This window comes from Pelmatolapia mariae, linkage group LG23 (genome assembly GCF_036321145.2).
Source record: "Pelmatolapia mariae isolate MD_Pm_ZW linkage group LG23, Pm_UMD_F_2, whole genome shotgun sequence".
Lineage (NCBI taxonomy): Eukaryota > Metazoa > Chordata > Actinopteri > Cichliformes > Cichlidae > Pelmatolapia > Pelmatolapia mariae.
The window spans coordinates 36,387,316-36,531,494 of NC_086246.1; the positions used below are offsets into that span (position 1 = coordinate 36,387,316).

Genomic DNA, 144,179 nt, shown 5'->3' on the forward strand with positions numbered 1-144,179 from the left:
CCGGAGGTGGCAAATAATCAGAATAATTTGGACTCTGTGTGTGTTTGTGTGGGGCGATGGCCTGTATGTACTGCTTGTCATTTTTTCAATTACTCGAGCTGTGGTTAAATGTTCATTTTCAGCAGTCAGCCCGGAGCGAAAAACTACTGAGCCCCATTAGGTTTTACCCACAGCCTCGCACTCATTAGTTTTCTCCGGTCAGACGAGAGTGAGGGAGAAGCTGGGAAGGCCTCTCTAAAGAGGTCAGGGTGGAGTCTTGTGCAGCCACAGTAGAGATTGTTAAGGAGTTTTCAGCCAGTATGCTACAATGGGAAGATTGCTGTGAAGACTCGGGCGACCTTTTTAAGGCCAATCGCACACGCAGCCATATCTCTTTTCTCTTTCTCTCACACATGCAGGAAACTACTGACCTATGAGAAAACTCAATAAACATGACAGCACAAACATGGGTATTATACTTATGTTTAAATCTAGATTCTGGGAAATGTGCACTGTCCTCACTGCTAATAGTTACAAGGCTTTTATCTTCCCTGTTGCATCTCGAATGGCGCTTTCAGACCAGTACAGGCATCATTAACCAGCGTCCTCTGTTTCCATTGACCTGAGGGATCCTGTCTTGATTTTGTGCCGCTACGGCTCTGCCAGCTAAATGGAGGTTGCAGGGAGATGGCATCCATTATTGAGGTATTCAATTCAAATGTCACCCGTTTCCACTTGGCACTGTTTTCTCTTCCCTAATGTTTGCTCGGGGCATGTGGGAGGGAGGAGGGGCACTGGTTTTTCAGTGTTCTCTCAGCACTTGGGAAGGACTTTTCACAGACATTAGCAGGGAAAAGATGCAAGGTGACACTGTTGTAAGTCCCGCCACTTCACCTTGCACTCTGACACCTGGACGGTCTCTCCCTGCATTGTTAGTATCCTCCTGAGCACAGGCCTAAAACAAGGCTGATTGTAACTATTCATCATCCAGCCTCTGCTTAATTGGACCACAAGTAGATTGCATGTAGGGCGCCATGAGTCTCTCAGGTGGGTGTGGACAGAATACAGTTCAGATAAGAGCTGGAAATACTTCAGGTGCTCACATGGAATAAACCCAGTTTCTCTCTAAGTGCAGGTTACTTATTTGGCCACTACAGACTCGACTTTCATTACCCGGTTACCCTCCTGTCAGTGTAATTCACTCCTATCATCCCTCAACCCAGTTGAAATTAACAGGTAATTTGTAAATGTCACTTTGGGTTAGACACCTCATTTTCTTCCTTTTCCAACAATCCAGCACCCGTGAGCTATTTTTTTCTCGTCTTTTGAATAAGGTTTTCATTCACAAATAGAGTTATGGTCCACTAAATAAATGAGAGTAATTGATGAGGGGGAAAAAACGTGATTTACCGTAACCTATTAGAGTCAATCAGTGACATACCACCCAGGATTCTTTTAGTTACCCTAATGCTGCATGTCAGCTGAAATTCTGAAGAAGTTCATTTTAGGAGTGAAATGAACTGTGATGAGCTGGTAGAAATGCTGTATTATGTATATTGTTTCCACACAACCCCACAAAAACACTCAAAGATTATTTATATAATTTCTTTTGTTTACCTAAATGAAAAAAAAATTATTGAGCTCTTTTTATACTTACATACAGTCTATATTTGTCAAGTGATCTTTAATTAAAAAACACATTTATTTACATTGCAAGTAATTCAGAAAAATCACCCTGCCCTCCCAAATGTTACAGTTGTTATCAAAAAGTTAAATAAATAAAAAAATCTAGTTGCTTGCCAGTCATTTAATTCATATATATGTATATATATGTATTATATATATATATATATATATACATATATTAAATGATATAAAAACACCAAGTCACATTTGATACTGTAAGTTTGAACTGTTGTATCAGCCTCTTCTCTGGACAGTCTGTAAATGTTTGAAAGACCGTTCACTGTAGTTTTGAACAAAAATATTTTCCCCATTCATGCTCAGTAAACGATTTCAGTCACTCAACAGTTTAATAGTTATCCCAAAGATTTGATTCTGTTCATGTGGAGTGTTAGCACTCATCCAAGTGACTTCGTCAGCACTGAGCATGCATCAAGACTGTTTGACTGTTTTATTGTATTTTTTAATCCGTATTGCTCCAAATGTTTTAAAACTCTTGACTGTTTTAGTCTGAGTGTTTGCTAGAAAGCAGTGCTGTTCTGAGTGTGGTTTGGCATAAGCAAGGTTTTCTGGCCATAGGATATGTCCCTCCAAATATGTATCATTTAGCTTTAATGGTGTCTTCACAGACATGCAAGTTTCCATTGCCATGTGTATCACGACTCTCACATACCATCGCACTGGGTGACTTTTGAACAGTCTGAATACAGTCCGTGTGTGAGTGCCCTGAGTGATGGTGGTTACTCAGACTGTGGCTCAGATTGTTGAGGTGGACAGGGGTGAAGTGTGGGGTGATCTTGTTTGTTAACAGTTTAAATGGCCCAGGGGAGGAAGCTGTTTGTGAGTCTGAAGTTGTGGGACCTGATTTACCAGAGGACGGCGGGTCAAACAGATGGTGGGCAGGGTGCAAGGGGTCACCTATGGAGGGCCCTGGTTTTCCTGAGGTTCTGGCGATGTCCTCCAGAACATTCCTGTTCTCAGTAGTGGCACCTGTGTACCAAACACCCAGGCAGTAGGAGAGCACGCTCTCCACTGAAGAGCGGTAAAAGGCCACCAGCAGCTTCTGATCCAGGTTATTCTTTCTCAGGACATGGAGGAAGTTCGCTGTTGGGCCTTCTTTACCAGGGTGTTGGTGTTGTGGGCCCAGGTAAGATCAGCGGCGATGTGGGTGTCCAGCTCTTTGGGGATCCGGTGATGAGTGACAGTGGGGGGAGAGAGGTGGGAGCCAAGTCTGACTGATTGAGGTTGGTTTGTTAGGAAGTCTTTGATCCTGGAACAGGTGGCTGAGGGGATCTGAAGGTGGTCCAGTTTGTTGGCCAAGATGTCTGGGATTATGGTGTTGAACACTGAGTTGTAGTCCACGAAGAGCATCCTCACGTAGCTCTTCCTGTTCTCTAGATGGCTCAGCACTTTGCACAGGTGGGGGTCGAGGGAAGGGGCTAAACAGTCTCTGATGTGCTGAGACACTATCCGCTTGAAACACTTCATGACTACAGATGTGAGGGCTATAGGTCTGTAGTCACTGAGGCTGTCTATTCAAGTCTTTTTAGGGATGGGAATGATGATGGTGGCCTTCAGACAAGTGGGAACGGTGGCACGAGTCAGGGAGAAGTGGAACAGCCTGGTGAGGATCCCTACCAGTTGGTCCTCAGAGGCTTTAACCACAACCCCAGGGATGCCGACAGGGTCAGGGCCTCCTGGAGTTAACCGCTCTATCTCCTCCTGACTTTTAATATTGGATTAGTTTTACTATTTTTTTTAAATTAGTTTTACTATTTTAAAATGAAACCTGTAGTTGTGGATTTTTGTATTTTGGTTACTTGGTAAAACTTTATTTTTGTAATTTACACTTTGCCATCATAGCTGGTCCTGCATCTCAAGATACTGTATATAAGAAAACTTGCCTTAATGTGTCAGTGAAGTATTACATCCATATAGTCCCAGCAGGTCCCTGAGGTCATGTAATCAGGGCCTGCTGGCTGTGCATCATACCAGGCTGAAAGGTAAAGGAGACAGAGCTCTTGGAACAGTGCCCACCTCCCCAGACTGTTGAACTCTTTCCCTCTGAACTCTGGACTGTTACCTCTTACTGGCACATACCCTCTATTGAACGTTACCTCAGCTGTTCATGCAGCATTGAAGAGTTATTCAACTTTTTGTTTTAGACAGCTTGTTTCTGGGGCATTTAGCTGCTGAAAAGCCAGATTCTTCCTCCAGGACTTCTTTGATTTTAGGGAGGTGGAGACCCAAACAGAGTTAAGAATGTGAATCCTGTACTTTTTTAGGTGGCCAGGACCACCGACTCCAAAGTCATGTTCCTTTTGCTTTTTGACTGTTAAACAAGGGCATCCGACAAAAATTTCCAGAACCGTTTTTTTTTCTTTACACAAAATTAAAATTCCTTAGTCTCCCAGCTGAGATTTCCTCTACTGTTTCTCAAACAGGAAGTAAGTTTATTACTTCAGTGATGCATTTAAATGTTATGCTTTTACAAAGCCCATCTTCAGAGTGGTATTGCTGAGTTGTACTGTCCCAAATTTAGGACGTACCTGATTATAAGGCATTTTGAAAACAGTCACTAAACCACAATATGCAAGAAGGCACTTTGTAAAAGTCTGTAGTTGAAAAGCTAAGCTCAGTTCATTCTTTACAATAATATTGGTCTTATCAATATTCTTCTGAAGGAATTGGCCACAAGTGGTGCAAATAGGTTTGCTCAAGATTTTTGGACAGTCCTGTATTTAGCATCACTCTTCCTCCCAAAATCTGATGCAGATTCAGTTTAAAACTGTGGCTTTAACAGGCTTATAAAACATGCTGAGATGGTGGCATTGAGTTACACAAAGCTAAGTTGATGTAACGCTGGTTTGCAATTTTTCAAAAGTCATTTACTTTGGAAATACAGTGTAGTATTTATCAATCACGCTCAGTCCAAACATACACTGTGACATGGACAAACACTGGTTTCATTTCATTCATTTCATATTATGACATCTGAATATGTTGGTTTCATCACTTGGCTACATGTCTGCCTCTGGCTGTCACCACTAACATAGTATTATTTCATTATTTAACAACGAAGGGCACCAGTTGAAAGAATGCAAGAGCTTCTATAAGTCACAGTACCAGCATGTTGTGAAAGAAAAATAATATAAAACTTGTTGGATATATTAACACAGTTTTTGAAAACATGTTTGACCTTCTAGAAAGAACAAATCCATTTTGAAACAGAGTTCAAAAGTTCAAGTAGATATAGTATAGGTTTAAAATTTCACACCTGCATTTCCTTTTTGGTTTGAATTCCAATTAATACAAGCCCTTGTTAAAAAAAAATAAAAATGAGAGAAATAGTTTAGGAAGAATGACAATCTGAAAATGAGCCCCCACACCTATTTGCCAAATTTCAGGGCTAGAAATATATTTTACTTATTTGGATTTCAGTTATAAAACTTGTGGTTCTAAAACTGACCTATTACGATATCACGGAAACTGAAGCCAACCAATAGTTTTCATCCTTATTCAGTTTCTCAGTTTCAGTGACCCAGAACTGGGATTATGTTAATTTCAGAAGCATTTTGGCTGTAGACCAATATCGACAACATAAAAGCAATATTAACTACAGTGTTAACAATTTTAATTTAAAAAAAAGACATATTTCTGCTTTATGTAAGAGTATGCACAGACAATGAACATTTGTAGGTATAATGATTTTTTACACAAAGGCCTCAGTGCAGGCATCAGTGGTTTCTGGTCAGAAGGATATTCTGTATTTTTGTCTGTATGTTTGTGGCTTTATGCCCAAACAGAGACTTTCTGATCAAGAAAAGCAATTTTGTCCGTATATTGACAAAATACAATATTACCACCTTCGCATAATTAATGCGACTATGTTTTGAGGAAAGATGTTATTGCTTTTGTAAGATATTAAAGGTTTTTGAACTGATCATTAGGAAAATGGAATTGAAATGATGGCCAAGCAGGTGGAGGGATTCGTGTTTCATTTCACTCAGCTAGAGGAGTCTAATAAGGAAAATTGTTCCATTAACTGTAATGCAGCCTTTAGTACCAGGAAAAGGCAACATTTAGGATACATCGCAATATTACAACAGCCAAAATCCCTGATAATATCTACTTTCATTTTAGGCTATTATATTACTAAGTCGCCTAGCTCCAGGTGGCATGTGCACAAAAAAATTATAGCAATAACTCTATTAAGACAAAGCATCACTGGCTTATTTATAGTTATTGAGGGATCAAAAAATTTGGGAAAATTTTACATTGAAAAGCATTCAGATAATGTCTGCCTCTTCAGTGGCAGGGGTGAAATGTAAATATACAGTACACACTTTAATTTATAAATAATATACAGTTTTAGTTTTGTTCGTATAGCTGTCTTGGCTTTTGCAGTGCCATCATTCAAAATAGCATTCAAGCTAATTCCTCAATCAGTCAGAGCACCGGCTAAGTGGAATTCAAGACTGATTTCACCATGTGATACCCGTGTGCCTCCAGCCTAAAAGCCTCTGTGTGATTGATAAAAAGGAGAATTGAGGAGACATTTCGACTGGGAAAAGGCCCCTCTCATTAAAAATATGGTGTTCATAATGAAGAGGAAATAGAATTAGCACTGAAAAGGATGAAGGGGAGCAAATTGATGTAAATATTGTAAAGACTGATCGGCAACCTCCTCTTCCAGCCACAGCAGAAAGTCATTATGTGGGTTTTGGGTATAGGTTCCCCATGACCGCATATTTATTATCTATCTAAATAGAATCACTTACCTCTGATGCTGCCTCTGATAGCCAGTCACCACAAATATCAGTTCCCCTGGTGCCTCTGCCGGCAGTTTTACATAAGGCCAAATGATTATATGTGAAACCAGACAGGATTGCATTTTGTTGTTAACTTGATTCCTGTTTTCCTGTGAGAAATAACCATTTGTGGGGGAGATTTTTTCCCTTTTAAGAGTGTAAATTCAACACTGTTTGACATCCTCCATGGTGGAAAATGAGGTCAGTAGTAGAAAGGCAGGATACTTTGTAAAAGCAGAGGCAGAAAAACGCTGTGGCCAAAATCCCTGTCTGTGGTCCGATATCTTTATTCACTGCAGTCTGCTGTAATTTAGCATGGTTGTTTTTCTGCGCCGCCATTGTTCGGGCGTTAAGGCAATAAATATATGTATTACGACCGGGGATGCAGCACAATGCCTATTCATGAAGGCAACATATGCAGTGCTCAAAAGCATGTATGCACATAGGTATTGGCCCATTTGTCAAGCCAGGAGAGCTAATTATCTCATACCGTGTGATATTGTTTTCAAGCCATGCATTTCATTTTGCAACATTAAAACACACGTGGTAGAGGCAGCAGAAATGGTTTCCATGAGTATGAATGCATTAGAAAATTTTGGGAGGGGATGTTGTATTAGAACTCCACAGGGATATCAGCATGCTACACCTCTTTCGGTTTGTCATTCATCTTCTTCCGCGAGGGCGGAGAAAGAACTGGTGGGTAGTGACGCCTTCAGCCAACTTGGCAGGTTAATGAAGGTAATTTGATTTCATGCATAATGGCTGCCCGTGCCACATTGGGCTTAATTGCGCGCGGTGTCTGGCCGTCATTTCGTGGTACCAGCCGAGGCCCTGCGTATTTCCTGAAGGTTGTGCAGAGGCAAACAAGTTCCTGATTCATGTGAGATGGAACTGATAGCTCAGTTTCATCTGCTAATAGTTTATCTTATTTCCCAGGCAGCTGTGAGCTCTGCCGTCACAGTGTGATGGCAGCAGCTCGGTTTTAGTGAATCGCGCAAGTTCATTACTACATGGCAAACAAACACCATAGTAGGTCGTACAGTCCCAGGATGACTCTAAAGGAACACGCTGGTGTTAACTCTGTCCTATTTGTTACACCTTGATATGATATTATCCAGGTGGAAACTGTTTTTGTGCGATTTAGCTCTTTTTAAGAGCTGATAACTTTTGTCAGCTGTATGGTACAGTACTGTAAGGTGAGATTGTCCTGATACCTGTGTGGTTATTAGGAAATATTTATGGGAAGGTCAGTTTTGCTGACAATCAAATCTTATTTACAGTCAAGCAACCAAGTGACTGAGATTGTTTATAAATCCATTATATTTTATCTAGAGAAGATATTCTATTCCAAAATCATGGTTTCTAAACACTTTTATGCAAATACAAGAATGTAAGCACACGTGTACCATGCCATAAAAGTCAGATAATCTCAAACTGGTTTGTTGAACGTGTAAACATGTACTGAAATAGCTTCCACAGTCACCAGATCACAATCCAATAGAGCACCTTGATAGACCACTTCATGGATATACAACCAACAAATCTGCAGCAACTGTGTGATGCTGTCATGTGAACGTGGGCAAAAATCCACTGGGACTAACACTCAATATAGCATTATAAAATTCGATACAGACAAAAACTCAGTTTAATGTAAATCTGAAGCATTTAACATTTAATTTTTAAGTCTTTGCACATTATCAAATCTGTCTTATTTTTACCATCAAAGTATGTGGAATAGTTTATGTAGACATATATCTGTTCCACGTATTTTGTTGTCATTATTCATTTTACTTTTTTCCTATAAGAGCAAATGTCTTTGCTGAAAAACTTTCTTTTAAGCGGTGTTATAAAATAGGAAACTGTAGAAATAGAACACTTTTCAAAGTCGCTTCTTTGAATAAATAAATACAGAGATGCATAAATGTAACTTTTTCCAACATTTGATGTAAATACTTTTGACGTAAAAAAAATTATTTTTTATTAAAAATTCCAAAAATAAATAATATGTTCATATATATTATATATCATTTCTATAATACTTATTATGTTATTGCATTATATTAAGCCTGCATTTTAAAAATAAGCTTGACTATGTGGGTTTGCGCCCATGAAAAACACTCTCTATTGACTCTGCTATTTCTTTACTTTTTTTGCTGAGTTTCTATAATTCTTTTCATCTGTAGTTCTTCATATTGGTCTCACCATTACTTTTTGTACATCTTAAGTATCCAAGTCTTTCTCAGTTTCTCTGTCTCTCTCTCTTTGGACAGAATTTGCTATCTTCTCAAGTGAATGAAAAAAACAATGCATTTAAGTAATGTGGAAAAAATGAAGTATGCATTTAAAATAGTATTTTCAGCAGTTAGCCCTAATCAGGTTTTTCCAAATAAAATAAAAACAATCTAAGAAAAAACCCCTGCCTTTCTCCTCCAAACCAGATCAAATAACAAAACAATGGGAACTACAGGCCATTCTAAAATTAATTTGATTTTTTTCCCACCCTATAATTGGATCCTAATTAGAATTGGGGTTCAATCTATTTTCCTAAGACCTCTTCACTTGATTATTATCTACAAAGCCGGTGTAGATATTATAGGCCATATTCCTTTACTCTGCCATACAATCTAAATGGATCTTGTTTCAAAGCCTCAAGGACAGTCTGAGATGAGCTTGACTAGATTGCACTTTCCTCCTTATCTTCATCTACACAGATGTCTGTAAACAACATAATGCAGAGATCAAAAAAATGTTGTGTTGCACAAAATGATTCTCAAGAAATTCAAAAATTATTCAAATATATTACCAAGGAAACATCCACAGTCCATGTGAGATATTGAATCACGTATAACTGTTTCAATTTGTCTGTGGAGTTATTAAAGAAATTCTGCCTCAGATGTGGCCTCCTCAGTTTGGGCTTATGAAAACTGCTTTCCAGTGACAAACAGTGAAGCTGCAAAGCGACAAAAACAATTTGGCTCATTCAGCACACTTTAACGGCAGCTTTATGACAAATATAAAGCTGTACCTTCCTTAATTGCTGTTACATCTACCCATTAATGGGCTCGTAGGCTGTAGTTCCTGATATCTTTCTGTGGTCATCCTGCCTACCAAACAGGTCTGTATGTTCTAGTTTGAACGTTTACATTAGATTGGCAAAAAAATCGTGTGAGAATGATTTCCTCCATTTTCACACAAAGGCCAAAAAAACATCACACTGAGGTGATAAAATGAGGAGATGGAAAAAGCTCTTTCTACAGGATCGCCTCACTTTAACGCACAAAGACGTGGCTCCACACCGTTTTCAAATTACAGGAGGAACACACTGAAAAACAGTAGGTAATTTCGCTTGTAATTATTGCTGGGGAGGGAGTGAAAAATTACCTGCATTCACACCCCAGACGGGATTACAATCACTGACCAGGGCAGGCAATATTAAAATCACCCCATAAAATCTTATCCAAATGGAGCTTTGGAATAGCAGTGACAAGGAGCCTGAATAAATGGTGAAAAAAGAAAAAAAACACATGCGGAACTCTTGTCCTATTAAACTGAATTGAGTGAATATGGACTAAAATGTGCAGTAGCTTTATTTAGCAACTTTTGAAAATGGTTTAAGAAAGTTTAAGGAGTTAATGTTTTGTTGTAGTAACAGTGTTGTCCTGGATTGTACAGTTTGTTGAATGTGCCAGCATGCAGGAGTCTAGAGCCGCTGTATGGCTGCATGTTACCTTTGACCTCATCAGTTATGCACAGAAATACTTCAAAGTGCTGTTTTCATTGGTCAGTCTCACTCTGCTCTGTCTGTATAACAATTTTCACTCGGTGCCAGACGTGAAATAGAAAGCTGAGTGGAGAAGCACTCCTACAGATGCTCATAATATGGAGCTAAAAGCCCAGTTCTTCCTCAGCTCACTGCCAGCCTTTACTAGTGGCTGCACAATTAGCAATAATGGTCCCTCACATAAAGTGTGTGCCTGCCAGGATGAACACTGAACACCCACATTTTATAGGTGGGTGTTTAACTGTTATAGACTAAGAGGGATTCTCAACTACCAACATTATAAGAATGAAGACATGATATGAACTGAGCACCTTCAAGTTTCCCTGTAATTGCAGTAGGGTGACTGTGTAAGAGAAAATACAATAGATGAAGATAAATGGCGTATTCGTGTGTACATGTACTTGGTAGTGCTGCAGAAGCATGTTGTGGATATTTATTTTAACGTTTTACTCAGTTTGACAAAACAATATGAGTGGTTTACTACTGGACAATCCCCTCCCTCTTATTTTGAAAGTTCAGTTGCTGTTAGCAAGCGAGCTCCTGTCTTTCCTGTCCCATGTTTCCTTACTAGCACTCTGGTTTGGTCACTGTAGTGGCAGTCCTCAGTGTCAATCAGAGAGAATCCAACTCCAACATTTGGGACTGCAGTGGGCGATACTCCAACCAGAACATGAAGGAGGTGGAGACCGCCAGAGCTTTACTTCACCAAGGCTGAAGAACAGAAACATTGTTGTTCAACATGTAACATAAAATGAAGTATGATGGAACTTCCTTTCATGCCTTGGACAATATTTAAAGATAGACATGGGTGGCTGCACAAAGACCTCTGGTTGTGTGGAAGTCTATACTAAAACAGTCTTCTGCTCCATCGCTTTGTGACCTTACTAAAAACTTCCCTGATGATTTTATGGGCTTTTTCCAAGAGTTGGGAAAGATATCCAGGATTCAGTCATTGGCTGGTGGCTTGTCAATCATAAGCTGTTAAATAATAAGCATTCAGATTTAGAGTCAGATCCAAACCTTGCTTGTCACTGGTTTCTAAACGCCAAGATGGCGACGATGAAAATGCTTAGCTCAAGGCTTCAAAATGGCTCATGTCACCATGACTACAGCCATCTGTTTCACAGGCGCACACACTAGTGTACACGTGCAGGCTTTGTCCTGGACAGTGTATCTCTTTCTTTCTGGTTATGTGACCACAAACACAGTTCTGTGGGAAATATTTATTATTATTAAGTATTTTTGTCTTCAAAGTCTAGTTGAGTATGGCACTGCACACGTTGAATGCCTAGTTATGAACTTTCTTTGATTTTAGCTTAGTAAAACAAATCTTGTCCTTGCTTATACAAAAATCTTTCATGGCTCTTCTTCTCACTTTGAAATGTGTTACCCTCTCAACTCAGACATTATCTCCACCTTGTTTGAAGAGGTTGGGATGATCCAATTGCACTTGGCTTTAACAGATCGAGGCTATCCAGCAAAAGGCTGCTGGCCAGCTGAGATCGCTGTGGGAAATTTAGATGCTCTGTTTAGATAGATATTATACAACATAATATTAGAGAAAAGAACAGGACAAATCAGCACAGATCTGCATCACAATCACAACAAAATACTCCCCTGCTGTGCATTGATGTGTTTGTCTGTGTTTTTTTTCTATACAGGTTGTGGGCTCTATACACAGTTACTATCTTACCAGCGTTCCTTGTGAAGCTTTGCCTTTCTACTTGGCCCTGTTACTGGGTAGTCATGTCAGGCTGCCTGCTTTTCAAATATAGAAACTTTCCTTTTATAAGGTCAACATTTATGATTGTTTGGCTCCATAATCTACCATAAAGCCAAAGCCAAAGTCCACTTCTGAAAATGGCTCATTAAGATTTTGATCAATCTTGTGCTTTCGGTGAGACAGACTTAGGAAATGCCATCAGAAAATTGCATTTCCCAATGACATTAGGCGCCCAGTTGACCATCCAATTCCATGTGTTTCTATTGAGATGTTAAGATCTGATATCATTTGGGTCAGAAAACCTGCTTTTTTCTCTAAGTGAGGCAATTAAATTTCCTTGATGGTCTCTGAGAGCACTTAGCTTAAGAGAATACACTTCTAAATCAAAAAGCTTTCAATCATCTCAAATCATATTTGGGAGAAATCTGCCCCCGAGTGTAGTGTCACATGCAATGCTATTGAGCATGTGACAGACTTGTGCTGAGATAGGCAATGTTGGGAAAGGTTATTGTGCGTGTCTCTGCGGGCTGTGCATTGGTTGCGACATGTTGTTTGTCGGAGATCCAGTGTAACTTCATATCAAAGACAGGATGGGACAAGAGAGACTAACCTTAACTGAGGACAGGCCTGCCAAATTGAGACAGAAGATATCAAAGGACATAAATGAGAAGAGAAATACTTACAGCCTGCTGAATTTATTACATTTTTTTCTCACACACCACAAGTAAATTTGGCAGTTGATGTATTAAGAGTAGCATTAAGAATGACTGCAAGTTTTAAACAGTCATCTAATTAACGATTTAGATTGATTTGCCTTTAAAAGCTCACTACAACACCTGCTGTGGATGAATGCATAGGCCATAAACATTAATGCCTAAAAGAACATTACCTTGCCAAACACATTTATATGTATGTGCTTATGAGTCTTTATCCTTTGCTCATATAAAACTTCCAAATTGAGTACAAACAGTGAACTTCTAACTTCTAACATACAGCCACTGATTCATGTTCAAATTTAAAAAGCAAAAATTCACATCAATTTTAAAAGATAAATAAGGTCAAATTAAGAGACTAAAATGCAATTGAAGAAATAGTTTAGCAGACAGAGCCTAAATAGACTCAATCATCTGTTCAGGCTCCATCATCTATCATAAAGCTCTGCCATGTTAAAAAAAATGTGGATAAAGACTGGCTAAAGCAAGAAGAAATATTTTTTAGAAGTTGAGTCTACTTTGGCACAGCATTGTTCTTTTATTGTAGAAGTAGCAGATTATTATAGTTTTTTTTTTTATCATTTTTGAGTTTGTTGGCCCTTTTTCATGTAGTTTTTATTGTTTAAAAAGGTTATGTTTAGCTTTTAATAGTGTTACTGTTAGTTTAGTCTTTTTAAATTATCTTACTATAGGAAGTAAAGTTTTCATGAATGCCTTGACATATTTGAAACACTTCCAAAAGCAGTCAGAAAACTCTTGAACCTTGTTGCATTTGGACAAATGAAAAGCACCGCTAAAACTCGGAACATAAAATAAGACAAAAAACGAAATACTAGCAAAGTTTGTTGGGTGTAATGATGTACTATGGTCAATATAAACTCTTTAGCTTGTGGAAAACAGAGGATGAAGGTTAGATTATTATCAGTTAAAAACAGTAGCATGACTAATTGGAGACGTTGTACATTTGGAAGACGGTAACTCGCGTCTCTTTTTTATGGCTCTGTCACACTAGAGTAGAAACAGGACGATACCCTCTTTACAATTGTGCAATCGGTTGTTCTCTGGTGATTGCAATGACGTTTTTTGTATTTGGTGACCAATTTCAAGTAGTTACCGTGACCGCTTTTGATTGCAAGACAATTGCACAGGTCTGGTCATGGGAGACAAACAATCTTTAAAGAATCGAGGTCCAACTCGGACTGACTATCACTGCTATCACGCTGACAGATTGGCAGTGGTTTGCAAATAATTTCTGTTTAATTTATAAAAGCCCACAGATTGCCAACACGTTAAAGTCAGTCAAAGGAAATTTTGAATGATGTCAATTTTTTGCAGATTATTATGAGTTAAACTGACTCTGTGTTATTGCTTTTTTATTGATGTTTTGAGACAAAGTTGCTTTAAAGTTGCTTTGAAGACAACAACTAACTGCAACTGGTCGTAGGCCTGGTTCTTTTAATAAAACCATTTCAAAAATAAGAAGATCACATTCCACATGGTCAAAGTAATTTTGACGGTGCCACAGTCTCCAGCAACTGTTCCCTAGTATGACCTTAGCATTAGAAAGGGATTTCAAATATGCTAGGATCATGTGACCAATAAATTATTGGTGACATGAATTATTATTATTATTATTATTATTCACTAAAAAACCCAAGTAATTCTGGATACTTGATTTAAAAAAATAATTCAGTACAATTCATTAGAATTTTTAAAATAATTGATGACTGAATTTTCTAATTCAAAATAGGGAAAAAAATAAAATCTTTGAATATTATAATATAAAACATTATTTTTTCTTTGCTGCACAGTTGAACATTATATCAAATAAATGTAACACATAAAGATCTTTAGTTAATAAAAGTGAAAAATATGCAAGGAGGCCATCTGGAGAGTGAGAAATAAAATCCTTAATTCTTTGTAACTACCTGCTCGCTGGTTTACCGTTCAGCTCTGTTTTACGACAGCTAATTAGGCTGGTTTTATAACCAGGTTTACTTAACTCTGTCATGCAAGGATAAATTACCATTTTGCACTTCTCACTTAATCATTTTAATTACCACAGGCAATTTATCAGGCTGTCTTCAGGGCATGAATAATTGGAAATATTATTAGATGAGAATATATACTGGCTATATCAAAGTAAGCTGTATACGTATGAAGAAGAATATATGGTACACTTTAAGGAGATACAATGTATGTTGTTTTTTTTATATTTATAGTATAAAATGTATTACAGATGGGCAGGTAATAGGTTATGGCTTCATGCTCTTATATATCTTTTATATAGTCCTTCATTGGCTCTGTGTTTGGAAGAGGCTGACCCTTTGCTGACTTTGTCCACGTTCATTCTCACACTATATCAGCAACAAAAGTGGGATGCAGCAGCCACCCCTTCCACACAGATCAAAGTGGGGTGTGCCGTGCTGCTGTGGGGCTTACTTGAGAGACTACCAACATGAAAATACCACATCCCAGTTCTCAGTAGGGGGCTGGTCTGTAATTGTGTCTTGTCAGACCTCCAGAGTCGCTCTCACAGCTTCGTACCTGACATTTTCCTCCAAAGAATTTATTTTTCATTCTCTGGTATTTTTGCAGTTGTGCCACTTGTGACCAAATTTAGCTCCTTTTTTCCCCTCCTCACCATGTGCACTGTGAGCCAGTGATAAAACTATGTGTGAAAATTGCACTTTTTATGAAAAGAGAGCATTACCCTCATCAAGAAAAGGTCACATCGTGTAACTGATGAGCGGCCAAATGCACCAGTATTGTATGAGATTGTAATTCATCACTTTAGATGTGTGTGTGTGTGTATTTTAGCCAAGATAGAAATGGGCATAAAATTATAAACACTGTGGTTTGAAGAAAATCAAATTTCCCACGAAGCCCTTTTAATGTAAACAACCAAAACCACAAAGGACATGTATGATGTGTTTTCTCTTCAGCTGTCATTGCATAAAGTGTGCCTTGGCTATAAAAGAAGGCATTGTCCACAACACAGATCCCAACCTCTAATCATCATAACAGACAATTACCTATCTTTAAGAGGCAAACGATAACGGTGATACTGCATACAGATATGCTGTTTTTGGTTTTGTTAAACTCAGTCCCTTGGGATCATCCTGAAGAAGGCTGGATCAAATACCTGAGTCACTAGCATCCACCTCCACATGCAAAAATCTAGAGCAGCAAAGAACAGTAAACTGGATAGAAGAGCTTTGGTTATTTTTGTATCTGTCAGAGTGCTTTTGAGAGGCTGTGCAACTGTGTTATGCTATTGTCTAGTTTAGGTTCCACTTTACCGTATTATTTTGTTTGCTTCTCTTATGCTAATTCATCCTTTGTTTTCGTCTTTTCGTGTTAACCTTGCCAGAGAAAGCTTGAAAGGAGCGCTGTCATTTTCCCCTCTTCTCTTTTCTTTGAGTTGCTAGGAGGTTTAGTTGCAGTTTTTCTTTTGTTTAGTTAGTTGATGATGATTTTGTTTTAACTATGGGTCTTATCTCTTGCTTTGGTTTGGCCTTTGGCTTCCCTGTCACCAGCTTAGGGATCGGCTTGGATTCATTAGAATGAACACTTTCAGCGTTGGAGGAGGTCAGGGTTGGACACAGATGCTCAGAAAGTAGATACAAAAGCACAGAGACTAAATGAAATCAAATAATTTGCCTGTATGGAGACTATAATTTGTAAATGTCTGGATAAAACATAGCAGAAGTGACTTTCTTGTAGGTTTTTTAGTCAGTCTGAGGCTTTAACGGTAACTTAAGCTGTACCAATACATTGGTATGGATCAGTGTTGGTCCTGTTGTCGACACTGGCCATGTGAATGTGTAATATTTATATGTTGTGTCACACTAATATTGCTGGCTAAATGATTGACAGATGTGTGAAGAAGAACTTCTAGACCAGTCCGTTGTACCACTCTAATGTACCGTTCTGTTGTGGTAAAATGAGTTTAGCACTAAAGCAACGGACCACGAGCTGCGGCTCATGATCAAAAGAATAAGACTGAAGATAATGTACAAGCTGCATAGATGAGCTTCATCTAAAGGGTGTCTGGGGTCGGTCTTACAAATCAGATGAGGAGCTTGATGATTTAGAAGAAGCTCAGAGTAGAGCTGATACTCCTCCACATTAAAAGGAGGTGATAGAGGTGGATCAGCATTTGGCCAGGATGCTTCCTAGGTGAGGTGTTTTGGACCCGTCTAACTGGAAGGAAACTGTCGAACAGACCCAGGAGATGCTGGAAAGATGATCTCTCTCAGCTGTTTTGGGAATGCCTCCCACATCCCCACCCCCACCCCAAAATTATAGCTGGAGGAGGTGTCTCCAGACAGGGAGGTCTGGGCATCTTTGCCCCGACCCATCCCCCGATCTGGATCTGGACCAGGGGCACAGAATGCATAGACGGTTGTTTTTTGTTTTGTGTTTTTTTACAGTGACAATTTGCTCGTTTCCTGGGAACAAAAAGTGAAATAAATAACAAAATCTAAATACTGGGGAAAAAAATGGTATTGGTTATCCGCCAAATTGTTATTTTAAACATCGGCAACGAATTTCACAATCTGTGCATCCCTGCTAATAACGTCTGTCCGACTGGGAAATAAACACAGAACTAATGTACCAATACGCTGATGTGAAATTCCAACAAAGCATGTATATAATACACATCATATTATACAGATATGGTTTTCCCTGGGCTATTTATTATTTTGGGTGCAATTCATTTCATCAGCTTTTTTAAAAAAAATATTATTTTGTGTTTTGGTGTTAATTTTCTTTTCTTATAGATGTTAAAATTTTGTCATTGATGTGTTTTTCTTATGATTTCAGTCATGTAATGTTATGACAGCCCAAACTGTAGGCAATCTGAGTTGTAGGAGAACGCAAACACACGCTGTAGGCCGTCTCATAGCACACCTCTGACTTACTGTAGTGCTCCTTGAAAGCTCCCCGTGCTAACATGCTGCATGTTACCGAGAGGACTGAAGATTAGCATATGACATGACAGATTACATTAAATCATGTCTGCGCCGTACTTTATGACATTAGCCTCTTAGCCCAGGCATACAGATGCATGCAAATGCTCCCTCAAACCCTCTTATTTAAATCTGCTGCATGACATGGCACCTTTGATATGATTATTAGTCATCTAAGCGACTTGACTTCACCCTCATCAGATAGAAGGTGTCAGCAAAGGTGAGAAATGATGGCCACTTTGAACACGAACCTTGATGAGCTGAGGAAAAATGGTGAAAATCAGACGATCGACTGAAGACGTTATTTAACAAAGGACAGCCATGTGGGCGGAGGGGGGAGGGGTTCCGACCCGTCCGTGCTGACGTTATTAAAAAAAATGTTGTTAAAAAGTTGAGCAGAAAGTGTCACCACCTCCTCAAATATCACAAAAGGAGAAAGTTGTTGAAAATGTGGTTGTTCATTTCATGCTGGCCAACTCATTAGCAACAGAAGTCAGTCTGTCTCAGTCGTAACTGCTGCCCAGATGGCTCTCCAATCTGCCCTGTGTAAAGAGCGAATAGTCATAATAATACATAATCTTCTGTTTAACACATGCCTTTTGCTTCATTTTTTTGAACTGAACTAGTACAGTAATACATAAATCAAGCTCTCCCTTTTTCTTTCTTTTTTACATCCTAAAGCGACACAGAGATCGTGAGTTATCACGCTTTCTGAAAGACGTCAGTGATTGTGGTATTTCAAGCTCATTCCGATTGTCAGTCACACCCAATGTTTGCATATAGTGATACCCACATTCGCCTGCTCTTTAGGGAGGTAGGGATTGTAGATACTTCTCTCCAATTATTCCCAGTATCATCAGAGAAGCCCCCAACACCACTCGAGTGTCTTGTCTGTGCTCTGTGGTCTTTAATCTTAATTATAAAGCTATCATTACAGCATGAACCCTGGGCTGCCAACAGTGGAGCCCTGGGCTCATCTGCTCTGAATCAATCAAACTAAGTTCTGCACTGGAGGACTTTTTTCTCTTTTTTTCAATCAGGTCATTTTGATTCTCCCTTATCTCATTTTCATAATTATGCTTGTCCCTTCTCTAATGGAGTGAAAATGCTCTACCTCCTGAAGCTTTACATGGTCAAGTCTGAATATTAAAACTGTGCGGCAACCTTGAACGTCTGACCTTGCTTTAGAACTTTGTGACAATAAAATGCTTTTTTTGTTTTTCAGCGGCAAGCAAAAGCCTCTGCGAGCAATCCAAAAGATTAGAATTTGTTCCCTGCTGCGCTTGTTAATAACGCCTCGTTAATAGAGAAGGATGAGACAAGAACAAAATAACTTCGGCAATTTATTGTTTATGAGAAGGTGTTAGATGTGGAGTTATGTGTCTGCGAAACACCCTCATTCACACTTAAATTGCTGGCGTCTGCTGTAAATCAAGGCAGTGAAATTGGATGACGGAGAGAAAGCTGGCTGCAGCCAATGACAAATTCTCCCTATCTCAAACACAGCTGACATCTTAGAGCTGTGATCAAGTGGAATGATCAAAGGCATTCAGTACTCCATTTAGAGGTACTGCGTGTGTGTGAGCGTGAGAACGGGGTGACAGTGTCAGGAGGTTTATTTAATGTCAGACCGAGACTTTATACTCGTTTCATACACACTCGTCGTGTTTGCGTACTCGTGGTCAAAACTGTGACTGCAATAAAGAGGAATTCTGAATGTATTTGTCACTTCTGCTTGAATTTACAGTTATCTGACAATGTTGGTACTGGTAATTGGTAGTTTTATTGATGCAATGTCTGTGTGGGCAAGCACTAAAAATAGTTTGACAGCAATTTCAAGAGCACACAGGCTGTTAATCAGCTTGAGGGGTGATGTTGTTAGCATCTGCTTAGTCCCATCTGTGATATGAGCACTCTTTGTGTTAGAGTATTGATTTGATTTTTTTTTTAATGTATGCACCTTTCCTAATTATCGTATATGGAGTGTGTGACAACAATGCAGCAGTATTAGAATTTGTTCAACTTTGAACTTTTGCCAATCACCCATGACAACAGCTTGAACTGACAGACAGCTAATTAGACTTATTTCGCAGCTCCCAGTCCTTATATCACTCACTGATGAGCATACTTCTTAATATTAATGAGAGCATGTTGGAAAACACAATTTATATGCTACCATACACTGTATTTCTTTATTTATAGGAAGATATCACCACAGAATAAATAAAATATCACAAAATTTTACATAAACCATATAAAGGGTGACATTGTATGCTCTGTAGGGTATAGCTAGGAGAGTGAAACCAGAGTTTCAGTGCAAACTCCTTTAAAATAGTAACATTAGTAATAATAGTTGTTATACTTTTTTTTTATTGTGCTCCACTGTTGGGAAGGCTTGCTAAGGTGGCTGGAGCTGGGGACATTTGCTTCAGAAGTTTATCAGTGCCTTCAGATCTGTCATAAGATAAAGATGATCATGAAGAATAATTACACATTGATTTGCTGTGAGGCCTCTCTCTCATTGGATCACTGGAATCCAAAAATTCAATGTTTTTTCCTTTAATTTGTCTCCGATTTTGAAATGGTTTTATTTTGCAAACACAGTCATAGTTACTCTATTTATTCAATACTTTTTAGTGTATATTTATTTTTTCATGTATATTTAGTGACCCTTATGTATAGTATATATTTTGTATAGCATGTACAGGTTTTACAAAATGTTGGTCAATGGAAGTTTGAACTTACGCGCACTAGATGAAATACTGTCCTTCATTAAAAAATAAAAATGAGGAGAATTAAGATTTCAGTTGAGCTGTAGTGTAACATAATAGCATAAATGTGTATCAACTGCACCGATCATTCTGTAGTTTCTTGTCAAAATTCTTGAAAGGTTCAATTTGCAGATCCAGAGCTAAAGTTTAACCAAGAGTGAACTTTTTGTCTCCAGTGGAGAAATTCAAACAAAATCTTACACAAAGACAACCTGTAAGTCACGTTATTCATCATTAAAGACGATAAAACAGATCAAAGAGTAGATGAATCGAGCTTTTCAACTTTTAACAAGCAGAGCAGGTAGGGTATTACTTCCCACTGTCCGTGGCACCCAATCCTAGCACAATGGGGAAACGAGCCTGACAACTGAGCATAAGGCAGAGAAGATTATGTGGAGTTCATAGGTCACAGTTCTTTAATGCGCAAACCCTCCAGAATACCTTTTTATTGCTGTCTGGGAGAAAGCGAAAGCCTCGGTTTAATGCGACAGAACTGAGGTCCTCATCGGTGTTAAAATATGCAAAGCAGTACATGCTAACATTAACCAGTGCCTACATTATTTATCCTCCTGAAAAGTGTTTTATCAGCACTAGGCCTGCTTTACTTCACTTTAAAATATTCAAATTAGAGCGGAACTAAAACATCCACCTTGCAAAAAGCAGCGCTTTTTAACACTGGATTTTAAAATTAAGCTCACAATTCTCATATATTTGGTTAAAATACAGTTTGGTGTATTGCAAATTCTGTAGCACTGCAGTTATTAAAGGAATTGCCGAAGGCTCAGCTCTCCACAATAATCAATAGTTTCCCCTCTGAAATACAGTCAAGAACTGACAACTGTTCAAGTTTTTCACAAAGTTAAAGAAAGGCTAAAGTTTGACTCTAGACTGAAGTGGAGCTGAAACTAAGTCACACAGTAAAAATGTCTTTAATGATCATTTTTGTGAAATATGTGGACTCCAACATTACTTCATGAAACCAAGGCTGCATTTTTAAAATTATGTTCCACTTTGGGCACTTGGGCTTCAAATCCACTTCAAAGTGTTTGTTAGGTAAGAGAGCTGCGTGAGAAACATAACAAATGAACATATTAATTTCTCAAAAGTTACTTAGCGTTCATTTCTTAGACTTTGGTGTTTGATTCTTCCCCTGATGTGGTCTTTATTTACATGGCAGGGGGTTTTAGAGGGAGAGGGAAAAGCTTTTACTGTGGTTTACGTTGGCCATGTATCATTGGGCTTACTAAAAACTAAAGAGCTGTTCTTTGCTTTTTAGCACTCAGTCTCCCCCTCCACGCTCTTTATTCCCTAACACCCATCGCAAATTTGGTCTGGTATGTGACTGCTAATTTATCCTTTCAATGTATGATATCCTGTCATCTCCTCATTTGTCCCTGAGTGTTTCTAATCTGAGATAATCCCAGTCAAATCCTTTGATTGTGTGTTTGGACCAGATCCATCTCTAAAGAAGCAATTTAATGGGCTTCATGGCACTTGGTGTAAAGTCATTTATCTAGTGGATTGGATGTGAATGCTTGTTTTAATAAGTGCTCTTCATGAATAGTAGGAGACGTGCCATTTAATTAGGCGGAGTGTAGACCTAGCTCATCCTCACAACTTCTCCAATGTGTTTTATTTTTTTCCATATATATATATTTTTTATTACTATTTCTGAAGCTGAGTGCTTTGTTATAACAGGTATGAGACTCTTCAGATTTCTGTATAAAGAAATTAACTGTGTGATCTGGTGTTTTAAAACACGGCTGCACGATTTAAACTATATAAACGCTGGTAAGCAAAATCGTCTTTTTGCCAAACATATTCCAGACATTTAGGAGCCAAGAATGCATTAACGTCATCTGACAACACCCCAGATTACTTGTTTTCTACCAGGTTTAGACTGGTAAAGGTAGAAATAAGAAAAGGTGAGCTATAAACGATTAAAGTTTTATTATTTCTTCTTGATTCAAGTTGGGAAGAGTTGGGTCATGTCTGCATCTTGCAGTGAATATTTGGATGTTCTGTATCACGTCGTGCTTTGTCTGATACTTGTTTGAGTCTCACAGTCCTGCTGACCTTTCATTCATACATTATGAAATAAGCAGTTATAAAACCTTTACTAACACACTGACAACAACTAGCTCATTTTAAAATGAGTTTTTGCTTCTCATTCATTTGATGTGCTTCTTAACTTAAAATGTTATAACCTTGCATTTACTTGCTTCTAACCAGAGACACTCACAGATAAACTGAAAATCTTTATTCCCTTGTGTCTGTGATAGCTGTAACATTTTGTGTGTGTTTCATGGCCTGGCCTTACTTTCAAAAAGGAAACTGCAGGAGGAGATCTATCAAAATGCAGCAGTAAAGGGACACGTAAATGTCACAAACTGTTGGTGAGGAACTTTCCATCGATGAATGTGTTCTGACACAATGCAGAAAGACGTGTGGGGAAATTCCAGAACCTGTTAATCATTTCCCAGCAGTGACTGTACACGATGGTTTGTTGCAACTCTGTTGTTTTTTGGAAAAAGTCTCATCCACTTCATGCTCCTCCCTCACCATGAAACAATTCTCACTGTAAATCATTTTACCCTAAACAAGCAAACAGAAAAGCACCTTTTTGCTGTGTGAGTCATCACTTTATGGCCAGCAGCATCTGTTTTTTAGACCTTCTTGAAAGCAGCACAATGAAATCCAGCGGAGAGCCCCTCTCCAACTCTCTTTCTCTTCCACTTTCTCTCTCCCCTTCTTTTCTTTCATGTGGCTTCCTGTCGTGACGTGCTGCAGCTCACGGCTGTAATTGGCTGCTCACTTTCACAACTTCCGTTCAAACAAAAACACAGCTTATCAGCTGACCGAGTGCAGTAGCAGAAAGTGGAGCTACGCTGTGGTAAATTTCTGTTTTGACATGTCAGTTCGTCTCTAAATGTTCATCCGTCTTCATCAAGGGAAAAAAGAGGAATGCCAACAGGAAGTAGAGCAACTTACTGGTATCTGGAAACAGTGAGAGGAGAGTGGAAGGAGTTGTTTCTCAACACAGAGTGAGACATGGGCTCCGAGTACCGACCTCTGTCTCCGGCAGAGTCATGTAGAAGTTTGTTTATAGGTATGTGCTTGACATTTGATGATATGTTACAATTTTCAGTTTATTTGTTCAAACAGAAATGATAGATTGTCTTTTTTTCTTGGAAATGAAATGAAACAGCAGGCTGTCCATTTCTGACAGCCAGCTGTTTCAGAACTGAAACCACAGCCTGTGTCATTGGGCTGTTTCTTCCGGGGAGGGAGTCTATGTGCTGTTGTCAAAGCCCGCTGGCACAAAGCGCATATTTGAACACATTCATACAAGTTTTTATAACCAAGTTATCAAAGTTACCTTTAAAAAATAATAAGTTCAGGTTGTTTAAAAAAAACAGTGGGTCTCAGTCTGTATCACTGTGTGAGGTAGCATAACATAAGCAGCAAGGAAGGTGATAAGTAAACAGCATCAGCAGAGTATTTAAATTTCTTTTAAGTATACTTTATTTCTGGCATCTCCATTCTACCATAAAACAATCAACCTGGTATGCAAGAATCCGACTTGCTTTATACAGGACTTTACCCACACCTGAACCTCGTTAGTCTCTACCATTGAAAGAAATAGGTCAGACCAAACAAAATAATTCTAAACAAAGAACAGGAATAAGACTATGCACGAAATTGACAAACTCATTTACTCAGCTAAATGGTTTGAAAGGTAAAACACTGCATACAATACAACTCAAAAGGCTACTTTAAAGAAAATAAACAATACTATACAAAATGAAAAACCCTTCATTTGGTTGCATCCAGTGATGCGATCAATGACCTCATGACCCTATATAAACAGGAAGTACTGGGGCGGCCTTTCCCATATACCTGTCTTAAATATAGGACCTGAATAAATGGACAAACATGGTAAGTATAACCAAAGCAACATGAAGAAACATAATTTACCAGACATTTGCCTGTGAACAGAAGAAAATTCAAGTGATGGTTAGTAGTGTTTGCTTTAAAAAACATATGCATGGATGTAATGGATGTAACTACTGCTACCACAAACAAACCCAGGATAGTGTGTTAAGCAAAGTTACACCAGCAATGTCTAAATTAAAGCATTATAGCTGATTGTAAAACAACAAAGAAATAAATTATCAATATGGTCAAGGGACCAGTAAATGAGTTCATGCCTAACCACTTTGTCACACACTGTAACATGTAAAGCTTGTTTTCTTGGTTTAAACATTATAAGAAATCTATCATCACTTTGTCTTAGTCCTAAACTAAACACAAAAATAAAGACCAGATTCATTTTCTTATAACTAACTGACAGTGACTAACCAGTGCAATTCTCTAAGCTTTATATGTGTACGATACACACAGTGCTCTTAAAGTATATTAACTGTGGAGTGAACGTTTGTTTTTGGTACTTCACGCTTTGAGGTCAGAAGGTCACCGCAGTGGTGTAGATGCATATTTTTACATACACACTTATACATAGTCAAAAGTGCCTTAACAGAACAATGGAATTTAAAGCTACTGTTAACCTACATTTGGAGTAGTATATATATATATATGATGTGCTGTTTGCATATAAATATGTGAAACAAAGTCAGGATCTGCCTTTGTCTCTGTCCTGCTCTGACATCAGATTCAAATGTTTGAAGCAGCAAGAACATGAATTTCACTCTTCTGTTATCAGACTTTTGGAGATAAGTTTTCTAATTTGCCAGAAAAAGCAAATGAAAAACAAATAAAGAGCTTAAATATCATTGACATTTAATAATAAGCTATTGGCACAGAGGGCTGTAAGTAAACACTGGGCAGCTTCTTAAGGTCACAGTGAGGAGATTTAAATCAGGTCCTCCACATCGATTTGATTGCTCAAAAGTCTACGTCAGTTAGCATTTATATGGCAGTATAGAGGTGTAGTGGGCAAATTCACTGAGAGGCCGCCTTCTACCGGTATAACTACAGTGGATGTTGTGCTTGATTTCTCTTTTACCAAATTTGGAGGAGTTGTAGTTGAGAAAATGTATTTGAACAACAGCAGAGCCAAAGTTTTATGGCTGTTTTTTAAATTTTACGTACTTCGAAGCTTCAGTGGTTATTGACTACTATTGTGATATATATTTTTTTATTTTCTTTTGAGTTTTAGTTTTGATATTGATTTGGTTTCACTTTTGCTTGTTTCAGTAAGTTTTTACTGTTTGAAAATGGCGAGCTGTCATTGGTTTCACTTTCACTTTTAAAATTCAGAACCTATAATATATTTCAAGCACAGCATTTGAGTCAGTCATGTAGACATTCCACCTCACTGAACAAAGCCTCCTTGCACTGGTTGTGTTGAGGAATTTGTCTAAATTTAAAAATGTAAATATAAATGTTAACCAAAATGCTTTTCCCACCTAATTTTAGTTTTTGGTTTAGTTTGGTTTAGTTTAACTTAACTATGGCCACACCCAGTTTGCACCCATTTAGCAGTGTTGGAAACGACACTGCAAAATGAATTTATCATTGAATTTTTATTACCAGAGTCCATCAGCCAGTAATTATAACCTTGACAAAATGGACAAGTTTGGAAATTATTACACTATGTGAGGTGGTGTTGTCTTCCATTGCAAAGATTTTGGTTTTACTTGTCTTAGGCCAGTAATAAAACACTACAATGTCAGGTGTTTAAGGATGATACAGTGTTTTAGGTGTGCATAAATGCACTCTGTGTGTTTGATGCATAATGGATATTATACTGTGTATTGCAATTACCTACAAATAGACCTAAATGCTGAGAAAAGTCATTGAGCTCTTGTCCAGTATTAGTAATATTTTCTCTCATTTTCAGACTGAAGTCACATTATAGTTTTCAGTAATTAAAGAGAAAAATGTCAAATTTACACTTGTTTTGTAAAACACCACTAACTTCCATCTAGAGGTGCTCTAGGTCTGCACTTGGAAGTTGCGATGGTCGTGGTGTTAGCTTACAAGTTCCCCAACCCCCATTGCAACCCCCCCTAACCATTGTAGCCAGATGGCTGTCACACAGGCGGTTCCTCGCCCAGACCATGCTGATTTCCCATCATTCTTTTGTTAATGAGGTCGTTAGCAATGCAGTGGACAATTAAATTATCCCAATCTGGCATTTTCCTCATTTGTTTACTTTGTAGTGCACTGTACAGTGTTTCAACCTCGAGTAACACTGCTCAGTTTGCCTCTGTTGAGATTATGGTTTCCATCCTTGTGTCGTTTTCTCTCAGGTTTCATGTGTGATACTGAGCAGCGGTGAATTAAAACATCACTGACATGCCTTGCAACTGAAGCTGGTTTCACAGTCAAGTAGCATAAACAGAGCTTTTGACAGAGTGTTGGTACGTTCTGCTTTGTGATAAGATCATCACCCTGTATGGAAGCGCACAGCTGAGAGCTGCTGCTGCTGTACAGAGCAAGTTTTGTTGGCTGTTAAATCGTGCAGAGAGGAGGACTTCAGCCAGTTAGTGGAGCACCCACCTTCATGTGAAACTCTGCTGAACGCTGACACCACTGACAGTTAATTATGGGAGTCACAGATCACGCAGACGTGTCAGCTCGACTACGATTGACACACTGCATGTTTACATCTCTGTTGTAATGTTGTTTTCTAGTTATTTTCCCAGCAGTAGTGCTGTTATTTAGCTCCAGAAGTGCCCCAGGGCTTGCCATAATGATCGTAAACGCAGCACAGATTCGGGGGAGTGAAATGTTAAAAAGGACTTGTGCGTATAATTGGTGAACCTGCCATCACAGTAACTTTGGCAATATTTTTGGTCAGGCTGTTGAATCACTCAGACTGCCTGTTAGCTAGATTGTCATTCTCTATAGGTATGTCTGTACATGGCTCCATTATTTTCTGCAAACTCTTCAGCACATACAAACTTATTTTGACAGTGACTGAAAACCAACTAAACTTGCTATACTGTTAGGAAGGAAGACTAAAGGCGAGCAAACAGATGAATTTTGACATAGTAGTATGTGGAAAGTGTGTCAGTGGAAGCAGTAGGCCAGTTGCTTGCTGTCAATAACAGCGAGGTAAAGCAAGCAGCTAAACACCAGACATTTATCTCAAAATGCCAGCTTTGGGACTGAATCAAAAATAAAAGTTTAGGGTTTCCTCCTTTACACAGCCTGTCTCAGAGATGTTAATGCAAAGTGAAATATATGCATGGTCAGTAATAAAATCTGCTTACGCAGATCGTGATGGGTTGCATTAAAGACTCTTCCTTTGATTAAAAGATTTTTCATCTGAGGGTAGATTTTCACCTGAAGCAATGCAGATCAGCGAGAGGCCCAAAAGAGACAGGAGCTTCTGAGGCAGCAGTTCATCCTCCTATCAGGCGAGTGCACAGATGACAGCTAGCCCTCGCTGCCGTCTCTCAGTGTTTTTCTGGGATGAAACCAGCAGACCTGGCTTCTAGCTACTGTCCAATATTTAGCTTCAAAGCTGCTGCTTGGGAATCATCACTGACGGACGGTCCTGGCGAAGTGTGCTGTTAAATCAGAGGTGCTGGTTGCAGCACAATGGGGCATAAAGCGCTGGATGGATGTTGTGGCTAACCCCAGCCTAGGGCCAGGACCGCATGTCTGGCAGCTCGCACATGATGTATTCTTCTCTACTTTTATGCCCACCCCTAATTGAACCGAGACGGATCATTTTACTGCGAGACTTTAGGCTTTGCTTCAGCTGTGAGCTCAAAGCAGCTGTTAGGAGTTTTGATGGCAGCAGATGAAGTGTTGTTGTTAACAATTAGCAGCTCCTGACCTTTCTTTACACCCTGTGCTAAACACAGTCTTGCATGAGGACGGAAGCAATGGAAATTTGGGGTTTTAGAATGTGTGGTACTAACCTCAGCACTACAGGGGGAAAAACACCACCTTAGCTTAGATTAACTTATATTTCCACAACTTTGTTGTATATGTACAATGACAGTAAAGGGCTATTCTATTCTATATAAGGGTTGGTTCAGATTTCAGATTGTAAGGACCAGTGGTTGTTGCAAAAATATATATAGAACATGTGAACATAGAAATTAAGATACATTCACAAATGAAATAATTCTTTTTAACCAAGAAGGAATCAAAGTTAGAAGATGAGCCTGCTATCAAAATATAGGGAAAAGGAGTCCTTCCATATCCTGCCTATTCCACATGATGATACAAACCCTGAATGTTTACCTAAAATACATTTTTTCAAGTTTTCTCCAGTGAGTTATGAGAACACAGATCAAACAATCAGGGTACTAATGCTTGTTTCTGTTCCTCTACGTCATAGAGATTAAACTGGTGCAGTTTTGCTATTGAAGCTATGAGGTATTCCATGACAGTGATGCTCAGGGTTGGTCAGAAAGAAAAATGCAAGAAACAAAACAAATGTGACGCTTGGTGTAAAATCGATCTGGTTTTAGAAGCCCTGAAAATTTCATGTCATGAGTTATGATGCAGAAAGAAATACAGGAAAATGCTACATTTTGACCCACCCCTACGTACCTTGGGGACATGTAACTTGAAACATATTTGCAGTATGAAAGGAATATTATGCATGGCTTCATTTATTATACTTGAGTTACTACACAAAGACAACATCAGCTGATTCTGATGGGGTCAGGTGGGAGGGATCGGGTTTTCATGAAATGACCCGTGAATGTTTTACGTGGTGTAATCACACTTATAGCTACAGCTGCATCGGGATTTTTATAGTGACAGAAGGTTATGCAAAAGATGCCAGACTCAAAGAGTTGTCACCTGACTGCAATTAATGGAGTTTTTAGCATGTGTGAGCTCATTATTTTGGTTTTATGCCTCAGTGCTCTCATGCGCATTGCTGCCAATAGGAAAATAGTGGAAAAAAACCTCCCTTATCCCCAGTGTATGCTAACTGCCCAGCCCCAAACTGCAGACAGATTTGGCAGCTAGCTGGTGAATTTTGTAGAACATTTAAAAACTAAAATGTTTCTCCAGATATTTCTTTCAGTAGTTCTTCGAGGTGAGTGTATTCTTTTTTCAACTTCAGCCCGGTTTTCCTGCAGTGCTAATATTGTTAGTTCTGAAAGTGGCCATCCTGTGTTCACCCTGTGTATACTTTTAAGCTAAAATCAGTTTTTTTAAATTGATTTTTTAGGCTAAATGTGGCTTTGATGCAATGTGAAAACTTCCAAACTGATTTTTGAATGAGAATTAATCTTACCTTTTGTTTTTGTTATTTGAACGCACTAGTTGAACTTTGTAAAAGCTGCTCTAACTGAATAAACACTGCAGTGTCATCATGGTAAACCCAGTGAACCCATGAAATCTGAGTTCATGCTTACAGTGCAGTTTACTGTGTAGAAATACAGGTTTAAATAGATTGTCCCTTTAATGTTCCCTTAATAACTAAATAGAAAACAACACTGTTGTTGTTTTTCATCTCTTTATTGAGTTGTATTTGATGTATTTTCTGTACTTTCTATATTACCTCTAGCTTATCAAAAATAATCCAAAGTTCAGTGGTAAGCCACCAGGACATTTGATAAAGGCCTGTCAATTGACTCTTCTACCACCTAACATGCACACGTTGCTATGACAATGTTTTATGTCCTGAGAATTCTCAAAGTTGAAAACGTCCAGACTGCTTTTGACTGCTGACTGTGGGGCAACCAATCTGTAGAATAACTTTGTAAAGCTTTTATTGTTTTAGAAAGAAGCTGCCGTTTTTCTACCAACTAAATATACGTATACTTAAACGCTGATACGGTTGAAGCTTTTTAAAGTTCACAGTTAACTCTTACTCCTTATTGGCTGCCCCTCGAAAGCAGACAGTTGTGTCTGACCATAGGATATCTGCTTGCACTGACATCGTGCAAAAAACTCTCTGAAACTTCATATTTAGAGCAGTCTGAATCCTGAACTTTTAACTAACAGGGATGGCTTGTAAATATTCGGACCTCATTATCTGAAACTGTGGCCGTATTTAATGTGAGCATGCACTATTTTAATAGTTTATATGTGGCAGAAAATAATCAAAAAACATCATAAGCCCACATTCCCTTCTTTGCGTTCCCACTGGGAATAACATGAATGTCTAATGCTCTGTGGAACCGTACTGGGTGTGTTGAACACTGTAATAGGAAATAAGTATCGCTATACATGGATGAATATTTGATATGAATCTTAACGCGAATCAGGGATTAGCCTTTGATCCAATGTGAAACCATTCATAATCTCCATCTTCTGCTCGTCTTCCACAGAGACATCAGAGTGCTTTATATGCAGGGATGGTGAACTTAAAGCCAGTGACCCGCTGAGGAATTTCTGCGACTGCAAGAATTTACTTGCCCATCACGTGTGTCTGTCCACATGGATCCAGAGGGTAAGAAAGACTTTCCATGTAGGGAACTGTGATATTTTTGAATTGCCATCAGCTGTTTGTTAAAGTGTAAGCAGTGAAACGTCTGTGCTGGTTTTCCAAAATTGACTAAATGTATTTGCCGTCTCGCCTTATTGAGACAAAACATTGCTTGCCTAATGAGCTACCTTTCAAATAGAAATACCAATTAGTTTTAATGAGGGTTGTTAACAATGGTGACACGTCATCGTTATACAGTTGAAACACGGAGGCCAAGACAGTGAGAAGTACCTCTTAATGGACTGGCTGAAATCCAGGAAGCTATCAAGTGCCCAGCACAGGTCACCTACCACAGAGGAGCTCATTAACATCTGTAGTCCTTCTTGAACCAGCAGTTGTACTAACGCATTGGTCGGGGAGCGGGTGCTTTTGGACTGCACCTCCCAAAAGCTCACTTTACACTCTTCTCAGTTGATAAAATCTAAGGTTCCGTAGGTGGCATACATTTCTCTTTCTGTTCAGTCATGGAGCTTCTTTCTGCTCATGCTAATTACTCTTCCACCATTAATTCCCAACAAACTGCTGCTGCTGTCGCTGCCAGAAATTGGATTGCCAGAATGTATAATTACCGCTGTGTACCAAGTATTTTCCCAGAAATAAAAGATAAAAGCTAAAAAGCGAGTGAAGAGGTGTGTTGATGTGAAAATGTAAATTCAGCGGCGGACTTTAACACCTCAGCTGCAGTCTTTCACAGAAGTAAAAAACCTTCTCTGTATGCAAATGAGTTTTTATGTCACAGGACATGAAAGTGCACTTTACGAGCTTGTTACTTTGCTTGGACAGATGCACTGATGCGCTGTTCAGTTTTACATAATGTGATCACTGTACAACTGCCTTAAAGGGCGTCATACAGCAGTAATCACAATATGACTCTAAAAGTACTGGTTGTTAGCTCTGAGAATCGTAGCAGACGGCACTGTGAAAGTTAAAGCTCTAATTTAATGTTTGAAGTGAAAAACGGATTGAATGGCTCTGTGTTATGTGTAATGACTCTCTCTTAGGCTAGGAGCTGTGGTTTTATAATCTAGCATCTTTAGCACTTCCGTTTAGCTGTCTTACCAACCTTGTAGCAGCAGGTAGCTCTGATAAACCCACTGAACGTCACCAACGTGCAGACTGACAGCATTAGGAAAAAGCTGGTAAATATGTTTAAGCATTTAGCAGTTAAAGAGCCACATTTTCCTAAACTGTGGGTGGCAACTAGGGGCTGCTTTTGCTAGTCAGCTAATCAGTTAAACAAAGTATTCTTACTTTATTAAGATGGTATAATGCCACGCACCATTAACAGGGTCTGCAGCCCCCACAGACGGCTTTAATGGGAAGTTGTAAATGAGCGCAGTGGAAATTAAGCAGACAGCTGTGCAAATCGGTGCAGTGCTGCAGTACTTGGATTTCAAAAGTGAACATAACCATTTGACTGAAACATTCCATAAACTGCATCCTGCGCAGGCGTGTGGATGCTAGTCTGCAGTAAGGCAAGGCAACTAACAGCTAACGTTAGCCACACAAAATAATCTGATGCACACAAATTGATGAGTGATGCATTTCAGGAAAAAGTATATTTTGTCTAGGGACGGCATCACCATGGCAACCATGAGCACAATGATGCGGACCGTTTTTAATAACTAAACTTAAGTTAAATATGTAAGTTTAACCTTGTCATGAAGTTCTAGGATGCTCATAAAACCAACAACAACAAAAAAAGCAGAAGATAATTCCAATAAACTAGAAAGTCAAGCGGTGGAAAAAATCTTCCTGAAATGTTTCACGTTTCCTGCTTTTTCCAATAAAATCTATTCTCAAGCTGAATGAATACACACACGGACAACTATAAAGACTACACAGTTGCATGGTGGGAAATGTAGTAGGCTTCAGTCTGTGTGGCGTTTAAGCCTTCTAGAGACTTAAATGTGAGGATGTGTCGGCACAAATTCCAACCATCTGATTTCGGATTTGACTGTAGAGCCAAAGAGCAAATAAACTGAAGAGTAATTTCATCTGTGTCACTAATGCACGTTTGGATAGTGCTTGATTCCATTTGAGGTATAAACAAATTCCAGCTGTATATAAATGCATCAAGATCTAATTCTGCATCATAATGTATGCACTTCACAGCACACCGATGCTTGTAGATTAATCAAAGAAGAATGTGCGTAAGCTTGTTGTGTCGTCCACTCCAGAGAGCTTTGGGTCTCTTTGGATACTCCACAAGTGGTAGACAACATGCTACAGCAGACCTTTCATCTGCACCACCCAGCTGTCAGAGTGAAGAGCCTCTTCCATTAAGTGTGTGTCTTCCCACTATACAATTATATACAGACATACACACAGGCTTATGAAACAGGCATGCTACACGCTCTGGGATGAGTGTGTGTGCCGATGCTACCAGAGTACTTTTAACGTGAGTGTGTGTGTGAGAGAGAGAGAGAGAGAAGCAGACACAGAGAGAGGGGGGAACATGCATCCATTTAGAGTGCTCAGGGTTGGGAGCCCCTTTCCCTTTTTACGGAACAGAAATCAGCAATTGACCTGTCACTTTTGCTCTGATAGCCATCTCTGGAAAGCAGGTCATGCACATATGTCTAAAGTGCCTCTTAACCGCATTTTATGAAGCCAGAAAATGTAATCCAATAATGATTTGACTTGAGAGAGACAGAGCCAGCCAGCTGGGAGTGATAGCATGCACAGTTACCACTCCTCTAAAAGCAGCTTGTACGGGGAGGGGGGGAAAAAAAATCCACGTCCTTATTTAATTTCAGCCACAACAGTATCACACAGATGTTGTCACTAAAGAGTGGGCACGCAGAATTCAAATACGGCGAAACACCACTGGCATTCATTTCAGCTGTTGATACATACTTCAGCATGTTTGCAGCAGAGGACTGTCTGAGTGATTATCGTCTCCACTGAGGCAAAACATACGCTATCTTTTTTTAGGGCTGCCTCATTTGGCTCCCTCCCCCTTCTCCTCCTCCTCCCCTCCTCCTCCTCCTCACTCAGGTTCCTAAAGACAAATAGCATGGCACAGAACTAATTAGTAACCAGGAACTAGTTAGGAGATGCCCTTTGAAAAACATGTCCTGAGGCAGGATTTAAATATAGGGACAGAGTCAGTGACTGAGTGTGCCTGGGAGATCCCGGCCTCCAGGCACGGCAGCACTTTGACCTCTGACCCTCATTATAGGGAGTGCATTCCTAGAGGGGTGAAACCCCTCAAAGCACAAAGTACAAGGGCATGAGTAGACTGTATAGCACCAGCTGAGTGTGGACTGGTGTGAGCACTGCCTGCCCACTCACTGACAGCTTGAGTACTTGACTAGGATCTCTACAGATAAATTCTTATTTTTTTTATCCATCTGGTTTCATTATATTGAGGTTAATAGAAAAAATTGCTCTTTAGAATTTGTAATTCCAGCCGTTTGAAAATACACAGAGGAAAAAAGAAGTGATGCTGAAGAGTTAAATATAGAACCGATTCAATGGAGAATGTGTGAAGTGATGAAAAACATAATGAGATGTGCAGAAAATGAGTTTAGTTTCTGACGTGCGTTAGATATGTTTCTCATTTGTGATAAATTTGTTTGGGTGCATGACTATGTCTCCTTTTAATTGCGAGTTAAGCGTCTAACCCTCTTCTCTCCCTTTCTCTCTCATTGGCTGACATCTCTGCAAACAGACCTGGTTTACATTCATCAAACCAACACTTGCAGCAATCAGGCCACAGTGCCAGGGGCAATGGTCCTCTTTATAAAATCACATTGCCTAATAGCAGTGTTCTATAATTATATGCCATTAACATCTATCAAAATGTGCTCCTGCATGCCATGCATGTTAGCGGTTTGTGTACGCACAAATGCTTTTCTTGTTATTAGCGTGTTTAGCGAGCGAGCACCAGCTTAAAGATTGTTAAACATGTTACTGGATGCGTGCTTCTGTCATATGAAGTGATGCATTTAGTCTAAGCGTTAAATACACGCATGTATTAATGCTATTTATTGTAGTTAGAGGAGGCCTCATGTGCAAACCAGCCAAGAAAACACAATCAGTAAAACAACAAGAGTGCGGTGTCTGAAATGTTGCTTTCGGTTTGATGTGTTTTTTGAGTTTTGTGAAATATTGATGTTTCATATTTTGTTGTTTTGTCAAAGGTTGTTTTCTGATCCTTTGTATTTTTAATGCATTTTTTGAATTGTGTTCTCTCCTCTGTCCTTGTGTCTTGTGAAATGCTTTTGTTAGTGTTATTTTTACAATTTGTGGTTTTTTTTTATGCAGTGTTGGTTTTCTGTATGATTTTTTTTTTTTTTGGGGGGGGGGGGGGGGGGTGTAATGCTTATTTAAAAAAAAAAAAAAGAAGTTGTGTTTTTGCTCCTCAAGGCCACCATACTATAAAGGCTTTTAAGCAATTTAATTAAATTAGCATTGTTATGCATAGTGCACCTTTGGGTTTAAAATAGTGCACCATTTCCCCAACAAACTTAATTAGTTTATTGATCAAAACAACAAACAAATGATTCGTTGCTCATGCGTGTCATTCAGGAACTTTGGAGCCGCTGTTTTCACGGCTCACTGTCACTAAATTACTTTTAAATATCCTTTCCTTACAGGGATGTGGGAGTGAAGACAGAGCGCGATGCATCATCTGCAAGGCCAAGGTAAGTGTATTGACGAGCATGTGTGTTTTGAGAAGGGGGCCGTGATATCAAATTCAGTGAGATATCTGATTATGTCTCATTCTTTTAATCTTTACTGTGTGAAATGTAGATGGTGCACATTTAAACAAACCCCAGTTAAGCCATTAAACAGTGTCTGCATCTCACAAGCAGATTTAAAGAGAGCAGATCTATAATACTAATGAGCAATCAGGTCTTTGTTTTGCTCTGTGATTTAGCTGATTTGCCAGCAGTTGTGTTGCTTATGAGCTGTAAGCTGTCTTTTATTCCTTATTATTGCAGCCGAACACTCGCTGCGGAAAAGGAGGGCGAAACATTATAATATTTGGCAGAGGATACAAGCCATGTAATGACAAAATCTGTATTCATTTCGTGAGCAGAAATTAATCATGCTTTCCTGTGTTACATTCCTAATGCAAATTTTCTGTCAACACATTGTGTCTCGTGTTTGTGAGTTTATTCGTTTGAAACGGTGGAGCTGATGTGTCATCACAGATGGGCCTGCATGCTGGAGAAGGTGGCCGCATTACTAACCATCTCAGATTAGGAAGTATGCTGTTGATGTGTTGTATGTATTCATGCTTGTGTCGTGGGTCAAAGCATCACAAGCTGGCTCTTGAGTGTTTTATTCATTGTTTGCTCTCCGGTGTCGGCTTCGCTGTCTGGTCCTGTGTGTATGTATGTATGGGAAGGATCCACTCTGTGGGAGAAAATGTCACAGTAACTTTGACGACGACCTTTCAGGTGTCGAAGATATTTTAAACATGAAATCGTGCGAGTGCACATCCACAGTCTCACTCTGAGCAAATTAAATGAAACATTTAGCTTGGGGTGGAAGTCTCCAGTGACTTTTGTTATGCATCTAGGAGTGTGTGTCGTTGCCACTGTGGGGCTAAAAAAACAGTGAGATGTTGTTTTTTGGCAGCAGGGTGATGAGTATGTTTTTAAGGTCTTTTCATGGGTTTCACGTGAAAGAAGATGATAATCTAATAATGCTGGTTTAAGAATTGTGTTCTTATTTCTTTTGTTTTTCTCCTTAAAAATGAGCATTTCTTGCTTCTGAGCGAGGAATTCTCATTGAAGCATTTTCGAGCTGAGATTGTATACGAAGATGGTTGATGTCGGCGGGCTGTCACCCTACTCTGGTAAAGCGATTTCTAACAAACTGCAGTTGTGGTATTGAGGTCCTATTTTTGCTGGAAAGTCCCTTGAATGAAGAACTCTTAGAGTAACTGCTAATGTTTCTCATTTTAGGTGTTGTGCTCCTGACTCACCAGATAAAGCAAAATTATCTTGTCAGTTCAGCTGGCCTTCAAAAGTCAAACTAACTTTCTGAACAGAAGAAAAAAGCAGAAAAAAACAAAATCCCTCAGAGTCTCAGTTAGTGCAGTTTGCTGCAGAGCAACTTTCTTGGAGGTTGAAGAGAGGTGACAAATCACAAGGTGCCAAAAAAGGAGCAGTCCTTTATGTTCTTATGTCTAATTTCAAAGGTCTGCAGATGCCTCCAGGTGTACTTCATTCAGTCAGCAGTGTTGCAGTTTTTGGCATCAAATAACTAATCAAACACAAGACTGACTTGAGGAAAATGAACATCACAACAAACATAAAAGTACTCAGTATCACAGAAACCATATTTGTCCCAATGCCTTTTAGCTTTCAAAGGGTCGAATTCTGCCATTTTTTTACAAAAGGTGTCCTCTGCCATCAGCAGTATTGCATGCCGCGAGCAAACTCTACACTTTTTGCAGTGTGTATTTGGAGATTGGCAAGGTGGCAGTGCCATAAATTCTATGACTATTAACCAGGCAATGGCTGTTTAAGTCCCATTTGGGAGCTCTGCGTTTTTCACTCACTGTTTACTCTGACTTTCACTCACTGGTCAAAGAAACACGGCGCTTAAAGACCAAGTGTCCTTATTTTCCGACTTGTCAGTGTTGCTGTGGCACCAACAACAGGGGAACTTCTCCTTTCTGACCTTTTTAAACATGCTGATTCATACACTTTCAATTACATTTTCATTTCAGTTTATCCTTTAGCACAAATCCTGCTGCTCTGTTGTCCTCCAGATATAATCATCCACCTGACTGTGGGGCTGTGAGTTACCGATTTGCTGTATAAAATGAAGTCGCCATGATATATAAAGAGAAGTTATGGAAACACTACTGCGAGCTGTCACACTACCCTGCAGACTATCACCTGACTGTAATAATGTAATCCAGTGTTGAGGCCATTTTCATTACTTTCCTTCTTCCCTGACAGTATCTGGCTGCGGGCAAACACATTTTTTTAGGTGTTACAACCATCCCTCCCCTTCTTTTAGCTACGAGGGGACATTTCTCGCACTTCTGCAGCATCTCCAACTGACTGTTGCATTTGTCCTCGCCTATTGTACCGATGGCATCATCGTCAATTATTAATGCCGAGGAGTAAGTGTCTGAGAGACATCCCACTGAGAGACCAAACAGTCACGAACAGGGGTTAGTGGCAGGACCAGGGAGTGCTGCGAGTGGCAGCTGCACCATTTAGAGAGTGATTGTTGGGAAGCTCCTACTATATATTGATATGAACTCTGCTACAGTAAGTTAATGCATCAGTATAATAACATTTTAATGTCTGCAGTGGCATGGGCATTTAATATTTGTCCACAGAGAGATGTATATGTAGATCTGCAATGACTCTAATGATGGTGATAATCATTTTGTCCTGCGCAGCTATCACTCTGTAATGCATTACTGCAATCACCCTTGGTTAACATTAAGAGGCTTTAGCCATTACGACTTTGAGCGAGCAGTGCTCATCGTAGTCTCCGATTCAATGCGCCAGCCATTTCATTTTGCATCTTTATTTTTATTCTTGAAGCTTCTTTTTCCTCTATGTTGTTTTCCCCTTATTGCAACGGGGTCTCAAATGTGGGCCATTTGTATGAGTTATGCTAATTTGTTGGGGCAATGAATGCATTAATTTCATTAGCACATGGCCTCAAAGCAATAATTACCAGAGTAGGTGTGTCAGAAGCAATCATGTTAAAATTTGCCAGTTAATTATTAAGATTTTGTTCTGAGGGACCTGAATTTGACATGAGTCGCCGAGGGAAAAAAAAGAGAGGAGAAAGTTAATGCATTCCAGTGGCCGAGGCTAGGTGCTTGTTGTTGAACACAGTGGGGGTGTCTGCGACATTGTGGGCCTACTGGCACGATTTTTTGCATGTTGACAGCTCACATTCTGGACTAATTACCACAAATAGCAGAGGGTTAGCTGGTGCTTGGTCAATCCAGGAGGGTGTAATTATAAAGAAAAGGAAGTCCGGTAGTTCCAGGCCGTCTAATGGCCCCTGCTCCGTCAGATTGCAGTCCAGTGTAGAAGATATTGGTCATGACTTGTGATGAACAGATTCACAGCTCACTTCGTTGGTCCTAAATTGGATCAGGAATATATATTTGCAGCTTCACTGTGACAGTAGTGATCTGTTGGGGTGTTACAAGGCTTTGTAACAGTAAAGTATAACAGCTTTATTACAGCATGTGAATAATACAGGGTAACAAAAGCAAATAATATTTCTGTTTATGTGGATGTCTTAAATCAGTAGTATGAAGCTTCTTAATAGCTTTGATTGTGTTGATTATAACAGGAATTATTTTAATTCATTGCATGGATCAAATAGAACTGTTTGATATCTTTATATTTTATGTCAATCAATTTTATTTAAATATGATGCATGTGTTTGAAATATCTGTCAAATTACTTGTTGCTTAAGCATATGAATACCCCAGAAAACTAGAAATAAAGATACAGAGCATGCTTTGTGAGATGCTGTGGCTTTATACTTGGAACAAGAGTTGGGTTTTTCCATGGCAACTAATGCACAGTACATGATGACAAGGATTGGACCATTTAGAAAAGTGGTTTTAAGTCATTCAACAAACACTTGAGTCTCTAGCTGAATGCTCTCTGAGGCCATGATGCCACATAAATGCAGGGTGACTCAGAGGTTTTAAAAATGCACGAGGTATACAGTGCATATTAATCAAATATGTGCACGCTAATAACTTAAGGAATCCTCTTCGAAACTTAAAATGCCACATTTTTTTATGTCCAGCAGTTTTTGGACGCTTATCTCAATCTGGGTCACGGAGGCAGCAGTCAAAAGCTAAATTTATGGTCCTGCAAATGCGTCCATCTGCATACACGTTGCCATTTGGACAGCTCCAGTGCAGTCCTCCAAAATCCGAGCTGCGCAGTGCTGGATGTGGATGACCTACGCGTCGGTCAAATGCTTATTGGTTGACAAGTGGTTTGGAATAAGGAAGGGAGCAACAGAGTTCACCAGGAATGGGAGAAATGCAAAAAATGATCAAATATTTTTACACCATGAAAAGCACAGACAGTGAATGCAGTGAATACCTTTTATTGTTTTTAGCACTCAGTGTGACTTCAGCTCTTTGTATGCTATAACTTCACTCTATTCCACGGTGGGCTGATGGGTCAACAGCACAAGCTAGAGTATCATATTTACTGCATATTTTGTCCACTCCATTGACAGCAAACACTCTGCAGTTGGACTGCGTCTGCACTAACCCCGCTCAAGCATAAATCAGCAGATACCCCACCCACCTTCTTAAGCTCTTCTGGTGGTGTAGATGTTCCCTAGCCACCCAAGAGACATAATTTTTCTATCGTGCCTCCTCCCTGTTCATTCAAAGCACCTCACCTGCCCAGGAGGGAACCTATTCAGATGCTTGAACCACCTCAACTGCATCCTTTCGATGTGGAGGAGCAGCTGCTTACGCTTCTCTCTAAGGAAGAGCCCAGGCGCCCTTCGGAGGAAGCTTGCTTCCATCTCCTGTCCCAGATTGGCTATCATATCCCGCTTTTCACTACAACTGACTAGTATAGCATAAGCTTAAATGGACATTAAAGTTTTTTGTTGGAAAAAAGTTTTGTTTTCCAAAATAGGGCTAAATCAGCATGAACATTGTGGGACTTAAGAAATGTTGTGAAATTAGATTCTCCAGCAACATTTCTAGTATATAGAGCAATTTTGTCATATACTGAGCTTGTGTCCTTCATAAAATTAGATTTTTCCATTGCTTTAACAGTAATTATCATCAACCAAGGACAGGCCAAACTATAACCTGCTAAGCTCTAAGCTGTAGCAGATTGTAGAGAGCTCCTCCAGCCATACTAAATTTTCTAGTTTGGTTTTTACACCCTGATATAAAAAAGCTGCTCTGCTGTGGTTGTCCTTCATTTATATATGAAATAATGACTTCAGTGTAAATACGTTTTTAAGGGCTACTTTCGCCGTTCCCTCTGTGTATAATGCTGACATTACACATTTCTCTGCTTCTTTGTCATTATCTATGCTTTTCACATGTGCAAAGGTGGGTAATGGTAGCACTCAGTTTGAATCATGTACAGGAGCCTATTGTGTGATTGGTGTTTTGTTTGAAATTAATCCTGATTACAATAAAATGAAATTCCTAATTCAGAAGTGAGCCTAAACAGAGCAGCTCTCTAACCTGAGAGCTTCAAATCTTCCAGCACCACTCTGCACTTTTAGCGAACCTTCCCCGCCTCTTGTCTCTCAAGTGTCTCCTTAAAGGTGCTAGCATTTACGCTCCCACCCTCCCCCTCTGGGGGAAAAAAAGTTAATCATCACTTGATTTTATATGGAAAGCAGATTATCCTTTGATTTTGATGAATGCAGCAGCTGCCAGACACTTCATTTGACTAAAAGCAGGACATTGTGCCGAGACCTCTCGTATGTCACTAAGCCTCTGTCAGGACAGTACTGTGACAGGAGATGACACATGAAAGGAATTCCTCCTTGTGGCTCTCCCAGGACAATGGAGTATGGCCTTGAGGTAAAACGTGTGTGCATGTGAACACACACACACACACACACACACCATGCTTAGCTGCCAAGAATAAGCACACAGCAGCATTTCTTTGTAAATCTCTTCAGACACTTTCTTTTTTCTTTAATTTTGATAATTGCTTTAATAAGTATGGATTGGAATGTAGTTCAGTTCATAAATCTATTTAACCTTCAAGTGACCAATTGGAGTCATTTAAGACCCCACCCTTGTATTCATGTGCACAGTTACGATTTCTTAATCATAAAAATCTTTCCAACCGTGAATTTGCCAATGTATTTTTCCTGCAGCTTTTCATAGTTTTTCACTGGAACTGGCCCTTTGGTGTAGCAATGATAATGGAAAGCTGTGTGGAAATATACTGTTTTAAAAAAAAAAAAAACATTATAGGGTTTGATTTCATTGTAATTTTCCACTTGTAGTCAGTGCATTGTACTAAACCAAAAGTAGCAAGACTTACTGCCGTTAAGGGTTTCTCCACGAAGTATTTAAAGATTACTACAAACCAGATGTCCCACTACGACTTCATTGATCAAAATATTAGAGTCTGTAAAACCTGTTCACAGAAACATATCTTACATTTCTAAATGAAATTGTTTTTCTTCGATTACTTAACCAAATAAATTGTTTTATTAGAAGTAACAGAAAAGGCAGTCAAAATAAGTGTCATTTTAGTGTTTATTAACTGCTTTGTGCATGAAAAAACCTAATAATGAGATTACTTACTTTTGGAACATGAATCATAGGTAAAAGAGACAGTATAAGTATGATACACAAAAGCAGAACCATCTTTAAAATACTCGCTGCAGGGTTAAATCTGTGTGCTTCTTATTAATGGCAGCAAAAACAGGTCTAAACAAATAATTTAAAAAAGTGTTTTAATCAAAACCATAAACCTTCAGCATGGTATTCACAAAAACATGTTTAAAGCCTGTCATATAGTAGGTTTTGAGGACTGTGGCTACTTTTCCAATTTATGGTAAATTTGAATAGACAGAATTTTGATGTAATATTTTAAATATAATTTCATAAAAGTTGCAGATTTAGTTCATATATGAAATTTTTATAATCATTGTGCCAAGTAAATTGCTCCTAATAACATCAATACAGCAGGTCAAACAGATATTCTACTAACATGAGATCATTTTTTTAGACATTCCTGGTCCAGTCAGCAGGTTTACAGCTGATTAACCATGCTGACAGGTGGTGACCTGCTAGTCAGCCTCAGATTGGCCTGCGCTGCAGCCTGACATACACATCTCTGCAAATGTATAGATGCTTATTGCTGCAATGGAAACTATTATTGGTCCGCTTGGAACCAATATGCTATATACACAAACCATATTGTTCAGCATTTATTAGCTCCATCTCCAGCTGTGTAAAATAAAAGACTTAAAGCGTGATGCAGGCATGGGGAAAAGAGGTGATTATACTGCAGTTCAATGTCAGTGCATTTTACCAATAAAAGCTCAGTGCAGTATCTCAAAAGAAAGTTAAAATAAATAACTGGGCATATTTTATATTGTAATGTGAACAGAAATTTAAAATGAAATTTTAAAAAGTTTGATTTTTTTATGGTGTCAATCATATTTGTTAAATGGAAAAGCTGAAGCGGTATGTCAGCATTTAAAAATTCTGAATAATCTCTCACACAGAGGCAGCAGTGGGGAATTTTCATTTTTGAGGCTGTAATTACTTTTTCATTTAGTTTTTACTCATTAGCAAATAAAGTGAAGCATTTTGTCAGAGTTCTCGCTCTGAAATGCCACTTGTGTTTCTCATTCTCCTTGGCTGTCAATAACTATTTTCGCAGGATTTGCTCACATGAGGAACAGAGAGGACTTTAAGGTGGACTTTTTCAATTTTGTCAATTTATCGCCGAGATCATTGTTGAGGTTTACGCTTGTATACTAAAGCTACTACAGGTAACAAACTAATAGAGGGTGCGGTCACTCCAAGCCTAATACGAGTTTGGAATTTTTTTTGTAGACCCCGTCTGTCAACAGCTACAGCATGTGGTTTGGCAGGACGAAGTTGCAAATGCAATTTAATTTACATCATAGCAGGGTCAGATTCTAACCATTATTCTGAGCAAAGACTGGGACTCTTGGTAATTTTACCCTCCTTATTTAACCTCCGTGCCCTCCTCCTCCTCTCTCCTGCCATCCGTCGCCAAGCACAATTCATTTGAGTTCCTGTTCAGGAGGGTGATTCAATTATGTTCTCCTTTAATTGGCTTTCAGGCATCTAAACTGAAACTGATGGGGAATTAATAACAGCTCCACTAGGTCTCCAAACTGTTTGCAACCCTGGAAACATTCTAAGAGCCTGAGTTGGTCCCATTTTCCATGTGTCTGTTTTGGACGTTTGATAATGCAGCTGCAAAAACGTGGTCACAGTTGCTGTGTGGTCCTCGCTCTCGGTATGCACTTTGTCTCTTTGTCAACACCCTAGACGTTTGGTGCAAACTTTGTACCCATAAAAACAAAGCAGATGCCAAAGAAAGCTCAGCGTAAGTATAGTGTATCTTATTTTTCCTCCCTGACCTAAAAGATGCATGTGGTTTGAAAACATTTACTTCTCTCCAAATCAGTCGGTTAGCGACATGAGATGGAAAAAAAAATCTCTGCATTCCTCTTAAGCCTTCGCTGTATGTTCTCTCCTATTTGTTATTCATTTAAGCACGTGTTGTACACAGCAAACACAAGTCTGAAAAGCAGCGATATTTCTGCCTCTCCGTGGGTACGGCTCTCTTTGGAGTCCAAAGAAAGAGAAATCACTCGCAGATGCGTTACTATTTAGGTAGCTAACAAAAGAAGAATTGTGAAATGGCAGGAAATGATGGCTGCTAAAATGAAGGTTTGAAGTTCACATGTCATTAACGTCCATGAAATCAACTTTTTCCTCTGAATGTACTCTTCCCCCAGAGTCTGCCTTTGTCTTCAAACAGCGCCAAAGCAATCATTATGCTCAGACATAATGCACCATAATGACAGTAATTTCAGTATCAAATTTTCAAATGTTAGGCTTTAATTCATTGTGGTTAAGTAGCTTAGTTGTAATTCACATTTCCTACCCGTCTTAGCAGAGTGCTCAAGGAATGAGACGTCTAAAGCAGGACATGGGAGCACCGCATGAAGGAACATTTTAAAGCCTTCATTCATTTAAGTACTGTCTAAAATACATGAGAAAATTCAGTGACATTTGGGAGGCAACAAAAAACATTCTGCAGTCTCTCTGTTTAACTCTGGTATCTAATTTTAACAATTTTAACATAAATCCAGATCTGGAATCATTCCTATCCCATAATGTCAACATAAAAAATGGATATCAGCTTGCAGCTTTCAAATCTTTCATGTAGTTTTCAGTTGGAGCAATTATAGCCTGTGTAAATGTAAAATTAATTGGCGACGCTTTTGATAAAAGATTAATCACTGAAGTAATTGTCAAAGCAAAAATAGCAAAATATTCAGATTCCTCTGATTCAAATCAACTAGTTTCGTGTTCTCGTTAGATGACTTGAGAAAACAAATTCTTTCATCAGGAATGAAAATCTTTAATTGCAGCACTAATGATTTAGCTCAGGATAAAATCTCATTGCTCCCTCTCTGAGGGCTTTCTGACTCTCCTACCTTGTTTGACAGTTCCTGTTGAAGTCTTTAAAAGCACACCATGTACTTTCATCTTTGGTTGATGAAAGGCTGGGAACGTAGGGCTGACTTACATTTTCCTCGCACATGTACAGAAAAACCAGTAACCAATGAGAGGGTGTGTCCAGGTGTGTAGCCAAAATGGCTTGTTAGCACAGAAATTTAATACAGGAATTGAGGTCTACACAACAACACATCTGCCAGTAACGCATGGCAAAAATCTCCTTGCAACTCTTCCCCATGCCCGGTACGTAAAAGTTTCACATAGCTACTGAGATGTCACCGAATTTTGAAACAAACACAGATACCTGCTAATTACTGCTAAGTTACAAATAATAAAACAATTTCACTTGCTGTAGCACTCAGGTGGCCATTATATTTCTCAGATATTTACATTAAAATACTTTAAGAGACACAAAGAAGGTTCAAGAAGTCCTGTTCATCGACTCTGATAAGTGGAGGAGTAGACCTGCAAGACTGCTGTTGGCCTTTACAAAATCAAAGTTAGAAACTTTTCTATAAATAGTTTCGATATGAAACAAGCTCTAAATATGTTTATTGGTAGTCATGGTAGTTTGTGGGGACTAACTCACCTGGCCATCGGGGGAACTACATCCATTTTTTGATCTTCTTGTAGAGCTCTCACCGCTGCCGTGAACACATTAACCAAACTACTAATATGTCCCAAATCCAACTGCCAGTTTCTGCTGGTGCACACTTTTCATTGTGCTGTTTTCTCAGTGAAGCTGACCATTAAATTAGCGAATTACAACAAGAAAAAGAATACAAAAAAACCAGTGATGGACTCGACAGCTGATGTAATCTTTAGTACTACCAAATCAGGGCACTGTAGTTGTAGCTGCAATTACTCAGCTGGCTGCGGATAAAGATACTGAGGACTCGGTCAGATTACTGTGTCCTGGTTATGTGTGTGTGTGTGTGTGCGTGTGTTAATCATAAATATAATATAGTAAATATGGCATCAGTTTCCTTTCCTTTGTGTTTTCTTTCAACTTGGAGTCAGACAATATGAGACCATTTGGCGGTGGCCTCATTACTGTGATTTGCTGGCATTAAAAACTCACACATAACACCTCCTTATAACTGAAGCTGACACTTGGGCAGAAGGCCCAAAGCCTATATAAGAGAGAGCAGTTACCTTAGCAACTAAAAGCGATCGAAAGAAAACTGCAGTTAATTGAACTATTTCAGCATTATTTTTGTGCTGCTTTTGACCAACGCTAACCTTTCACATATGTACTTGTTCATTAACATTTTCCTCACAGCGGACCTTGCTAGTGAGGATCAGTATATTCATTATGAGGGTCCCCACAGCCATTATGCACCAAATCTTTTGGTTCCAAACTGAGCTGTAAATTTTGAGAGAATCTGACACCCCTGCCCGAGGGTTACAGCAGAATGCTAACGAGGCCACGGCGACATTTCCATCACCATACAGTCAGTCGCACCATACATCAGCTCAGCGCCGAACATCTCCCAGAGACGCATGAAGTCAGTGACAATTTCAGACGTAACACTTTATTAGTATCCCTCCCATCTCCGCCGTGTAATGAATGAGGCTATTTAGACAGGATTTACGATATCTTTAAAACTTGATTGCTTAGAATTTGAGAATTATTCATAAGACTAAAGCATCATTTGTCATACAGCGAGTGCTGTTTTGGTGGAAACAAATGGTTTTGTTGTAGTTTTTCAAATGAACTCCTTTTCATGCACTCTTCAAATAAGCCATTTGTATGCATATATGTCCATGTAGAGGCTGTAATTAAAGGGAATGTGGCTCAGGTGACAACTCGCAATCAAGTTTTCTCCGTAATGTGTTGTGCCACTATGGAGCTGAGGTAACGGATACGGATGCAAATGATTAGGAATACACGCACGTATTGGATTACACTGCATCTTTTGCTGAAACAAAGAGTTCGCTGTTCACATGCACTCCTATTACTGTACTTTGGAGGTGTCGGGGATGCATAATTCATGTCAGATTTTACTTTGCTTAAAGGTAACCTCTGCTGAACTTCTGATTGAACGATACGCTGAAATAATTAAATTATTCCCCCTTGAGTTTCCTTATTTCCATCACGGGAGAGGGAGTGAGAGAGAAAGAGAAGTGTCCTCGCCTTGTTACAAAGATTATTGTGTTCACTTCCTGAGGCGGTGTGGCCACGCTTTGTGTGCGATGCCCAGATCATCTCTCAATTACACAAGGATCCCGAGGCAGAGGGTGGGGACCCAAGCGAAGGACCAGTTATGTCCACACACACTCTTGTTCACTCTCTCTCTCTCACACACACACACGCGCGCACACACACACACTGCTATTGCTCGGAGGCATGGCTTACTATAGCCACAGCCAAGAATGAGGCCTCTCAGGATAGATTTACACACAAATAAAACCAGTCTTATCTTGGCCCACATGTGAACGAGAACTGATTACACGGTCTACATTTCAATGCTCAGATTAAATAGAGTCAATTTCCTATGGCCTATTTAAACCAAATCCAACCTGCAAACATAATGAAACCAAATCCAATATTACTGAACTAAGACCTCAAATAAGTTCAACTGTCCACTGAGAAACTGTTGAGAAACATTTCTGGCTGACAATGTGCATAGCAAGCATTGGAAGGTAATGTTAGACACATGGAACTGCAAACCAAAGTGAAAATGATTTAGTCAAATAATGCAGTGGAAGTTGAAATTTAATATAACTCAAAAAGACAGCATTTTTCTTATATAACAGCTCCCATTTGTTAACACGGTAATTACCTTTATTCCAGGCACAGCGTGGTATTGTTTTCCTACTTTCCTTTAATCATTTTCACTCTGTTATCTAACGCACACAGGCTTCAGATTTTAACAAGTTATGAGTTTATGCATTAAAACATGTTCATGTAGTCATCTTTTTCACATTGATGAGATAATCTTAGTTTAGAAATTTAAAATAAATCTTCATTTGAGTCATTTTATTTCACAAATAATAAAAAAACAAGAATCTTGGTATCCGTCCAAAGCATCTGTGTCCACAGCTTCCGATCCGAAGCAGTCAGGAATCCTACAAAAAAGAAAAATCACCTGACTAGATTTAAAATACAAGTACCAGCATTTAATTGTTTATCCAAACAGCTGCATTTTTTAAAGGACATTTAACTTTAGCTGTCAGGTAATTGCTAAAATGAAGTCTAAGTCCTTTATGTCACATGTCTTCATTTCTCTGCATTTTATTTCCTCTTCTCTTGACAGCCCTGATCTAATTACATGTGTGATAGAATGTGTTTTAATTGTTTTCTGGACTAATCAAACACTGCTTGGTTAAAATTTCATCCACAGAGTGAGCAAACTACTGATAAGTTATCTACAAGGTAAAATCAGAAAAAGTTCTGAGATGGAACAAGTGCAACATCTGGCAGCGGTAGCTTATGTTTCACAACTCAGCATGATATTGCACAAGGAACATCAGGAGTTCTGTGACAAGCATTTTTGTGCACATTTACAGCCCAGGGATGATCCAACCTTCATAGCAAAGAGTTTGGAGTCCAAACAGCAAACTTTTTGCCATAGAAGAGCTGGCTGCACCGAAACAACTGTTGCTGTCCACCACTCGCCTAAATTTGGCTTCCTGTGGGTTTGTGTTCTTCCCCCAAAAGCTCAAGGGCTTCCATGTTGTCACCACGGAGGAAGTCCAGAGCCTTAGATGGCCCTTGATGCTCATACTGAACAGAACTTTCTAACCACAGCAGGAAGGCTGGGAGCTTACTTTGCTACTGCATGGAAGTGGGTGAAGGTGAAATTTAAACTAGGCTAAGACTTTGTCTTTTATTACAACATTTTCACTGTAGCTTTTTCCATGTTTATAATTTTATATTAAACAATTAGCAATTAGTTGACATCTGCCAAATGACTTTAATGAGCTTTATCTTGTTATTTTAATTATATACAAAAAAAAGCTCACATAGAATAAAATACATACTGATAACTTTATTGGAAGAATCCATGTGAAGCAGCTCATTTTTGGAAGGTAATTATTAGACAGTGCTGTTTATTAAAAATAAGGATGTTTAATCGTTTATAGGTTGAACTTTAGAGCTGTTTGAAAATAAAACAAATGACAAGTCTTATAGATTGGCTACTGCATTTTTCTGACGTTAGCTAACTCAAACCACCAGAAGCTGCTGGTCATACCAGACCAAGTAAGGCCGTGGAAGCAAAACGCTGAGAGAAATGAAGCACAGTGGAAGGGGGAATATTATTCCTAATAAAGTAAAGCTTCTCCGTTATACATGGCTCAATTGTGTAAATTCGTGTTACATTTTATAGAACTTCATTCATAGAACTCACACCAGTTTAATTACAATTAAAGCTTCTGACATATTTTGTAATACGTTTAAATATTAAACATCCTTTTTGGGGGTTTAACAGGCTGCATGCGAGTGGATGTAGACTGTATTTTTCTTTGAGGACATCTCTAAGCACCACTTGGAAAAGGATGATACCATGACAACATGACAAAATTAGTTGGGTTTTTTTTACTCAAAAAGCCAGTAGTGTCCGTATATTACACAGAAGTACTTCTCCAAATTATAAGCATAGGCTACGAATTTCCTGTGGTCTTTGTGTATCTACTCCCCTGATTTTTCAATTATTTTGAAGGCCAAAATCAATGATTCTACTTTCTTTTTTAAAAATCACAGAGCACCAAAGGTTATTCTGATGTTCATAGAATTTATAAAAATGAAACTTCTACATTTTTAATCATTAGTTTAATTAATCCTGGACTCACAAAGGTAGGTTTGAGGCAGGAAGAGCTTGCAAATGCTATCTACAAGTGGTTATGAACGATGCAATCAAACCTGCCAAACACTCGAGAAGTTTGACGGAGGTGGAAGGTTGAGTTAAACTTTTCAAAATTTTCAATCTACAGAGGTTAAGAACACAAGCGGATCACAGCACTCAGGGTCTTTTGAGTATATTACAATTACTCTAAATCACATGAAACTATTCCAAACACGGAGGTGATTTATTACATTAGCGGCGAGTGGTGGAGACCAGCACAAAGGGAGATTGTATGAAGATTACAGTGATGAAATAGTCAAATTTATTATCTTGACAGCTGGATATTCCAATTTCTTTGCCGCTGAGCCATGTAGATTTTCCAGAGTGCAAACACGTTTAAGTACTTCTTCAGAGTCAATTAAATCAGATACTAGTTAAATTACCATTTTTATTAACCTACAGGTTCATATTTTTGTAATTTTAATCACTATTGGAAAGACTATTAGAACGTCTTTCCTATGAAGACAGAACTAAGGGTCATTTAGAGAGCAGCTGAATTAATCACACATTGTCACTTCAAATCTACCTTTCAGTTCTCTTTAAAGCTCGCTCTGTGATTTACATGTGCATGGAGAATTATCTGCAGTTAGTTAAAGGAGAGATTAGGAGTGACGTCGGGCTGCACCCACCTCTAGGAAACTTGAGCATCACACCTTCAGCCAAAGTGAGATTATGAAAATGAAGCTCGGAGAGTGTTTCAGAAGACTTACAAAGTTCAACTACTGTCAATATCACGCCACAAATCACTTGTACCTGTGGCTTCTCCCATCCTCCCCCTGCTGTGCGTGGTGGGAGCCAGCCTCAGCAGACAGTGTGGACAGTAAATAATATACAGAGAGAACATTAACCTTTAGTTGTGGTGTTAAGATGGAACCTCAATTAACAAGAGTAAATAATCCTTGTGATTACTTTTGGCTGGCCTTTATCTCATACATAACCTAATTAAATGGACCATCCAAACATAAAACCGCAACTAATCAAGGGCTTTGCTGAGGCACTGCAGTATGGCTGTGTGGGATTTTAAAAACACACCCACGCATGTGCGACCATCCATGCGTTCTCTACACACACACACACACACACACACACACAGTTTGAAAAGACTTAATGACTAATAAAGAGTTTTAGTTTTGGCATAACTTCCCAAATTTGCTTAATTAAATATAGAAGAGTTTCACTTTAAACATACAATAGTTTTTAATGAGTTAAACTGTAATTTAATCTGAATTAACCAGCCTTTACCATTTACTTGCGTGCGTTACGTGGTGCAGCACATTCACTGAAGATACTGCTACTGCTGCTCCTGTTACTCCGATATGAATGTTGGATTTATTTTCTATATCGCAAAAATCTGGGTAAAGTTGCAGAATTTTTTAAAACAGGTGCCACATTATCGTTTCTACATTTTTATTTTGTGCAAGTAAACTTGTCACATATTCAAATATCTCTCTTGACTGATAATAAGAAAAGGTGTCTCTCTTTTATTATATCCTTAAGTTTTGCATCTCATTTCTTCTGATCCATGCACTGTTTGACTTCCAAATTTTGAGATTTGTATAGTCTGCATAAGGGGACACATTCCAATGGAAAATGAGATTGGGTTGACTTAATGGGAAACAAAAATCTACAAACCTCTATGGTCCGTTAAGCATAAACTTTTGAGGCAGTGTCTGGTGTCGTCTTTCTAAGATTTCATACAAATTCTGTTCTTCTTCTTTCCACAGAGAACATTATCTCTTTTATATCTTTCATTTATTTTCATTGGTTTAAATTCAAATGTGGAGCTCTCCAGTTAAAATCTGCAGCTTTACTTTTTTTTGTTTCTTTAACAGCAGATATTACATGTCTGTGTATATTTATATTTGGGGAAATGTTTCCACATTCGGGTTTAATTGTTTAATTTTCCAGCGCTTCACCCTTCTGTTGTTAACTCTCAAGTCTCCCTCCACTGTCAATCGGTTTGACAAAAAGTTTGAAGCAGGCAACTACACAAAATATTTTTGTCACAAATTAAAACAATTTTTAAAATTTTAGAAACACAATTAGTGTTCAAGACAAAAAAAATGTGTGGGTTTTTTGTCTTTGTCAATTTGCAAGTACTAAGCACTGCTATTAAAAAGATTTGTGAGGATTATTATTGAATTACTTAAATTACCGACTTTGCTCTAGTCTCTGTTTCAAGACAATAAATATCTAACTAATCTGTATATAAAGCATTGGCAAAATATGATAATTTGTTGAAAGAGAAAGCTATACAAAATTTAAAATACCTCTGATAGTAAATTTTTCTCATAGGATTATTTTATAAACATATATATGTATTGCAGGTTCACACTATAGGTCTTTTTAAGATAACAGATATTATTATAACTAATACAACAACTTTTGGTGCTTTGGGATTAAAAACACTAAAAACACAACTTTTCTGTTTTCAAATGTGTGTTACTATTTATTAATTGCATGTACATTGCTCATAATAGGGAGGCTAAAATAAGTTGTGTCACTGGTGTGTGATTGTGGATCCCTGCAAGGCTCGATATTCCTTTCAGGAGCACTTTTTTTTTTCATTTCTTATTTATATGATGCCAAAAATATGCTCCCAGGACTATCATTTTTCTGTGCCTGTTTGCGAAAGCCGAGAGCTAAGAGGATTTATCTTCTTGACCCATCACACAAAGACAATGAGCTGCAGAATAGTGGTGTCCAACTGGGAGGACTGAGGGTGGGCACACCCAGCCGTCCTCGGGCCTCCTTCTAAAGGCAGAATCATGTTACAGGCGGAGAAACCCATTACTCCTGTCTGTATCAGCTCTCAGTGCCTTTGTAAAAAGCCCGGCGCATGTGAGTTGGTTGCAGGGATTACTGTATGTCAGTAATATTCTGTATCTCTGGCTTGTTTTGACCAGCTTGGACTTCAGGTTTCTGACAGTAAATGGCATTAGATATCTGCAGTGGCAGTAAACACCAGCACAGTTTAGCCTTTGCATTGAGACTAAGTAGGAAAATGGTGTTGCAGAACTCTCTACTTTTTAGGAGTCGTTTACCCCCGGGCTATGGCTAATGGTTTACTCACTTCCCGACATGCCCTCGGGCTCCAGGTAGTCTCACATTGTCAAGCTGCTCTCATTAACTCCTATAACTCCTGGAGAGATAAGCGTCAGACAGTCACACACTGGAGGCCTTACAAGTGGAAGTGCAACGGACTGACAAACACGTTTACAGGCTAAAGGACACGAGCAACTTATAGTTGTGTGTTGGAGGCAACTTTTTACCGATGAAGTGCTGTTCCAACAAGCATTTTGTAATTTATTCCTGACTGCTTTATTATGCAGCATAGCTATTGTTCAGCCAATTAAATATGCCGTAAATCTATCGTTATATTTTCCCACAGGCCAAGTTGATATTGTCACAGGGCCCAAAATATTCAGTTTACTGTCGAGATACAAAAAACAAAACAAACATGAAACCCTCATGGCGGAGACACTGAAAGCAGCAGGGTTTTGTTAAGAAACCGACTAAAATGAAACTTCTTTTAATTTATCTAATCATAATTCACTAATTAATTAATCAGTTAATTGTCGAGGTGCTAGAAATACTCTAGTGCAAGCTGAGTTGCTGTGAGTGAAATATGACTAAAAGTTTAGGCTGTCATGTGTCTATCATAATACATCTTGCTTAAATTATATAATATTATATTAAGTAAAATATTTTATACTATAATATTTTTTTGTATTTGAGAAATGTGATATATTAATTAAAGTAGAAGAAATGTGATAATAATAATAATGTACCTTAGCTTTGGGTAAATACACTTTTGCTTTCTTTTCTCTGTAGGAAAAAATGTAACTATGTAAAATGCATCCAGTATAAATTTACTGAATTGGTATTATATTAATGACAAAAAGAACAAAATAAATACATTGAACAAAAATAAATAAATAATAATTATCTCATTTATCTGCCCTGGTCTCATTTCAGCTTAGTGTGGGAGTCTTTACTATGTACTACTGTTTATTATACTCTGATTAGTTTCTCCTTTCTTCGCTATCGTGACGATATGTCTTCACACATGGAGTAGAGTGGACAAGACACAGAAGAAATGAGAAAGGTTTGTAGTTTAGTCAAAAACTCTAAATATGGCAAGAGGTTTGAATTGCTTCTAAATTGCTGTACTTTTGCTGTTAGCTTCCTCCATGCTATGTTAGCTCTCATGCTAACAGCTGATGTGCTACATTTAGAAAAAACAGAATTCAAATGATAAATTTCTAATTATTATTGCTGCTACAGCTTCTTTACAGTGTTGGTGTGGGGCATAGGAGGTGGTTGTATTTTTATCCCTTTTACTAAGGTGCTGTAATAAGGGAGTGGAACTAGCTCTCTATTCTTACATTTTGTGGTGTTCTTGTAAACTGGAGACCTGAAAATGTGTGGCAGCTTGGTGTGAGGCGCTTAGGTTCAGAAATCCTAGATTCCTTTGAAAACTTTGTACATTAACTCAGACCTCTTTCTCCAAATATTTCATCTTTTTGTTTATTAATTTTGTGTTTCCAGTTACTGCAGTATGATAACATCTCTTATATTTATTCTTGCATTTTCATCATTTTATTAGTCATGGCAAAACCCCAATAAAATGTGGTCTGTATTGCTAACAGTCTAACTGAAAGCTCCCTTATTTACGTCTATGTAAGATTCCTAACTTAAAAACAGCAACAGTCTAGACTTAAAAATGCAGCAGCTTGCAGATCTTTAGTTTCAACTGTTCGCTATAAGACGGTTATTTTGATGAGGTGTCATGAGGACCAGATCTTGTCCTGGGTACTTTCACTGTCACCTCATACACTCTTTTCTCCTTTAATCTTGATTAAATATCTTTTTTGTTTGACAATGTTTGAGTCGTTGGACCGTCAGGACTGTTGAGTGAATTATATACTGCTAAGCCGCTATCGTGGATGGAAGCAGCCTTTTTTTTCTCCATGCACGTCACTACGAAGATTTATTCACAGTTTCTTCTATATTAGATATTCATCTGGATGCCAAGTTAAAGTCATGTTCAGTATGCAGATAGCTCAGATCTATAGAGTAGACACAGCTGTCAGCATAAGTTTGATCAAGATGCCAGTCAATAAACCAAGATGTGTGTGGCATTAAGTTAAAAAGCAACACATTAAAATTTGTTTAATCCAATTTTTAATCCATTCATCCATCTATTTTATTAAGACTTTACATTTTACAATGAGATATATTTATATTTTTATATGTATACATTAGAAATTGACCAATAGTTTTCTGAGTCATTTTTGCTGATTCATTTTTAATATTGTTATTAATTATTGAGACACATCCATTTACGTTTCTGGCAGAAATCATAGCATTGTCTTCAGAGGTCCCATGCATGCCACCATCATCTATTAATTAGGATATGATCATATTTGTGCACCATTTAGATATCATGATGGTTAAACACCATAACTGCCAATTCAGTTGACATAACACATTAAATTAGATTTTAATAAAGATAAAAACGTCACAAGTTTGTTAAAGTTTTGGCTGAGAGGCGTTAATTAAGCTCTGTAGAATTTGACGCGGTAATTTGCGGTGGTGGTGTTATACTGTTTGCATTATACTGCAATTGTAAAGTTGAAAATAACTGTCATTTTTTAAGACTCCAAATTTCCAATTTTAGAGGTTCTACGTGTTAATTGAGGAGCCCGAGAACCCCTGAGATCCATGTATTTTGCACTGAGGGTATACCTAATAAATTGTACTGTAGAAGGGGGAACTCAAATATCTAGAGTTAAGTTACATTGCATTTGTGCAATCTGTGTTTTTATTTGCTGAATTGAATTGTTCCTAAAGATGATAATGAGTGCTAACAAGAGTAAAATGCCATAGCTCAGGAAAACATAACAAAACAAAAGGTTATGAACACTTGGTCTTTTAAAGTAAATAGTCCATAATTCTAACATTTAAAGCACTCAGTGCTCTCAGTTGGGGAAAAAATGAAAAAAATAATGACACTAAAATCAGCAATGATTCATCATAAGACCGATATACTCTCAAGATTAAAGCACATAAAATCTACACATACATTTAGAATTTTGATAATTGCATTATATGAACCATTACAAGTAGAAATACACAGTTTGTCACTTTTTTGTCAACACAGAGGAAACAGCCATCTAGCTTGATTAGACACTGTGGGGATTTTCAGTGGAAAAAAGGGAGCATTTAGCATTGTGAGCTCCATAGTTTGGATGGTTGATTGAACAATATTCACAAACAGAGATTTCAGGTTTTGGTTGTGAAGAAAGGATGATTAAAAGGTGTAATATATTAACATATCATACATTGAAATTTTCTGAAGTGTGTTACAATCCCAGTATACTTTTTTCCGCCCTTTTTAAAGCAAATTTTGTGTTTGCCTATAGTTCACGTTTGCTATTTCTACACATAAGATTAAGATTGAAAACTGTAAACATGTTTAAAACCGGCTCAGTTAATATCCATTATGTTCAGTCACCATCAGCAAAGTAATGAATGTGTTATAAAAGGTGGAGTGTAGAGACAAGGACACAAATGGCAGACTAATTCAGCAAACATGAACATTAATAGCTGACAGAGTTCAAAATCAAAAACAAGACAGTAGAAACATAAGGAAACAGGACCACACACACATATATAGATAGATAGATAGATAGATAGACAAACTGAGGATAGATTAATCAACAAGGAACACTAGAGAGCAGATCACAAGTGAAAAACAATCAGGAAAAGATGGGAAAAGGAAGTAAAACTAACACGGACTAGGAAGAAAAGAAGAACTAGCGGCAAAGAAGAACTGGGGGGAAAAAACACGAATGCAGAAAGAGGAGACGGGGACCAGAAACACTGAGGGAACTAAATAAATGAGAAATAACAAACTTAAAATGGGAAGTGAAGCAAAGTGAAGCCTAAGTTTTCAAAATGAACACTGGAACAGTAAAGCCATAAAACAGGAGCCAAACAAAAGCTCAGCATTTACAAGACAGATGAAGACGGCAAGACAGAAATCCAAAGCCCAACCTAACAAACATGAAAAACAAACTTTAGATGCAAGAATAACAATACGACCTAAACTCGAATAGATTAATTCAGAATTCAGGACCAAAACCCACAAAAACACAGTATGCCGGTGATATCAACTGTTCTTCCACCCCTGCGCTATACTTCCTCTCAGGGTTATTATCCTTTTCTGTTTAGTTTCAGTTAGTTTCCAGAGTAGTTTTGCTTGTTTCAGTTTAGTGTTTATTAGTTTCTGTTACTTTTCTTTTTTTTTTTAAGCTCTACTTTTTCATTTTTGAGTTTAGTTAACTAGCATGTTTTCACACTTTGCCTTATTTTTAGGTTTAATTTTAGCTCTCTATAATAGTCTTGTTTCCTGTTAGTGAGGGAGGTGGTTAATAAACCCCCTGCTGTTCCTCTCTCGTGTGTCTCACGGGCAGCAGTTTGTCTGTTGAGAGGAGCCGTACCTATACAGGGGACAGGCTTGGATGACCAGGGGGAAAGTAAAGAGAGAATCAATATTAATTATTATGTATAATTATTAATTATTTAGTGGAGTTTGCTGTCATTGGGACAATAATCCTTTATTATTTCAGTGAATACAACTTGCTTTGTGTTTTTATGTGCTTCTACCATTAAAATCAGTTTATTTGTGGTGGGGACATTAACTTTGTAATTTGGACCCTAAACCCAGAAGCCTCTAAAGGCGTCTGACTGAAGGGTGCACAGCCCCGCTGCCTCACTGCGCTCAGCTAGTCTCCAAGATTTGAATTTTTTCTTCTGGGAAACAAAAATAGGAGCACGTTTTTAAAAAATCACCTATATTACACATGCTTCTCTCTTCTCTTCTTGCACTTGTGGTTGTTGAGAATGGTTTGAAAAAAAAAAGATTAAGGGAAAATAGTGCATCATAAACTGGCTGCAGGCCTCAGGGCAACAGTGTCTGCTCTAAAGCTGGATAATCTCATATCAGTGTGGCGTGTTCATTTAGCTTAGAAGATAGGACCGTTTTAGAAGCACCTCCTTAGGTTATTATGAAGCTTTTCATACTCAAGATGATAAACTCATTCTGGCACCTGTGTAATTTACTAATGACACATGATTTTAGCCCTGCGCTGACTGCGAGCCGGGGAGGAATTACAGTGCAGTGCAGAGCCTCTGCAGATATGCCAGCTGCTGACATTGAGGCAGAACCAGGTTGGGCTGTTTTAACTTCTTTAATTAGGTGTGTTTACTCTGTATTTTATTTGCAGAGATCATGGAAGAGCCTGGGGAAAGGTAGATTTAATTAAGGGACACTGATGAAAGCACACAGCTCACACAATCTCCAAAGTGTTTCCTCTGATATTGCTGCAAAATATCCTGATGACAGGTGGTGCTGGGGAGGAGTTGACACGGCTGCGAAATAGAACGATTTGGATTCATTCTCACCATGTGTAGGTGGGAAAGTGTTATAGGTCTTCTGTTATATATCGCTGCATTCAATTTAACTGCCAAATAAAATCCATTTAAATACACAATCTGACTTACGTAGGAGAGTGGGATTTCAGAGGTGGAAACACAACAAAAAAAGATGATGTGATTGCACATAACTGAATTCTGATGGTCGGTGGGAGAGTGGAAATGTACAAGCAGCTTTGCAATTAGCAAGTGCAGGCCTGCCACATTGTCAAATGCCCTCATGCTCCGTCTCTGCGATAATTGTCACAGCCCCGCTCTTTTATTACAATCTGTCATAGAGTCAACCATATTCATTATGAATTCTTATCTGCTGGTGCTTTAACATTTGCCAGATGGCACGTTGGTATCAAAAGCTAATAATGATGTAGTAAGGAAATTAAGACTTTATCAAAAGCTACTTAATGCCGGAAAAAAGGAAAATCAAAATACACTGATGCATCAGTTGATCCTCGATGATCCCATCTGTGAACGTGTAAAAGATGAATCATCCTATCTTATAGCCACAGAATATGCAAATTACTGTCGAGAGCAAAGCTGAAATTAGATTGGGTTTAGCTTAACTAATCTTCTTTGGTCACAATTTAGCTCTAATGTTGAAATAAATCTTATTTTATACACACTGATCTAATCTCACTCTCCAACCTACAGTATAGAATCCACTGGCAGGAAATGGAAAGACCATAAAATAAAATGTGTACAGTAAGATGTTAGCACATGGGCAGGAGCTCTCAGACATTTTACCCACCTGCCACTTCCCAACAAAGGGATTTACCTTTGCCACCTGCTACAAATGCACCAGCCTAATTAATCATGATCAGAATACTGAAATCTCCCTTTAACAGAGCAACAAAAGAAGACATGCATGTGATCCAACACATAAGATCAAGAGATTTTGGAAAGCAGTAGGTAGATAAAAAAGAAGAAATAAAAGCAGATTTAATTTGATTAACCACTTGTGTCTGAAAATTGCTTATCGGGAGGCCTCATGTACCCCTCGGTGTACTCTGAATTTAAATGGTTTGAGCTCAGCGGTACTTTTGAGTCACTGAGCGAAATGAATCTGCATCAGGGCTGTCAGATTATAGTGTTTGTTGTCAAGTAGCATGCTCTTACTTGAAGAAGAGATTCCTAAAGCATGCCTTCATCAGGCAGCAACCTCCAGGACGGAAATGTTCCAGAAACTCCACTTCCTCTACTGACCACTTGATGCTGAATTCCAAAAGTGAGTCAGTCTTCACAGATTTCAAACATATTTACAGCCTGGTACAAAAAACATCCTAATTTTGCTATGAATTTTTTTAAAGGTTACTGATTAACCTTAAAGTTAAGGGCATGGTTTCTCAGATGTAGCCTGTAGCCTTTTTTGCTACCTCAAGTCACTTAGCTGGACTTTTGGAATATTTTAATCAAAATACCTGACTGCTAATATGACTTGATGAGCAATTACCAGACAAGAAGTCAGTGCATCAGTGTCGATGACTGAAAATTCGAATTTTTTTGGACATTATTTAGCATTAATTAAGCAGTTGCACCCATACAGTTTACAAATGAAAGTTATAACCAAACTAGCTTTAGCTGATAACTTGGTGTCTCACTCTGTCATCCAAATATGGTCACTTCTGGACCAAAAAATACCAAAAATGTGTCATCAGTGTGAAATCACTATAGGTATGGGTATTCATGTGGTCTACGGCCTTCATTTTTCCCTTATTTTTTGATTCCATGACTGCTTTACAGAGGCTAAGGGGGCACAGTGGTGTTGTGATATGTGAAGCAGCTTTTTTCCCATTTTCCCTGCCCTCACAACTTCCCATTGTGAGAGTGTGACCATGTTTTCATACCGGAGTTATCCACTAATGTTAGGATTCACTAGCTAGCTTAGATCTTTTTACTGTGATTTTAAATGGGATAGAAAATTTTATATGTTGAAAAAGAGGCATAAAACAAAAAGTACTTACAGAAAAAGACTCTTCAGTGTCCTTTAGTACACACCTGCATAATTGAAGGCTTGAAGTACTATTTAAAAAGGTGAGTTGTTTAAAAGTCATGCTAGTTCATTCATCCTGAGTGGATGAAAATGGCTGTAGAGATGAATGTTTTTGAAACAGGCTGTAAACATTGTTATTACTCCTGCAAAGTCGGGCGTTTTAACATGGGAGTCTTTGGGGATTGGAGCCTGCTTCAAGTAGCCATTTGATGAACGGTGCTTTTGCCTAGAGGTTACTTTCATACTATCATTAGAATAGAAGTTTTTGAAATCCATGCACTTGATTAATTTTATATATTTTGGTATTGATGATAGTGTCAAGAATTGGGGAATTTTAACAATACTGGTACCAAGTATCAATTTTTGGCATCATGACGTTCCTTCTAAAGATAGCTTGCTATTTAAATTTAAATGCAATTATATTAATATAGTGATTGCTCCATTGGCTTCTGCTGGGGGATAGCTCCTATGGCAGAAATCTGCCCAGGAGCTGGTTGTCTGCAGCCCAGATTTGATGGACCATATTCAGACCACACAAAATATTTGTCAGTCAACACACAATCTGTCAATATCATATTTGCATTAAGATGTTTGCCCTAATATGTAAAACAGTCAAATTTCCTAGACCGAACAAGACTGCAAAATGTATATGTACTACTAAAACCTCTTAACTGTATTGTTCACTGGCACTGTGTACATAAAACAAACATAATTCCAGCTATGATCATCAAATTACAGTATTTATTAGGTTCATGATGAATAGTCCAGCTTTGTACATGATGTCTTACGGAGCGTACTTTGCTTTCATACTGTTTCATACTTGTCTTTCATAATGCAATAAAAATGAACTAGAAAGAAGCTGATGATATGCGTGTTTTATTGTTCTCTAATTTACTTCAGTCACACAGTAACTTTCAGTAGTGAAAGTCTCATCTTGTTCCTGCTGCCTCCTCCATCCTTTTCTTTTCTTGTTCCAGTCGTTGAATTGAAGAATACTTTAGGAGTTTGCATGCTTTCCCTGTGCTTGCAGGGGTTTGCTCTGGGCCTCCTCCCACAGTCCAAAGACATGATGATTCTAAATTGGCTGTAGGTGTGAATAGTTATCTGTCTCTCTGCGTTAGCCCTGTGATAGACTATAGCGACCTGTCCATGGTGTAGCCTGCGTGTCGCCCAATCCCAGTTGGAATAGGCGAAATATTCAAAAGTAAAATGCTCACATTTACATTTTTGTTTTGTTGTACAGTTGTAAATGATGACTTTCTCTTTTTGACTACTTAAATGAAATTTTGCATTGTGCCACTAGATAAGCCCTGGAAAAGGTCAACCGTGCAACACTGGAAAATAAGAAAAATATTGAGTTTTCAGTTAGTTCATTTAGGAGCACGATGAAGCACTCACTCCTTTAATATTTATGCCTCTTTGCCACTGTCTTCATCATCACCACTTGCAGAGTAAATCCATTATCTTGGCACAGTTTCTGTTGTCATTTTTGTATCATAAATTTTCATATTCTATCTATGTTGCAGCAACAAATGCTAAATATGAACAGCCTTAATACTTCCAGTCATGATTCAGTTCAGTTCAATTCAGGTTTATTTATTTGTTATTTAGCAACAAATCACAGTGGCAATCACCTCAAGGTACTTTATACTATAAGGTGAAGGCCCAACGGTATTTGGGAGAAAAATCCAGCAGTCAGATGATCGTCTATGGGCAAACATTGTGATGGTGGGATGGAAAAACTCCTTTTTAATAGGAAGAAACCTCCAAAAGGGCCAGGCTATGGGAGGGTAGGCCATCTGTTGTGACTGGTTGGGGGAGAGTGGAAAGAGAAGAGAAAAGAAAAGAAAAAAGAGCATGATGACAACTGCTGGTTTTCCTTTCATCTCACTCTGTTTAATATAAAATCTGGAATTTCCATACATAGCATACACGATACTGATAACACCTTGTTTCTGTGTAGTAATAGCCAATAAACAAACCTTAATTTAAAACTCACTAAATTCTGGACTTAAGACTCCTCCAAACTCTCCATCTCACTCATTTCAGGCAATTGTTTCGACGTCTGCAAGGCTCTTTATAAGAGAATTACTGATTAGTTTGAATTGTCAATGATGCAAGACAATTATTGTAGAAGAACTCCAAGAGTAAAAATATGGAGGTGGACGAAGTGTAGTCTAGTTTAATGAGCCATGACAACATCCTGTATTTTGACTTCTCCAACTGCACATATTTACTTTGTCCTAAAAAGTGACCCCACCAAGTGCAACTCTCCAATGAAATTAGTTGACTTGGCCACAAAATGTATTCACCATAGTGGTTTGAGTGCCCGTTTCAAATAAAACAATATTTTTAAATCACTAATTGATTACTTCAACTCAACTAGTCAGTGCCAGTGTTTGACTTAAAAGCCCTTCAACATAGATTTTTATCCTCAGAGCAGTTTGAATGCTTTTAATGTGAAACATTCTTTGATGGTAACTTAACCTCACTTAAAAAAAGAAAGAAAAACCAAAGAGAAGAGAAACAGAGCTGCTGAGGTTTTTAGTATGACATGATTTCGTTTTAATTATGCCTATGGAAGTGTATATTACATTGAATTTATCAAGATAACAGGGAAAGTGTCTAGTTTGCCAACATCAACAGCAAATCAGAATATGACCATATCTTAGAAACATGGGAACTGTCTTACTAATATATGAGATAAAACAGAGGGAATTAGAAATAATGGCCTCTGTTATACCAGACTGTTGCGAAGCTTACGCCTGGGATGCTGTCATTACTTTTATCTAAAATGTAAGTAAAGCCGGTTATTAATGTCTTTAGTCTTGAAAAGTAGGCCCTGAAAAAAGGTGGAATTTGAGCAATGCACAATAAATAGTGGCGATGAGGCTCATGGGAACAACGGCTCCGGCCTTAGATTTCCCTCCCTGGTGACATCTTGAGTAGTTCAGGAGTTATGTGCAAAAGTTGTGGAAGATAATGTCTGGTGACATGGACTTGTTGTCACATTTTTCATCCACTGATATCCAGTCCTATTGCATTCAGATCACACCTCTTCAGGCAGATAACTATTTCCTCAGGATTAATGTCCCAATTTCTGCATCCTCCAGCACATCACAGTTAATGACCTTGATTTAAATCCCAAGAAGGTTTGTAGGAACTCATATTACTTCCAAACAAGAAAATAGATCAGCCTTTAGGTGTTGTTTTAGTGTGGCCCGGTGCTGCAAAAGTTTTGCCCTCCAGCTATTGGCGAAATAGCCGATTGCCTGTACTCTTTGATTGATTCAGTGCTAGTTTAAAAAGCCGAGGCTCCTCGCTTATGCATATACTGTTTCTCATTTTTCAGCGTAAAGTAAAATACCCACTGCATTTGCTGTTTGATTGCCGAAGCTTAAACAGTTTGACATGCTGAATAAATCGCCTAGGTTATGTTGCTTTACAAAAGTGAAAGGTGTGATAAGCTCGTAGGATGAATTAGTGCTGCTTTAAAGCTTGCCGCACGGTTTCAAAATTTCCAATAATTCCCGGCATCTAGGCTAAGCTGATGACAACATCACACAAATGACAAAAGTCAAGGCAACCTGCTTACAGGCCTATAAATGATTTTAGGCTCAGAGGGAGAGGGGGAGGCGGTCCTGATACGTGTCAGTCACAGTGCGAATACACATTCCCCTTAAAAAGCTCCAATGTGCGAAACATAGTCCCAGATTTTTCTTGGATGACTCTCTGCATCTTATTAAGCATAACTGACACCACAATTTGCTGGAATTCACACAAAGGTAAAGACTTGCTCTAAGATATAGTGTAGGTAGCATTACAGTAAGGTTAGAATATACATCACTACACTACATCATGCTACCCAGAGTTGTTCTTAATTCTAGAAAAAAGCCCTGCTACACTATGAATTTTCATATTTGAATTATTGCCAAGGTTTACCAGGTTAAAAACTGTTAATTAACTTGGGTCATTGCAGTGATTCAATATAAAATCAATCAAATCCAGGGGAAAGAAATCCCACCTGTGCCCTCAGAATCAGCTGATTTCTGTTTTTGTACAATCACTGTAGTATATTTCATGAAGCCAAGGCCATGTTTTACCTTCATGTAATGATTTTTTTCCCTTTTCAGTTGCAAGCTCTTGAAAAACATAGAGCTAGGTAAAATGTGGTGCTTTTAAATTGACTTTTTTTCTGACATTCCTGAGCTCAGTCATTTCTTAGATATTCATCTGAGCTTTTCTGGGCTGGAAAAAATATATTTAAACGGCATCCAAATCAATTTTACACCCACTCTATGAGACACTAAACTAACTAAAGTTAAAATATCATTTTTGTTCAGCACAGTTATTAGCTCATTCAGCTGAAAGACCAATGAATTCATTCCATGGCAAGGTGTCCACCCGTTCATCCACAAATCACAAGAATCACTAGTCCTTGTTAAGTATTCATCACATTTTAGTGAAACTTGAACACAGTGACAAGAAACAATGGCAGAAACAAGCATTAGTAGCTTTAGTGTTTGACTGATTTTGTTATATATCTTAAGAGAAAGATACGTTTTGGTTAAACATGGTCACAATTTATAGAATATAAAGGAGCTTCTTGTTTAACCTGCATTTTGATATATAAATGCACATGAAGTTCTATAATAAAAGTCACAATAACATTTACTAAGTTCACTGTGAGCGCTCACATTTGAAAGTCCACAGAGCAGTGCTATTAACAAACCTCCCTTACAGACCTGTAGAAGCAAGTAGCGGGCATGAAGATTACAATTAGCTGTAGATCCAGTACCTTCAAGAACTGCTAAAATAGAGAGTAGTGAACAATGCGCTTGACAAATAAATCAAAGCTTGAAATCTACCACTTTGAAAATTATTCTAAATTATAATCAAGTCATATTCACCCTACTCTGCCTGGTTTCTTTGTGCAAATCTTTTACTTTACTGACTTTGTCATATAAATATACACCATTGACAAAATGACTAAAACAGTTGGAACACAAAAAAGTCTTAGAAATGGGACGCTTATCACAGTTTTGTTCTGTCACACAGTTAATTAAGGACACTATGCAGCCAGTTTGGTGTGTCAAATTTTGTGGGGAAAACTTTACCAGAAGTGATTTTAGGCCCAACTTAGTAGTACTCAGCTTTTAAAGTTAACCCACATCTTGGTCCAGGAAATTTTGAAATGTACATTTTACATCACCGCTTTGCAAATGTGCATCAAACTGCAAGAAGAAAAAATGGGGTATTAAGAATGATGTTCTTAAGGAAATATCATAAATCTTGTATAGATTACTCAATAAATGTGTGCTATTGGGGAAACGTTCAGCCTTGGTGGAGATACGCACCTTCGGATTGCTCTTATTTTATTGTGTAGGAAGTTTGAAAAGTTTTCCAAGATTTAGCAGACTGAAGTGACGTGTGTGTGACGCAGTTGAGTTCAGTGAAATTCAGTTCCTGCACATAATCAATAGACAGCAGCTTTAATTAGACCACTGAAGACATCTATGTCTGCGAGACGAATGACTAACATTCATGAGTCACATGTGTTGGACACCAGCTTTAGCCTTCAAATGTGATGTTAGTGTGCTACTCTATAAAAACCATGGCTGCTAGGCTGTTAGGCAGCATATTTAGAAATCAATATGAGTAGATAATGTTTTCCCTGTTTTATTTTTTGCAGAGTTCAAGATATAGATGGGTTGTTTAAATTCACATAGCTGCAAACAAACAGACATCTGGACTTAATCTATATAAGGCCCGAGGACTCTGACTAATCACCCGAGTAACCCGAGTAAACTATTGCAGATGTGAGATAATTGCAGATGCAGGCTCTCGAAATAACTGCATTTAGATTTTCATAAGTCATTCTGTCAGCACGAGCGGTGATAGGCAGTTGACCCATCCTTCCCCTCCTTCTCCTCAGTGCAACTTGACCTGCCAGGGGTGCAGGGATATGTGCTGTTACAGAGCATAAAGGTATGTTCAAAGTTCTGTGTTGATGTTCTAATTTAATTTAACACACTTTAAAACTGGGTCTTTGTTGTTAGCTGGAGAATGTGTGCTGACACACATGCAGAGGATTTTGAAAGACAAACTCGCTCAGACAACACAAACAATAGAGCCTGGACTTTGAAGTGCAAGCTGCAAGGAATCCTCATTAATTGTGTAAAATGGGTTTCTCTCCAACAAAGTGACAGAAATGGTGTAATGGCAGGCTTCATGGGTAGATATGCTGGCTAATTGGCTCTTTAAAATAAGGTTAAGGCATTTTAAAGGCCTCAAATTGGTCTTTTCTCCTTCAGAGCAAGTTTGGAGTGCCAAAAATAATTAGGGTGGTGCTGATTGTTATGGACCCCATATCACACTAAGGCGAAACAGACAGCAGGGAGGATGCCAAGGGAAGCTTTATGAGTCTCATTTGAGGTAAGCTGAACTGACGCTCATTATAAACTGTATGAGTTCTGTGAGCCATACAGATTACATAACTATCTGGAGCTTTTAAAACAACCATTTTCACTTTGTAAGTTGGTATTAGTGGAATTGAATATCTCTAAGGAAACACTTGTTTTGTGCGCAGTGATGTCTCAAACCACGAGCAGCCCTGAATGCAGAATCAAAAGACTTTACCAGGAAAAATCAGCATGGTTTGTTTGTTGACCTGGTTAAAGCAGCAGTACATTTCTTTTTTGGCACAGTGGAACAAGCTGTAAACACAAATGTGAAATAATACCACCTCATGAAGGTACACTTGGCTGTTTACACATCCCGTAGGAACAATCATTTGGGCTGACGTTTCTGCTTGTTGCCAACTAAATAGCAATGGGCACAGCTCCTTGTTCTCTGAATTAAACCAAGAAGAGGAAGGTTAAGAAACACAGTTGAAAACACTTTGCTCTTCTTTCTTTCCTCATATTAATTAAACTCCCCCAAACTCATCTGCTCATTACAATTGCACACTACCATTCAGAAGTTGGAAGTCAAGAAAGCATGTTTTGTCTAATATATGTAATATAACACTGCTTTTAAACAGTAGTGGGTTTAAAAAGTTGTTGTTTCTTTCGTAGACATAACACTAACCCACATAGCATACAGGTCTGGCCCGGTTCTAGTGTCAAGCCGGCACTGCTGGCTGACTTCTGGCATGGTAACTGGTATGTCATCCAGATATGGGCCAGACCTGGCATAGATGGCACTGTTTATGTGATGGCATGCCACATGTGGCTCGATTGTGGTTTGGTTTATGTGATCCAGCCTCAGAGAAAACAGGTCTGGCCCGGATCTGGCATCAAGCTGGCACTTCTGACTGACTAGTGTCATGGCAGGGTGTATGTCAACCAGATGTGGGCCAGGTCTGGCAATGATGGCAGTATTTATGTTCCTATTTTCCTACTTTAGTTAGAAGACCCAAATGCCATGTAGGTTTGACAGGTTTGTGAGTGTACACTTTATGCAAAACCTCATGTTTACCACTGGGTGGCTGTAGCTCAGGAGGTAGAGCAGGTCACCTACTGATCAGAAGGTTAGTGGTTCGATTCCTGGCTCCTCCAGTCTGCATGTCAAGAGTGTGAATGTGTATGAATTTAGTTAGGAAGCACTCAGTTTAGAGAAAGTGTGTGAATGGGTAAATGTTGTATAGAGCACTTTGAGTACTCTGGGAGAGTAGAAAAGCGCTATACAAGAATCAATCCATTCACTGTCTGAGTTTCCTCAAGTTACTTTTGCACTATTATGTTCCAGCACATGTTGTTATTACATGGCTTGATTAAGGTACACATTAGGCTGACATCTGGGGCCAGAGCTGAAACTGTTCTGGGCCAGCACAGGACCACCAGTGTGTCTGCTGCTGGCCCATGTGTGGGCCACCTCTGTCTGGGCCACCAAAGGGCCGTTATTCTTTGCGGGATGTGGGCCATGTGTAAGGACATTGTGTGGGCCAGATCCGGGCTGTACCTATTTTGCTATGTGGGAAACCTTTACATTTTGAGATTTTGCAATATAACTTAAAAATAATCAAATAAATCTGTGCCGCAATCTTCAGCCATTTCCTGCTGTCCCTCTGTGTATATGAGCTTCAAAAAATCTCTTGCAAAATGCAGAGACATGCAGTGTCGTTCCACACTGCCAAAGTGCATTTTCTGTTGAGCAGGAGAGTAAAGGTCTCTTGCCACTGGAACACAGAGAGGTTCCTGTGAGTCAGGAGAGAGTCGTCATATGCAAAGTAATTTAAGCCATGTATGCTAGCAGCGACTTACTACCTACTTAAGATCAGACAGAACGTCCCAAGATTAAAATTCTTTACAGTACTCTGAGTATATAGTTTAAAATGTGGCATAAAACTTGACAATCATCCCATAAAGACATTTAACAGTATTTACATATGCATAATTGCAGAAAGGAGCTAAAATGCTCAATGTTACCTGCTCCCCCACTATCTCTAGCTAACTGCTAAATGCGCCATTATTTTCAGCAGATGGTTGGTAACTTTGTCAGCCACACAGAATTTTCCCTCCATGCTGTTTTTGATATGTATAAAAGGTTGATGAGAACAATAATAGTGCATAAAATCAGTGAAAATTGTAAATGGTGGAACTAAAGTAAGGCCCCAGTGACACAGGCCTATAGAGACCTGGTGACCTTGGCGAACATCTGGTAAGCACTTGTTGTTCCCCGACTGGTTTGCTGGAGGTTGCTAGGAGCTGCTGTTAAATAGATTGCTAAAGTCCCATTCAATCAGCCCTAGAAAACAGTCAGTAAAAAAAAAAAAAACACTGGTCATTTTTACGCAAAAGTGTGTATTCCACAAATGGCTGACAGTGCTCTGCTATGTCACCAACTTATTACTAATACTACCTGTTTTGTCCTAAATACTTCAGGGAACTAATTCCCCTTGCAGACCTTAAAGCTTTATAAGCTTATTTTCCAGATAATATTGGAACTTGTGGTCATGTTAGCAGAGGTTGTTTTGACTGAATATGTTTCCATGTTATTGTGTAACCATGCAAATTGGTCTCATACAAAGTTAGAGACTGTTTAAAAGAGGGGAAAAAAAGTCTTTCATATAACAAGCAGTATTTATTTGTATAGAGCTTTTCGCAGGAAGGGGTCACAAAGTGCTTCACAGAAATGATCTAAAGCAATTCAGTATTTTAATTAAAAGTAGAAAACTGCAGAGCACTAAAAAGAACTCAAAGACAAAGTGTAATGTATTGCATAAAAAGCAGAAGTGGAGCAAACATAACTCAACAGAGATGTATTTAGCTGACTTAAGAGTCTATAGAATTGGTACAAAGCTGAGATGAACCGCAAGGTTGGGTTTGGTAATTCAGTTTAATTCAATTCAGGTTTATTTTTGTGGCAACACAAGTCACCTCAAGCCGCTTCATACTGTAAGGGAGAGACCCTACATTATTCTGGAGAGAACCCTGACAATCAGTCCTTTACAGCAACCACTTTGTGACATTGTGAACGAAAAACTCCCTTTTGACAGGAAGAAATCTTCTCCATAACAAGGTTTAGGGAAGGACAGCCTTCTGCCATGACCAGAGGGGGTTATGGAAAAGAAAGTAGAGACGGTGTCTGTCTCCTGAATCTAGGTGGGAGCTGGTTCCATTGGAGAGGGGCCTGATAGCTAAAGGCTCTGCCTCCCATTTTACTCTTTAAAACTATAGGAAAGCCTGCAAAGAGAGAAGTGCTCTGTTGGGATAATATTGTATACTATGAGGTATTTAAAATATGATGAAACCTGATTATTCAAGACTGCGTGCATGAGGAGAAAAGTTTTAATTGAATCCTGGATTTAACAAGTAGAAGTGAAGAGAAGCCAGAATGGGAGCAAGTATGATCTCTCTTTCTCATCCCTGTTAGTAGTCTGACTGCAGTGTTTTGGATTAACTGTGTTTTTTAGGGAACTTTTAGAACAACGTGATAAAAATTAATTGCAATGGTCCAAACTACAAGTAATAAAAGCAAGAACTAGTCTTTCAGCATCACTCTGAGACAGGAGATTTCTAATTTTAGAGATATTGCATGGATAAAATAAAGCAGTCCTACATATTTGTGTGTGTTGGAGGATACATCCAAAGTGCATTAAAAATGCGCTGATCAAAAGTGCTGCTGGCGGCCAAGGTAATGTCACACAAAGTATCTGGTTAGACACCATGTTTCTGAGATTTTCTCAGATTTTTAGTGCCGTGTATTATCATATTAGTTTTCTGCAAGAAATAGAAAATTAGAGTTAATTCAAGTCTTTAAGGCATGGCTGTAGTTGAACTAATTGGTTTGCATCATCTGGCTCCATTATATATAAAGCAGGATATCCACGGCATATCAGTGAGAATGCATGCAGTGTTTTTTTTAATACTATTACCTAAGGAAAGCATGTATAATGCAAAAATTATTGATCCTATCACAGAACCTTGTGGAACAGTGAGACTAACTTTTTTGTGTGTGAAGAAGACTCCCCATTTGCATGCACAAATTGGAGTTCATCAGATAGATCTGACTAAAACCAGTGCAACTGCAGTGCAAGTCCTTCAATACCACCAGTGCGTTCTAGTGTCTCTATTAAAATGTTATGATCAGTGTATCAAATGCCGCACTGAAGACTAACAGGACAAGCACAGAGATGAGACCAGTGTCAGAGGTCAAAAGAAGATCATTAGTAACCTTCACTCGTGATACTTCAGTGCTCTGATGAACGCTATATCCTGACTGAAACTCTTCATATAAACCATTTCTATTCGAATGATCAGTTAGCTGTTTGACAACTATTTTCAAGTGTTTTTAAAATAAGAGGAAGGTTGGAGATTGGTCTATAATTAGCTAAGACAAAGACAGCCACCTCAAAAGCCTGTGGTACATATCCTTTTGGTAGACGTAACTGATCATATTTTGAATTGTTGTCTTTATTAATGGTGAGAGTTCCTTAAACAGTCTTGCAGCAGTGGGATCTAAAAGACACGCTGATACGTTTATGATGGAAGAGACGAAGGAGAAATTATTGTAGTTTGGAAAGATTGATAGGACAGAAAGTGTAAGTAAATATCAGGAGTTATTAAGGTTACTGTACTTAATTATATGTCTGTGATACAGCTGTTAATATTTTTTTCTCCAGTTTTATTTGTGAAGAAATCCATGCTCAAGCTCAAGTTAAAGGAATACTCGTAGCACTTTAACCTCCTAGGACCTGGCGTCCACATATGTGGACATCACATTTTGGGGTGTCTAGACCAAAATACAAAATTTTGCTCTAAAAGGGCCCGATATCCACTTACGAGGACATTATACTGCCACTGCTCTATCGAAATTTACAATGAATGTCCTCATATGTGGATCTCATTTTTCTCAGAAACAAAAATGAGGTAAGAAAAAAAAAAAAAAAAGTAATTCTTTGTTTTTACATTCATCAGGTCCCAAACAGCCCAAATAGCAAAGAGAATTTAAAAATGCATGCTATGAAAGAGTTCGGGTCTTAGCAGGTTAAAGACAAAAAAAAAAAGTGAAATTGGCTCTAAGCAAGACTGATCTACTCTAACTTTTAATCAAAAATACTTTTGTTCTTCAAACAAAACAATTCAGCAATAGTTAAAAATGTAACCAAGACTATTTTTATTGCTTTTATGTTTTTTGGCAAAGATCAAGCATTAATCGTCAGCCCCCTACTCTGAATACTCATTCCTGTGTTGCAGTTGTTTGGGGACCTCCACATTGTGAGGGTCGCTTACACTGACGTGGAAGCATGGTGAGCAGTCGGATGTCCTAGTAGCCTCATTCTCCCTGCTAGCAGAGCATGTCCCAACTGTTGTCAATTTATCAATGTATCGTGCACTAGTGGGCACAGTTTGAGCCACCATTAGGACAGGTGCCTCCATCCATCATGGCCAAGTCACTTATTCCACCTTGTCAGGGGAAACTAAATGGAGCCTTTGAGGAAATGTAAACAACTCTCAGTGGACAATCGGAGGGCCCATCTCAAGACTCCCAACCAGAGAGCTGAGGACAGAGAGGGTTCGGTCTCTCGTTACCACCCTAATGTATTCCCATATGTCCTTTAATTGTATGCTGAGACATGCTGATATGCCGCACATTAAATGCAGCATGTTTTCTTCTAGCTGTAATTATCCTATTGTCATGATTACCCAGAAAATCACTCAGCTCAGTTTTACGAGAGCTTTCCATCTCAAAAATGTCATATTTTCAAAAAGCAACCAATCTGAGATGATTTTTAGTGCAACATTTTTTGTTTTTGTGGTGGACCTCCTTTCTGCCAAACACTGTAAATTATGAAAGAAGAAGAGAAAAAAAACTGAAAAATGTCTCATTCTCCAAAGACACTTACTGTGACATTTATGATTTAAAAGTGTGGATTAATAATGCAACAATAACAAAAAATATTATGCATGTATTCACTGTACAAGGGAACTCACTATCTAAATCATGTTTGAACATTTGTTTTGCTCCAGCTTGTTTTGGAGAGTTTCATCTTGACAATTATAATCTTATGAGGATCGCTCTTACCCCCCTAGGGCTGCACTTCATTCGATTTTGTTATACTGATGCACAGTACACCCAGAGGTGAAGTGAACAAGGATTAATTAAAAGACAAAAAAAGAAACAGAAGTAGATGGTGCAAAAAGCTGTTAATCAGTCCCCACCAATCAGCCACGATCATGATGGCACAACAGAGTGAAATCAATAGAGAGCAGACAGACTGATAACTGTTTTTTTTTTACTTGCATGAATTCTGTTATTAAAGCTTTTATTTTCCTAAATTAGGCCTTTTCTCTAAATACACTGCACCCATTATATTACAGATATTCCTGTCACAGACATGGCTCTTGTAAAATGTTAAAAGTTGCATCAAGTTGAAGAGAGAGCACCAGTTATAGTCTGTAGTTGTTTTCTGAAGAAATTGTGTTGAAGGACTTGAACTACAGTTTAATTGCTTCTAAAAACTAAAGCCTGCTGTATTTGAGATTGTTCCTCTGTGCTGCGGAGCTCTATTGTGGTCCCAAAACTATTACAAACACAACAGTGAACCACACCATTGCACTGAGTGACATGTTTCTTTATTGACATTAATATGGACACTGGGGCTGTCACTTTTCGTTTGAAATTCAAACTGCCTTTTAAACATAGGAAACTATTAAATATTTGATCTACAATCATCTGTTTGAAATTGGATTTGATATTTTAAATCACTAAGCGCAACAAGCTACGTTTCTGACACCAGGGGGTTTGTGTGATCTGCTGGATGGGCGGTTGTTCACTTAGCTAGCTATTTCACCCAGCACCATTTGAGAAAAAAGAGTGTTGGTGGTTGCTGCTGGGCGATTACTCAGAAAAATAGAAACTCCTTTGCATTCATTTTCCCTAGAAAGCTCTCATTTTTCTTCCAGTGATAGCTTTTCCTTTATATTGAAATGTTTTTATTCCCTTAGATGCTCAAACTCACTCGAGCCAAGACGAGTAAAAGAGAGCCTTTGGTCAACACGATCAATGTAGAAGTAAAACGCATAGCTGAAACAATGGAATGTTTTTTCACTGGCCACATCTTCCTTTGGCTCCACATCATCCCATGTTCCTCAACTAGACTGCTTTCAGCAACGCACGACAGTTGGCTGTCGGCTTCAGCTCTCTGTTGCTACACAGGAGTCCACCACCTCCTGGGCCTCCCTTCACCCCATCTGCAGCCACAGACATCAGCAGAGGAAACAGGCCAGCAGGGACCTTAAGAAATTAGGTTTATAATCAGAGATCTCCACTCCTAAATCTGTGTGGTATTTGTTTTTCATTTCACTTTCTTTAATTTAACGTTAAAGAAAATGAACTCCTAAAATATGCGTTCAATAAATGCAGGAATACCATGTTGGTGCTGTAGTTGTTTTTACCATAATCATTTCAGAAGAACAGTATTGTGGCTCCATGGACTCTTATTTTGACTTCTTCAACTCCTCTTCGCAGCTTGAAGCAACATCCATCAAAAATAGAGTTTGTATATATTTCGTGATGAAGACCAGCATCTGGAAATCACTGGCATCGACTTGATTATGGACACTGGAACAGTAATTCCCACTGGGATTCTTGCTTTACCTTAAGCTTGTACTGTGGAATGGATTCTGATTACTGGTTTCATTCTGGATTCAGTTCCAAGTTGGTAAAATTCACAGATTTATTCATTCCTGCATCCCATATCGAATCTTCTTCTTCTTCTTTGCTACTTTGCTCATAGATGGGAGGAGGGATTCCAAAGGATTCTGATTCAATAAACAGATTTGAAACTAGATTTAGATGCTGCTGAATTCCATTCTTATGGAAAGAGAGGGCTCTGAATGAATATATTTTAAAGTGTAAAATTTGTTCTTACTTTAAAAAGTGATTTTATCAAATTGTGTGTCAGTCACATAGTGCTTTATGCTTGAGTGAATATTAAGAAATCCATTCTCGCCCTGCGGGATCTCTACCAGAGGCCTGGGATCTTGAGGGTCCTGCGCAGTGCCTTTGCTGTTCCTAGGACTGCAGTCTTCTCGACAAAGAACTTGAATGTTGTTCCTGGGATCTGCTGGAGCCTCTCGCCCACTGTTACCTTCACCCTCCACATCTTTTCAAGTTCCTCTCTGAGCTCTTGGTACTTCTCAAGCTTCTCGTGTTCCTTTTTCCTGATGTTGCCATCACTCTGTATAGCTACATCTATCGTTACGGTCATTTTTTCCTGCGTGTCCACCACTACTATGTCCGGTTGGTTAGCCATCACCACTTTGTCTGTCTGTATCTGGAAGTTTCACAGGATCTTAGCTCGATCATTCTCAACCATCCTGGATTGTCTCAGGGGCATCTTTACACAGCCTGCACCTGGGGGCTTGCCTGGTGTGGTAGACCCCCCGCCTTTATGGATCTTGTGCTCAGAGTTTGTTCCTGTGCAGCCATGATTAGTGCCTCTGTGCTGTCTTTACATGGGATCTGGTCCTTTTGTGTGTATACATGCTTGTGCTTACACTCCCTGCCTTGCTGCAGCCACAAAAAAGTGCTGAAAAGCTGAGCACTACTGTTAAGTAGCTCTGAAGCTTTTGTTAAGTCAGTGAAAGTCTTTACATGCATCACAGATATTGAATAATTTTGCAGAGCCTACATAATGTGTATATATTTATTAATAAACCCGAATTGCCTGAATTGAATGGAATTGAACTGACTTAATTAAAGTGCACAAAATTGTCTTTTCTAATTTCTAATTGTAATGACTTGTCTAGCTGTATAAATTAAAAGAATAGACTGCAACATTATCCTCATCCAGACAGAAGGGAAAAAAAATTATCCCTCTTTTAATCCAGACATATTTCACCTCATTCTGATATATTGTTATGAAGTGAACTCAGTTCAACATGAAAGTAATTATATCAGCTATATTCAAACAAAATGTTGTAAACCTTTGGCGACGCTAATCACATCTTCTTTTATTCCGACTGAAGACTCGAGTTGGCTGTTTCTTTCCTTTCATATTTTATATGCTTATTATCTAATTTTCTTTTGAAGGCCTTGATTATTCCCCGTCTGAAAATGAACAATAATTGCTGCCCTACTGCTTACAAAGTCTGCCGAACAGAAGAATAAAAGAGTAGTCTTTTCAATGGTCAATCAGCAAAGAAGTACATTAATCATTATCTTGCATTACAGTTTCTTGTTTTGTGCCTGAAACATGGCTCTGTAAGAATTAAAATGTCTTTTACCCTCTCAATTACACGTGAGATTTGTATGGTCACTCTGAAACGTAATATGAACAACAAGCATAAAATAGAATTTACAAAGAGGAGAGCGCTTTGATCACATACTGTATGCCTTGAGGAGTCTTGCCTGAGAGTCTTTGATGTGAATCAGTGCATGAAAGACAGGTCCAATTGGCCTGGGGTCACCCTCAAATTTGCACTCTTTAATCATGTGTTCTATGTCAGGTGTATGAAAAAAAAAGAAAAAAAGCCCCTCGTGGTTTATGATTTTTCCTTTTTACCATTATTGCATGAGGCAAATTTCCTGTCAGACGAGTGCGAAGCATTTGCTGGCCTTAAATATGGTTTTAGCTATTGCACAAAGCTCTGCGTGCTGTGAAAGACATTAAAGAGGACAGAGACAAGATGGGAGGAAAAGCCCAAACAGTTGTTGTGTTAATACCTTCATAAACACTGGGATCGCTGCACCTAATTACCATCAGATGGATGGAACTGAAAGGTCAGTCATAGCCTTTTTTAGCTACACAACCGAGGCAGCTCTAGGGACTTCGATGTTGGTCTGTCCATCTCTCAGTCCAGCGTTTTAGTCCACAATAAAGTCTCTCAACAATGTGGATAGATTTCTGTGATATTTGTTTAGGCATTCACAGTCCACAGAGAATAAATTCTAATTTCTTTTCTTCCTGATGTTTCTTCTTAAGCTTCCAGCAGGTTAAAGTGTGCATCATCTCATTTGTATTTTGAGTTTGATAATACTGTTGTTTAGTGATGTGCTGATCATTTTTAATAAAACGCTCGACCTGAAGAAAAACACACATATAGCAGCAAGGTGGTATCTTCCAGGCAAACGTCAAAGACAGGAGGTAAATGCTACACACATTCAAAACTCAGATGTGGCCATTTATGCTCAATATTAGCAACTGCAGCAACATTGACATACTTCCAAAGAAAGCACAGCTAAACTAATCAGAGTGCGGCTGAAGCTAAAGTTTGACAAACCTTTTCTGGCCTCAAAAGGGCCATTTTTTAGAGTGTCCTTGAAACTCTTAACCTTCTCCCACCCATGTGAAAAATAAAAATGCTGTTTTACAGTGTACTTTAAAGGTGCATCATGCTGAATACTTTACTCTAGATGGGTTTGCTGGTGTTTGGCAGCAGGACACAGAGGCCACACTAAATTCAAAGTGGTGCTATTTTTGTTTCTTACCTTGATTTCCTTGAATTTCTCCAGAACATGTTGACACATAAATATCAGAGCAACCACTATTCTGATAGATATTTAACAGTATATAAATGATCCAGAAGGCAATTTGCATGGTTGTCCTCTGAGAATCTATATGATTTTAGTCTGTTGTGGAGACCAGGCTTCCAGTCCTTGGTTTCTCCCGATGCCAGGGGACAGGGGAGGAGATGTGGTGGAAGGCTAAGAAAAAGCCCCAGCTGTGTGACGTTCCCATTCCTGCTCTACAATCATGCTTTCGACTTTGTTGTTTTTGCTATCACATCCATTGGCTACCTGTCCTTCAACATCATGGATTGACACTTTTCTTTCGGCTGCTCCCTTTAGGGTTCACCATAAGGAATCAAAATCATAACTGGGGATGTTAATAGCAACTAATTTCTTAGCTGACTAACCATGAAAAAATTAGACTAACTGACTAGTTTAAAACTAAGAGGCATACATGTCCTGCACAACTCTCACGTACTTCTCTACCACTTCTGACTGCCTCGTGCAATACCACAAATCCACTGTAGGCACCTATCACCTATCATATGCTTTCTTTGGATCAACAAAGGCACCGTTCATCTCCTTCTGACCTTCTCTGTACGTCTCTGCTAACACTCTCAAAGCAATATGGCTTCATGCTTTTTATCAACATGAAGCCATATTGTTGCTCACTGATTGTCACCTTTCACAACTCTCCCATATCTTCATGCTATGTCTCTACAGCTTTATCCCACTTACTACATTATAGCTCTGTACCGGTACACTTTTTCTCCATTCTTCAGGCATCCTCTCACTCTCTAAGACTATGTTAAACAGTCTAGGTAAAATGTTCACTGCCTTTTCAACTGGACATCTCCATACCTCTCCATGTCATCTGGACATACCTGTGCTATCTCCTCCCTTAGTGTCCAGCTTCATGTACAGCTCACTAAATATGCATTGGAGCCACTTGTGTTTGGGTCTGTGGTTTCACTGCCATGCAACACATAAATCATTGCCGGTCATATATTGAGTAAAGCGATTGGCCAAAACAAGACCTCAACAACTTTTCCTAGGAAGGGAACCTCAGGCTCCCGCAGGGGTCTTGCTTTTCTGAGATATTTTCAGCTTGTCGTGCACATCCCGAATCAGCAACACTATTAAGCTACCTAATGAGCTAAGTGCAGAAAGTTTTTCCAGGAAGTCATCCAAACTTTTGGCAACTCAGGCCCACTACTTACACTATTTCCTCACCTCCATAAGAATTGACTCCTAGAGTAACCAAGGTATAAAATCCAAATCTGCAGCTCACACAAGTAAACAAATCAGCATGCGCTGGTCTGGTTAACCTCCCCAATCAGTCTCCCTAATCAGTTATCAACAACACTGTACCAAAAATATCTGACACACCAACTCCTTCAACGGAGTAAGAAACAATTCGAAATCCCAAAATAAAATTGCTGCAATTTTAGTTTGTCAAAGAACAATTGGGCTGAACTTAGCTGCAGTTGGAATAATGACAGAAACTCTTGCAGTGAAGGCACTCTAGTTCTGTAGCACAACAAACAACAAAGTATTAGCCCTCATCATTTGATCCTGTTTTATCTAACTTTGTGCCACAAGTTTTAAGCAACAGGAAGTAAACTCACCATCAGATTTACCTGCTTTGGTCTATCTACTGTAAGTTTCTGCTTCTTTGATTCAGCCTTTGACACGGTGACAGTAGTTTTCTCTGGCTTTTCTTCTGGCATGCAGTATGTTGCAAACAGCCCCCAAAAACCAATAAATGTTTCAGAAATACTTTCTTTTCTGCATCACTATTTTGACTGGTTTAGAATGAAAAACCTACATATGGGTCTCTTAGTCTTGACATGGGGATTGCAAATTATCTGTCTAGAAATTTAATTCTGTTGCAGTCGCAGTATAGACATTCCTGTGTGATTTAATAGGGTCTTATTTCTATATGGAGATAGAATTGGAAGACAAATAGGATTTAAGGAAACATATTACCTCTTGTCCCTCTCTGAATACAAAGGGCAGACCTCAGTGCTATCACAAAGAAAACAGCTTAGCAGCAGTGCATTTGTTTTCCCATTCAGCGAGAGAAGCACTTTGTCTTTCCAATCGTTACCTGTCTGTGAATCAGTTGCTCCATTATGGAGGGCCTAAAGAGGGAGGTGCTGTCTAGGGCTAAATTGCAATTAGTCGGCCTGCAAGTGAGGCTGGCACCAGTTAACTTGGGATATTGGAGTGCAAGGGCCCCGTAATCAGGCCTTGGTCATGTAGAACAATGCATAAAATTAAATTGACATTAATGAATAATTGTATAATGAAAATGGACGAGTAGAGTTAATTGCATGTTACAGTGAGTGTAATGCCCAGATAACCTTGTGTCTAATGCTATTCTTAGTCTGACTGCCAAGGCTCTCACCGTGGCTCCTCTCGGCGGGAAGTCATTAAAGCAAGGGAGTAGATAATGCCAGTGAGCCGAAACCCAGAGTAGCTACAATCTCGCAAAGACTTTCTTTCACAGGCTTTTTTTCCTAAGTGGGCTATGCTGCAGTCATTTGTACACAGTCTGAATGAAATTAAAGGTCACCAGTGCTGCGCATCTATGTCTGGATGGGCTTTTAGAGTGGGGCCCACTCACAAAGGGGGCTGTCACATGGTAGAATGAACACCTTGAGATGGCTTGGAGGACGAGGGTATTTGCAACAGATGAGGACTTGAGTGACAGCTGCTGTGCCTAATTCATAAGCGCACCCCATGTTGAACCACACCTTCCATTTAAAAATTATTCCAACCATTAGACACTTTGTTCAGAATTTCAATATGGCTTGAACTTTATTACAATACCTGACTAACATTACCATACTTATTTTAAAATGTCACTGATTTTTCAGCCTCATTAAACATATAAGAGGACATAGTTATTACACTGCGCTGTCCAACATGCGGGTTGGGATCCCCTCCGGGGGTCCAAGATTAATATTTGGGGTCCCAGTATGGTTAATAGGATGGTGAAGTTCAGAGAGATGTTTGTCTTTTTGCAACTGTTGCAACGTTGTAACGTTTTTGCAACTGGTGAATTAGGTTATGTTTTTTTCACCCTCACTGGCATCTAAAAAATATTTAAGTTATACATAATTTTACAAACCTTTCAGTTTCATTTACTAGTCTTTAAATTCCTAATTTCAGAGATAAGGAATATATATACATCATTCAAACAGTTTCCATTGGTCAGTATTTAGTGTAAATGTAAGTGCAGCATAAAGTTTGATGGATCATCTTATTCAGCATAGAGTCACAGGGCGACACAGTTGATTACAAGAAGTAGGATAGATTTTTTTTCCAGGAAATAATAGTCTAGTTAACAAAAAATGTGTTTTTATTATAACTGGCTGTAATTGTGAATCAGTAATTAACACATATTATACAATGTTTATCTTAGAATGTCGTAAACCAGGGGTGTCAAACTCATATTAGTTCATGAGTCACATGTAGGCAATCCATTGTCTTTCACTTATTCAGTTCAGGGTCACAGTGGTTCACGCTCGCATTCACACTTCTGGCCAAGTTGTAGTTAGGTTCACTAATTAACCCAACATGCTTGTCTTTGGGGTGAGGGAGGAAGCCAGAGTATCTGGAGAGAACCCACACAGGCATGGTGAGAACTTGCAAACTCTTCATAGAAAGGCCTAAACAGGCTGGTGGATTCAAACCCAGGACCTTTTTGCTGTGAGGCGATCGTGCTAAACGCCACACAATCGTGTAAACAGCACATTCTAAAAATGTTCATATTTAATGAAGCATCCATTTAGAGGCAGATGAACACAGTGAGATGTCTTAAGAACAAGTGAAATTTGAACAGTGTGTCTGAGGTTTGCTACACACATTCTTGGATTACGAAGAAATGCTACTGGTCCTTATTTTTGTGTCGCATGTGAGGCCATGAGCACCGTCTTTGATAGTAAGAAGTGTGATGATGAAGCAGATGATTATGAAACAGACAGGTTTTATACTATCATGATGTAATAGCATGTGCTTTGGAAAACAGCCTGATTGGAACCTTAGGCAGGGACATTATGGCCCCCTGGGCATATGTTTGAAACCCCTGTTACGAACTACAAGAACCACTTACATACATGATATAATAAGAAAAAATGTCCTAAACACTAATTAAACTGTTAAGTTGTTTTAAGAGCATATAAGTTTCCACAGAAAGTAACTGCCTCTATTTGTTTTGTACTGAAGTGACACAAATGCCCACCAGGGCCTAGCAGCAGCTTCCCATAGGGAAATTCACTGAAAACAACAGCAATGTATCAATTTACTGGGCTGCTAATTTACCGTTGTCTCAGCTCATTAGGTTGAAATGCATCACTAACATCACATTAACACAGAACCAATGCAATAAATAAAGCTAAGGAAGCAATAGAAGCAATTTACCTGATCATTTCTGGTAATCACAGATTTGTTTGTTGATTGCTTTTTGCTATTAATGAACAGAATGTATGGTATCCAATCATCTGATAAGAGGGCCCTGGAAAGAGTGAAAATAGTAAGCAACAGGGTCACTGTTATTTTTTTCGACAATGACATAAGTGAGTCATCATTACGCATCAAAATATGATAAGCAGAATTTAAAGGAACAACAATACAAGAGTTCATCTTTAAATCGTATGTCCCTTTCCTGTAGCAAGATGTGACATTTATGTATACTTGAACTCCAAGGAAACCTTTTTCCAGATGTCTAGAGCCAAAATATTAAGATTGTCTCATAACAGTGGTTCATATCGAGACCTGGAATATCTACATTATTGGACATTAAATGAACAGTCAGTTCTCTCCATCAGAGTATCAGATGTGGGGGGAAGGGGGTTAAACTTGAGCAACTTTGGCAATGCCAAAATGTGTATCTCTAGGTTTGGGAATCTGCTAAAAATCAAGGCTTGTGGGCTTGATTTTGTGAGCAGCAATCTGACAAACCATGGACCTGTGGCAGTATGGTTGAACATGTGCTGGAACAGGTTTGTTCTACAATGGCTTAAACTCAAACTCACAAATTAGAATTTAAAAGATGTGCTGTTAATGTTTTGTTGCCAGATACCACAAGGTCAAAGATCTTGTAGAGCCCATGCCTCAGCTGCTGGCAGCCGTTTTAGCAGAACATAATGGACCAACACCACATCATTCCAAGATGGCATAATGTTTTGACTCATAAAGTCACATGCATGAAAAGGAAGACTGGCAGTCTTTTGCAGTAATCAGCAGCGATTTTCGACTGTGGTTTTGATCCTCTCTATAGTACATACAGTTAAAAATGTCTGGTGTTTCTCTGGGTTTAGAAAAATAACCAGACTTCCAGCAATAACTCATTTCCTCCAGATACTCCTGTACTGTATTTCACTGCATTCTTTCTTCTAAGTTTTCATGAAGAGAGACTGTATGTATATGTAATTCACATTGATGCAGGGCTGTATTCATTGTAAATGTTTGTAGAAGCATCACAAATAGTTGTAGTAATTTGTATAATAATTTGTAAAAATAAAGTAGACATTGTAAGCCATGCTAGTTTGTCTGTATCAAAAATTATCTGTACTTTGGGGAATGGGAATTGGCATGAACTGTAGTTAGCAATAAACTGTACTTCCTTTCCCCCCCCACTTCCTACTTTTTACATTTATTGCTCTACTATTTGTGGCACTTGTGTGCTACATTATTATCATCACCTCAGAAAGCTGCCTGAAATGTGTGGCAGTGTTCATGTACAAGACTCTTAAAGAAATTACATATGCCACAATGTGGAGTTTATGTTTAGTTATTTCATTTACTTTTTTTCTAGTTTTCCATCCTTGAGTTATTCTCACCTGTATTATAGTTAGTCCCTTCATGTTTTATTTAGAAATCTCCATTTCTCGGATACTTCAGTTAGCTGTAATTCCATACTCTGTTCTATTCTGCACCCCTTTTGTGCTGTTTAAGTCATAATCAGCTTTCCTCTCCATGATTGTCTTGTTTGCATACTTTGGTTTTTCCTTTGTGATTGTTACGGTTTGGAGGAGGACTCAAGCGCAGGACTCCGGGCTCAGATGCTCACAAGAAAGATTTATTTACAATTCACCAGGTGTATATACAAGAAGGTGCGGGGGGAAGTGCTATATACAGCTGTGTGAGGGAAAGGGGTCTCCAGGGAAGTCCAGGGGAAAAGCACGCGTTCTTCAGATCATCCACACACACGATCACAGGTTCTCATTCCAACACTGCCACTCGGAATCACACGGGGGGGGGGGGGGGAATCCAGGGAGCTCTGTAGACAGGGAGACAGGGTTAAACACGACGCACAAAGGAAAACACTCTTAACTTGACTAGCTGTAGCTTGACTTCACTAACGCGTGGTAGACAACGATCCAGCGATGAACAGCAGTCACCTCCTGGCTTAAATGCTGATCGTCTTAATGAGACTCAGGTGTCTCATCTCCCGAGGGCGTGGGCCGAGGGCGTGAACCCACAGTGAGTTCCGCCCCGGCGAGAGAGAAGAGGAGAGAGAGAGGAAGAGAGAGAGAGAGAGAAACAGATAGAGAGTGTTGATCAGCGTGCAGCTGATCCGCCTGGCCGTGACAGTGATATTATTGATCTCTCTGTGATTGACTTTTTGGACTTCTCGTGGATTTTGCCTTCTGCCTGTACTTTACTGGATTTGTTTGCCCTACTGCCTGATAGCCTTGGCTTATTTTATGATTAAAGATTTGGATTTTGGCCTTTTTGGTTCCCCTTGCTAGCCTGCCCCTTGAGCATTTTTGCTGTCGTCATCATGGTGTTTTGAAACCAGACATGACGTGCAGGGGGGAACTGACGAGGAAACAAAGAACACAGCATGCCCGTTGGCTAATGAGCGTAGCCTGGATAATCCTTCTTTCTCACTCTAGTTATAATTAATATACAAAATAAACTTCTCCCCCCCCCCCCCCCCCCCCCCATATGATCTGAAAGTCTTAATTGAGATCATAAAGTGATCAGTAAAATGCTTATGGAGGAAGAAACCCTGTGGGCTGTTTTCCCTTAAGTTCTCTTGAAGTCTTTTTACAACCACAAGAGTCTCCCCCTACTGGCCATTAAATAATTTCAAGTTTAAGCATTTCTGATTTGGTTTCACTTTTCAGACCCAGCTTTTAAACTATCCATGCCTTGGAATAAACATAGGAATATGGGAATAAGACTGGGAATGGAGACAAGTCAGAACGTGTAGACAGGGAAAAGAAAAACCTTATCCTCTACTTGTGTGGTATACACAGTGAGTACGTTGGTGAATGAATCAGAATTAGTATGCAAGTGAACTGAAGCAGTGTCCCAGATTGTTCCCATTGATAATGTGCAGCGTTATCCACATTTTGAACACTCTTTGTCATTGCCGGTAAATCTGCATATATTGTTGTCATTCAGAATGACTACAAGTCATTACCATTAGTTCTTAGAAGCAATGTATTTTCCGTATTTCATATGAATTCAACAAACAGTGCCTTTTTGCTATATACAGTGGTATTCACAGGATAACTTTAGCACTTTATTGTTTCTGCAGTAGATCTAAGAAGCTTTTTAGACACAAGTAGCATCAATAGGCCTGATGTCATTGTATTTAGTTTCATATTTCCATGCTCTATAGGTCTGGATGCTATGGCCTAGATAGGTTTACCTAGTTATGTCAATCTATCCTTTTCTGTAGTTTAGCGTTTCACTGGAATGGCTTTTAGCTCATCCAGGGAGAGATCAAAAACTGCTGTTAGCTTACAGGCATTAACCTGCATAGTGATAGTGCACAGAGATATACCACGGCATGATGTCATGTTTTCTGTCTTATCGTAGGCACTTAGTGTACAGCATGAGGCCCCTTGTGTCCTGTACTGTGTGTGTTTGGCTTCATTACAGATTGCAGTGATGAGGCAGTGTTACCTCGAACAAGCCTTATCATGTACAGTTTTGCAGTTTCCTTGTTTCATTGGTGGAAGTATGAGAAGTGGGGTGTCACACTAGAGGAAGTAGGCCAATTAATCTACAGAACCCACCACCACATTTTTCACTGTTACCCACTAACCAGGAGTTTCTCAAAGTGGAATCCCTGGAGAGTTTGTAGTGGCTGTTTGCTTGGGGGGAGGATCCTGATGCGCTGGTTTGAGGCATGTATGAGTTCTAGTGCTGTCTCCTGTCCAAACCCTCAACCAAACAGTTTCAGGGTTCGAATATATATATATATATATATATATATATATATCTCCTCAGTGTATGCGTATCATGTAACAGATTGGTCTTATTTTACATCATAATAAACATTGTAAGCCCAGCCACAAACAAAAATCCAGCTAATTCGGGATATAATCTCAGTAATTACATTTGCCCAGGGCTGTACATTTGATCTATTTGAAATTATGCTCAGCATAAACATTTGTTTGCTTTCTCACTGCTACTTGAAACCGATTTCTGTGCACTGTTTGAAAAATATATGTTTACGTTTAAATGATACCAGCCAAATTTAAACATATAAAATAAACATCTAAATATTAGACATCTGTCGTGTATGAATTTTAGATGCTTAGACGTGGAACTTGCCATCAGACATTGGACGAAAACAGCCTTCACGTTTTGTCTCACCTGTAATTTACACTGAATACGTCACATTATGAACACATTATGTTTTAACATCACCTAGGCTGTGCTTTACACATGCAGCAAGCTTTAAATGTATTTGTACCATGTTTTATGAAATGGTGACCTATGTGGATAATTTTTCATAAAGTTTGGCCTTTATTCACCTCAACTTCAGAAAGCAGCTGACCTTTATTTGAACCAGGTTTGTATTAGAGGCAGGCTTTTAAGTCCATTTCATTGATTGGAATAAATGGACATGGTTAAGTAGAAAGCCTCACTCTGATACACCTCCTTTAGCTCTTTTAGATTAGAAATTGAAAAGATGCGTCGGCCTGTGCATGAAACTTTTTTTTTATAAGAGCAACGTATTTCTGTGTATAAATATATGGTCATCATACCAACTACCCAACTCACCCAGGGTGTCACGTCTTTCCTAGTCTACTATCAAGGTTAACATAACATATCATTACTTTATATGTGAAGAAAATGGGAATGGGAATCCAGGTTAACAGGTTGTAACGTCTCATAACAGTGATAAGATTTATTTCTTGATCATTTTCTAAGGTTTCACTAAGAGTCAAAGCAGAGCTGCCCCTGTACAGCCCTCGCTGCCCTGTGGCTCCCATTTGTACTGTTAGGGGACAATAAATCATAATGATTGACAGTTTTTGGTATAGCATTTCTTTGAGAATTAAATATGTTTTCAAACTGAAACTCGCCGTTTTAAAATTGGAATACGGTAAAACAGCACTGTGGTCTCAGATCATAACTTCACTCTGTGCACATACCAAGGAGTATCTTGTGGTCAAACTGTTTGATGTAATATTTCATACATTTCTGATGCTGTTATCAAGCGGCTAGAGTACATCAAAGGGGGCCACTACTGGTCTTTAGATTGACTGCCTGCTGGTGTCCATATTGTTTTTAATAGGCTCTTCGCAGCGGGCAGCAATACTACCGTTTGTGTTGCTCGGCCCTTCTCCTCGACTCCCTGATGCTTCCTGTGTTCTGTGTCTGTAACTAAAACTGAAAGAATACAGAGGTTTTCCTACTAGAGGGCTGTGTTTGTCCATTTGATCAGGAGTCTTGTTCATGTCTGTTACATCAAAGCAAAACAAACTGTATAGTTAATAGTAAATAGTTATGGGTTTTTTGGTTTTTTCTTGGCTGCTCAAGAACCACTACGTAGGTAGCAACTATTCTTTGACATGAGTGAACACGTCATACTAATGGAAAGTATCAATGATAAAGTCCAGAGCAGAAATATACAATAAGGAAGCATTGAAATGGGCAGCATGATGGCACGGTGGTTAGCACTGCTGCATCATAGCAAGAAGGTCTTGAGTTCAATGCCACCATTTAGCCGTGGCCTTTCTGTGTGGGGTTTGCATGTTATGCCCCATGTACTTTGACTTTGTCCCACTGTTCAAAGAGATGCAATCAGTGGGATGGGTTAGTTTTTGATTCTTACCCATAGGTGTGAATGCGTGTGGGAATGGTTGCCTCCATCTCTGTGTTAGCACTGGGTCAGATTGGCAACCTGTCCAGGGTGTACCCATATCTGTACCTACCTCTTGCCCTTATGTAGCTGGGATTGGCTTCAGCCCACCCGTGACCCTGAATTGGATAAACGGAAGAGAATGGATGGATGAATGGAAACAATGTAACAAAACTATAACCACAAGTACCTGTGGTTGGTTTTGAGCCTTGAAGAGACAAAAATAGAAGAGTCTGCAGCATACGTTGGTATGTGTTTGTATTTCTTGGTAATTTGTGATGATAAACCATTCCACATTTTCAGCTCTCAGTACACAACAGTGACAGGAAGTGCAAAACAATTTCTGGATAAAATGTTATAGCTGTGGCCAGTCAGAAATGGGCTTTATTTTGAACTTTTTGTAGATTTTTTTAATTACTTAATCACAACACATACAATACTTGTTTTTGTTAATAATAAAAAGCATTTTTTATTTGCAGCCAATATAGATAATTCCCAGTTTACAGTGCAGGTAAATATAATATATTTATCATTTGCATGCATAGCTGTCCCTTCTTGATATGAAACAAGAGGAAAATCGGTGAAGTGGCCCTTAAAAGCATCCTTATGGTAGGGTCTTATATTAAGTATTTTGTGGGTCAACAGGTAACTGTTAAATTCAAATTGTAATTTAATTGCAATAGAATGAAAATGCATAGTGATAAGTATGAAATCTTAGGGCTAAGAAAATTAAGCATAATTCACTCAAACACATTGACTTAGTGCAGTGTAGCACCAAGCTTCACTCTTAAAAGGAGCAATATACTGCTGTGAGTTTTAAGTATGCCCTCTGATCCAGTCAACTGAAGACCTGCCCTGAGTGAATTTTCGGAATTTCTCAATTTATGCCAATATTCATGAACGGGTAAGTCCGAATTGACCAGATGGGAAAGTTGTTAATGTAAACCTTTAATTTTGATGTGAATCAAATGAATTGAAAAAAGTCAGGAGAAGCAAAAAAAAAAAAGAAGGGAAAAAAAAAACCTCTGGAGCTCAAGGCTATGCTGGCTTACCTGTCTGAAAGGGAGCAATGAATAATTTGATCACATTTTTCATCTCACCCGAGTGCTGAACAAACAGGAATCTGTGATTAACAGTTTTAATTAGGATTCTAACTTGACAAATTCTTACAGCCTCGCAACGTTCCTAAGATGTATAAATCACTGGCCTGGGATCATCAAGCTGCCTCTTAAGTGAATGTGCCTCAAGATTACTTTGTGATTCCACAAACTGTGAGTCAGCCAAGGCTGAGTGTGTGTAACTAATCCTCTTCCCACCACATGTCAGGTGGAGGAAGTTTATGTCCACTCAATGAGCTGACTACCCTGCTCAGGTATTGGACCCTGGTGTTTTTTTTCCCTCTCTGTTTCTTCTTCGACTCTTGAAAGCTTGATGTCAAAACTGAGAGGAGCCCGTGTTCCTTTGCCTCCAGAGTGTCAGATGTCTACACACCTGGATTATGAGGTCACTGTAAAAAAAATAGTGGACTGGTAGATGTGGATCATTTACAGATGCCAGTTAGGGTTAGAAAATATGAAATTGTCCTCTTTTTGATGAATTGTTTAAGCAGAGTTTTTAAAAAACACAGTTCTTTTGAAATAAGTACTTTTTAAAGTAGGTTTTGATTTCATAAAATAGAAAGATATCTTTTTCCTGTTAAGAATAGCTTTTGCCCTTAGGGAATTTAAATTGAAATAAAGACTAAAGCATTTTGTTTGAGCATAAAATTTATTCTTGTTCAACAAAACAGGATTAACGGTAACATGCACAAACTTCTCTTATATGAGGTAGCAAAGACTCACTCCCCTTAACCATATATGGACCAATCTTAATATTCTTATGTGTGTATAGTAACCTATCAAAGGCCCATTTGAAGCCATGAGAAACTCTGGAGGGTCATAGAAATTAATGCTCTAGTATGTCCAAACACTTGGAACAAAAAACTTTACAGAATTAAAACTCAGTAACCTCATTTTGTTTTCATCCTTTTGGTTTTTTAAGGTGATGTTGCATTAAGAGGGATTTCATCCTAAAAGAAAAATGAGAAAAACTGTGGCCCCAGACAACTTCCCTGTGGAACACCATACTGTAGCATACTTCACTCAGAAAAGCAAAAAAATTAAAGGCCGTGTTCCATCATATAATTAGTTTCTCAAGTTCAATAAAGTAAGAGAGGTCTGACCAATTAACTACTGATTACATTTATTGAAACTCTGCTGGAATATGAATGAATTAAATTTAAATCTTTGAATTAAATTAAAGATTTGGTGTTCAACTTGTTTATTCCCCATTATAGAGCAGAGCGCTTTTTTCCTACTTTTCCCTTTAATCACTGTGCACTAAGTGTAAATTTATAGCTATAAAAAGTGCTGCACTGTAATTTTGCAGCACTTTGGTTAGTAATGGATGAAGACACACACCATCCCTCAGCCCCCATGACCCGCCCTAATGCCAAATTTAAACATCAGTAATGTGCACTGGTGTCTGAAATTCCATTGTGAAATGTTAAATTTAAATCTTGATGATATGCATCGTAACTATTGTAATCAGACACCCCAAGCTTCGCCTCCGTTATTAATTGTCCAAAGCATAATGATTTATTGTAGTCCTGCAGTAGGATTATTAATTTTCTGGTTGATTATACCTGTGGGCGGCAACAACGCTGTTCTGCATATAAGCATCTGCTAAATGAAAAAGTATTCTTCACATGAAAATATGTCCTTGGAGAAACAGCAGCTCATTTTTAGTTTAATCAAACATATGTAAAAGTACTGTTGATTATGGATACAGTGGCATGTATTCAGAGGGGAAACGTATAATGAACATTACTTAATGATTTTTTTCTTTGTTCAGACTTGTTATTGAAACAAAAACTTCATTGTGTATGCGGTTAACTCCAACCGTTGCTCTTTCCAATCAGTTGCACGCCGTGACTTGGCAAAGCCTTTCGGCCCTGCATCCCAAACTGCACCTGCACCGCAACAAAAACACGCAGCCCCAATATATGGCTCTGCTGTGACACTGGCGGTTTGCATTCCAAAGGAACGGCAGAGAGTGACAGAAGTGTGTGTACAATACAAACCGCTCACAGCCAGGCAAGTCTGGGTACGCCCGGACTGCAAACTGCAGGCCAAGTTCAAACTTCACTCAAAGAAATCACTGGGATCTCAACACTTAGAGGAATGCACAGGTGCAGACACTCAGCAGCAGACAATCACAGCCAACACTTGATCAGTTTGACACTTTGCAGGGCCGGGGCCAGTGGCAAGTTCCTGTGGGAGTGTGATTGGGGCCCATGTAACAAAGGAAACAAGTCCACTGATGCCCCCCTCAACCCTTCCCTGTATTTGTGCAGTAACCTGGCTGGTTGAATCCATCTCCACTCTTCTGCTCATTTACAGCCACACAGCTGATGGTTGTGTAATAACACTTTTACTCTGATAAGCTTGGCATGAGTATCCACTGGCATATTAATCTGTCCATGTCCAATTAATCAATGCTGGATTACATGTTGATGCTCTTAGCTGCAGGCTTCCACTTACATTTACTGATATCAGGATGTTACTTTTAATAGAACAGAGCACATTGCGTTCATTTCTTTGGCACCAAATAGATGTTTTTGCACTTCATTTTGGTTTAACATGATCAGTCAGGAGAGAATGTATGAAGAGCTCTGTTTGCAGCTTCATTGATCACAAGAGATATTACTGTCGATCAAATAAATTTTCTCATGACTTTCATTAACTAAATTAAATTAAATATGCAATTAACGAGCCTCACTGATAAAATTGGGAGGAAGGGGACATGATGCAGTACTTTAATGATACTGATTAGGATTGCTGCTTAACATCGCAGCAGTCTTATGCTAAATCAGGCTTGTTTGCAATACCACATCTGACACATCAGTGCTGAGAAGGGGAGACAGCACAGTGCTCACCCCGTCCTCTCTGGCCACTAAGAAGGAGAGGCAGATTAATTAACAGACCTTTGCAGCCAATGAAGACAGGTGGCAATAATCCTGACAAGCGACAGATCTGAAGCCTCTCATACAAAACCAATTTCAACTGAGCTCCATTTTTCAAAAGCTCATCAGGGTGAAGAACGAGAGAGTTGAACCCGTGTGGCTGCAGAATTTGTTTCTCTCTGATTGCCTTGTCAGGATATCTTATCCGATGGCAGATGACCAAAACCCCACCCTTCATAGACAAACTCTCCCTCTTTCTGTCTCTCTGACACACAATCTGTTCCACACAATGCATCCTCTGTTTTCCCACTCACATGCGGTGCCTTACACTTCCCCACAAGGACGCACATTCAGCCACAATCAACCAGTCGCCAAGTTACTCATCAGTAGTTTGAGACTAGCAAGGGCATTTGAAATGAATATGAGAAACAGACAAAGGTAGGCAACATCATTTTTTTTTTCCTGCAACCGGCAGAGTTGGAGTCTTATATGACCAATATCACAGACAGGCTTTATCAAGCCGAGCCAATACCATAATTAAGCTAAAGCTCGTTCGATGAGTTGTTTGAAAACAGTGTCTCTCTCTACTCATTTTAACACACCAAGTCTGTGAAAGGGTGTTAAATATGCATGATACTGCGCTGCTGAGGTAAAAGAAAGGGAAATACATTAGTGGGATTGTTGAAAGCTGGGACTAATTAACCCTGCTATTATAATATGGGAAAGAAATGTCAGATCATTGTAACATGATGCCGTTTGGCTGATCTGTACAAACCGCATGGTTAGATTTATGCATTGTTGCTCACATTCTCACACAGTACGTGTCGGGTTTACACAATACAAGAGAAAAGGCTTAAAGAACCAGACAGTCGGGTTCAAATCTCAGGTAACAAGTACAGGAGGAGGTAAAAAGACCAGGTTGCATTACAGTTCTGGCTCTCACACAGTGATCGTACTACAACCCCTGGCAAAAAATTTGGAGGATGTTCATTCAACTTTTTTTTGCTTCATAGGAAATGACACAAAACTATTTGGGACTTCACAAGACTTCAGACAAATTCAATTTAATTATTTCAATTAATGGCCTGATTGGTTTTACAGATTAAGTAGAGGAAAAATGATGGAATCATCAAGAAAGACATCACTATCAGTACACAATCAGCTTTAACACTCTTTGCTTGAAACCAGCTTCTATTGCTGGCATAGCAACAGTGTGAGCGAATGATTGCCATCTCTCCTGGTTTTTCACTTGACATCCAACCCATATCATAAATGAGCGGGTAAATGTGCTTGTTTTTTATAGGCATGTTGCTTTGAGTTTGAGTTTTTTGCCACACTTTGTGTTGGATTTCCTTCTTGAAGGAGTTGTGTAACCCTTTCCATTGTTTCAAGTGACAGCTCGTTCAGTCTGATGCAAAATCATGTTAAGGTCTCTGAGATTATCATCTATACATTCAGGTATTTAGATTAGAAAAACACGTTTCAATGTAACGCTGTCATTTTTTTCCTCAACACTGAGTGATTCAGTATTTTTTCCCTTCATGTGATCTAGAAAAGATTTCTGAATTACAATAATTTAATTTAAATTGATTCAGGAATGTTAGATTAAGCCAGGGTGTTCATCAATAAAACAAAAATTGTTTTCTTTGATCTAATTGTTTCCTACAAAATAAAAGAGCTGAGTGAATATCATACAGGTGTAGTGATTCTATCATTATTGTCAACTGCCGTACTTTTAATTTAACACTGAAGAGGTGGTGACCTCACGCTAAAGGAAAATCACCAGGACTGTGATAATAATTATCTTTAACATTGTAGGGTTTAATTTACTTGGGAATAAAATGCATTTTGTTTATCTAATTACTAGAAAGAAGTATGTCTGCACAGAATCAGTGGCTAAACTATGTGTGCATCAGTCCTGCTTCCGTGCACCTCCTAATGGCTAATCTTCAGCCAGTTAAAACCCTGTAGTGTGGGAATAAAAAAATCACTTTGTTGGGAAATTTAAGAAAATCTATCTGCCTGCCTAAGAAGGCTTTGGTGTATATATTTGTTGGGACTGGGATGACTGCGAGTAAACTGTGTTCACAAACTGTTTGTACTGTAGCACCTGGTCTGAACTTGTTTTGCACATGAGAAATACACATATTGTTATTAATATAGAACTGAAACTATTGAAAAAGCAAACAAAAACTAAACTTGATTAAAAGTCAGAAAATAAAATGAATAAAAATTAATGAGTAAAATTCATACTTTTTCCTGTTATTTAAAGAAATACACTCCTTTTTAATTCATTACAAGTGCTGCTTTATAAACCTAAAATATCTGCAACATAAAAGTTAAAAAGAGTCAGCTGCAGTTTAAATTGAAGGCTCTGATTCTCACTGTTTATCTTGGTTATTGTCTTTGATGTAATGAGATTATTTGTCTGGACAGAATGGACCCCAGTTGGTTTACTGCAGTGCAATCACCAGCACATTATAGTAATGTTACTATCCATTGGAAATTAAGTACATAATAATGTGCTGCACTTGCATTAATGTGATTGATCGTGTCTGTTGGGGATATGCATACATAACAGTCTTTGCTTCCCTTTTCGGCTCTTTAGCTAACCCTCCTCAGGAGAACCTCAGTGGTCGATGATAGGATCCACCCCGACTGTCCAAACACTGCTCCCTCGGGGACATTAATTTCCAGCCAGTCCAATGAGTGAGTCAAAAGAGACAGCGCTCACTAAGCATGAAGATTAGGGAGTCGGGATTCAAACTTCTCAATTAAAAAAGTCTCTTTTTTTTCCCAGAGAGAAATTATAATGGCAAATTAATTTCCCAGAGATTAATGTACAAGGTAAATATTTTAGTATAAGTACTTATCTTCTAAAAAGTCAGAGGATCTACACCCCCTTTGCTCCCATCCCCCTTCCCTGCTCTCCCAGTGTGTGTTGAAACAGCTCAGATGCATAAGGAGTCTAATGAGAGAAGAGATTCCAAGCAGCCTGATGGCTCTCATCAATCACCTTTCTCCTTTGGATGTGTGATGCCGGCGGGGGGATGGGGCCACGGAGGGGTGGGTGAGTGGGGAGGGAAGGCATCAGGCTTTTAATCTCAATAAGTTAATAGACTTTCGAGTTTGGTCATGCTAAGTAGAACTTCATCCTTGTTGCTTGCAAACAAGCAGCATTTACACGGGAGACGGTTTCAGGAGCTGCTTGGCATTTCCATGTTACAGAGTTAATTTGTGTCACACCTGAAATTAGGAGATCTAACTAGAGTTTGTCGATACACCTATAAAGGCCAGTTAAAGGTTACTAAATACTGACGCGGCTTGGGGAATCCAATCTAGATATCTACTGTGGCAAGAGTAAGAGATAAATGGATCTTAATGTTAATTAGACACAGGCCTTTCCAAGCAAAATAACTGTAACATATTACTCCTGACTGTATAATACCATCCCATCTCTCTGTGTAACATATTTAACAGCCCAGTGTCTGGTAGGTAGAAGCATGTCGTTTGATTTTTGTTGTCTAATGGCTGTCAGCAAACATCTTGTAGTTGTAACCACCTTCTGGCAGTAGTAGCTCGTTGTATCGTTCCAGACGCCAGTAAAAAACTAGCTGCATAAGCCTTTTTTTATGTGTGTTCGACTGTCAGTTTCCTAATATTAAGATTTTTGCCCAAAAAATCTCTGATTCCTGAGAAACACATTAGAACTTGAAAAAATTTAGTTCCTCACACACAGTTTAAACAGTATAAAAAAAAAAAAACATACTTCCGCTTGACTTACTATTGGTCCATTTTGTCACTTTATAATGTATTTAGCATTTATTGGATACTCATTCCTGTATTTTCAGCATTCAGCTAACCAACACATCATGACATTTTCTGCAGTATTTAACAACTAGAAGTGCACTTTACATCTTTATGTGATTTTACTGAAAACATAAAAAATTGCAATATTGCTAGAGCAGCTCTAAGGCTGTACGTTTGTTTGTTTTTCTACTTGTAAGTGAAATCAAAGACTTCATTTCGCTTCTTGTCCTCTTTCCGAATGTAAACGCTGCATAAAAACCTCGATGAAACAGAAAAATATACAGACCTGGATCAGATTATCTTCTGCCATATTACATCACCTGTAGCGGTTTGTTCCTCTCCAAGACGTTATATTAAAACTTTGATGTTATTATTGGAGTTCTGTGATGTAATATCGCCATGACAGTCCTTTAAATGATGGGTCAAACATTCTGACCATGACTTTATGAGGATTATAACATATTTTTGTATATCACTGATGTGACAGCTGTGGTTCATTAATTATCTCCTTTGCTGGACATTGTGTATGAGTACTTCTGGAGGGAGAGGGGCTAATGTGGAAAATATGTAGAAAATGTATTTGGGTTGACAGTCGGGCTATTAATAATGATTGTGTTTGGATAAATAGTGCCCTACTTTCACAATCTGTAGAATCTAAATATTCCCAATAGGCTTCTTCCCTCCTGTATTGATTGATTAGTATAGTGTTTAAAGGTCATAGTCATAAAACATCAGGAGTAAATAACAGACTGATTTTTTTTAATGTATTGCTTGTTGGGTTTTTAAATTATTGCTTCTCAGTGTAGTGTTTGGATTACCACGTGTTATTTGAATTTGGGATTGGCTGCAGAGCAAATGTAATTTCTGGCAAGACGGCATTCCTCTCCATAAAGGGGCAGACCTGGGGGTAGATATCCTTTATGTACTGTGTTTGTAATCAGTTCCCTTCACGAAGACGATGCACCGCTGCGTCTCCTTTCTCTCTCCTCCCCAAAATACTCAAAACCTGCTTTCATTCTATGCAGAGTCACGTGGAGGCGAGACAGATGTGACTGGCTGTCTCCTTATTGTCGCCTTACTCAGCGTCTTCACAGATAATTAATTTGACGGAGGGCTTACAATAAAACATACTAAGACTGGTTTGGCCTTGATGTGACTAAAAGCTGCAGCCCGGTTGATGGATATGACACTAACAGCTTCATTTCAGTCTGCCTTTTTAGGATTGTGTTCAAATGCTTTCAGTCTCGCAAACATTAAGGACTGACCACCACAACTGGGGTTTTTTTTTTTAATAGCTTTCCTTATAAGGTTCCCAAAATAAAAGAAGATAGCCTTGGGAGTACAGTCATGTCTCGGTTTATGCAGACATTTATCTCAACGTCTGGAGTTTCTTTGGCAAGAACGATGGCTCGCAGTATTTTCTTTTTTTTATTTGTATTAATAAAAACATTTTCACCAACAGATATTTAAGAAAATGTTCAGTGTTATGGAACTACATTGAGATTTACTTTGATGTTTAAAAGTTCATTCGACTGAAATTCAATTTCAGAAGAAGTCATTTCTGAATTACTAATTGCAACATTGCAAATTAATTAAAATACAGCAACCTGATTGTGACCCTGGAAGTTTTTTTTTGTCCTTAAATTGGCTGGATTGTTTTAAAAATAACTAAATTCACTGACTTTTCTTTATTTCACATCACGCACACAAACAGTCCTTACATATATATATATATATATATATATATATATATATATATATAATGTGACATTAAAATAAGATATATACATAGACAAAAAAGGTTTGCAGTCTAAACCCCCCAAAAGGTGATTGGTTTTCATTTGGCTGTGACACTGCTCGACCTTGACAAGGTAAAAAATCACCACAAAAGAACCACGAGAGAACACGAGTGGAAACCATAACCCAGTAATTTAATCAGATCAACCGAAATCAAAGGAGGCAAAAGTTCAGGATTTGAATGCAATGAAATGTATCAGCTTCTTAGAACCTACTGACATTGCTCACTTGTGGAGGAGCAAGCCTCGACAGAAAGGGCTGAGTAATGAAGATGGATGCATTCTGTTATCAGCCAGCCACTTACTGGGGCCTGATGTAACCTTAAACATTGAGGATAGCTCAGTTGCACAAAGAATCTAATTAATGAATAGCAGCCATGAAAGAGGACAAGGCAAGTGTGCATTTGCAGATGAATTCCAGACACTAATCAAACGCTGTTTAAGTGGTTTGGTTTGTCTCCAGAGCGAGGCGATATTTGGACAGGACTTAAGGCACTGTTTGCATGCACACTTAATGACTGCATGCATTTTTTAGTGCTTATATGTGTCTGTTATGTGTGTGTGTGTTTTATCCTGCTTTCAAGTGTTATGTACACCCATGCCAAGCCTGAAGTAATGAAGCACTGAATGTGTAGAGCAGGTGTGAGGTTAAAGCATTAGTTTGAGTTTCTTCCAATATTAGGAGGTTTTGTTTAGTCTCTATTACAGGGTCAAAGTGCAGTTACTGTACTAGAATTTGGATATGAAGAAACTTTGTTCTGCTGCTCAGTGTATGCTGACTGCTTTAAGCTGGGGACACATTTACAAGCTAGAGTGCCTCTAATTTCTACGAGCTGGACAGCTATTAATCTCTATAAACTGAGATCTTTGTATGGATATACCAGATCTGTGGGGATCGGGTCAACATTTTTGTACTTCCATTTGTAGTCCAAGTTGTATTGACCAATCACAGCTGAGTAAGCATTGGCTGCATTTAGGTATTTCCATGTGGGTTGCAGAAGTGGCGCACAGTGCTATCTTGAGACCATTCCCTATCGTCTAATGATGATTTATCCTTCATTCTTTCCCTGCGGGATGGTATTGCTCTCTCACTTATTCTCTGTTGTGGTCAAATGACACATAAATCAGTCGCTAGATGTCAACAATGTTATGCGCAGTTTTTCTTAAATCTGTTGAAGTTTTTACACAAGTTACTGCAAACTTTTCACAATACAAGTGTTTTCTCTGAGAGCTTTTAATGTGAATTTGTACAGGAAAGGTTGGGTTGTTATAATCCATGAAGTTTAACAGAATGGGAGGAGATTGAAATGACAAAAATCTGCTAGTTTTTCCATGTTAAACAGAAGAAATAATGAAAGGATATCTATCTTCAGACAATTAAAGGTCCGTCACTTAGTTTTGTTGGGATTTCACTGTTCCTGTTCGTGTTTTAATATTAATGCGTTAACATACAGACCACAGACCACAGCTGGTAGTTTTAACATGAAGTATGTTCTTCAGTGAATCAGTCAGCACACTCCAGGCACTTAAGTTAGGTTTGGACAAGCAGTAACAGGCCATTATTTTAGTCAGCTAGAGAAATTAAAAACAAACCAATCCAAATCTGTGGAGTCCCTGAACCTGTTTTTTATGCCATTTTTTGTGCTAATAATATTCTTTTTAATATCATGTCCTTTCACAGCACTCCTGCTGTTATAACACCTTATTAAGACATGTTTCAATGTTTGATTTGCTTTTATTGGCTCTTGAAATTAGCTAATAGATGAAATTAGCTTGAATGATGATTGATGTCTAAAGTATGCTAAATGTGGGTATTTTATTTCCTCTTTTGGAGAATAAAGAAAGTACAGTGTTGTTTAGGTGCACTCCAGAGTTTATGGAGTTTCATGTAAACTCAAACATTTTTCAGAGAAAGTAATTTCCCCACGGGGATCAATAAAGTATACATTATTAAATTAAAAAAATGTAAATTACAAACAATAAGATAAGAATGCAGATAATGTTATTATGTTTCAAAATTGTGAGTCTCTATTTATGTAATCTTGCAAACTTCAGAGAGACAGCTTGAATTTGACTTTGGAGGATTTCACACTGAGCCAGAGCGCTCTGCACTTACCTGTCTGCGCTAACGTGGTGATAGTCATCGGCTCAGCTCACTTAACTCTTCGTGTCACAGATTTGCTAAGCTCATATTCAGGTAAACAAAACAACCTGAGCTACTGACTACAAAATATAATTTAACAAACCACTTAGAAGGACATAACGCATGCATAATATGCACACCCTTCACTTTCCAGGCGGGCAGTCTGGACATTATTAATAAACAGACTGACGCTGATAGACAGGTTGACGGTTGGTCTTTGCTTTTACTTCATGTTCTCCTGTCTTTCTTGCATAATACTCTCAGCCTGACAGGAATCATTTTAATGCTTTCGTTTTATCCCTCACCAGTAGCATGAATATGTTGATATCACACACACACACTCACATTCAGTCGAAATGAGCACAGGGTAATTGTACTTTTAAGTGGTGCTTTTCATCCACACTGTAGTTGAAGTTATTCAGAAATAATCAGGGTGCTAAATTAAAAAATGAAAGTGTCGCAGGAACATTAGTGTAGCATTAAATATGAAGTTTACACAACTTGAGCTTTTTTACTACTTTGAGCATTTAAAGTGGGTTCATCCAAACGTGATCACGGAGGTCAGAATCAAAACATTTCTGTTTCTACATATAGAATGAATGTTGTCACGAGACTTCCTTCTTTGTGTCATCCAGTACCACCTGCAGAGGAGTTCCCCGTGGCGGTCGGTGAGCTTCCAGTGGCAGACGTGGCTCGTGCTGATCACGGCGACCGTTTTGATGGGTCTGGTGCCCTACGCTGTTTACTGCATGATGACAGCCTTCACCAACCCTCCTCCTCCCAGCACCTTTAAAGTGGCAGCAATTTTCTTCGGTATACTGACAGAGACCCTGCTCATCAAGTGAGTGTGTTCTGTTTCACTGTGCATTTATTAACTAACTCATATGTGTAGTGTTTTTTTCCCACCATGGAGTGCCCTTGGGCTGAACTCAGTCTAACACGGTCAGAATGATTAATGATTAAAATGGTGATAACATTCTTTCCGCACTCTTTCCATATTATGTTCTGCTAAATACATAAAACAATATTATCAAGTAACATTTCATTTTTATGTGAGTTTAAAAACAAGAAGCAGCGAGTGCCTGTGTCATCCAAATAATCATCTCTGAAAACATGTTGTTGTCTGACCCACAGCACCCTCCCACCTCTCTTGTTTTCACTTAGTCTCCTTTTCCATCTCTATATTGCTAATTGGAACGATGCCTGCGGTACTGTAAACCATTAGTAAATGAACAGTCTGTTTTTATTAACATCTTACTTGTAAATAATGCATTAGATTTCTGGCATAAACAATATCTACTCTCTGATTAGAAAGCAGCATATGGCAGGTCCTGTAATCAGATTACAGATACAGGTTATGTAACCTGTAATTGCCTAAATTAGTGATAAATATATAATGGGTTACTTAGAATTATATTTCCTAATAATATTTTTGAAAATCAAGCTATGTTTTTAATGTGGCTTTGCCGACTTTGCTTAATTAAACTGGATGCTGGGATTCAGACAAGCTCCCCTGCTTAATAACATACTTTCTAAAATATGATGGTGGCAGTGGAAGTGACCCTCCAATCACCCTAAACAGCTTTCTGTGCCAGTAGCAAAATTAAAACTTTGTGTTCTACATGTGTCCTTCCTCTAGTATTTGTTTTAACTTGGAGGAAAAAAAGTCAGGCTGTTTGTAATTAACTCAACAAGGCTTCTAACGGTTTTTTTTCCCTTCCTCTCCCTCCATTAACCGCCCTTGCAAGGAATGTGGCTACTCAACTGGTAATTAATAAATATGGTGGTGGTGGTGGTGGTAATGTGCTTCTGCATCATTATGTTGTTGAAGCCCTTATCCACACTAGTAATGAGCTGTAATTTTATGACAGGAAGTTGGTTTGTTTACAGCATGTTTGGCAGCATCAGATGGGCTGCGTTCTCAGCAGATCTCAGCTGCAGGTATTTGCTCATTATTTAAGTCAAAAGAGGTTCAAATATGTTTTAGTTCAAACGCTCACACTCTTATAGGAATCATTCATGCTGACATGGTGTTTTCAGTGAGTAGCACATTGGAGGATCTCCTTTGTGCTATTCATGTTTCCATGTGTCTACATAACAGGTTAAACAGATGACCTGTTTAGGTCCATAATGTCCATAAATATTTGGACAATGATGCATTGTCTTTTTTTCTTTTTCTTTTTTCGTGTACAGAGCTACAGTGGATGTTAAATTAAAAATCAATCAATAATAGGACTGAAGTTCAGACTTTCAACTCTAATTCAAGTGGTTTAATAATCATAGCCATTTTTACACACAGCCATCCATTTTCCAAGGTTTTAAAAAAATTAAACTATTGATGGACAAGCAGTTTGATATCCAAGTGAGTCTGCTTGCCTTGTATTTTCATGACAAAGTATGCAGATAAGCAAGTGTTGAAATTGAGGCCTAAAGAAATATAAGTGCTAGTGAGGAAGGCATTTGAACTATCATAGATTTAGTAAAAACATCAAGAGTGTCCAAATCAACAATCTGGTTCCTTCTTAAAAAGAGGACTGTGCTGACCAGCTCAGTAACACCAACAGGTGTGAAAAAACTCAGTTCGATTAAAGTTGAACTACTTAAAGTTGAACTACTAGTTATATTTTTCTGCTTTGATTGAAAGCCTACAACCAAGAAAGTGCAAACAACTTGTTACACCCAGGAAAAAGAAGGTCAGATTAGACAAAAAACATCTAAAAGTGCCTGCACAGTTCTGGAAAACAGCCTTTGGACAGAAGCCAAGATGAAACTGGCACTGAAAGATGTACCAGAATGATGGGAAGAGAAAAACATGGAGAAGAAAAGGAACAGTTTGGGACCTGAAGCATACTACATCATCTGTAAAACATGGTGTAATGTTATGGCATGGGCATGTATGGCTGCTAGTGGAACTGGGTCAGTAATGTTTTTATTGATGATGTCACTGCTAATAAAAGTAGCAGGATGAATTGTGAGGGGTACAGGGCAATACTCTCTGCTCATGTTCACCCCAGTGCTGGAAAACTGGTGGGACGGCACTCATAGTGCAAACAGACAATAATCCAAATCTCAAAAACAACCCAAGAGTTTCTCAAAGCAAAGAATTTAAAAATTCTTCAATGGACAAGTCAGTCATAGGATCTCAACCCAATGGATCAACTTTTCAGTTATCGAAGGTTATCGAGTTTTCAGTTGAGCCTCTGAAAATGGGGCACTGTGTATAAAAACGAAGGCTAATAAATTACTTTTTTAAAACACTTTGAATTAAAAGTGAAAGTTAAAATCCACCGTGGTGGTGTACAGAGGTAAAACTGCAAAAGCTGTCATTGTCTAAATAGTTATGGACCTAACTTTACATCATTACTGGTACAGTAAGAAGGTTGGTGGGAGCCTTCATTAGGATTGGTGGTCTTGTGTCTCATTGTGCTTGTGCTGCCTGGGATGTGCCAGTGTCCTGCTGCCCCTTGTCAGTGTGCATCTCAGTCACACTTCAGCCCCAAGGGTGGAAGCTCTAGTAAGGAACGACCCCAACTCACCCCCACCCACGACTCTGCCCGTTAGTCTGACAGACAGGAATAAGATGAAGATAAACAAGCAAACAGCTCAGAATGACCTTTTATTGTCTGCATCATGTTGGATCTTTGTTGTGAACTCATTTGCTTAATTTAAATGAAAAACTAATGGGGGGAAAATAAGTGCAGGACACAGGTTCATCTTGTATGGAGTTACGTGCTAATTAGGGGGTGTATTTGACCATAAACCTCGTCTTGCAAGAAAATCCACCAGTCAGTCCCTGGTAGATTTTGACTCCAATGAGAGACTCAAGGGACAGTGGACTTGCACATCTTGAGGGTCCTACACGGTAGCTACAGGGTGAACAACAAAAGGCTGCAACCAAAAGTGACAGACCCCGGTGATCCAGAGACAAAGGCAGCTGCGGACGGACTCGCCAGATGTTGAACGACGAAACCTAGAAAGTTTTACTGCACATAGAATGAATTTACTGTCCGAAGACTCTGTGAGCAACAGTGAACAAGAGGCACGCTTGATGTATAGCATAAGAAAAATTAATTCCAAAGAATAATCATTTTATCCCTGTTATTTAGTTTTTAGAATCACTGGGAACCAAAATTGGAACTGAGATTAAAATCTGATTAATCACCCAGATCTGTGTAGTTGTTGTGTGTCAGCTACAGCATCTTTTGTTATGTAAGATTTATTTAGACGAAACCACGCAGCAGGTCCAGCTCCACATGTAAGCTCAACTTGACAATAATAATTTTATTTCACAGTTGAGTTCAAGAATGCATTTTTGTTCATCTCATAAAAACTCCAACAATCAGCGATGCTCTGGCCTCCTTCTGGCATTTTGACCCTCCAAAATAATCTTCTTGCCCTCCTCCTCGTGCTGCAGGTCTGTTATTGGACACATTCACAAAGTCACATGATATTTGTCAGACTTGAACTGCCTTTCAGAAGGCTGTCACACAGTATGCGCTCTCTCCTTCCTTTACTGTCATGGTGAGAGTTTGCGGCGCTGCGACAGTGCCCTGACCATGCAGCTCTGCGCTGTGAATTTTTATATGCCATTGCCTGGAGGTTAGAAACTCTCATTATGCCGTGTTAGATTTATTAAAATAGATTATGGAAATGTTAATTAAGTCATTAATTACATTATTTAAGCAGCATTGACAGATAAGGGAGTGTGTATGTGTGTGTGTGAGGGGGGGTGTCGAGCTCCCTGGGTGGTTTAAAAGGATGTGATTGGTGACAAGGGACACTGTGGAGATGGCGTCTAACCGCTAGCACTGACATGATACAAAGTGGCCTACACTGCTCTCTCACCTCACGCTACTGTCTACAGCAGTTTGCAGAGCTGCCTGAGGACGAATAGCTCATCGCCCTTTTACAGATTTAGAAGTGCACACAAGGCTACAAATGTGCTGCTTTTAAGTGGCCACTGCACGTAAGTTGAGCAGATTTGGAGACGAGTGCTCTGAGCGTACATTCTGCTTTACATTCTCATTTTTTGTGAACATTTGGACGAAGCATTTGCACTGACATTTGAGCAAAAGGCCTCAAACCAAATTTGCAAGCTGTTCCAAAGGAAAACACAACAGCACAATTGTAAGATGAATTACCCACGAGTTGATACCATGGACTCTCTTATCTGTTGACAGTTTAGTTACCACAAAGCACAAGAAATGTGTTTTCCAATTCTCTGAGAATTGAGCTTTTCTTTGTCCCATCAAACCTATATTAAGGGAGGGAAAATTGCTCTGATCACTCTTGATAAGAACAAATGATAGATGTTGTAAACAAGCCGAAGGCTTCAATTCTGATCTGAGGCATTGATTTGCCTCAGCAGCCAATTACTGTGGTGGACCGAGGTTATGCATTCAGTGTACTGGGAAAAGGATTTTTTTTGTCCACCTATTATTATTTTGTAAAATGCTAAATTAAAACTTTTTTTATTTTTTAATGGTGAAAAAATCCAGGTGGAAATAAGCAGTCTTCCCTTGGTTTTCGATCAGGTTGAAGGCAGCGCTGAAAGGTGAATGTCTTCATATTAAGTGGCTGCTGATTGTAGGAAATGATACAGTGTGTTGCTGCCTGGCCACCTCAGAGTCAAGCTATCATGATTAGCTTCTACATCAGTCACATGAACCCAATGATCAGTAACTGATTACTGAGATAGTTGGTATGCACTGTGCCTACAAGAACACACTCATGGAAGGTCTCCCAAGACTGAAACATGCTTTTTTTCCAGTGTCACAGTAGAATTTTACATTTTCAGCATTTTTTTTCTCTTTCTTTCTTTCTGTATGTTGTATGTATGAACCACTGTACTCAACATTGTTTCTTCTCTGTGGCTACATGAACTTTGTTGTCCTGCCACATCCACTCCAAGACAGACATGGGACACTTTGTTTTTCACTTGTCAAACATTCTCTGAGTCGCTGATGCCTTGTATGCTTAATGTGTAGGTAGGAGGTAAGGTGGAAAGAGCTGGCTCCCATCACCAACTCCTCAAAGGTTTACCCATTAACATTTTATATTCAGATTAATTAAAAATTAAAGAAAAGACCACTGATGGCTTCTTTGGCATTGATTCTCCATTGAGTTTCTGGAATTCTATTCGAGTTATAAATGCCACTCTACCAAAGGATAATTCTTAATTTGGTGTTTTGATGGTGATGTAGAACACGGTCCAATGCACTGGCCTGTTATCTCTGGGTTGAGAGTTGGTTAATCTAAAAGCTTTATCATTTTTTTATACTCATCAAGCCACTCGGTGACCCATTGTGTCCACAGACATTATAAAAGATGAGCATAGCCACTGAGATATTAGTGAAGACCTCTTATGAGTGTTTTTTTCATTAGTAACTTGGTGAGTTGGATCTAATTGTTGTTCAAGGGACTCTTCAACAATCTGCAGTGCAGGAGTATTGACTAAAGATTTGTGATTGAGTTATTACTTAGTTAGCATGCCATAAATAATCCTCCTTTTTAGCTTTAATAATGAGGATAATTTATATTTACTGAAGACAGAGAACGGGGGCGCTGGGGGCTGAAATCCCAGAGATTTTCATGCAACCGGAAGTCTTAGTGAAGGACCCAGTCCCCACTGGTCATTAAAAAGAATGAAAGTTTAAGCACTTCCTCACTGAATTCACCTTTAAGACCCGCGAGCTCTGTCCATCTTTTATATCCTCTATAGTTGTGTGCTGTGGGCAGAGGGGATTGTCAACCTGGAAGAGATCTCTCCCTTCAGGATAGAGAGTAGTATTTATTGTGCTGACCTTTATTTTAACAAAATTCAACTTGTATCTCATTTTGTTCATAACTGATAAAAAATGTGGGGCACTGCTATAAGGAGACTAGTGGACTCAAACCATGTAAGCAAAATCCGCCCACAGGACAACACAGGCACCAGATGCTCTCACAACAACACAACAATGCTCTCGTAACAATTGTTACACGTTTGTAACCTATTTGTGCATAGCAACTAAAAGGCGAGCACTGTGGTTGGTGAGATCTTTTTCAGATACATTTTGAGTTACTGTGCACAAAGAAGAACATTGTGGGTTTTTTTTAAAAAAACATCCTCATAGTTCAGTCGGTCTCAGTTCAGCAGCAACAGTTTTTTGTAATACAAGAGCAAAAAGGTTTTGGCTGTATATTAGGTCACATGTGCTGTTTGCATGCAAGAGTCCAACAAACAAAGTGCTTCCAAGTTTTTATCCCTGTTTAATAAAGAGGGTGAATGTTAAGGAGTTAATGGCCCTGATGTACTCTAAAACACACAGACCTGGTTCTGTTATTTCCATCTTCATGTGCCTGTTTACAAGAAGTTCACAACAGTAAATATTGAGCAGCATCCGGACACTCCTTGTGGACTTTCACAGAAACGGTATTTAATCATTTACACTCTTGCGGCTTTGTTGACCTCTCTGTGGAGTCCTGTTCTTTGGAATCTTAACTGCCCACACTGACCTCTTTCATACCTTTTCTCTGCAGTGCAGGAGTATTAAACATCCTGGCTTAGACGATCCGAGCAGCAAATCAGTTTCTTCCAACATGTTTTTGACCAAGCAAAAGAAGTCTTGTATAGATGTTTTTGCAGGAGATGGTGCTGGATAGAAAAATGTGTAATTTCACTCCAGTGTTGCAGGTTCTGATTTACACAAATTAGCCAAATGATTACAAGAACTCGCAGAGGAAGTGGGTAATGATGATTGGCTCATAGCATGTTCAAAGGGTACGTGAACAGTTGGTTTGTGTAATCAGTGTGTTGGATTTGGGAGACACGACCAGGTGTTAATCCCTGTAATCCAGACATAACGACTGATGACTAAGATTGACTGTTTCCAAAGTGGGAAAATTTGTGGGTCGACCACAGGGTGAGGAGGGACAAACAGCCACAAGCTGTTGAGAAATATAATGAAAAAAGTATGATCTGCTGCCCCTCAAGCTCTTAAGGAATCTGCTGCTAACGAGGAGTTGTGTAGGGATCGTGCCTCAGCTTGGTTTGAGATGCTTAGCGGCAAGCAGAGGACCACAGCATATTTGGGTTAGTGGTCGTAAAATTTTGGCTCATCAGTGTTTACAGATGCATCAAAAGAATTTTAATGTCAGCATGAGACGGTGAAGCTCGTGAATATTTTAAGACTGGGCTGTATGGGAGGCCCTCTGAATTCAGCTGCAGGCTTCAACGCTCTCTAACGACTAAGTTAATGGGAGGAGAGGGACTTAGTAATGAGATTAGGATTATGTTATTACACTAACAAAGTTATTTGGGATTTGCCAAAGTGCGAATGTAGCTAATTGGACTTTTTCGGCAAAATTATGTGGGATGAAGCAGTCAAACCTTGAGTCTTTCCCTAATCTTTGTGCTTTGGCTGGATTTTCTCAGGTGTCTGTGGAGTTACTTCAGCTCTCGGTACCAGCAGGCAGCGCAGAACTCCTTCGTAGTCCAGCCCAGAGGCTCGACAGAAGACAGAAGCAACCCCGGCCTCTGGGATCGGCCTGAGGCCGCCTCGGCAGGGCACGCTTCATCAGCAGCCTCACCCACTCGCATGGAGGAGAGGAAAGTGGATGTGTTGAAGAGTGGATGCCTCAGCCTTTTCTGAACCAACAACAGAAGGAGTTTACAGATTACAGGGTGAGAGTAAATCCTTGGGGAATTAGATGTGTCTGAGAGCCATTGAAGCTATCACATCAGTATATCAGTGTGGCATTTATAAGAACTTACACTTTAAAACCTATTTTCGAGGTGTCAAATATTCTTGTTTTCCTTACTCTCTCACTCGTTTCAGTGGATATATTCACACATGTTGCAAATTGATAACAAGGAAGAGAATGCACGCAGGCAGCATGAGTGTATTCAGGCTCAGAGAGGGAAAAAAAAGCCTGAAATTACTCCCTTTCCTTAATGATGCCCACACAGAGACAATGGGGCGCCGCTCTGATTAGTGTCACCTGTCCTTGTGCATCTCATCAGCTCCATTATGGCTCCATCTCCCATGCTTCTTCTGCTAATTGAATAGCCTGTGAAGTGGTGACGAGGACGGGGGCGAGAGCAACGTCTGTCCCGCTGCTGCTTCAGAAATGAGACTAAAGCTTCCCAGAGAGACACTAGTTCTTAAAACATAAACCATTATCATACAGACAGAAAACGTGCTAACAAGTCGCTCTCATGTTATATTACCATCACACTGTCTGCACATTATTTTCAACTATAACTGCTTGGAATTAACGTTTTGGGCCATTTGCAGCAAAAGAGATGGATGAGAGGAATGATAATCAAACACACATTGTTTATTAAATATAAGATTATTGCTGGTTAGGTTAGCTTAGCACAAAGTCTGGGAACATAGAGCCTGGCTTTGATGAAATCCGCATACCAGGTGAGCTCTGAAGCTCACCACCAACCCCCGATATCTTGTGTCTTTAGTCTCCTCCAAAACTGATGTTGTGGGCAGTTGAAAATGGTGTAAGACAGACATTAATCTATCAAGTGCATCTTTTTAGCCTACTGTTCCTGATGACTGTTACCAATCAGCTTTGCAGCTGCTAAATGAATCATGTAAAATATTCAATTGTACCGATTCTCTTCTTCCATGGTTGCAGCCAGCGGGTCCTGGTGAATAAACTGCTTTTCTGGAGGAGAGACCTAACATGTTGATTGCACAGTTACCTTGCTTGGCATAACTTTTGCATTACTTTTAAATAAAGTTTCCCATAGCAGCTCCCCACAAAACCTTTAGAATATCACTTTGGACAGTTTACATCAGAACAACCCAGTCAGACATCAGCAGGTGCTCCTTCTTTATTCAAAGCAGCTGTCAGTCTCAGCGGTCTGTAATGAGGACAAATAATCTTTTTATAGCATCAAATAACTTATAATCAGCAAACTGATAACAAAAAATATGAACAACAGTGTTCTGACAAGTGCCTACAATAGGAAACTATTTTTTTTTTGGGGGGGGGGGGGGGGGGGGGTGTTATTCCTGGAAGTAAAACTACTGAAATTTTGGGAGACTGTCCGCGATTCATTTACATGTTTTTAACGGGGGGAGAAACTGAAGCTCCCAGGAGAGTATTAGACCTGCACTCAGAAGGACTCTTAACCTCCAAGCTGTCACCCAAGTGATGACACGTTGATGATATCATCCAGGTTTTGAGTGGAGGTCTCCTTCAGTATTCGCTCAAATGTGCTGTAAATTGGTGTTCCTGTATAAATGTGTTTCATAGGAAACTGTCTTGTATATTAAACAGTCAAATAACTGAGTGTTGTCCTTTGTTAAATCACTGTGGGGGGGGGGGGGGGGGGGGGGGGGTTATAAAGTAAATGACAGTTATTAAAAACTGAGGCGGGCCTCTATCTGATGTTTGTATTCAGTTGTTTTCAGGTCAGTCTATATTTAGTCAAAAGCAAACACATGAGATATTATTCAGATGTGAAGACAAAACCTTGAAGTATAAAAAGCGCTCTTTTATTTTGATTGGATAAACATTGCCAGCTGTGATGCAGGGCTGCAGTGTTGGTGCCTCTCCTGCCAGGCAGGAGCTTTGCTGTTATCTGCATGTGCCTGAGGCTCAGCTAATGTAAAAAGATCCTCCTCGCTCTGCTCTGCTAGCAGTGAGCTCTGCAGGCTTATCCTGCTCAGTCCCTTTCCGTTTCACCTCCCAGTCACAGCCAAGTGACTCTCAGCTGTGCAGCGCCTCAGCTCGGGCCTTCCTACAGACAGAATAGAAGAAGTACAGCAGTATCTCACGCTCTCGAATCTGTTAAATGCCACAACAACAGTGTCCCCATGCCTGTACGGGTTCTGGGACTTAATTTGAGCATGCGGGCCCAGATGGACACCTTCATGAGTGTACGAGTGTGGATTATTCTGTAGGCTACATCTGGGGCTCCACATGGCACAGCAGACTGCAGTAAGAGAGGCAGGTGGGCACATGGGGAGGGCACACCTCCAGTGGGCTCTCTTACATCTATACACACCGACAAGACATCTCCGCAAATGGCAGACTGAAAGGTTACGAGACCATCCTGCAAGACAAATGCCTTTCCGAATCCCGGCCGGTGTCCTCTTCTGTCCTTAACTTCCTGTGTGTCATCAACATTCTGCTGCTTCCAGGTGACTTCAGGTTGTGTTTTTTTTTTTTCTTAGTTTGTTTCTGTTTGACGCTTTTGTCCAAAACATATTTCACCACATCCACACAGTGGGAATAATTTGGGTTAAAGTGTCTTGCTCAAGGACACTTTGTCATGTGGACAAAAAGAGAGAGGGAATGGACTGCCACTCGTATGATTAATGGCCTGCCTACTCTACCACCTGAGCTACAGCTGCCCATAGTACTGTAGGAGCATACCACCACCATCAGCACATTATCACATTGTTCAGTATTTATCAGTGGTGGAAATAGTAAGATTGTGTGATAACAGCAAGGGAACAATATGCTGTGTATCATTAGGAAAATCCACTGCTGAAACAACAACTCAGTAATTTGGTAGATTAATAAAAATTGAAATCTAATTAAATGAGTTGTACGTGGCCATGCTACAGTATTATTTCTGTTATTGTGCTGTTGGTAAGTTTATATTCTTAATCACCCTGAGAAAAGTTTAAAAAAAAGAAAAAAGATGAGGTGGTAGACGTCTATCTTTTAAAAATGGGTCATTCTAGCCTGTTGCTAGGTGGTTGCCAGGCAACCTAATGGCATTATAATATATCATGAGTAACTGAAGCTGTGTGGATACAAATTATTACAAGTTATCGTGGTGAAATAAGCATGACACAGTGCATAAAGGCTAAAATGGTTGGTAAGTAACTTAATATATATTATGTATTTCGTGTAGAGCACACACACACACAGCGAGAGATTTTATGGAATATAGTAAATTGCACAATTCCAAATTTTAGTCAACAAATTTAACCATTATTTATTGCATAAACCTGCTGAATTACCATAGTAGCAAAGGGATAACGCAACTTTATAAAGTTGATATTGTAAAGCATGCTAACAGCTAATGTGTCCAATATTCATTTTACACTGAGCTCAGTTTTGGTCTCCACCATCGCATGAGAAATGTGTCAAGGTCTAGTTTGTGGATGCTCAACTATGTGCGCTTGCTATTTTCTTTGTGTCATTAGCTGCTGTGTAATTGGATTTATCTGAGCTTGTAAACCAAATGACACTAAAATGCTCCACAACACTGAGAGGAATAGCAGTGCAGTGTATTTGTGGGTTCATGATTACAAGGGATGTCTTTCACATTACGCACTGTTGGTGCTGCTGCTTTTCAGTATTGCAAATTAAACATCTTTAGGGTTTAGACTGACTAATCTCAAGAGGCTGTATTGCAGTGTTTGGGGGGGGGGGGGGGGGGGTTACATGATTTTTTACATGTGATACATTTTTTTAAAAAATATTGTTATATATGACATATGTTGCATACTCTATATATTGCATTTTCACTGACTGCAGTAGCGAGGAAAGAAAGTGACTCGATTACCTGCCGTTTCATTTCTTGTGACTCCTTTGTGCATAGGTAGGCAATCTAATTACAGCGTGGGAAGGACAGACTCTTCACTCCAATAAATTTGTACTAATATAAGGAGGATTTGCCTTTGATACTGGCATTTGATTTGTTAACAAGTGCATCACCTCTATAATCACCTTATGACACTGATACAATATGTGTTGCAGTGAAAAAGCGCTACCTACAAATGTCTAATTAGACCATGATATATCCAAGATGTGTATATTGTCACGTATCGGGGAACCCGAATCGTTCCATTTCCTAATAAAAATTTTCCACGGAGCACATTCACAAAACTCAACCCAAACTTATTAATGCCCCTCACTCATTAGATTGAACTCAAGCCCAGGGCTTTGTGAAATCAGAGCTCATTAGAAGAGTCCACCTCATTATGAGTGGCCAGATCCATCAGGAGAGATAAAGCTCCCGCTCTTCGCTGACTGAGATCCAGTCAAACACACCCGCAGCGCTTCAGACCACATGTGAACAAGATATTTGCTTTGAAGCGCCAACACACGGATTCGAATGAGCGTGTCAGAGCGCCAAATGTCCTAGGTTGCAAGTGACAGGGGATCCGCTTTAGAGCTGGCTACCTGTTGAGGAGGATTAAACAAAATACAGATGGTGTTTACATATTAAGCAAACAAAGGCAGGCTCTGCTCTGATGATGACAGGAGAGTGCTTTCATCATTTTAAAGTAGAACATTTTGATTTGTTGTTGTGACGCACTGCTTCTATACCTTTCCACGAGCCTCCAGAGTTTCACATTTGAGCAAGTGGCTGCAGATAGAAAGTCCTGAATGATGTTTCTGTGGCCCAGAGATCACCTCTGAAGGACGAAGGCTGCTGAGTGTCCGTCCGTGTTCTCCAGCCATCAACACAACAGGAGCCCAGCGCGGTCTGATCCACCGCGGGTCGACTTGAATAAATTAAATGAATTACCAGCTGCCTCGTGCAAGTTCGCAGGATGCAGGGTGGCATGAGCACGCCATTACAACAATGATAAGGATATCTGCACGGCCTTGTGTTAAAGGAATTACGCATAGCATCCAGAGCCTCTAAGGGAGTGTGACAGTTTTGCGCACACTGGCAAGTTAGTATGACATGAAAATGTGTGTGGCTGCAGAACAGCACGGCTGCCACGTGGCCTGAGTCAGGGGCACGGAGCGCTTGCTGAGAAGTCAAAAAAAATGGAATCTTATTGTGATGCAAATGGACACCGTATTGTGCTTAAACAATGCATTAATCTGTCCCCTATTTGTGAAGATAACATCAGAAGACGCACAGTAACACAAAATGATGTCCTGCGAGGTTATTTAAAGCGATATGACATCACATCCTGACACTGCGAGAAGTGCTTACTGCCCATCCGGCTGGTTTTGTCTCCAGTTTTGATAAAAACTGATGAAGGATAGAAGGCTGCTTTTGAGTCCCAGCCGCTATATTGGAGAGTTGATTTACATAATATTATGTATATTGTATTCTGCTGCGTCCTAATGTTTGAAAGTAAACTGAATTTAAGTGTTCAGCGGCTGGAAGAAGTGTTAAACGCAGGACACGTGGCGAGGTGTCCGATAGCTTTGTCTTCTACCTGTAATCTGATGCCGCGTGGAGAGGAGGGATCGGCCTCACTTCCCCTCAGGGTGATTTATGATTGAGGACATGTTAATAAAAATATCAAAACAATCTGAGCTCTGCTGGGGAAGATACCGGTCTGCTACGTACATCATGCTCGACAGGTCCATGCAGGGAATCGCCTGCTCGGTGATATTATGCTCATATGGATGCCCCGTTGCCCTGCTCTTGAATAGAATATGCAGCTGTTGTTGGGGGTCGGTGGGGGTAGTACTACTCACACAAGGTGACATTTGCATGAATGTATGCTCCTTGAGTGCAACTCTCTGCTCGATAGGTGAAGCTCCTCTTTAAAATCTTATGTCAACACTTGTATGTACCTATCAATCCATCAGCACGAGTTAAAAGTCATTAAATTTTGAGCTACACGGGTCGCCTGCCCTTTTCAAGAGCACAGTGTGCTGTCATTTGACAGCCGGCGGTACAGGAGTGAAGAACACGCCGCTTTTACTGAGTAAACACCCATTTAAAATCTGCTTTTCCTAAAGGATTCATGTGTGAAATCACTGGAGAGACACGGCCCAAATTGTTCATTAAATGCCCTCAGTGGCTGAATGAAACCATGTAACTGCCACACCACCACCACAATCCCCTTTGATGGATTTATATCGAGTATGGGCGTGGACGCGCTGTAATTTAGTATGTGTTAGGAGCTGCTGCCGAGATGTAGCCGTAACACTCACTCAAATCCACTTCCAATATCCCTGTTCCTGAAATCTCAATGATTTTCTGTCTCTGCCCGAACACAGAATCATCACAAAGCACACCGTCAAACAGAAAATATTCTGAAACATGAAATCTTCTCCACACACGCATTGGTGTTGTTGTCAGAAAGCACACGGTGCATTGATGCTGCTACGCTGTGAAAAACTTTAGTGAAGGGGGTGAAAGAAAATGCTGTAATAAGCATCGTGGATGTTGTCAGGTGCTTTAATACAGCAGATTGTTTCTTTCACTAGCCTCGCCGGGTCACTCGCTCCCATACGCGCACTGCTGGGTGTAGCAGCCATTCATAATTGTCTTATGTAGTCCATAATGGTCTATCCAGTGGAAGGTAGTGTTGTTTCGAGTTTTTCTTTTTTTATTGGAAATAATTAAGTGGATATTGTCAGATGTCAGAAGCAGATCGCCAGACAGGAGAGCAGCAAAGGCCGGGCTTCAAGCAGAGGAATTCAACAGACTTTGAGTGGGAGATCAGCCCTTCTTACACTGCTACAGTACAGTACACACGGGTTTGTGAACTTGGATGAGTAGATGGATGGGCAGAAGCATAAAAGTTTTAAACAGGGTTTGTCTGTTAGATGAAAATAGGGACGAGATTACAGTAAAGAATCTGGAATCTGAGGCGTGACTTTGGCTGTTGTTAAATTCACAAAATCAAGTTATAACAAATATGAACTTTTATGCAATTCATTAACTCAAGCACAACCCACACAGCCTAGATGTAAAAGACACTGTTGAACTTTTACTGGCATTGCAAAATCTGTCAGTTTTAGTTTTACTTTCTTGAAAATCAGCAATGTAAATAATTTTGAGGTAAAGGTCAAGTCAAAGCCAAGCTACAAGAGACACTGCTTGGAATTGCAGAAGTAAGCTTCTCTAAAGCTTACTTCCTCTAAAGGGGGAAACCTCTAAAGGGGTCAACTGTGCTAGCATGTAATAAACTCTACCCACGGGCTTCTACTCAGAAAGGGTCAAAAATTCTCTCAAATCAGTTTTTTATGCGAAAAGTTTTATGATGTCATGAGTGGTCAGTCATTTTGAATTCCTTGGTAAGAAGATATCAGGCTTTAATGATGTGCATATTTACAACATGACTGACTCCACTGGCACGCCTCGCCTGGGAGAACAAATAGTTTGGACAGAGTCATTCACAGCTCACAGTTTGTTGTTTGTTATCCTGTTTTAAGAAAGTTCCAGGTCATCATAGTCATGTGTTGTGCTTTTATTAATTGAAGTAACAGACCCTCAGGTGTTGCCACCTGCAGGGCTGGCAGCTTGCTGTTGTTGTGGTCCTCAATATCATTAAGCTGCCTCTCCAGTGAGCCTCTGATTCCACCATCTTGGATTGCATGTGGTGATGGTAGTTCTTGTTTTGCCCTCCAGCAGTTTGCGCTGGAGGGACAGTAGGTAGAGAACCAGCTCATGTGAACTGATTCAACCTCCCAGAGGTTGCAGAGTGGAACACGTCTGCCCAGGAAGGAATAAGCCCAACGCCGTTGCCGCTCACTGAAGTGGCATTGAGGGCACCTGACCCACCCAACACTGGGTGGGTCAGGTGCCCTCCCCCGACACGACCTCTCTCGTGTGCTAACCCCGACACGAGAGAGGTCGTGTCGGGGTTAGCTGATTAGCAGTATTCAAAATAAAACACTTGAGTGTAAAACCTCAGCACGTCTCCTTTTATCTACCAGGAAACCAGGAGTTCAGTTAGCTGCCTTTACTGATGTCGGAGCCAGTCGTAGTTTTGAATCAGTCTCCAAACAGTGCAGGAAAACATTCCTTCAAGACAAATTTTACCCAGCATGAGCTGTTGCACCCTGACACTGGCAAAGTTGTATAAATGTCAAGAGAGATGTGCCCCCCTTTTGTTCGCCGCAGAATTTGCCAGCAGCTCATTTCCTCCAGGAACGCATTAACAAAGCAGTTAATTCTATCATTAATTAAAAGGAATCACAATTCAGTGAACACTTCAAATTAATCTATTGAGATTTGCTCTCACACAAAGCTCACATTCTATTTTCTTTGTCTCATCAAAGAAACTGCAGCTCAAGAGACATGTTTTTTTTTCCTTTCACTTGCGTCAGTCTGGTTGTGTGTAGCTCTGTTAGCAAAGCATGTCAGCAACGTTGCCAGGTTTAAGGGTTTGATTCCAAAGGATGCATCCATGCAGTAAATGAACACACTCGTGGCATTAGCAAGGCGCTAACACAGGAGCAGTTTGGCTGAGAAAAAAAAAAAATACATATATATATATATATATATATATATATATATATATATATATATATATATATATATATATATATATATATATGTAATATACACACACCCCCTCCCACAACCCCCCAAGTCATCTCAGAGATGTATTATGATGGCGCCTAAACTTGCCATACAGAGCGGCCTCTGGAGCAGACAGTTCAGGTGAAAGTGATCTGAAAGGCGACGTCTCCTTTGTCTAGAATAATGCAGCTAAATAATTCTTTAACACCAGCAAAATGTTTGATCTGGCCATCGGCCACGCAGAGCTGTTTATCTCCTCAGTCACTGGGTTATAAATACTCGTGTGCTTGGCGTCTCCGCAGTATGGAGCTACTTGGAGGGTGATAAGGTGCTAATTAGCAACTGTTAGCACAAGTAAGAAAAAAAAAAAACTACATCCACGGAGCGAAGCACATCTTGCTGTTGCCACTGAATGTTCTGCCGCTGATCCTTTCTCCTCTTTCACCGAGACTTGAGAGATGTCTCTTATTAACACAGCGCCGCACGAGAAACTTGCCTTTTTTTTTTCCCCTTCCAGGCAAGCCAGGTCTGACAAATTAAGGCTGTGGAGTCATTAGATTAAGATAAGAACTTATCTTTTACTCTGAGACAGACTTTTATCTATTGTATTTTTCTTCCCTCCCATCTCTTTGGCCAGCGCCCTCCCCCCCTCCTCAACCGCCTCCCCCACCACCACCTCTTCCTCCATTCACTGTGAGATTGTTAAAGTAATTGGGATGTTATGTGACCAGAAAGGCCAGATAAGTTTTTAACCCTGTCATGGATTAACCTTTCGTGTCTGAGGTAGGTCACGAGAGGTGCAGCCCGAGACATGTTAAGACTCATTTAAAGGATTCTTGATGTATTATTGCGCGGACACGGCTTGTTTTTTCTGCAGGTACATGTGCCAGGAGGTCTCGAGATGACTTCTGTATGCTGTCAGGGGGTTATTAAAGCATAAAGTGTATTCTTTTGGGGGTCGCTGGGCGAGACTGGTCTTCATCTCAGAGTACATCATTTCCAAACGTTCAACCAGGTTTCATCACATGCTCCCTGAAAGCTATTTTAAATGACCTTTTAAAGTTAATCACAGTCATGCTCTGTTGAACTAGTTTAAAGAGAATCGGCATCAAAAAAGAGAGAGAGAAAGGAGGGAAAAAAACTCCTTCATAATGTAATCCGCGGCAGGATAATTAGGAAAGTAGCTCTCCGAACATCAAATAAACAATCAGCATCAGATGCTTCATCTTTGTCTAAAAGCTGCGTATGGATTCAGCTGAATCTGATGCTTGTGTATACTTTTCTGCGTTATTAATATCTAAGGGAAGAGTCACAGCCTGGAGCAGCGTGATTAGAGCATCTAGATTTATTATTCTTCAAAGCAGAACACATGAAAACCACCTGAAATAAATGAGTTGGAGCCTTATGGCGGCAGCCAGCGCACTTCTGTGATGCCGGTGTTTAGAATCCTTTGTTTTAAAGGTCATTGCACCAACTCGTTGATATCCAGACATCTCTTTGTAGCGCTAATTGTGTCTACATTCTTGACCACTTTGTCAGACAACTCCGCACTAGAGCTGAGAATTCAGAGGAGTATATGCGGCTTGTTTACTGCGATCAAGATAACAAGGACAAGTCTGTGAAATAACGAAGGCCGGGGCTGATGCAGAAAACACTGTATTTTCCATTTTAATGGTGTTTAAGCGTGGAAGCTGGAGGAGAGAGAGCTTGAAAAATGTAACTAAAGGATCGGATTCAGTGGGATCCAAATGGCAAGGGTAGCTGTTGGGCACGATGACGTTCCTTTGATGTGAGCTATAACTAGCTTTAAGCTCAGCTCGGGCGCATCACGGCCGCATCCTGACTGATGTGGGTATTCCACTTAGATGAGATGGCCACTTTGTCGTGTGAGCCAACTGTACCTTTAATTTCAGATTCTCTAATGTCTCTGATGGGATGACATTAAAGGGTCGGGTCATTAGTGTATTGTAATGTTTGCCCGCAACTCTGTGAGCTGGACTGTCATCTTTTGGAATTTTTGTCACATTCATCAATGTTCTGCATAATGGGATGAGAAACTATTTACATATCGGATCAAAATTGCCAGAGGAGAGCATTAATTATTGAAAAAGTGACAGAATCAAAAGAGCTGCTTCCCCCCACCCCCTCGTAGTTTGTGGCCTGCGCTGACTGAAAGCCACTCTGTGCCCAGTAAACACAATTATCTCAATTTTAAAGACATTTGAGAGAACACGCTCAAGCACAAAGGCCGGAGCGTCTTCAGTCGGTGCAGTAGAACGAAGGTTTACCCTTCACGCCGCACTTCCACCAATAGGCTGTAACAAGCATGTGCGAGAGGGTGCAGCCTCTGGAGAGCCTCCCCGTCTGCTCTCTGCATCTTTGTTTGTGTGTCAGGCTGCTGAACAGAAAGTGCGTCGTATCGATCGGCGTCATCGAGCGTTAGGCTTGTACGCACTTAATTATTGAAAAATAAAACAAGTGTGCTAACAAGAAGCGCGGCGGACTGGTGTGCATAATCATCCCAGGTAGTCCACTTTCTTCAACCTGCTTCATTCGCTTCCTCTGGCCTAAACTGTGATTTTACTGCACATTACTGAGATATATTATCAGAAACAGTATCAGCTACCTGCCTTGTTGTCTTGGCACCGCGAGCTGGAACTTTTGGATTTAGCTGTCATTATTTAATTTTTATGCTTGTTCCCTGTGGGGATCATTAAAATTTCATCTTGATCTTATCTTCTGAATCATAATCTTTAAATCTGTTTGAATCGTTGTAACCTGCTTTTCCACTGATGCAGTAAACTGCGTCTATTTTTACGCTCTAAAAACGAAAATATATCTTTTTTTTTAGGTGTCGCACACCCTAGACATCTGTTTCAACAGAGTCATAATGGCACATAATGAAGTTTGTTTTACAGCACTGCCCTGATACATATACAGTAAATTATATGCATAGGCAACTGGTACAGTAAAGACTTGAAAATGCAGACGGATACATTTTACTGCATTTCCCCCCACCCCATCCACAGTGTCATCCCCTTAAGCTGCCAAGAGAGTGTAGGGGGGTGAATTCATGAGGGTCTTCTGTAATAGGCTGGCACACACACAGGCACAGCCTGTGGAACCTTACAGGCTGCTGAAGCTGGTCTTGGCATCGCTTTTGGCAGCTATGTGGTTATGCGCTCTCTCACACTACACATTCTTTCTGGAAAAAAAAAAAGTTTTAACTAGCTGGTCCTACCACTCCTTTATAAATGAGGAAGCCCTTGGCATAAATAGATCTACATGTTCATTTGGTATATTAAGAGAGACACACAGTTAAAGAGTGTTCATTACAATTGTAAATTTCTGCCCTCGGGCCCTTCGCCCGGCGCTAGATTACATGAGGTCTATGCTCACGGACAGCGCCTGGCATCTGATTGAGGGTCCAGTGCAGCTAATTAATTTCATTAGAAAGTGAAGTCATCTTCTAGCAGGAATTAATATTTGGAGCGTCATGTTGCTAATTTATTTCCAGATTTAATTAGCTCAGAGAAGAAATGTTGCTTGGGCAAGAGGACTTTTTAATTATCAGCTTGGATAAATTTGAAAATGTTGATGCCTAAGGGTTGAGTTAATTAAAACCTGCATTATTTTAACTTTAATTAGCTCCCATCTTTGTTTTTCTTCACCATATGGCCATGTCCTGTAGTCAAATTTAGTTAATTAAGCTAATTAAGCTAATCATTTTAATTACTCAAGACAATGTGATTGGATAGAGGATGACTACAAGTTTATAGCCAAGTACTTGTTTTTCATTAAGTTGAAGGGACAGAGTTATTTCTGATTGCAGTTGGCAAGCATAGCAGAGTAGTTTGAGAATGTGACAGCCTCTGAGATATTAAGGCTGAAGTCTAATTGCATTCCTTGATAATAAAAAAAAGAAATCTTGTCACCAGCACAACTCTTTTTAGAGGAGAAATGGTTTGCTACAACATATTCGAGCTTTCTGCTCGTATGCTGATATCGGCCCCTTGTACTCCATCACATTAAATAATGTCTGCTCTTCCTCACGTTTAAAGAGGCTCGACTCCACAATAGATGCTCCCCACCGGGAGCATGTGGGAGACGAAATAACAGATATCATGATCTGCAGATAGAGTACGTGTTGTTTCTTTTGACCGCAGCAGGCTGGGAAATTGAATTGTAATTGGGTAATAGGGTGTGTGGTTGGTGGTGGGATAGTATGCTGCCCTTCCCATTTGTGACCCTGGAGTGTGGGATGGCCGGGGCGTGGGTCTGTGCGAGCTGCTAGCAGCTGTGCATCAGTCTGGACACAAGCTGGGCCCATCCAGAAGCCAGGCCTAGCTGACAGATGCAGGGGCTAAACCCAATAATGAAATAATACTGGGAGACATCATGTCCGTGGTTTCCATCATTGTTAAAAGAGTTGTTTTTTTTTTTGTAGTGAGTACCCCCACTTAGGTAATTTGTTTCCATGTATAATCCTATTGCTCACTATTAAATTAAACCAACTGGTCATTTCAGTTTGAGGCTTATAAATAAACTGGTTGCTATGTGCACGGGCAGTATGTGGGACGTCTCATCTGATTAGAGGGGAAGCACTTAATAATTTCAACTGCAAAAGGTGACCTTCAGTGTCAGGTGACCTCAGTGGTCTGCCACACATATGGCCCAGTAATATTACTAATGTCCCTTCCTAATGTATTTTTACAATCCTCATGCTGGACCACTATCCACAAATTGTTTTTTATCCAAATGTTGACGTGCGTGGAGATGGCAGAGGGTGCCGCTGCGAGAGCTGTTTACATGGTCGAGAGCGGTGATGTAGTGGACCACGGACACACCGGTGAAGAGAGACAATAGGCCCCTCTCTGCTTTCATCAGAGCGAGGCTGGTTAGTCAACAGCGTGCGTTCGGGTTTTGGTCAGCGCTGGAGGGGCGGAGCCCCCGGCCTTCTCATAGTCGCACTGTAACTTAGAAAGCAACACGAGAGCTGAATTAGTCACCACGTCCCCAACAGGCATGCACATCCTTCACTAATGGTTTTTGTCACCACCTGCATACTGTAAACGCTCCACCTGATCTGCTTGCACAGTTATGGCTTTCAGATGAAAATAAGTAGTCAGGCCCTCAGTTACTCATTCCTTTCATTACTCTTAGAAATTATCTGTTGCTCTTAAACATTTTACAAACTAGAATATTTATTAGTCCGTTTGACATTTATGAATCAGTTCAGGATGGACAAGAGTGGTGCAAAGAAATCTGAAATAAATTTTAATCACAAGTATCCTCTAAACAATAAAATACAACTCTTCGCACACTGTGTCACTTTCAAAAACACATTTATCAGTCACGAGAAGTATCTATGTCCCCCTGTGGGGTGCAAGCTTCAAGCTCAGGCCCACCTGAGCAACTCTCCCAGTTGACGGGGTCACTGTCCCGACTGTGTCAGTCTGCCCCACCGACAATGAGAGACTTTATCATGCGCTTTTAACTCTCAGATGTCTTAGAGTCTGCTGTTTTTAGAATATACTATATACTGGTCACATTACATGGACAGCAATTACAAGTTACAACAGCTGAATAATTATGTAGCATAGAGTAGGACATCAAAAACATGGCAAATCTGAGCAGATTTGAATGAATGTACTATACAACTGCATGATAATGTCAGGAGTATCTCAGGGAAGTGCAGGAGGATCGCAAGACTGTGGTGAGGTGTGCAGTAGGAGTGACAGATGGCTTCAAGGTGGGGGTGGGATTACATCAGGGATCTGAGCCCCTTCTGGTGATGGACAGCTGACATATGAGGTCAGACAGGAGTCTCCGTGGACTACGATGTTTGTAGACGACATTGTGATCTGCAGTAAGAGTTCAGAGGATGTGGAATAGAGCCTAGAGAGGTGGAGGTACGCTCTGGAGAGACAAGGAATTGCAGCAGAAGCAAGACAAGAATGCATGTGTGTGAATGAGAAGGTGACAGATGGAAAGGTGGACATGCAAGCAGAGGCAGTGAAGGTGGATGAGTTGGTTTGGTTTGGAAATGACAGGACTGGAAAATAAACAAGAGGCTGAGCTAAAGATGGCAGAGCTGAAGATGCTAAGAGTTTCACTGAGAGTGATCAAGATGGACTATATCAGAGGGAAAGCTCAGAGAGGCAAGGCTGAGGTGTTGTGGATATAATGTGGAGAGCAGAGATGAGGAGAGATGGTCAATAAATTGGAAAAGATGTTAAATATGGAGCTGCCAGGCAGAAGAAAAAGAGGAAAACGACCGAGAAGATTCACAGCGTAAAGGACATGCAGAGGGTCAGTGTGATAGAGGAGAACGTTAGGGACAGGGTAAGAGGAAGCCAAGTGATCCACTGTAGTGACCCTTACAGGGAGCAGCCAAAAGAGATGAATATCATGAATACACATGAATACCGTATAAATTCTCGGGTGCAAAAGCACTACAAAATTGGAGCACTCTCCACTGGTAGCATTTGTTTCTTGTACTAGCTGGGATGCTAGCTTGTGGCTAGGATAATTACAGTTTTTTATGGACTGGATTTACTAGATTTCTCATTTACAGGCTAAGAAGGCTGGCCTATTATCAGTGTTAGCATTTGTGGCTAGGATTATAATAAATTTTTTAGATGAATAAATACTTGCTAGAAGATATTAACACAGGAATAGACTGACTGTTGTGATTTAAGTATTATTTTTCAGGGCACAGCTAACTGGAAAAGTGGCATGTTAGCATGTAGCTGAAGTAATAGAGAATTTGTGATGCTCATTCAAGAAGATACTTACCCATTTCAAGATAGAAACCATCCCAAAATGTGCCTGAAGTAACTAAAAATGGCAAGTATGTTATAAATATGGGCATATGTGTTTGTTTTAGATGGTAATTATTTGTTCATTTAAGAGGTGATGCATATATGGCATCATCGGTAGTTCTGGCCACTATAACCTGGCAAGCTAACCATCCTGCTTGTAGCTAAACATAGTGTCCAGTTTTTATAAATTAAATTACTGATATCAAGAGTCCATTGCTGCTAAAGGGCATAAATTACACATCACCTTGACTACAGTATAGTAAAAAAATAAAAATAAAAGGGAGAAAAGTAAAGCTGAGTATAGCCAACTGTGGTTAAATTTAAGCTGGTGTTTAAAGGAAAGAAATACTTTTTAATTGCCTTAGTATACATCATGTGAATACACACAGCTTTACAATAAGAAATAGTAAATTATCTCCCCAAGGTTTTATTACATTTACATGAGCCCCAGAGCCTCAGCTAGATTAACTATTGCAGCCTACATTAGCCAGTTGTTTATTTTTATATTTGCTCACTTTTTCAGTCTTATTCACAACTTAACATTACAACATAACTATCATTTTCATTGATGGCATTATAGGATTCAATGCTTTTTAACTGTTGTCATTTGCTTGGGGAATTTTTGTGGGCACAATTCAGTTTAACGCTCAATGAAAAAACGTTAATTATTTTTACCTTATAATCTTATATATATATATATATATATATATATATATATATATATATATATATATATATATATATATATATATATATATATATATATATGTACACTGGTGTGACCAACTGTCCAGTATAAGCTCCTCCACCAGCCAAGGAGCTCGGTGAGAAGCAGCTTAATAGCTTTAGATGAAAGGAGGGAGTCATGGAAGCTTCAACCAGCAGAGAGCGAGGAGAGCATCTGCTTAAAGGCCACCTCCCCACGCCCGGATCACCATCTCCAGAAGAACTCGGGCATGGAGCCTCCATCTCCACAGCTCCACACTAATTCCAGTGCCCCCGCCACACGCAGGCTAATTAAGGCCATGCATTTATTTATGACTGAGCTCATTAAACAGGGAAAAAGATGGTCGCCGCTCTGAAAACACATTAGTCCCCGAGGAAACCGCCTGTGAAGTCGCTCTCCTCAGGCTGTTTCAGGTCACAGATTCTGAATCTTTGTGACATATGAAGAAACAGCGAGCTGTAATGCCTTCAAAAAAAAGAATAGGGGGTAAAAAAAAACATCAGTTGTGAGGCGATGAAGTGATAGTGCAGGACATTCTTCAGGGTATATTTGAAGCTGCTTGAACTGGTCCTGTAATTACATGTATAGGTCATTGACCGGGGGACGAAAAGAAATTTCACTTGCAGGACTTGTGCTTTGCATTTTTGTCTTCGGGTCTTTGTGAAATCTGTTCCCTTAATGACGCACTTCCTTTAATAGGATATGACAACTGCAGCAAAAAGATGGCGATGCAGTCATTAACAGACATAACTCAGTTTAGCTGCACACAGACTGTCCCCATCCTCAACCACAACTCACTGCTTCCACCCACTTTTTATATTACTATGGTATATAAGTTAATTTAGGACTCAGGCAGAGCTATGAAATCAAAGAGGATATCCTCAGGTGTATTTTCCTCTCCCTGGAGTGCTTGTCTTCTTACTCTCTCGCTCTCTGTCTGTCTGTGTGTGTGTGTGTGTGTGTGTGTGTGTGTGTGTGTGTGTGTGTGTGTGTGTGTGTGTGTGTGTGTGTATGTGTAAAGGGCATAGACAGAGAGATCTTAGGCAGATCCAGCTCCCTTCCTTGTAATTGCAAAGATAATGCCAAATCACACAGTCCTTTGCTGAGACAACTGGAAACTTGATTTAGTGCTCTTTAATGGCTCCAACTTTTAAGACACTGAGAAATTCCTTCGTTTGTAGGCTACCTTTGAGCTGCTGGTAGAGATGCTTAAAAGACAGCATTGTTATTAGTATAGTTTGAAGTGTAATGCCTCTGCTAGCAGTGGCCACAGTCTGGGTGAATTTCCCAAAGGAAGCAAAGGAACACTGAGGCAACATCAACAGTTAAAAATGGTCCAAATTATTTCAGCTTCATATAATTGAAGTGTGTCACTGTTCTCTCACATGTTACAACAGCACAAAATAGTGCAAAAATACGCCATCATGTAGAAACCCACTGGTTTGTCGACTACTGTTTTGGTATCTGGGACAGATACCAAATATTAGATCATAAGATTAAATCATCATTACATCATAAGTTTTTAAAATCTTAAAGACGTGCTAATACACAGCACATACACTTAATTCAACGTGTAGCCTATTTATCGTAAAAATACTTGTCTGTCTTTATTTTTTGAGCCTTTGTCGTGCTAATATGTGACAGTGGTCATTTTACAACATTAGTGAGAAAGTGGGCTGAGTTATGTGCCACTGTGTCCTTTGCAATATTGCTAAAGTTATCATTTCTGGCCACTGCTAGGTAGAAAATTCACAGATCGTGGTTAGAAATAGAGAAGAGGAAAAGGCCGGCATATTGTTCGCGCTCCTGGTTGCGTTTCAGGAAGCTAACACGTTGGCTGGTTTTCTTAGGATTATAACACTGCTGTGTTTGGTCATTTGAGGAAACCAATATGTGATGTTTCAGCTGAGGCTATAGAGTCCAAAATTTGAGTTTTATTTTTTTAAACACCTTATCTATAGAACTAGCTGTCAAGACGTCACCCACTGATTTGTTGAGTACTGTTTTTAAGTCTTGAATTTTGTCCATCATCTTCTTGGGTTTTTTTTTTTAAACTGGACCATAGCTGGAAAAGACAGAAAAGTTCCCAAATTAAGCTCACTACTCCCTACCAAGAATTCTATCTGGGCGACTAGATTAAACTCAGAAATTGATTAGAGTATCTGAAATGTCTTTATTGGCCGATATCATCATTTTAATCTTTCTTTAGTATCTTGTCCACTGGAAACTGAAAGATTTGTGACATAATTTGCTTAAAAACTTTTTTTATCAGACTTTTTTAAAGTGAATTTTTCTTCTTTTTTTGTCATTTTAATTAAATTATATCTTTATGTCTTTCCTTCTCATATTGTGATTTAGGGGATTTTGTGGCAATTATAGGCCACAGTAATATAGAACAGATGGCGTTAAAGCTGGGGTGCCATAACCTTGCTTTTCTGTGTACCCCTGTGCTCCCCTGAAATAAAGGCATTAATGTCAAAAATAAAAATGTTTATCCAAATATTGAATTATTACAGAAATTCACTTTCTTTACATTATATTTACAAAAAAAAAACATATTTGTTGTAAGCTCCATCATTCATTAAGCCTACAGCCTTACTACTTTTATATTTTTTTGCAGTATTTGTGTGGACATTAGTACTGGAATAATGGTTATGGTGTGTTTGTGATGCCGCTCACTGTAGAGGGGCTAAAATCAATCCACGGGATACTCGCTCGGTGCTTCATTTCAGGATGGCTGATAAACAACAGCATTTGGTGACCTTTTGCTGTTCTTATGGGGGATTTAACCCCCTGCTCAGAGCTGCACCATGCTGGTGGCTCCAGCAGACAGAAGCACGATGAACGCTAAAACTCAGGTGGGACTCTTTCTGCAGGATGCCTGCACAAAAGCAACGATACCAGACGCAGAAGTCCTCAGATTCACCAGACAGCACAAGAGCCCGACGGTGTTTTTAGTTTCTTCACCTAGACTTGCAGATAGGAGCATATTCTGCGTCTGTCTGTGAGTGTGTGCGTGTGTGAGACAGAAAGAGAAGGATGGGGGTGGGGGTGCCGAGGCAAACTCTCCACTCTCTGTAGGACTGTGTGTAAGATGCTTTCAACAGCAGGCAAACTGGTTCTGCACTTACTGTGAGAGGAAGCTCTGAGTGTTTAGAGTACTCAGCCCACTTAATGCATTATTATTGTTACTACATTCTTGAGGAGAATGGGGGAAAATGGAACAAGGAATGCTTTTCAAGAGTCAAACCAGTAAAAGGGGAGGAGATGGTGTGTGAGTGTGTGTGTGTGTGTGTGTGCGTGCACGAGAAAGTAAACATGACACGACTGTTGACTGTCTCATTCCTTTTGTATTTATCCTCTTTTTTAATATGAGCCAGATGTCATGTTTGTAATATTCTCCAGTGAAATAAACATTTATGTCAGCAGAGAATGAGTGGCTCCCATTCCATTTGTGTATTTATTTATTTATTTATTAAAAGAGATGCTGCAGTTTGAAGACGAAGAAATGTAATCCATTTATAAGCAGCTAATAGTGTAATTTAAGGGAAAGCTTACAAAAAAATCTGAGATCAAGTTTAATAAGTGAAAAAAAGTCACATGTTTATTGATCATAAGAAAAAGCAATATTTATTTTTCATATGGTCTCAAAACACTTTGGTGTCTTCTACTATGATTTGCCAAGGAGGTCATCTAATCGGTTCAGATTGTCTGTTTGTTTGTTAGCAGGATTACTCAAAAAGTTATGGACAGATTTGCATGAAAATCTTACAGAAGTTGGGACTTGGCCCAGCTTAGAAACAATTAACTTTTGGAATCGATTTGGATCTGGAGCCAGGAATTTTTGGAAGGATTCTTTACCATTGTGAGGTTGATTAAAATTGAGCATTTTGCATCACGGCTACACAAATACATATCAATAGAAGTAAAGGGGAAAAAAACATTAGGAAACACTGTGTTAAAATATAACAAACTTTTACAAATCCAGATATACAAATCCTTCAGTAACTCAATATATGCAAACGTGATATGGAAGAATTTTCAGCCTCGGCATATGTTTAGAGTCTTGGATTGCTTCTTGTTATGGACATCAGTTATGAATCAAACTGAAATGTGTGAAAAATGCACTTTTAAATAAAAAAAACACAAAACAATTTGCTCTTTGATGGAACTGTAAATTCTTACAAGTACTATTTGTTACTTTTCCAATTTCCACTTTGCCTAAAGGTGGCTTCAGGTCCTGCGGGCATGAGGTGCTTCATTTCTCTCATTGCATTACGAGTGCATTTCCACCGTGAAGGACATCTGAGTGTAAAGTGAACCTCTTCTGGTCACTTAAAAGCAACGCTTTACCAGTGCACCTCGCACCACACTTCACAGCATGCATAATGGAGAGGATAGAGTTACCTGCTACTTTAGGCCAAACACAACTGCCAATAATCACCCCACTAATATTTGCATGTCCTTCTCTGTGTGTTATTGAACACCCGGCTAAGTAACTGAGCGCTGTGCCCAGGCATTATTTTCAGTTGTTTGCTGATTCCACAGTGGGCTGAAACAAGGCAATTATGAAGCACATTTCACACCATGATGGTGTTTTTAAGGGGCTTCAGGTTTCACTGAAAGCTGAGATTCTGGTAACCTTTGTATGGATAGTCTATGGATGTCTGATGGTGTTAAAGTTAATGGAAATTAGACTTTCTAAGATACATTTATAGGTGAAGATTTGCCAAGTGCTGGCAGGAAACTGCATACACCTTTGAATCTTCACTGTGACCCGTAATCATTAGAAATCTGAGGAAAAAGATGCTTCACTTTCTCAAGTTTAGTGAAAGCCTGATAAATGGTTTATGAGATACAAGTGAACAAAGGAACAGACAAAACCCCTTGGACCTCATCAGTGTAATTACAGAAATGCTGGAACGTGAAAGTGAGATGCATAATTTTCACAGGTTTTGGCAAAATCTGATCAAGTCTGGCCAAGAAAACAGATGGCTGGATGAACTAATGAAGGAACAAATAAAGAAATGGAAGTTGAACGATGCTATAGAGAACGTTCTGTTTAAGAAGTACAGGGAGTATCTGAGAAAGGAATGGAAATTATTCACACAACCTAACAAAAGATAATATGAAAGAAAACAAACAAATAAGCTTCAGTTTAACACCGGTTTACTTCATCCTTTTGGAAGTGATTTTTATCTGTTTCCTGATGATTTTATTGATTAGTTTGATAGATGTAAAACTGATCGCTTTAATATTGGTTCATTACATATCAGGCTACAATCAGCAGCTGTTTCCGAAAAATGGGAACAGCTAGTGTAGCTTGACATTTTAGTTTTTGAAACTTGAGAGTGTATGTAGGTTATAATTAATGAATTATTGTTAATTAATGGATTAATTAGGGTAGCACAATGGTTAGCACTGTTGCCTCACAGCAAGAAGGTCCTGGGTTCAAATCCACCATCTGGCCGAGGCCTTTCTGTGTCTGCGTGGGTTCTCTCTGGGTACTCTTGCTTCCTCAGTTAGAGGGAATAGATTAACTGGTGATTCTAAATTGCCCAGAAGTGTGAATGTGAGTGTCAGTGGTTGTTTGTCTCTCCGTGTTAGCCCTGCAACAAACTGGCAAAGTGTCCAGTCCCTTCTCACCCTATGGCAGCTGGGACAGGCTTCAGCCCCCCTACTAGATCGGTGGATGGATAATGGATTAATTAATGAACTTTAAAAATGCTGATGTTGCTTTAAGCTCGTCTGAGGTTAGCCATCTCCTCATGCTTCTAGTGTAAATAACACTAGAAGCATGATTGTACTTTTTTTTCCCCCCTTTGCCAAGTACCACTTTCTTCATCCTCTAAGAATGGATCCCTGGCCACATCACATATGAAGTATATTTCATATTAATGCCACCTTATATAAATTGCAGCTACATTCACAAACTAGACCTCACAGTGGCTACGTCCATCTTTTACATACAGTCTATGGTTGTCTGACTAAGTGCAGGACTCACTGTATTCAATTTGAGAAAAGTCTGTTCAAATTCATATACTACACAAACAGTATATAACATTTTATTTTGAAAGGTTTCTCCGGGACTCCTGTGGAAAACTAAGTGCACCCCATGATTCAGTGTCTTGTAGAACCACCTTTAGCAGCAATAAACTGAAGTAATCAGTTTCTATATGACTTTATCAGTTTCTGGCTCCCACTTCTTCAAAGTGTTGCTTCAGTATATTGAGGTTTGCAGTTCTCTTAAGGTCCCATCACAGCACAGGTGGTCTAGATTGCGGTTTGTTCAGATGCACCTTTGCAGGCCTGAGCTGTGCTGTCATGTTCTTTTTTAAATATTGAATAGGTTTTCTTCAGCAAATCTCTCCAAACAAACCGTATTTATTGAGTCTTTTTAAAACTGTGTCATTTCATTATGATCTTTAGCATTTAGCATGCTAACTGAGGCCTGTAGAACCTGTGATGCTTCTTTTTTTGCAATTTTAATTTCATTTTCACTCTTGAGAAGATTGCTTTAATACAGACCTGAGTGCTTCAGACAAGCAAGGTGCCAAAACCTTTGCATTTATAGAGGTGTTCACACTTGCTGATGATCAATTAATCAAGTGCACTTGATTAGCAGCACCTGGCTGCTACTTATCCTCTTAATTCCTATGGAAGCAGTGAGGGTGTACTTAATTTTTCATGTAATTGCAAAGAGTCTTGTGAAAATCGACTTTTTCACATGGATGTAGTATACACGCTGCACTTTATGAACGCATCCTGACTAAGATGCAGTAATTATCTTCATTTTAAAACTGACTATGAACCGGACAACAGTGCGACGTTTAATTTAATCCCCAACGGCACCCAAGAAGACAAAGTTGTGCACACATAACACAAAAGCATCATCCACTGAGCCAAACTGCTGGAAGATTTTTCTGTATGCTATTATTTCAGAAAGAGGAAATACTAGAAGGATGGAATAAATAAACAAATCGATTTAATGTGTTGATGTTATTATCTCAAAGCATCTGGAAGGTGTTAAGTATATTGTTTCGGATGCAGTAAACAAAAGGAGATAAAACTAGCTTGGCAGATGTCTTTGGTTTGCACAGGCTGTCATGCAGAACACAACATCCACTCTGTCATAAAAAAAACCCTTCCAATCACACAGAGATAAATGATAATCAAAAACTTGCAGCAGAATGAAGACGTAAACTAATTAGAAATAAATACAAGGTGGCTAATCATAAGTAATCCAGTTGTGGTGCATCAGCAGACTCCCCAGTGAGCGCAGGAGGGAGCTGGAGTTGAAGCAAAGTGATTTCCCTCAGGCTGCCGTGCCATTTAAGTGTGCTTCATTGTTGTGGGTGGGATCCCATAGCCCTCACTCTGGTTTACCACATCAAAGCAAACTCTCACATATGTATTAAGTCCCAAACTGAGCAATTTGACTCAATAAGTTGATTTGAAAAATGACTCATGAACTCTGTTAGTACGCACGTGCATGGCTTATGTATATTCATGTGTGTATGCATGTATTTATGTGTGTGAGAGAGTAAACAGCTTAATGGAACCAAGCGGATTTCATAATGGAAAAGGCCAACGTTAGCGTAGCACGAAATGGTCTTGTTCTGATGTGGATTACTGAGATCACTTTAAACCAAAATCAACTTAAAGGATAATTCTTTTTTTTTTAATCTGATACTCAAAGGCTTCTGCGGCCTGACAGCCATTCATATGCAGGTGAAAGTGGGGATGCATGTTGCAGTTATCACCTCTGAAATAGCAGCAATGGAGGGGCATCGTGTTTCATAATTCCCCCTTAAATCAAATGCGACAGTTAAGCTAAATGAGGATGATGGTTTTGAAGCATTTTACAGTCCTCTAAGTATTAACACTGCCACATTTTAATGATGTTTACATAGCTATCCTCCCCTTTCCACACAAAAAATTCCTGTTTTAAGAGGTTCATAGAACCTCTAGCCAAAGCCCCATTAGAATCTCATGTAAAAAAAAAAAAAAAAAAAAAAAGTGGAATTATCCAATGAGATTGTTTCATTTTTTTGCGAATCTGACTGTATTGTGTATTTGCATTGAGGCATTGGTGAAACTGTATTTTTAAATTTGTACATTTATTTATTTTGCATTTATCTGCAGAGTCATTTTAGTATTAAGTGTAAGGTTAATTGATTAATCCAAATTGCCCATAGGTGTGAATGTGGGAGTGAACGGTTGTCTGTGTCTCTATGTGTTAGCCCTGCGACAGACTGGCGACCTGTCCAGGGTGTACCCCGCCTCTCGCTCTATGACAGCTGGGATAGGCTCCCGCACCCCCTGTGACCCTGAAAAGGATAAGCGGAAGTAAATGGATGGATGGATGGATGGATGGACTATCTGCACGATCTTAAAAAAGCTAATTGAGGTAATGATATGAAGTAGGCCAGCATATTGCTAGCCTTTCATTCATCAAGTTATCCATTTGCAAGTTCACAAACAGGTGAAAACAAGTAGAATGAAGCAATATATGATTTAGATAGAATATATGAATTGTTTGATACTTGAGAGAGCTGATTTATTTAATGCAATGATTGTGAAATTGAATATGAATATAAATTTTTCTACATCAGTTCTGGTACGTCCACACGGTGCGTTACACTGGATTCTTTCCATCTCAGTTCATCAAATTTAAAAAAAAACTGCAATTTTTTAATAAATATGAGTGAATCAAACCTGAGGAATATCACACTGATATGTTGTGGAAATGTGTGGGTTTTTTAAAAAATATCTTTATTTAATATCTGTGAAAGCATTCAGCTGATTTGGATTGTCGTAGAGTTAATATGTATCTTGTATATGAGAAGCTGTAAATCAAAAAGAGTCCCCTACCAGCAACATTGTGATTTCTGCAGGAATCCAAATCTGCTGTCAGAGATCGGGCATCCAAATATTTCCGGGACTTCAAGCGTCCACCACTCTGTTAACTTAAGCTACACAAGAGTCCACATTCATAGGGCCATAGTACCAGATATTCATTGTAAAATATTTGAAGTACCGAGCTCAAGTAGTTTTGTAGGTAATGGAATTTTAAAATGCCCCCTCAAAAATAAAAAATAGGGCTTGAAAAATGTCTAAAAACAGCCCGACCTTCATCCCTGAAAGTATATTTTTGGTAAAACTAATAAAAGCAGCAACTGGGAATTTTCCATAATTCCTTTTAAGAAGTGAATGTTGTCTCTGGATTCTTTTCAGGCATGGTCCGGTGGGAGGGATTTGATGAGCTGACATTGAATAATCTACTGTGTGCTGCAAACTTCAGTAAATCTTGTGTTTTAACCAACATCTCTTTACATTTTGGAAAATTAGGGGACAATTAAGTTTTTATAAAACATTCAATAAACCTACCACTATAGCTAAATTGCTTTGAGAGGCGGTCTTAAATTTGGGGGATTTTCAGGAAACCTGTGAAGTAAACCTCAGCTTGATTAATTTTGTTTTTAATACAGAGCCGTTCTGTCTATACGAACTTTTTAGAGTGTTCCACAAAATCCAAACATAAACCTACCTGCTTATTAATGTTGTGTAAATGAACTTCTGTCCTCAATTTGGTGTTGCATTTTCCTCATTATTAATAATCATTTTCATGTTTTAATATGCCCACTTTTTTCCACTATTAGTAAAGCTCTTTGATCTGCAGCTGTGTATGAAATGTGCAGCATTAATAAGCTGCCTTGCCTTTGTCACACTGGAAGACATTTTGGCTTGTCATAGTCAGAGAGGCACAGGTGTTACTAATAACATTAACTATGGCTCCGTTCCATTAAAGCCATTTCCCTCCACCTGTATCGATGTGCATCTCCCGTCAATTTGTCCATGAAAAAAAAAAAAAAGCTGAGCGGAAGTGCTGGAAATTTAACAAAATGTAAATATTACAAAAAAGGCTGAGGTGGAAAATGTGATGTATGGATAATCTAAACATTTGTCAGGTACATGCGAGTACCTGCATGCTCAAACAATGCAAGCAAGCAAGCAAAGAGATACAAATCGAGAATGTTGAAGAGTGGTGTTCCTGCCAGGAAACGACTTCAAATCTGTACGCAGTTCAAGTCCTTGTTTGTTAAATGGTCTGGTATGTGGCAGAGCTGCCATGCAAGCTGTTCGCCCGCCATAGCAAGCAGGTTGGCATTCAAGCGTCTTGCCCAAGGACACTTTAGCACGGGATCGAAGCCCATCTATTACCTGAGCCACGGGTTTAGTTACATTGCCCTGTTTAGTGTATCTGTTATACGCACCAATCAGCCAGAACATTAAAACCAGAGATGAGTGAAGTAAGTGTTAATTCAGTGTCCTGCTGGGAAACATGGGACCTTGCATTTGTGTTATTCTGACTTGTACCACCTCCTGAAACACCACCACAGACCAAGCACTCCTGTCCATTGCACCCCCATCCCCGAGGCCCCACAGGACCCAAAGGATTTGCTGTTGGTTCCATTAAAGCATTTTGTTGTGATGTAGAAGGTGACGGGTGTGTATTTGTTGTTTAGTTTTTTTAATATTTCTTTTTGTTCAGGTTTGCACATCAGAGTCGGAGTAGATACTTGGCTAGACTTCGATCAGCATGTTCAGAACCAGGACTCTGAAAGTGAAGCATTGCTAACAATCGCTATGTTTAGGTTGCGCTTTAGAAGGTCGAGAACAAATCCACTTGGCATGATTTTCATGCCATTGAAATTCCAATTTAAAACACAAGAGTCTGTTTACTCTTCAGGTCCATTTCCTTTCCTGTTCGAGCTGATTTTTTATTTTTTTTTGCATAAAAGCCTCCTTCTGGAGAAGAGCAGCATTGTTTCAGCGGCCGCAGCGAGCTCATGCGAGGCCGCAGACTCCGCAGATAAGCGCATCAGCCATTACCGGGTCCCTCCTTCAGACCTATTAGGTCTTGCAAGGACTTCAAACACCAATTTGTTCTGCAAATAGCCCATTCAATTTGTGCCTGCCAGAAAGAGACACCTCTCTCCCTCTCTGCAGTAATTGAATCTTCAAAGGGACATTTTCCTCCATTTCTGTCAGGTATTAGAGTGATGAATAGCAAACGGTCATCCGAACAGAAAAGAGAGGATACATGTTTATCCATTTTCAGTTAGACGCTCATCATGCGCCTTGATGATTGCGAGGCTGGGAATTGAATGGCAGAGCTGCAGGATGTTCAATAGAGGATTTTCAGCCATGCTGATATCAGGCTTTTGCCCACTTGAATAGACAAAATTATCCAGGTACTCATTACAACATCTAAAAACCCAAGTTTAGCTAATTAGAGACACTGAAGCTTTACAATGAATTTAAGGAGGCTTTTAAATCTTCAATATTTTTATTACTTAAATACACCATACTGGAGCAAATGTCTCGGAAAATATCACAAATAAATTTCTCTTTCATTCAGCATTTATATGTTGGTGATGATCTCTACATTACTGACTATGAGCAAATTTCTTCAGCTTGCCAAGAGTTTCAAAGGGAGGAGCTGAGTGCGGAGGGGTCAGATGTACTGTAGCCACGCCTGGACAACGACATTTACATGCATACTGTACATACATGGTAGTTTTACAAATACACCAAGAGAGTGTTCATGATTTGTTTTCCACAAAATGCCACAGATTTTTTTTAAACCCCATCTTAATATATAGATATATACCACCAAAAAGAAAGAAAAAAAAAAAAACCAAAAAACACATTCCCCTTTGACAACACTTAAAATATAGAAAGTGGAAACACCATGTTGCTGGGAAATGAGGATAGAAAAGGAGGAGAGGAAAAATGAAAAAGTCCCGGTTTTCCCCCAAAATGTCTTTAAACAAATGTGCAGAGTTGAAAAGCCTGCGCCTTTTAAACCTCATTAGTCTCGTTCCTTCTCTTCAGTCACAACATAGTCTCGTCACGTTGTTTAATTTTCTCCTCCCGTAGAGTCCTCTAGGATTCGGATCGGTCTCCCCCTTTTTTCACTTTTCTTTTTTTCCCCCCCCTTTAAATCGCCCCAAGGTCACAGAGTCCGCAGTGTCCCGATTCAGGTGTAGTAAGTGCAAGTATCCACCCACAGTTGGGGAAAAGCCAAGGTTTGAAGGCTGAGCGCTGGGTATGAGTTGCAGAAATAAAAAGTCAGGTTACTGTTGAGATGTGAGGAGGATTCCTTTAGGACAAAAGGGCCTGGGGGCACAGCTAAAAAGGCCGGGGTGCTGCTGATCCACACTGTCTCGGGTGTCAATGGGTAAGGGTTAAAATGAAGGCACACATCCTGCTTCCTGCACGGCTCCCGCCTAACACACCTGAAAGGAGAGGGCGATAAAAAATTTTAAAAAAAGGGGAAAAGTTTAAATGAGAACAGACATCAAGCCGTCATTAAGAGCATCAGTTCACAAAATGTCATAAATGTTTCACCCCTTGATAAATAAACTTTCCACCAGCTCCAGTGTTTAATTTATTGATCAGCCAGCCTTTGAAAACCATCTGGTGTCCCATTTACTTTGCATTAACTAAAAGTGCATTCATGAAGCGATTCTCTTTGGTATAATTAGAACCACGCTCCGACATAACTGCAGGAGGTGTTCAGTCCTTTGAAACAGAAAAATGCAGGGGAGGAAAGACAATTATCTGTCTGGGTACCAGCAGCATTCAACTTTTTCATCTTTCTTGTTTTTTTCCTCCGCGATTCGAAGGGGCGATTTACTTTTCCCTTCATCCCTCAAATCACTAGGAGGGCTTCAATCTATTAGTAATTGCAAACTCCTACTTGGGGGCTAATTAAAGTGACTGACGCTGGGAGGGTCCCTCTCCCCTGGGTCAAAGCAGCTCTGTATGAGAGCGGTAATTTGTCTGTTCTGAACAAAGAGATTAGGAAGAAGCTGGGAAGAAAGCTTAATAAATGAGCATCACATGTCCTACGCCATGATCGTGAACAACACCAATTATGCCACAGCGAAATCGCACATAATCAAAACAACGGACAGAAGATAACCCTGTGACTGCTTCATTTTCTCCTCTGCTAAACCAGCTTCTATATTCAGGCCGATACACTGGAGCCGTATTGATTCAGAGGGCTGTTATCCTGCTGTAAGCCTCTGCTGTTTGAGGCCGTCGAAATTCTGTTCGAGCAAAAGAAATACAGTGTGATAAAGTGCTTGAGCGGCAGAATAATTCGCCTTATTTCACTCGCGCAGATAACAAAAGCATCCAGAGACTGTTCCCACTGAGCGATGAGTCTCTGTTTATTTAATAATTCGCTCTCTGCTATAATTAAAGCACCAGGGCCAATATTCAGATTGCATTTTAGCATCAATAATTCAGCAGTTTTCACTACAATTGATGTTAGTGCATAAATAAACAATGAGGCCTCATATTTACTACACCAGCCATGCTGCAAGAGACACTGGGGGTGGGAGCAAGGACTTAAACAGACATTTAAAATTAAGCTAGATAATGCAACGGCTTTCAATTTAAATGTGAGGAGCTCTTAGAGCTCCAAGAGCTGATTTGTAAAAGTGACAAGCCCTTAAAAGGCCTGTGACGTAAGGGGAGGAGGGATGTGGGGGGGCTTAATGGAGTTCTACCTCTCCTCTACTCACAGAACCACTCAAGGTGAAATGCATGCTCCCAACAATATAATTCCTCTTTCAGTCAGACTCTGACACACTCCAAACACCTCCCATATCTCTCAGTGTGCTCTGTGTGCAGACAAGGTATCAATAAAGCTGCTTGTTGTGAGGCAAAAATGATTAGATCTCCTGCAGGCACAATGAAGCTATCCTGAAGAATGAAGTTATCCTTCGTATATGATTAGGCCTTCTGTTTTGCTTTCACTGGAGGCATCGAGATCAAATCAGGGAAAGCCATGATGACAGCTTTCATGATATAAATGCTGCTGCAGCTTGCTGTCTGTGTTCGCTTCTCGCCCCCACTCGGATGCACATTTTTGGCCTCGGAGTAATAACTTAACCCAGGTGATCCCAGGCGTGTTGATAGAAAAGTCAAATTCTGTTTTAAACACTCCGTATTAATGGCAAAAGTGGACGTCTGGCTCAGAACGACAAAATAAATTCACAATGAGTCAAATATGTGTCTGCTGGTAACAAAGTGTGAGGGCAGCGGTACACAAAAACATCATTTTCACATGCTTTGTGCTGACAGTTAATACAGATTTTCTAAGTTCATGTCCTCCAACAAGAATGATGGAAAAATCCATTGGCTGTCTAAAAATAAAATTCATCTCTGCTCTGTAAGATTTAATATCGGCTGCATGCCTTGCAGTGAAGTCGAATCGACGACATCAATATAAACAGAGTGAAAAATGTTGCCGTGAAAATTACAGATGTTTTTCTTTTCCTGCTAATGACTCTGGCTGACTGATGATTTTTGCTGCTTGTCTTGTACTTTGAAATGAGACCACAAAGAACCGCGGGGCTCCCTCCGCCATCACGGGGGTCTTACCTTCTGGTCGGGCAGCAGCGGGTTCGTCTGCAGTGAACTCAAATGGCCGTTGATGAGCGCTGTGGGTCTGTCGTGTTCGCAGAACAGGCTGCCGTTGATGTAGTGGAACCGGTCCCCGGGGACGAGCCGGTTCCGACAGGTGGAACATGTGAAACACTGTAAACAAAGACAGAACCGATCTTAAAGGTCTTACAGGTCCTTCCCTGTAGTGTGCTTACATTGAACTTGTAAAGGAAGCTGAGCATAAAAATGTTGCTTAAGCAGGTTCCAAGAATCTTATTTGTGACTTGAGCGCCTGTGATCTGTAAATCTCAATTTCAATTAAAGGATCCTGCCTTTAAATTCCTCCTTAAATAAAGCCCAGCGCACATTAAGGTTTAGTGTTTGTGGAAGACACAACCATCATTCGGTTTCTAAATAGCTTCCCTGCTCTCAAGTAATGTTATCAAATAACTAAAAAACAGACTTTTTTTACATTTTAACACACTAGAACACCACGTCACATCTGTAAATTCAAAGATCTTGCATCTGGCATTTATTTCCTTACATCTGTCAGGGAGAAATCTTGTCACGTTGTTGATAGATATCATGCAAAATTCAGCCTTGGATACATACATGTGCAAATTGCAGTACTCCTATTTAACCACTAGGGAAATCACGTCATGTCAAAGTTTCATAGCCAAGTATTTCTTTGTTTCTGTTGCAAGCAGCAACACCTGAGCCTTAATGCTGAAGCGCCAAAAAGGTCAGATCCTGTAGCGTCCACTTTATTCTGCTCCACAAACAAGTCACCCCCACAGCCTCCCGTGTTAACACGTCCAGCTTTACAGCTTTAAAAAATGCATGGTATAAAAATCTGTTTTTCTCTTAATGAACGCTCTTCTCCTTCAACTGTACAGTGTGATTTAGAATTCTGTTGACGTATCTGTTAAAGCTTAAGAGACACATTCACGCAGTTTATAAACCACAGCTAACCATCATTAACCGATAATCAGTATGCCCTCATCTCGGCTAAACATGGTAACTTTACATTTGAAACAACCAATATAGTTGTTTTTAAGCACTGAGGCTTCAAAACCAATGACTAACATCAGGGCAGCTACATCAATTTTTCATACACAATCTATAGTTTTTGTAGAGACTTTGAGGCTTCAACCAAATATCTAAACAAAATATTAATGTTTTCTCATAGCTAAGATCAAAACTGAGCCTAGGTCTGCTTCATAAGTCTTCAAACATACGCTCACATCATTTTCATCACAACATTTTAATACAGTGATGCTATAAAATTTCCTTTTTTGTGAAATAATATCAAAATGCAAAATGGATTAACATTACTCAAGAAGCTGTAAAATTTAATTATTAAACATAAGAACAGATGGTGATTAAATGATTAATCCACTTATTGTTTTAGCGCTCCAGCAGTTGGATTTTACACCAATTTGAATTCAAACTAAAGTTTTTGCTTTAATATTTTTTGGATCTCCTGTTAATCATATCTCATTAGCCCTGCTCCGTACAGACAGTAGCCGCTATTGACCACAACAGAGACATCTTAAGCCAAGCACACGACATAATTAGTGTAAAGTTAATTCAATATGATGCTGATTTGTGTGTGCTTCGAAGAGCTAATTCCAATACTAAGGAAAACACTGTTATACACAAAACTGAAAACTAGGAGTGTGCTGATGTATCGGTTGAATATCCGTTTGTTCAGCTGATACAGCTGATTGATATCGGTATATTGGCAAAATGCTAAAATATGAAGTTACAAATGAAAAAAAAATAATGGGATCACCATCAGTTATCTCCAAAAAATGTTATTTGAAACATCGGCCCAGGATTTCATAATCGATGCATCGCTGCTAAAAACAAAACAAAGGCTTTAAACTGTGCAGCACTCCAACTTTATCAAGTTGGAAACTCCAGAGAGGAAACTTGACTTTACCTTGAGATGGTACACATTGCCCTGTGCCCTCATCACCAGTTCACTGGCTGGAATAGACTGACCACAGGCGCTGCAAGCTCCGCTGTTCCCAAATAATCTGAGGGGGGGGGGAAGAAAGGGACGAAGAAGAAGGAGTGTTACTGTGGAGCCGCTGTATGCATCTGCACAGATTTAGCCTTGTGTAATGGACTGTCCACACTTTTCTCTGCCGAGTGTGTGACTGAATGAAAAGTGTATCCGGCGCTAAGTTCCCCCCAACTCCATTTCTGCCTCGAAGGGAAAACATACAGCAGAAGAAATAGAAAATCATCACAGTATCAACAGGAAAAATGAATCCTACACGACTCTGCCCTCCACAAGCATCTAGCACTGAAACTGCATATTACTTTGGCTGCACATTTTTTGCAGCCTAATAATAACGTGGAACATAAGCAATAAGGACCTAAGAGGATTTGATTGTACATCCAGGCGGAGACGTAGTGCTTTTGCCATTAGGACTCCTGTGAATGCTCCGTCAGTGCCGTGTTTCCATTAGAAACCCCGTAGCTACTCGGGTTGATATATAATGTGCATGGGTTAACCTTTTCAATCATGGTGTCAACACTTTAGATTTGCTTCTGCTCATCTCTTTCGTCCCTAACCTTCTCTCTCTCTCTCTCTCTCTCTCTCTCTCTCTCTGCCTCTTGATAATGAAATGCTTGCTCCAGCTTCCCTTCTATCTTCCTTCTGAGTCCACAATTTAGATTACTTCATCTCGGTGAGCAGCAAACTGAATGAAATTTCGATTTGAGCAGAAAGTAATTTACTGGGATCTGGACCCATTTGTCATCATATCTCACCGGGTGTTTGCTCTATCACTGCACTTTTCCTAAGCAATCAAATAAGACCACGGCATCTGACATGCTCCGGAGAGAAGGAGAGAGAGGGAGAGAGAGGGATGGAGACAGAAAGGGATAGGGGGGAGTGGTTAACACTGGTGTGCGTGCATCAGATAAAGTTGTTTGGTTTGGGAAAAAAATTAACAAGAGAAAGAAAGAACAACAAGATCAAAGTGTCTTTTTTTTCTGCGCAGACCTTCTTGAGGACATTTTTTATGAAATGTATTTAACAAAGAGGGAATAAATGCCTCTACCATCCTAACCATAACCCGAGCAGTTGTTAGATAAACTGACAAACAAACAAGCCAGAGCTCTTTGCAAAGGGACACAGAAATGGCTTTCAATAAGGCAGCTTAGGCTGAAGCAAATTTTGTCTTGGCATCATTTGGAATGGCTCCATCAAAACTCAATTTCAGAAACTAATTAACTGGAGACCGTCGTCACAACACTGCCAATTCTCTGCTCTCGCTGGGACAAACATGACAGTGGAAATGAACATATATGCCTTGCTTTAAGACTCTTGTGCTCTGCTGCGATGTCTCTGTGTGTGTGTGTGTGTGTGTGTGTGTGTGTGTGTGTGTGTGTGTGTGTGTGTGTGTGTGTGTGTGTGTGTGTGTGTGTGTGTGGAAAAGCAAAACTACACTTTCCCCACAAGATGTTTCTGCATATCAAAGCCGGCTCATTCCGAAATTCAAACTTCACTCAAATTGAAAACATGTTCCTCGTGCTCTTGTTGAATATGTTGCTCGAGGAGTTTCCTCCTGTGCGAAAGCTTTCGAGAGGTGTGGAAACAAAGGACAAAAGGAGTTTTCGCCGCAGCCTTTTTACATTTGGGCGCAGTGTGAAACTCGTACCGGGTTAATTATTTTACCAGGGGATAGCTCTTGATAGTATTTGATTTAGGAGCCAAAGCCTTTAGGTGCTCAATTAAGTTGCTGCATCGGTTTAGAGTTGGGCTCTAATGGCCTCTTCTGCCAGTGAACTACAGCGCTGAGGTGAAGCCAACACCCCAGGTCAGTATAATTAAGGCCAAGGGACTCTTAATTGCAATGACACATCTGGTTTCTGCTTTTTGCCCCTTGAAAAAAAAAAAAAAATCAGTTACTCACTACGTTTCTTGGGGATGGCTTTATCTTGATTTATCTGTCGTCTTCCACCCTTGTGAATCTGTCTTAGATTAAATTAAATAACAAACAAAAAAACACATTTGGACCTGTCTGTTGCCTATACAGGCAATGACTATTGGATTTCATTTCAGCGCTGACTGCCGGGTGAAATATAGCATAGCTTGCTGCGAGGCTGTCTGGTAAATGCAGACCTCATTCACCAAGGCCTTTGAGTAGGGTAAAATTACCCCACAACAATGATTTCTGCAACACAGTCCATTAAAAATGCCTCTCTACATCAGCAGCCAAAGCACCTTAAAAGCACTAGGCCATATTGATACTGAAGCGGGGCTTTGCATAATGGCAAGAGCTGCATTAGAGAAAAGGGTGGAGGGGGTGGGGGGGTGGGGGGTAGGACAGGGCGGGGTGGGGAGATTGCGAGGATGAGGGAGGGTTCGCGTGAATCTGTGATGTGCATGTGTTTCAGGAGGAGGGGGTGGGGGTGTGTAAGGGCTGGAGTCGGAGGCTGGGTGGTGCTGGCGGTGGGGGATCAGCCAAATTACACTTGGTTAATTCAGAGTAACAGATCTGGCCCCAAGTGAATTGAAGGCCTTGAATTAATTCTGTTATGACAAATCAAGATAAACGTTTCCCCTAAATTGCATGCGATTTAATTAATTTCTGAGATCCAGTTTTTTTTTCCTCCCCTGGCCTAATAGTTCACATTCTCTTGTGCTGTCATAGTGCTTGAGTGGGCAGACTTCAAAGTGATATTAAATAACCAACTATTAGATTTACCTCACACGTTCTATTGGAAAAGTGCCATTTAATTACCTAGGCTTATTCAATTAAGGGGACAGCATTCTCCCTGAATCCAGCAGCCACAAGTAAATTAATTCTCCCTCTACTAGCAGCCCACAGAAATAATATCACCTCCAGCTTAAAACAACATGATCCCTACAGCAAACACAACTTTGGCTTTAAGTTAAAGCTTTTGGGGACAAGCGCTGCATGAAAAACAGGGGATGGGTTATCATCCCAGACCATGCATACGACTCAACTCCCCATCAGTCAGATGAGCATTATTAAATCAGCTGTATGGATATAAAGCTGAAGCTGCAGCTGAGAACGTATGTTGAGCTGTTTAGCACTCTATTACAAATATGAATCTGCCCCTTTAAGATGAAGAGGGGGAAAAAAACAGCAGCAAATGGCCTTCACAATAATCCCTCTTCTCTATCTGTCTTTCTCTCTTGCTCTCTCTCAAAAGCCAATTTGGTTAATTAAATGTTTTGTTTGCAGTGTGGCTCTCATTCATTTCGGACACGTCATTGGGAGCGGATACAAGCCAGGGACCAGATCTCATTAGATAAAACCCATCAGGACTAAAGGAAATGGAGGGGGACTATAATTAAAGCATTTAATTGTGTAGACTCACTGTCAGATGTTTTTTTCCTACCCCGCTCCTGTCTTTATCTCCACAGAGATCTCATGGTTCCATAATGTGCGTTTTAGCTCTTCCACCAAGCATGCTCTCATTACAAGTGGAAAGGTGTATCCACATTTTCCCCCCTTCCAATTTTAATTACGTTATAGTCCCATTATGAATGAAGTACCCCATTGACTTCCCCATCCTTTTTATGAGGTGGGTGTGAGAGCGCACAGGCGCACTTTAGATTTTGAATTATCCGTGCAGATTTGATAGCAGCGTTGTATGTTAACTGGAGTGCGGTTCCATCCATTAGAATATGAGCATGCATTTCTATTATATAACAATAAAGACGGAATCTCCGACTGTCTTGC

At 39.4% G+C, this 144,179-nt stretch overlaps 2 protein-coding genes across 2 annotated transcripts in view; one reads left to right on the top strand and one right to left on the bottom strand.

Annotated features, from left to right (window-relative positions):
• The first annotated feature begins 23,305 nt into the window (after positions 1-23,305).
• Positions 23,306-109,218, top strand: LOC134620709 (uncharacterized). Its single transcript, XM_063466979.1, has 5 exons — positions 23,306-23,546; positions 30,712-30,833; positions 35,474-35,521; positions 99,875-100,080; positions 107,656-109,218. Exons 1-5 carry the CDS (start codon positions 23,489-23,491, stop codon positions 107,870-107,872), a joined length of 651 nt encoding a protein of 216 aa, XP_063323049.1. The 5' UTR covers positions 23,306-23,488; the 3' UTR covers positions 107,873-109,218.
• A 26,108-nt stretch (positions 109,219-135,326) lies between these two features.
• lmo4b (LIM domain only 4b) overlaps positions 135,327-144,179 on the bottom strand; it is an 11,681-nt gene continuing 2,828 nt past the window's right edge. Inside the window, exons 3-5 of the mRNA XM_063466801.1 lie at positions 140,393-140,489; positions 138,445-138,600; positions 135,327-136,286 (exon numbers count right to left, since the gene is read on the bottom strand). Of these exons, the coding sequence (XP_063322871.1) occupies positions 136,278-136,286; positions 138,445-138,600; positions 140,393-140,489 (262 nt within the window). The 3' untranslated portion in view covers positions 135,327-136,277. The remainder of the gene's footprint in view (positions 136,287-138,444; positions 138,601-140,392; positions 140,490-144,179) is intronic.

Coding starts and splice junctions, on each gene's coding strand:
- LOC134620709 (XM_063466979.1), top strand. CDS start 23,489: ATGGGCTCCGAGTACCGACCTCTGTCTCCGGCAGAGTCATGTAGAAGT. Junction 23,547..30,711: donor ATGTAGAAGTTTGTTTATAG/GTATGTGCTTGA, acceptor CGTCTTCCACAG/AGACATCAGAGTGCTTTATA. Junction 100,081..107,655: donor ACAGAGACCCTGCTCATCAA/GTGAGTGTGTTC, acceptor GGATTTTCTCAG/GTGTCTGTGGAGTTACTTCA.